This window comes from Cyprinus carpio, chromosome B25 (genome assembly GCF_018340385.1).
Source record: "Cyprinus carpio isolate SPL01 chromosome B25, ASM1834038v1, whole genome shotgun sequence".
NCBI lineage: Eukaryota > Metazoa > Chordata > Actinopteri > Cypriniformes > Cyprinidae > Cyprinus > Cyprinus carpio.
The window spans coordinates 23,439,434-23,541,288 of NC_056621.1; the positions used below are offsets into that span (position 1 = coordinate 23,439,434).

The window sequence follows — 101,855 nt, forward strand, 5'->3', positions numbered from 1 at the left end:
AATCACTGTAGTTGTAGCTGAGGCCAAACAGAGTACAGTAGGCTATAGAAATGGCAGGGTTTAATGATGTATTATGTGTCATTAAGAAATTTTAAATTTTGAGGGAGTTGAAATGTGATTTTTATGATTTTACTAGTAATTATGTTTGTTTACATTGCTACATTTCAGATGCTGTGCAGTGAGCTGTTCATTGATGTAATGTTCCTGGTTTGCAAGTTTGCTCCACAAAAGAAAGTGGTCCAGGAAATATATGAAAATGAGGATGTTCATGATTCAATGTCCAAAACTAAAGCCTTCAGGTAAAATAATGTTTTTGTTTTATTTATTTTTTAGCTTATTTTTTTATAATTATTAGTGTAAATTGAAACCAGACTCTTTATGCATTTCAAATGCAGGAAGATGTTGCAAACACTTCTGGAGACTTTGAGAAACTGGCTTTGAGAAGATATCTGGCAAGGCGACCTACAGTATGGCCTGGTTTAAAGGGAGCACGTTCAAACTACAGCAGTTTAATGATGCATCTACCTTTTTCCTGTGAAATCTTCCTGTGTGTTGTACATGCATTTAATTCACTGGATTTGTTTTTTATTGTTTAATAAGAGAAAGTAGTCATACTTATACTTGATTATTTTATTGTAATATTGGACCCGTAAACTGATTATTTTCAATCAACATTTTATTGTGTTCTTACAAAAACAATCTGTACAATAGACATTGAATGAAACAACATTTACAGCACAGTAAAAAAAAAAAAAAAAAAAAAAACAGCCTTAGTTTCCATAATTTAATAGCCTATGAGAACATTAAGTGGTTGCACATAGATTGACACGGGAACGTTTAAAATCACATTTATGTGTCACCAAGTCAACTCAGGACTTCTCTCATAATTCAGATGGCAATTGTTATTCATATAGACATATGTAAAAAATTATTTACATGGCACCTCAGTGATAACTCATGTATTTGATGATTTATTCACAGTGGAGAAGAAAGATGTGAGATCATTATGAACCTAGGAATGCACTGCTGACATGGCCAGTTGCATAGTTGTCTGCTCTAAATAAAATGCCATACTCTTGGAATAAAAGATTTAAATGTAATACTATACTATTTATTATTTATTTAAATCTCTGGTTTAAAAATAGGAAAATAGACCCAATATAGCTGAAATGGTTCTTAATTTTTATCTCTCAAAATGATGGGTGTCATTAAAAATGTGGAGATTAGCATTAATAAGTAAATGCAACCTCTTATTTACATGAGGTAAACAAAGCTGCTTGGTTCTCATTTTCAAGTACGTAATTGTAGGCCTACACATATTTAAAAATGGTATTGTTACTGCCATAATAATTACCCATTTCAAATGTTTACATGCTTTTCTGGTCTTTTTTGTTCTTAACAAGCATCCAATCACTGTGATGGAGCAGTTCTGAAATAGTATTCTTGTAAACATTCTAGCATGTCAGTATGTATATATATATATATATATATATATATATATATATATATATATATATATATATATATTTTTTATATATATATATATATATATATAAAATATTGTTTTTTAGTAATATGCATGCAAAGTACAACAGTTAGTATATGGTGTTAAACTGGTGAAAATGGATTTAAACGGTTAATTTTGAAATGATTTATTCTCAGAGATGTGGATTTGGACAGCAATTAAATTACCACATGACCTTGGTAATTCGGCCAGGGATTTTCATGGGGATGGTGGGAGAAAAAACAGTGACATTCTGGATTCAGATGGCAGTAAAACCAGACTTACCCCTGTAAATGTTGATAATCACTTACGTCCCCATGAGAACCATTTACCTTCCGAATTTGGCTATTATGTGCTTTTATCAGGTGGAACCAAACACACAACATTTTTCATACATCTCCATTTTTGCATCATTTTTTTACTCCGCAGCATCAGATGCCTCTTCAGTGTTAGCTCCTTTGAATTGTCCAGTTTCTGCCAGCTCCTCCAGGTAACTGGAGAATAAAATAAAAGATCAATCAATAATGCAGAAATTGTCTATTGATTTATAAATGTAATGATTTAAAAAAAAAAAAAAAAAACTGAATACTCTTAAAAATATGCATAAATTTACTAGCCTATAACTCGTTAATATAAACAGGAAAAACTATGTCAATACTATATAGAACAAATGAAAAAAATATATATTATCTATGCAGTGTAGACTACACTGTATATTAGACTACAATGGCGCTGACAGCCATATTTAACGAATGTACAACAGTTCATAAAAAATAACAGTAATTTAAATATTGAATACTTCTGCCCTGAGAGCAGCACATAGTTCATTAAAAATAACAGTAATATGAATATTGAGTACTTCTGCCCTGAGAGCAGTGCTAATGCTTACGCTAACTGACTGATGAAATGTCAAGGATATAAGAACGAGTTCTGTTGTCACTCATATCGGTTTCACAGACAGTGCGGAAGTATTGGAAAAACATGTTTTACTCCAGTTACCTCATAAACAGCTTTGGTGCAATCAACTGATGAAGCAGTCAAGTGAAAATGCATGCTATATGATATTTAGTCCATGATTATTTGTTCTGTGTATCTTTGTTCGCTAATTATCTTTTAAAATGTTAGAGATGTTCATTTTTTTTTCATGAAAATACACGGTAAATTCACTTACCTTGCAATAAATGCGTCCCACGAAGCGTCAGTAACGTATCTGTCTGAAGTATTCCATCTACACTTTCAAATTTCCTGACTCCGCATCTGCTTCAATTTCATTGGTTGAATCTGTAAACCAATCATTTTCCTTTCTGCCCTCAGAACATGTTTGAGTAAGTAAAACTCCCATCTGCTAAAGACAAAAAGGACTGGACTGCTGCTGAGTGGTCCAAAGTTATGTTCTCTGATGAAAGTAAATTTTGCATTTCCTTTGGATATCAGGGTCCCAGAGTCTGGAGGAAGAGAGGAGAGACACACAATCCACGTTGCTTGAGGTCCAGTGTAAAGTTTCCACAGTCAGTGATGGTTTGAGGTGCCATGTCATCTGCTGGTGTTGGTCCACTGTGTTTTCTGAGGTCCAAGGTCAACTCAGCCGTATACCAGGAAGTTTTAGAGCACTTCATGCTTCCTGCTGCTGACCAACTTTATGGAGATGCAGATTTAATTTTTCAACAGGACTTGGCACCTGCACACAGTGCCAAAGCTACCAGTACCTGGTTTAAGGACCATGGTATCCCTGTTCTTAATTGGCCAGCAAACTCGCCTGACCTTAACCCCATAGAAAATCTATGGGGTATTGTGAAGAGGAAGATGCGATATGCCAGACCGAAGAATTCAGAAGAGCTGAAGGCCACTATCAGAGCAACCTGGGCTCTCATAACACCTGAGCAGTGCCACAGACTGATCGACTCCATGCCACGCCGCATTGCTGCAGTAATTCAGGCAAAAGGAGCCCCAACTAAGTATTGAGTGCTGTACATGCTCATACTTTTCATTTTTATACTTTTCAGTTGGCCAAGATTTCTAAAAATCCTTTCTTTGTATTGGTCTTAAGTCATAATCTTATTTTCTGAGATACTGAATTTGGGATTTTCCTTAGTTGTCAGTTATAATCATCAAAATTAAAAGACATAAACATTTGAAATATATCAGTCTGTGTGTAATGAATGAATATAATACACAAGTTTCACTTTTTGAATGGAATTAGTGAAATAAATCAACTGGTTATTTGTTATTTGTGTCTTTGGTGGCTGGAACAATAGTTCTGCCCGGACGATAACGTGGAGCCATATAGTTACTATCAGTAATACGCAACATGCACGATACAAGGAAATGGTCAGTAACATTATCACTCTGAGGTACAATATCTATATCAGTAAGATCAATTCCATGAGATATAATTAAATCTAGAGTATGATTAAAATGATGAGTGGCCCCGGTGACGTTTTGCTTGACTCCAAAAGAATTTATTAGGTCAGTAAATGCAAGTCCTAATGCATCATTTGTATTATCAATGTGAATGTTAAAATCTTGGACAATTAGTTCTTTATCAACATTTACCAATAGGTCTGAGAGGAAATCTGCAAATTCTTTTAGGAATTATATGGCCCTGGCGGTCTATACACAGTAGCCAGAGCAAGAGATAGAAGACAACTGTTTTGCATATCTGACAGTGTAACATTAAGCATAAGTATTTAGAATGAGTTAAACCTGTATCCTGTTTTCTGAGTAACATTGAGAATATCACTATATATTGTTGAAACACCGCTGCCATGACCAGTCTGACGGGGCTCATGGTTATAACTAGGAGTACAGTCATTTAGATCAATATAATAATTTGGTGACTAGTCATATGGAGCGTAGCGTCCTGGAGTTCCGCTCTGACTCTGCTGGGGTGCAGGCCATCAGTGCAAAAAAGCCTAGGCCGCTCCCAAAAAAGATTTCAGTTATTAACAACGAGCAGTTTCTGTTCTTTACACCATGACAACAACCATTTGTTTAAAGCAAAAAGTCTATTGAACCTTTCGTATCCTCGTCGATACGTGGGAAGCAGTCCTGACACGATGATCGTTGTCGCAGGTGATGTGCTGCGTGGTGTCTTGATCAGGCTCCTGAAGTCCCTCTTCAGTGTTTCCGTCTGCCCCAGCTTGGTGTCGTTAACCCCCACATGCAGAACAACAGAGCCGATGCTCTCATCGCTCTTCAGGATCGCAGGTATCTGTGCAGAAACATCGAGAACACGAGGACCAGGGAAACAGTGATTGTGCACTTTACTATCTGCTAATGAAGCAAGGACGTGCCACACGATGGAGTCTTCGACGTTCAGAGCATTGTGTTACATTTCGTGGAGGGAAGTGAAGCGGCTCCGGGTGGAGATTAACAATGTAAGCGAGATTAGCAGCAACCACGCTGGCGATGCTAATGGGCTATAAGCTAATAGCGGACTCTGGCAATCAAAAAAAAATAAAAAATTGTGATAACAAGGTGCTCTGACCGTTTTTATTGTAGAATAGGATAGTTTGTGTTTTAAGATATTATAGAAATGGAAATGATGGTGTATAAAATTGATTTTAAGATAAAAAATAGACAATAAAGAATTAACTTGACGGAGCTCAAACTCAAAACACGCAGTAGCAACAAACAGGAATTGACAGTAAAGTTGCTGATGTCAGGGGCGCTGCACAAGATCCCGGGCCCTATGCATAGGCAGTCCTGATGGGCCCCCATGAAAATATCCAGGTAAAATAAAATATATTCCAGACTTTTCAGGGGTCCTCTCTTCCTTTGGGGCCCTGGTAAACAGTACTGGTTTTACCCCCAGTCCGATGCCCCTGGCTGATGTATATGGTAGCTTTATGAATTCGGAGTGCTTAATATAGCCTCTGAGCTTAAAGTCATCATAACTATCCACTTTTCTTCCATTAAAGCTGCAGCAATCACCTCTGTAGCAATTAGGGTTGCCACCTTCAGAGAGGCAAAATAAGGGACACCCATTCACGATCCCCCCCCCCCCCCACCTCAAAAAAAAAAAAAATCATGCTCAAGCATTCTTATTCTTCAAACTTCCAACGGAACATATTAATATTGTTATTTTAAATTTGATTATTTATACTTATTAATTATTATTAGTCTTTTTTTGACAGTTCTGCAGCTGCTACCTGGATGGGATAATTTTTTTATTATTATTCATTTGCTCAAATTAGGTCTTCATTTATTCGTTGCATTTTTATCTAAATACTAAATAGTAATTTGTAAAAAATGTATATGACATTTTGTATATATTTATGATTAATATAAATGATAAATTAATAAATAGGGTCTAACATTAATTAGAACCTATTAATTTATCTGTCTAATAATGTCTAAAAATATAATAATTATGTCTATCATGCTATGATAATGTATGGAATATTATATTAACAGACTATCCCAATTTTAATAAAACAATAGTCCTATACCTTGAAGCACAGATGTGTCTGTCACTTTAAATGTATGGTTCACCCAAAAATCAAAATTATATAAATCATAATTTACCCAGGCTGTTCTAAACCTGCTTAAAGTTCTTTCTTCTGCTGAACACAAAAGAAGATACTTTGAATAATGTGGGTAACCAAACAGCTTCTGGTCCTCAGTAACTTCAAGAAAAAATAAATAAAAATAAAATAAAATACTAACAGAGTCCTTGGGGACAAGAAAATCTTTGGTTACCCACATTCCTCAAAGTATCTTCTTTTATGTTCAACAGAAGAAAGAAATTAAGGTTTGGAACAACTTGTGGGTGTGACAAAATTTACATTTTTGGGAGAACTATCCCTTTAAGTCAGACAGTCCAACGTGAACAACTGAAATGCTTCTCTGCAAACTGCACGTTCATCATTAGATAGACACACTGATAACTTTCCTATTCATCCCTACGTCTGGAGAGTCTTGTGTTCAAAGGGCGGATGTGAGTGAGCTCGAGATGTTTTAAACCGCGCTGGTTTAGCGCATGAAAGGACTTTAACGGCGCGCGTTCTGGAGACTCCGTCTCCATGAAAACAAAGATGCCAAAATGGAATCACGTGCAAATGAGCTTCTCTAATACCTTGTATGAAATTGATTTGATTATAACTTCTATTTGTATTATAAACAGTGCAATATACTTTTTTGTTTATTCAACTATATGTTGGGATTTGTAAAATACGGGACAAATCGCGTCCCGTATTGATTTGATATGGGACGCATCATTTTACCTTTAAATACGGGACGATTCTGTATTTTAAGGGACGGGTGGCAACCCTAAGTAGCAATGCCAAAGAAAAATCCTGCCTGAAAATTAATGGAGAAGACTTTCTGTTCACACTATACATGAACATACCACAGTCAATGCAAAACAAATGCAATGCACAGAGGAGAAGAAGAAGACTTACTTTCTAAATTAGTTTATTTAGATGGATGTTGGATGTCGAACCTATCTATGTCAAAAGTTACTATCTACCAATGTGTGTAATCATGAAAACTCTAAAGTTTTTAATCGCAGGAGCTGGCAGACCTGCTCACCTTTTTTTTCTTCTTTTTTTTTCCTTCCTTTTTTGAGACCAGATATTCTTTTAACACTAATAACACATTTAACTGATCTGGATATAAATGCATTTAATTGTTGTTTATTTAATTATTACTTTGTATATTGTATTAATTTTATATTAGTTTGTAGCCTATGTTGTATTATTTAAAAGCTATTGTGTGTGCTTCGTTGCGCTGTTTCTCCTCATCCTTTCATCACTCCGCACATTCACTTTCTGCTCTCTTTTATGGAATGCCAAGTCTGCCAAAATAAAAAATATATAAATACATAAATAAATATACAAATAAATGTAAAAAAGAAAAAAAGAATAAATATATATATAAATAAATATACATAGAAAAGCAAAAAAAAAAAAACGAAAATAAATAATTATTTATACATTTATTTCCTTTTTTATGTATATATTTATTTTTTTTCCATATTTATTTATTTATTTCTTCTTTTATTTATTTATACATTTATTCATTTATACATTTATTTATTTCTACATTTATTTATTTTTTACATTTATTTATTTCTACATTTATGTTTTTCTACATTTATTTATTTCTTCATTTATTTCTTCCTACATTTCTTCCTGCGTAGGGTAATGAGGAGGGCGTGGTTTACCTCAGACATAGCAATCGAGCTCAGAGTAAGCGAAGGCGAAGGGTTGAGGCCACAGTGACACCCTGTGGCGAAATACAATAAGTATCACTGACGTTGATACGGTAGAACATCGTTTGGTCTGGATTTGTAAAATGTCCTGGGCTAACAAACATGAAACAGGGACTCTGAAACGGAAGCGCTTTATTTTTTCCATTTTTCGGTCAAAACTCACGGAAAGGAAGCAGGGCACATAGGCTACAGTGAAGTCAACGCAAGCATATTGACCAATGCTTTTGAGACGAGACCATTGCATTTGAATGTAGCCTAATTTCCAAAAACAATACTGACAGCAACAGCCTTATTAAATGTATGAACGTCACGTTAATCCACATCGATAAATTCAGTTAGAGGATAAGACTGTAGCCTATAGGGCAGTTAGCCTACCACTAAAATCCAACCAGATCTTCATCAGAGCCATCAATACAGAAGAGATCTTAATGCATTTACACAGCAATTAGCCTACAAGTGCATACAAATATTATGAAGTGTCTTAGGCCTACATTTTGAAGACATAAATATGACATGATGGAATCAATGAAGTGATAGCCTACGTTTAATATGAAACTAAAACAGACACCAGGTGGCAGAAGGTCACTGTCTTAATGAGTGAGTTCAATCCACTCCTTTGATACACCGAATCAAAAACAACTCGACGTGTTGAATCGATTTGTTTCTGATCATTTATATTTAGACCTATGCGTTATCTAAATAATTATATAATAGACTAATAATAATAATAATAATAATAATAATAATAATAAATAAATGACCAAATGCTCAAAAAGTTGGCAGAGAGGGGGTCATGTTCGGGGAAACAACATAATTGTTGATAGGCTATATTTTTCGGGGCCATGGGGTTTAATGCGCAAACCTGCGTGACCATATAGCAACTATTCAGAAATGAAAATAACGAATGCATTAATATTTTGTTTTGAATTTAAGAAAAGTCCATTGAATATTTACAGGTTTTATCTCGTTATTATTTTCAGAATATTAACGTCTTTGTAACCAACCACAGTGATCAAAAATCTCTATCTAATAGGCTACTTCAAAGATCAAATCAAATTATATATTGTAAAAGTTTGTACAAATTTATGTAGCCCAAAAACATAACAAAAAATAGTCTACATAACTTTTTAATTATTATTATTATTATCATTCTTTCTTTCTTTTTATTATTATTATTATTATTAGGCTATTGTTATCATCATCAGCAGCAGCTGGCAAACCATAATGGAATCTATTTAAAGGGAATGATTGTGGTGGGGAGTTTGGTCAAACTATTGCAGTGATAGCCTACTGCGAATATAATGGGGTTGAAATAAAAGACGTCGCCGTCCACAGAGACATTTCTATGTGCACTATTTCATCCGTGAAAACCTTAGTCCCCTGGCTATCATGTCAGAAATCTGCAATTCAAAATAAATTTTGCCTGCCACTGCAGCAAATTCAGCAGCTTTTAGATATTTGTTGTTGGTCCGACTTTGTCAAGACAAACCCGACGGAGCTCAGCCCCGAAATTCAACTGCTGTCGCTCTTCTCTTTCTTTACTTTCCGCTGTAGCTGTTGGGTCCGTGTATATTTTGGTCATTCGATTTTCTATTTAAAAATAAATAAATAAAGATAAATGAGAAACGGTTTGATTTTTCGTTTTTTTTTTTTTCGTTTTGTTTAAGAAACGGAAAAAGAAAAATGTAGCTGGATTTTACGTATTTTTGTTTGTGGGTAAAAAATGAGATTATGTTTTAATATTTGTTTGAATGTGTGGGCGGCGCTGAAACGCCCCTTTCATCCCTTCTGTACTGCACCGACAAGCAGCAACCGCAAGCTCAGCAGTTCATTTTCACCAGGAGAGAAGCGGCAGACAGCAGAGTTTATTAATCCTGCGGATTCTTTGCTAGTGGTGCTTGCAAGATAAAATAATAATAATAATAATAATAATAATAATAAATTAATTAAATAAATAATAAAATAAAAAAAATAATATTATATTTTTCCGGCTGCTACATATTATTGACAAAGCAGACTTGACAACTTTATTCATAAAACACCAATTGAATTTTACTTTAGCCGGTGATCTACAACGACATGGAATAATATATAGGCCTAGCTACTACTAATTTTTTGCCTACTTATTTTTATTCTAGGCCATTCATAAAAAAAATAAAATGGGAAAAATCCAACCCCACATTTATAATAAAATGTATATTAAAATAAGTTTTCCCCATAATTAGTCTACTTTAAATGTTTTTAATTATAGGCTATAGGCTACTTAGAATTATGAACTGAATTCACGAATTCTGTAGATGACCTTTTGAATATAGTGATGGTGTGACATAATTACAGATAATGAGTTCAGACGGGAAACACTGCACCTCTGGTTGGTTTCATTTGAATTACATAGGCCTAAATATAAAATTATTATTATTATTATTGTTATTCTATTTAAATGGCTTATTTTAAAAGTAGACATGTCCAGCTAGACATGGTTCGTCTGATGCATGAGCCTGGTTCCATTTCTGACGTTTCAGAAAGAAGTTAATGTAGACCGAGATGGCAGAAAGCAAATCCTGTTGAATTTTGTAAGGTTTTAATGTTATTTAGGGCAGGGCCGGCCCGAGGCATAAGCGAACTAAGCGGCTGCTTGGGGCCCCCTCGCCACCAGGGGGCCCCCCAATAATTTTTTTTTTTTTTTTTTTTTTTTTTTTACAATTAAATAACTTAAACAAGTGATATAAATGAATGAATGAATGAATAATGAACGAATAAATGAATAATTCAAGACAAAAAAAACTTATTTACCAACAACTGCTGCTGTGTCTGCTAGCGTTTTAGTCATGCGCAATTGCACATAGACACCTTCGCGTGCATTGACAATTCGCGCCGGCACGCAAGTGCGCGTCACTGTAATAAATGATAAACCATGTCACAAAAAGGATGTATCCCTCTGGTGCCGAAAAGAGAAAGAAGAAAAGGACATAAAGTTGGCTTGTCGTTGTACGTTCGAGAGTCTCAAATTTAGGGACCGTGTCTAAAGTTACATGCGATATTGTTATACACTTTTCTAACGTCAGTAGCATTTGAGGAGAATGACTTACAGTCATAAAAACCACTGTAATTGTTCATCTAGGTGTCAGCTATAATGCACAGTTGAATATAATGTTGAATATTTATTAAAACAAACTGTAAGACATATGTAAATTATGCTACTTTTTCACATGGGCTCAAAGGCAAATTTGAAGCTCATTAGCATTTGAGGAGAAAGACTTGCAGTCACCTTATACATTTTTAATATATATTAAAATAAATTATAAATCATTTAGGTAAAAACGAGGCCCGTTTATCACTTTCAGGCACTACGTAGAATGCAAATTTTTCAGTTTTTTTTTTCTTCTTCTCAGGTTCCCTTACAAAAATTACCCATGGGTTTATCAATAACACCACAAATCATTGTTCTTGTAGCCATGGCAACTGCAAATTAACCATGGTTTTGTTACTTCAGATAATAATTTACAAAGAAGTATTAATATACTGTAATATTTTTGTTGTTGTTGTTGTTGTTGTTGTTGTTGTTACAGACCTAAGCCATCAATAGCCTTTAAATTAACTTCATATAAATTATTGCATTATATATTAAAAAAATATGAGGCAATAATGATTGGTTAATAATAACACTGTTAAAATACATATTGTAGGCACATACAAAATAAACAATTTATGTACATGTTATTACAAATGCCTGCACAGGGAGCCAAATGCCATGTAATTGCTGCTGTTACATTTTTGCTATAGATTACACAGCCTATATAATTTCTTCAATTTGGCAAATTATTTATTTCATGTTTTGTGACAGTTTGTATTCAGAAGTTTAAGAGTGAAGTATGTTAAGTATTGATTTTTATTTATTTATTTTGTATTAATACATAAACCTCACTGTATTCATTTATAATGTAACATTAAAGTGTGACATTTGTGTCAATAATCTTGAAGCACAGGTGACTCCGCATGGTGGAAAGGGGGGGCCCCCAAATCAAATTCTGCTTAGGGCCCCCAAGAGGCTCGGGCCGGCACTGATTTAGGGTGTCTTACGACCCAAACTGACGGAGCTGAAGCTCTTTCCTGTTATCGTGATGGAAGCTGTGGATCGGGATCCGCCGATCGGAGAAGTGCAGCAGACTACACTCTACAAGATAAAGCTTCAGTTGCTGTTGTTGTTTGTATAGCAAATGAAAACATGTTCTGAGGTTTTGTAAGACTTTGTAAGTAGGCAAAAAATTAGTAGTAGCTAGGCCTATATTTCATGCCATTGTAGATCCTACAGTAAAATTCAAATGTCATTGAATAAATTAATTTCTGTTTGGTCAAAAAAAAAAAAAAAAAAAATATATATATATATATTTTTTTTTTTTTTTTTTTTTTTTTTTTTTTGATCAAACAGAAATTAATTTATTCAATTGACATTTGAATATATATGTATAAATATATATATATATATATATATATATATAATCTGCATATTTCCTTGCAAGCACCCCTAGCAAAGAATCCGCAGGATTAATAAACTCTGCTGTCTGCCGCTTCTCTCCTGGTGAAAAATGCCGCTTGTCGGGCGGTACAGAAGGGATGAAAGGGGCGTTTCAGCGCCACCCGCACATTCAAACAAATATTAAAAGCATAATCTCATTTTTTACCCACAAACAAAAATACGAAAATTTTCGTATTAACTAATTTTCGTTTTCCGTTTCTTAAATTTATCTTTATTAATTTTTTAAATAGAAAATCGAATGACCAAAATGTACACGGACCCAACAGCTACAGCGGAAAGTAAAGAAAGAGAAGAGCGACAGCAGTTGAATTTCGGGGCTGAGTCCCGTCGGGTTTGTTTTGACAAAGTCGGACCAACAACAATATCTAAAAGCTGCTGAATTTGCTGCAGTGGCTTGCAAAATATTTTTTTTTGAATTGCAGATTCTGACATGATAGCCAGGGACTAAGGTTTTCACGGATGAAATAGTGCACATAGAAATGTCTCTGTGGACGGCGCCGTCTTTTATTTCAACCCGTTATAGACGGTTTCATCGGGCGCGGGCGCACGCGCCTGGACCTAAGTTAACTTCCGGTCTGTGTTATATCGGTCTGGCTGCGGTGCCATCTACAAACGCAGTTAAAGCCAAGGTGATGAGTAGACTGAAGCTGGGCTCAGGTGGTTGTGCTGCGGGATGTGTTTCCCATACATTTATTTATTTTTGGAGACTCCACCACAATTTTAAAACTGATCGATTTTCAAAAAGGCTTCGTTAAATAAACATGAGTAACGTAACATTACGTAACGTACTGCACGTTTAATAATAATAATTCCTTACATTTATGTTTAAATATCAAAACGAGGCACAGTTGTTTTTATATCGCTGTATTTCTGAAGTAGGACTTGCATGTTATATGCCTGATAGCAGCTTATGAGCGTACCAGCTCTGCTTTGTTTAGCTGTTACTGGGGAAACCTCTATTTCTCGGGCTTTATGTCTATGCTTTAAAACATCTCCTGCTGGCAAAGAATGAATTTGCATATTCATTAAGTCCGCCTGATCCACGCAGCAAACATATTTTTTTGTTATCAAAAAATATCTACTCTAGAGGGACTTGACTGTTTTATTGATTCTATTTGGAGTCTACCGGAAGTTAAGTTAGGTCCACAAAAGCGCTCACGCGCATTAACGTTTGTTTATGTTGATGCCGTTGAAACCGTCTATATTCGCAGTAGGCTGAAAATAATAACGAGATAAAACCTGTAAATATTCAATCGACTTTTCTTAAATTCAAAACAAAATATTAATGCATTCGTTATTTCCATTTCTGAATAGTTGCTATATGGTCATGCAGGTTTGCGCATAAAACCCATGGCCCCGAAAAATATAGCCTATCAACAATTATGTTGTTTCCCCGAACATGACCCCTCTCTGCCAACTTTTTTGAGCATTTGGTCATTTTATTTATTATTATTATTATTATTATTAGTCTATTATAATTATTTAGATAACGCATAGGCCTAAATATAAATGATCAGAAACAAATCGCTTCAACACGTCGAGTTGTTTTTGATTCGGTGTATCAAACGAGTGGATTGAACTCACTCATTAAGACAGTGACTTTCTGCCACCTGGTGTCTGTTTTAGTTTCATATTAAACGTAGGCTATCACTTCATTGATTCCATCATGTCATATTTATGTCTTCAAAATGTAGGCGTAAGACACTTCATAATATTTGTATGCACTTGTAGGCTAATTGCTGTGTAAATGCATTAAGATCTCTTCTGTATTGATGGCTCTGATGAAGATCTGGTTGGATTTTAGTGGTAGGCTAACTGCCCTATAGGCTACAGTCTTATCCTCTAACTGAATTTATCGATGTGGATTAATGTGATGTTCATACATTTAATAAGGCTGTTGCTGTCAGTATTGTTTTTGGAAATTAGGCTACATTCAAATGCAATGGTCTCGTTTTTCAAAAGCATTGGTCAATATGCTTGCGTTGACTTCACTGTAGCCTATGTGCCCTGCTTCCTTTCCGTGAGTTAGGGACCGAAAAATGGAAAAAATAAAGCGCTTCCGTTTCAGAGTCCCTGTTTCATGTTTGTTAGCCCAGGACATTTTACAAATCCAGACCAAACGATGTTCTACGACCATGTCCGGAATAAAGACGAGCATATCCATGTCACACAGTAAGATTTTAACCATATACCTCGCAGTCACAGACCGTATCAACGTCAGTGATACTTATTGTATTTCGCCACAGGGTGTCACTGTGGCCTCAACCCTTCGCCTTCGCTTACTCTGAGCTCGATTGCTATGTCTGAGGTAAACCACGCCCTCCTCATTACCCTACGCAGGAAGAAATGTAGGAAGAAATAAATGAAGAAATAAATAAATGTAGAAAAACATAAATGTAGAAATAAATAAATGTAAAAATAAATAAATGTAGAAATAAATAAATGTAGAAATGAATAAATGTATAAATAAATAAAAGAAGAAATAAATAAATATGGAAAAAAATAAATATATACATAAAAAAGGAAATAAATGTATAAATAATTATTTATTTTCGTTTTTTGCTTTTCTATGTATATTTATTTATATATATATTATTATTTATTTTTTTCTTTTTTACATTTATTTGTATATTTATTTATGTATTTATATATTTTTTATTTTGGCAGACTTGGCATTCCATACTCTTTTCCTTTCTGCTCTACGCGCTCATCGCTATTTTAGACGTAAAGTCAGTTAACTGTGCAGGCTATATGTCAATTATAAACCAACTGGCGAACGTCAATTTATCTGATGAATGCGAGTAGAATTAGTCAAAGGTAGCCCACTCTAGAGTGTGGAGATAGGAGGAACGGTTGATGTGAGGCGGGGCAGGAGGAGTGTAAACATCGCCTGTGTTCTCACTGAGGTAGTCTTCCCTCAGTGTGACTGTAGATGTGCTCGGAGCACCGGATTATCCAAACAGAACGCTGCACGCGCGCGCTACCAACGCGTCACATCTCACCAAAGTGCATGACAGAACCAGAGCAGAGCGTTAAGAAAACACCGACAGTTACCCGTTCCTGAGTCCTCCAGGCTGACAGGTGAGATCTGTGTAGGTTAGTGTGCACGTGTGTGTGTGTGTGTTTTCACATCAGTGGATATATGCCAAAGATTCATACTTGCATTAAGCTTTTCTAACGTGATCAATGTAATGTGTTTGAAATTGCTCCTGGCATCTTTCTTTCTTTCTTTCTTTCTTTCTTTCTGCATGGCTGTATGACTATGAAGCACACAATGATAAACTTTTAAATCAGAATATCAAATGCACAGTTTACTCAAAAGATATCTGTTTTTCAACTCTTTTCTTGTAATACTAAAATGAAATAGTAATAATCAAAGAAACAAAGAAATTTCATTTCACTTTCATTTTCTGTGGAATCTGGGGTCAGGTGTGAGTGGGTATTTATTTATTTATTTATTTATTTCTAGGACTAGACCGCTTGACTATTGTTTGATTTTAAGAGATGTGTGAGAGAGCCGTCATGCAGATAATCCATTATGTTCATTCTGTTGGACTTCAAAAGGCTCCCGAGAGCCAAAAGTACAAGTCCCCCATTCATTGTGTTAAGGGACCTGTGTGTGTGTGTGTGTGTGTGTGTGTGTGTGTTTGTGTGTGTGTGTGTGTGTGTGTGTGCGTGCATAGATGCATAATGTGTGCACAAATGTATTTATGCAGTAATAACTTCACATATGAATGTATTTTTATTCAAATCTTTAAACTAAACAAACAGGTTTAAACTATCTGGAATTTATGTTTGAAGCTTAAAAAGGGAAGCTTATTTTGCAGGTTTTTCATACTTTGATTTGAAAAACTGGTGGATTATGAAGTATTCTGTGTCAGATGGAGACCCTTCTGTGATATCCTCCCCCACTCGTGTCATATCAGAGCCGGGAGTCAAAGGTTAGCCGTGAAGGCAGGTGTGATGGGGCTGAAATTACGGCTGGGGGTTGGTGTGCTCAGTCAAAATCAATGTGAAGTACATCCCCAGGGAAATAGAGCATAGCTGTAAATTCCTCAGCTATAAAACATAAATAAATAATAATGCAGGAATCTCTGTTTTGAATGGGGGAGTTATAGAGTTTTATTAGACTGAATATATAAGAGGAGAAATGAATGAAGGTGAAGACTGAGTAATTGGGGTAGGCTTGTGTTTTTGGATACTATGAGCATCGTAAACCTCACGTGTGCTTTCTATAAACATTTCCATTACTGAAGACTACTGAGGAGGAAGAAATGAGAATAATTCAAGTGAAAAGCAGGATGCTGAAAAACAGTGGATAGATGGTGTGTGAGAGAAATTGAAAACAGCTTAAGGGGTGTTAGAAGTGAAAAGATGAAGGAAAGAAAGGCAGAGAGACAAACAAATGTGTGTGTGAGCATGTGTGTGTTTTTAGGCTCGAGTAATCCTCCTGGGAACACGCCTGTTCTGCCAAAGTGCCATCCAACTCCTTTCTCTCTGCGCTCTTCATCACTCCTTTCTTCCTCCCCATCTCCATCTCTCCAAAGCCTAGGTAGACTTCAGATAAATTTGGTCATGACACTGGGTAAAGAAGGTGTTGTGCTCTTTTAGATGTCCGATCTCTCGTCTTCTGAAGTGCTAAAATCATTCCCGTGTGCCGCACTGACTCAGGATTTCCCGTGGCAAGACGAGCGCCTCAGAGCTGGACTCCTAGACACTAGACATCCGTCTGTGTGGCGTTCCGCAGCATTTAACTGAATCACCGCACGCTTTTATCAACAATGTAATGATTCATTCATATGCAGTCTTGTTTTTATTGTAAAAACATGTACAATTCTGAATTGAATGCTACCCTAATTCAGGTCATTGATATCCAGTGTTACAGTATTTCCTTTAGCAATTCACTGATAATGTAACAAGTAATAAAAACACAAAATCACCCATTTAAGCATACAGGTGCATGATCAAATATCCACACGCTCTGCATACATATGTATGGTCGCATGAGGATCAAATAGTGACTAGGAAGATCTGACATGTTCCATCCAGGCCCTTACTGTGGAATAAAGTGGGATAATAAACAGCTCTCTTCTTCTCTCTCGTATCGTTTGATAATTGTGATTATTGTGAGTGAAATCCAAGTGTGCGTGAGTCTGGCTTAGCTGTGAATGATCTGAATGAATGCAGAGGTGCCCAGTGCTGTGTTCTGGAGAGTTGGTTCTTCAACACACACTCCTAGAATTGAATGATGTGAGTCAGTGTCCACGCTACGGTTTGTGCATTGTGCAGCCGTTAGCGGAAAGAATAACATCAGGATCCATAAATCACACACTGGAAGAAAGAGGTCTGATTCTTCTCCCTCTCTCTTCTATCCAGTCCCATCCCAACCCCAGAAGCACGAACCCTCTCCTCGCCTCAAAGCCACCATTTCCACTCCAGACTCTAATAGGCCTTTAAGGTAGCTTTGTGAGCATCTTTGTGTGCGCTGTTGGAGATCGCGGGGCATTAATTTCACTCTTGAGCATGTAAATAAGTGAATGTGTGGGAGCGCAGAGCAGTTACTCACTTCATCCGAGAGAGCTTTATCACCCTCGCCTTCTCTTCATAGACACGCATGAGAATCTCAGCAGCACACACAATGCCAGCTCTCATAATGGCACCCTATGCCTATCTCTGTCGGCTTCCGGAGGGCCTCCATCTCTGTCTGTCTCTCCCCCTTCCCATGGCCACTGGGGGAACACAGGGGCGCGTTGTGTTTACCTCCGGCTGTGGCCAACCGAACACAAAACAATCCCGTTCATTGCCTGTTTGTCAGCCCCGAGGCTTTTGAAAGCCAACGAAAAAGAGAGATGAGAAAACAATTAAAAACCCTCCTGAACGCTGCACCAACGTTTTCCCAGCTCAGGGAGCCTGTGAACAGGGACGGAGCCTCTAAACTGCTCCATTATTTCTCAGTACTTGGCATGATGCTAGAGCTGCTTGTGTTTGAATGGACGACTCACACAGAGGTCTTTTGTGGAGAAACTTGGCTCAGTATGCCTGCTCTGCTTAATTAAGATTTTTCTATCTATCTATCTATCTATCTATCTATCTATCTATCTATCTATCTATCTATCCGATCAGGTCAACTGATGGCCATGTTCATCATTATAAAAGTAATGGTGTAAAGGCTGTTTTGACTTATGTTCACATGCTAAAAAAATATTAAGTCTGTTTTTTATGACTTACACATTATATATATATATATATATATATTAAATTGAATTAAACTATCCCTAAATTTATTTCATATTATGAATTTTATCTTTTATGCAGATAAACTAATATTATAAAAAAATTTAATTTACAATCATAATGGTTTAAAAAAAATTTAAAACATAAGCTTTTCCTAAGTGAGATAACACATTTTATTTATTTATTTTAACATTTGTGTATCAGTGATATAATATCACAAAATGGTTCACCCAGCTGAAAACAAAAAGTGGAAATTACATTTAGGGCCAGATTTACTAACAGTTTGCACCAGCACAAACCCTCTTTTGGCATTAAAAAAAACTACTGTCCGGATTTATTAAAGACACAGTGAAAAATTCAAGTAGGTATAACTGCAGACCAGAGATCTCCAAAATGGGGCGTGAACTCCAAAAGTGTGCAGAACCTCCAAAATGGGGCGGGGTCTACTCCCGCAAAGACTTTTACCATTGGCTATTGAAGTACATTTCAAAATAAAACTTTATAAGTGAAACATTGTTTCTAGTTGATCTAAAATAAATAATGCTATATAAATAAATATTCTCCATGTGAGCAGAGCCCAAAACTCTTGGTCAGTGGTGTTTAAACGGGATTCACCTACGAGCTTTCCCGCGAGACGTCTCAGCACAGTGCAAATATTTTACACTATGGCTTTGTTTTAAGCAACAGGGGCATCCCGGGGCTCGAAATTCACAGGTTAGGAGGGGGTAGTGATGCTGGGTGCAACTAAAAAGGTGCCATTGTTTGGTGAGGTCCGGTTGGGGAGTTACGGAACGATCTCATATCGCATAATCTTGTTAACTGTTTATCCCCTGAACTGCCTCTTTCTTAACCACGCTATTCAGCGCCAATCCTGCCGTGCAGTCAGTTTCACTGGTTTAGGTTAGGGTCAGGTGTGGGATAGGTTTAGGGGTTAGCATTTTTTGTAGTATAATGTAGGAAATCAACACTTTAATTGACACAACCAATAAAATCTTTAGAATCAGCTGTGGGGTGGAGTTTGCACTTAAGTGTGTGCATGAGTGTCATGTGCCTGTCTGTCAATTGGAGGAAGCCACGTCCCATTTTGGAGCTCCCGCCCCCATTTGGAGATCTCCAGACTGCAGTTATAGCGTTCTCGAACAATTAGCACTGAAAAGGCGTGGGAAGTTTGTTTTGCTGCATATTCTCTTGTAGAAGTTTCCTTTCAGATGCAAAAATTATGAGAGTGGAGTATTTAAATGAATTATACAACATAATTTACTAAGGTTTGCTCTAGTCAATATACTGGTCTTTGTGCCATTATTTAAAGGGATAGTTCACCCAAAAATGAAAATTCTGTCATTAATTACTCCCCCTCATGTTGTTCCAAACCCGTAAGACCTTCGTTCATCTTTGGAACACAAATTATGATATTTTTGATGAAACCCACAAGCTCTCTGACCCTCCCATAGACAGCAACACAACTGAAATGTTCCCAGACCCAGAAATGTATGAAACCCGAATTAGGAGACGGATAAAAGAGTACAAATTTGGACAAATGACCTATATGGGCGTATTGGTTGGAGGACATGTTGGAATTCTGCTACGTAGACCACAATTTAAAGTGGAATTATCGTCTAGTCAAGCAAAAGATAAACAAAGTTTAAAATCCTTTGGTACATTCCTTCCACACGCAATGTGCGTCAGTCAGCTAGCAGATGTAACGTGGGCGGTCCGTGACGTCTTGATTTGAAACACTACCGCTCTTATCGTTAATACAAATGAAAGATACACACTGACAACACAATAATTAGTGGACAGTATAAAATAATGATTAAGCCAATACACCTACTTTCCACTCACAAGCCATTGGAAATGAGAGAAGAAATAATTTCATTGTGCAAGCTCAGTACTGAAATTATTACCCTAAATGTTTAATAGCAAAATTTCATACAAATAAAAGTGCCTCGAAAAATCTTTAATTTCATGTAATATTTAAGAATAAAATAGAGAATAAATATCCTTATCTATCATTTTGTGTTACAGTATTACCTTTACTGAGGTTTCAGTGTTTACATGGTGGGCTTGTAAAAAAAATTATAAAGGCATACTGAAGCAAAATTCTACTCTTGTAAAATAGCTGCCATTGTGGTTTCTCTGCAAACTTTAGGGGAGGTTAGACTACGGATTGTGAAATTCTGTTATAATCCTATAATAAAGACATTGGACATATACAGATAACTCTGATTTTCTCATGTCTTTATTGTTTTATTGTTAATTTATTTATTTATTTATTATTATTATTTTTTTAGTTATTTTTACTTAATCAAAATAACCCAACTGCAGTTTGATTGAGATTAATTAGAATGCACAATGAAAAGTTATCTGTTTTGCAAACTGGAAAAAAAAATGACACCTGCTTCTAAACATGCATAAATGTTGCATCTTTTTGCATTCATGCAGTGTACTGAAGCTGAGAAAGGAGTCCAGAAGATCAAATAGCTTCAAACATAATTCATTCTCAATGTGAATGTGAAGTCTGCGCAACTTTACAGATCTTGTTTATGCACCAAGAGCTTGTAACACTCCAAGGAGAAAGGAAAACTTGAAATCACATCATATGACCCCTTTAAATCAGTGAAGTTACATTAATTGTGGCAAGGTGCGTAAAGGTTTATTTAGTAAGGGCTTGGGGTGCAGCCCTTCATAAACATCCTGTGCTGTTTTGAATCAAATTATGTACTGAATCGTCTTGCTGTATATATATATATATTTATTTTTGAGACCCAATCATGAATTGAATAATGAATTTAATGACCATGAAATGTTTTGGTGGTTTTAGTAATTTTTGATAAAGAGATTTACTTTTTTGGGGAAAACAACCTCATGAAGATTCTATTAAAAGTATTCTAAGAAATGCTTGTAAGCAACCACAACATTCTATTAGAATCTCAGAACAAATCTTTGAGTTTTAGGTTTGTTTGATATTAAGGCCAAATTTGTACAGGTTTTTAACTAAAGGTTACGTTTGTGCCTCTGGCCCCAAGAAAAATGGCCAGCTTCCAGCAGCTCAGTGTAACATACATTGGATGTGTTACAGTATGTTTATGGTACTATTCATATAGAATTACCTGCTGTTGAAATATGTTATTGAAATGCGTGCTTGGCAAGTAGTTTTGGGGATTTCAGTGTTCACCCTTTCAGTTTACAGGAAGTGTACTTGCATGACCGCGTGAGTTTCCAAAATGGCTGCCAAGTGAACTGACTGTGCTTGAATTAATTAGGATGTGGAGGGCAAAGGCTGTGAGAAATTAGCTAAAGTTTGGTGAAGGACCATCTATCTTTTGTCCCATTATTTCGTTCACAATCTCTTTGCTGAATGCTGGTGGTTGTGATGCTATGTTACGTGTGAGGGCGAGCAGAAGTGAAGGTTTGTCAATATTCACTGGTTGTGCCGTCTGTGTGCTTGTCTTCTCTGGGTCTCTGTGTGGAAGTGTGGGGGATGGTGCTTGGTTAATGAGCTCCTCTGAGGTTCAGGATGAGCTGATCAAATGCTGCTCTTCACTACAGTCAGATAACAGATGCGAGCGCTTCATGCTAGCTGAGCTCAGCGCTAGCTCACTGGGTACCTTTACATGCACTCCGATAATGACGGTATCGCTAAGAATCATGGACTGCATCCAGTTATGATGTTTGTTGTTTATGTGGCATGCAGTTGTTTACATGCAGTTCTCATTAAATACTATGATTGATTAAGTGCTAAAACCGTAATGGGGAAGAAGCAGGCCAGCTTGACCCAGCAGGTGTTGGGAAAGGCTGTGTACGGTGTGGGAAGATACTCTGCAGTGTGATACAACAATGATACATATCCTACAGTAATTCAGTCTACAAAGTTACCATGCACCATGAGTTCCATCCCCTAACCCTAGCATTCCTTTTTCTGATTCTGATTCTGAGAAGCATGTTTTTCTTAGTGGAAGCTTTGATATATAGCTGATTAAAAAATATTCAAAGCTCAAATCAGTAGTTCATGTATTTATTTATTTGGTGAGGACAGGCATGTAATGCATAATGTGCAGTCAGTTGGTTATTATCTCATAATAAACTCCTGGTGATGCAAGACCTTATGACCCTGCATTTTATGATAATGACTGACTGATTGTACATGATCCTTACTCATGTGTATGTGATGAAAAGATCCTATCATCTTCTAGACCCACACTTTAGCCAGAGTAGAAGAAATGTGATTAAATTGTAATTGTTCCTGAATCGCAGTGTGCCCAGCTGGTGGAATGACCTCCCAATATCAATTCGAACAGCTGAGTCTTTAGTCGTTTTCAAAAAAACATCTAAAGACACATCTTTTACACCAGCACCTGACCAACTAATACTAGAACTTACCTATTCTGTTCTATTCTATTCTTTAAAAAATATTAATAATATAAATTAATTATTATTTTTTATTCGACTTATATACTGTTGTATTGATCTTTGATTGGTTTTGATTGCTTCTATTGTTCTCATGTGTAAGTCACTTTGGATAAAAGTGTCTGCTAAATGATTAAATGTAAATATAAGCAAGAAATACAGAGGTTTGAAGTCTGAGGCATTTTTGGGTCCTGAAGATGTTTTTACAGGCCGGTGCTATTTCAGTTAGCCTAATTTACCTTATCAATGGCTAAAGTCTCATTCCACAAGTATTTAAATCTTGTATTCATATTAAAACACCTCATGCATCTGAATGCACTTTATGCATCATCTGGTGAGGAATGCATCTTGTCTGGTTATGCAGTACTGGTGTAATAAGATTGGACAAAATTACCCAGACAGGAGTGGTAATTGATACTATCAAAGCATTTTGATGGTGTGGTACTGTCGTACTGTAGTTGCATATTTGAGACATTTATTTGTTGTGTGCGCTAGACTTCCATTAAAAGATGTTTCTAAATTCACACAAATGCGGGAATTGTCTTTGCTAACACTCCAGAGTATAGCACAAGTCACCTCATAAACATTATATTGAAAATATCCTGGAATATTCCTGTAGAAAATCTTGGTGGAATCTGACAAAACACAAACAAGTATATAAGAGTTATTAAAATTAAGACATGAATAAAGCAAAGAGTCAAAGAAAATGAGCGAGAAAGAGAAAGACAAAGCATGTGAATAAGAGAGGGAATAGAACGGTCCCTGGCCCCTGCAGCGCCTCTCTGTGCGCTCACTATAGATGAATGGGAGCCTGGTGACCCTTCAACCAGAATGATTTGTGAACACATCATTACAGCTCACATGGGAAACCTGTGCACAACCCAGAATTCCCTAATCACTGGCTCATTACAGCCAGATTGAGCTTCCCTGCACAATGAGAGTGCGCCCATGCACACTGATCGAGCACACATAAGGGTCGCTCATGTGTTTATATTTTACCTCACAGCTCCCACAAAAAATAACAGTACAGAAATGACAATAAATCGGTTATTTATATATTGTATGTGGAGAACCGTCTACATTGGTAGGTGACTTGGGGCATTTCTCATGCTGTTCCACCGATTCTCACCGATGCTCTGCACATTTTGTGTGTCGTGCTGATTCAGATCATCAGCTCATTAGGAATAACTGGAAGGATTTTCTGAGTGATGTTCCACAGTCTGACCTGTGTTGCAGTCTGGAATTAAACTGCTGGTTTCTTCTGGCCAGAGGAGAACTGTCCCCGACTGGGCCAAGGTTTTTTCTCCATTCTGTCTCCAGTGGAGTTTTGGTTCCTCTGGCTTGCTTAGTTGGGGACCCTTCATTTCTGGCAGTATTGTCGGCGTGATTGCACAGATGGTATTTGAAGAGAACTGAACTGAGCTGGATGATTACATCACTGGATCAATGATGAACTAAACCAGACAAGCCGAAAAAAGTGCATTTCACACCTCTGTTCATCAATTTGCACTGGTTACCAATAGCTGCTTGCAAAAAGCCACTGATAACCACTACTAGGGATGTAACGATTAACCACGAACCGGTTGAAAATTGATTCAAATATGTGACGATTCAAATCGGTTGAGATGCTAAACAAATTAGCGGTAGGCGTTTATATGGATGCATGTCTGAGGGGTATTTTTTCTTTTCATCTTGTCTCTGTATAAAGCATATTAAAGTTCATAAGTGCAGCGCTGCTTTGTTTACAGCGGTAACCAAGGAAACGCTTTAAGCTCCACCTGCTGGCAGAGAGTGGATCTGCGTCTCGTTCAGCTCGTCTGCTGTGTCTGTTTCATAAAGATATTTTTTATGTATAGTCTCACAAAACTGGTCAAACCATTCTGTTTTTGCTTCAAATTTAATCTAATTTAGATTAAAAACTGCTCATGTTGCATGTATGCAGCATCTTTGTTTGGATCATGATTAAAATGCAGTGGTTGCCTCTCATTTTAAATGAAAAGAGCACAGACAAAGCCTTATTTTGTTTATATGAAAAGATTTCTTTTATTTGTGTTACTTATTTATCTGATTTGCGGCTTGTTTTAAAATTTCAATTTACTTTTGTTATTTACATTTACATTATATTTACATTTTATCAAAAGCGACTTGCAAATGAGGACAATGGAAGCAATCAAAACTGAATGATATGCAAGTGATATATTAGTATATTATTATAGTGTTATATTTTAATTTCACAAAGAAACATGCAGCATTTTGTCCAAGCAATAATGAAAGGACACATTTAATTTATAATTTTTCTTAAATCTAATTTTGTTTGAATCGTGAGTTGAGTGAATTGTTACATCCCTAACCACCACTGACTCTGCACCTCTTTACCTAAATTCACCACTTCAGACTAATGTGCCTCTAGAAGCTTGTGTTCTGCAAGTGAACAGCGCATTATATATACATAAAAAACACTAGCTCTATCTATTCTGTTTTTTTTCTGTCAAGTTTTTATTCTTTTTAATTTATAAAAAAAAATAATAATAATAATAAACACTTATATATACCATATACCAAACACCATATATTGTTGCTCTTTTGTTGGTTTCTGTTTGTCCCTATTTGTAAGTCGCTTTTGAAAAATGCATCTGCTAAATTATTAAAATGTAAATATCAATGTTAATGAACTGACTTTAACTGAAATATGCGTTTTTGACACACTGTTTTCCAGTTTAATACTGTAAAGCTGCTTTGACACAATCTGTATTGTATAAAGTGCTAAATAAATAAAGGTGACTTGACTTGAGACAAGAGTGTCAGATAAGAAAGGCAAGAGAAAAAGTTGCAGAGCAGTATTTTACTATTTTTTTTTTACAGTTTAATTTGCATGCAGTAGTAATTCAAATTGAAATACTTACAATTACTTATGTATTCTGAAGTGTTATCAGTTCTGCTGTATTAGAATATCTCTACAACCTTACCAACGACGAGTATGGCAAAAAGTAAGGGATAATGTGAAGGGACTGAAAGGATTTATTCTGCAATAACAGCATTTATTGTTATTGCATTATCGTATTTATTACACGGCCGCTTGCTACATATGTAAACTAAGTTGAAATATGAACACAGACCAATCAGAATCGAGAGAGAGCCATTTAATAATCAGGAATATTCTTGTGATTGATACGTGCTCAGTCATGCTTACTTTCCCCCCTGTGTTTCCTACTTTATTAGGCAATATGCTTTGAATTGGTATGTTTTAAGACAAAATTGGTATTGAATTGCATTGTTAGTGTGATTCATTATTTAAAATGTAAATGCTTTATTGTCCTTGCTATTCGTTTTGACCTGATGGGAATGTACACTACGTGTATGTCCTTGTGTGTGTCCTCCAGCAAGGATTTGACCTCTGTCTAGACATTCACTGTTGCCCCGAGTCTTGACCCCGGACAGTGTGTGTGTGTGTGTGTGTGTGTGTGTGTGTGTGTGTGTGTGTGTGTGTGTGTGTGTGTGTGTGTGCGCGCTATGAGCTTATGTCACCGCAGGACACTATGATAATGATGTTTCCTGTAAATATAGCAATCTGAGCATGAAATACTAGATCAGCTTACTGCATAGACATCTGCATAAGAGATAGTTTAATACACTCATGTATATTGTACAAATCATTAGATTACTGATGTAAACATCTTTTGCGGTGAGGGATGTTTGTGTGAATTTAATCTATTTTTCATTCCAGTTTTATCCATTTATTATGTTAAGCTTTTGAGGAGAGCTCTGTCTCTGTGTGTGTGTGTGTGTGTGTGTGTGTGTGTGTGTGTGTGTGTGTGTGTGGTTTAAGAAGGGCCAAAAGGTTGTAATAGCTGTCAGAGAGAGAGACACAGGAAGAAAGAGAGTCAGTGAGAGAATCTTCTCCTCTGGAAGGTAGCATAAAATTGGGATAATCGCCATCAATTGTGCCTCACAGCGGGCCGCCATTCCTGAAAGAGTGATTCATCCCCAAAGAGAGCGGACTGAGTGAGAGGAGAATGGCGCTTCGCCCCCTGCGGGTCCATCCGCTGCTCTCCCACGGTGGGCATATGCATGACATCAGCGGGCTGAATGGGGCTGGCATCCTCTCCATGCCAGATTAAAGCCAAGTCTTTGCCCGGGGGAGTGAGAGGGGGCACTGCCACTTTTCTGGGGTAGGACAAAAGCCCTCAGATGGGTAGCCGGGAAACTTCACATGGTCCTGGCCAAGTAAGAGAGAGAGAGAGAGAGAGAATACCTTTCACTGGCCTCCTTTGGCATGGCAATGAGTTACATCACACACACACACACACACACACTCTACATTCCCCCTGTGTCGATGCCTGGAGAGGAATTTAAACTCCGCAGAGTCTGTCATCTTTCCAGGATAAGTGAAATCCTGACAGTGGAAGACCGTGACATTGTCATGAAATCATGATCAGCTGATGTCTGGCTTGAGAATGTGTTTTAATAGCTCCTTCCTCAGGACTGGAGGGACTCTTGACATAATGCACATATTAAATTAAGCAGAACAAAAGAATACAGGGCACTTTGATCTAACCAGAATGCCAGATAATATTTGATCAAAATTTCTGATTGTACTCACAGCATGGCTGAGGGATTTCCCGTTATGTGTGAAGTGCTTTGAGTAGAAGTATCCAAAAAAAAAGTTCATTGTAAGGCCTATTAGTTTGGTTTAGTTCATCTTTTATGTCTCCCTTAGGAGAAATTTGTCTTGAGCAATCAAGAGAGCAGCTCAACATACAACAATTCACTATAGTTGCACTTTATCCATACAATAAATAAATAAATAAAAAGAAAATAGCATTTCTTCTTGATCTTCATCTTCAAGCTGTCAGACAGGGTTAGTATCCTGTGTCAGAAGAATCTTCCTCTTCCGAGGCTGGGATGATGGCACATTTATGGTATAGATGATCAACCGGTTGAATATATGATGCAGCTATATTTGTGCTAACTTTCAGTGGGCTAGACGATGTATCCAATATACAGTCTCTACTTTTGTTAATGAATGTTACTCTCATGTGTATTTTTGGTGGCTTCTGTGAGTTTTATGCGTGTGAGGGCGGCCCTGAAGGTGCATTCGCTAGAGTTTAGCTCAAGTTCACAGCGACGAGACATGGCAGATCTGAGCCTGGTGCTGTTTTTACCTTTTGTCCAGCGGGTGGACGGCATGCTAGCCACGGCACACTGTTAAAATGATATGGAGATTTGCCTGTTGTCTTAAACTCAGTAATTTTGGAGTATTTCTTTTTTTGACTTTATTTTTTATCATATAGTTACATGTAAGCATGCACATGAACACTGAGCATGCGGCAGTAATTACTGTTTCTAATTCAGGAGGTCCATGACAGAAAATCAGTGTATAACTCCAACCTGGCATAAAAAATAGGAATTATATAAATTAATACTTTTATTTAAAAAGGATGTTTTAAATTGATCAAAAGTGATGATAAAGAAATTTAAAATGTTACAAAAGATTTCTATTTCAGATAAATGCTGTTCTTCTTTTATAATGTTACAAAAGATTTGAAAACTTTCTATTCATCAAAGAGACCTGAAATATTATGTGTTTTTGGTGTTAATAGTATTTTTTTAAATTTCTGTTCTGAATTTTGAAGGATTATTTTTTTGGAGTAATGATGCTTAAAAATTCAGTTTTGAAATCACAGGAATAAAATACATTTTAAAATATATTCAAATAGAAAGCAGTTATTTTAAATAGTAAAAATATTTCACAGTATTACTGCTTTTGCTGTATTTTGGATCAAATAAATGCAGGCTTGGTGAGCAGAAGAGAATTCTTAAAAAAAAAAAACATTAAAAATCTTTTTTACTGGTAATGCACACTTTATTTTTTTTCTCAATTTTTCTAAACTAAACTATACAGGGAACCCTGACAATTGTTTTGTATACAAGTTCATATTAGACCATTTTTATAATAACGTTATATCTATACATTTTTATTAATTATAATAAAAAAGGCAATTATGAGTAAATATGTAAATGTAATTTTTGCATTACATTTTTCTCACTAGTTTATGGACACTAGTGAGTGTATTTTCTGCTGTTCATATTTTCTAGCTGCTGTCTTTCCGCGGTTGAAACACTCGTTGAGTGATTACATGATACACATAGCTTTCAACATGGATCGGATGTTCATTCAGTGTTTATTTCATGCTAATAAGAATGCACTCCTGCTTCGCTTGAACTTGAGGCAAAGCGGAAGCGCATGATCCATCACGCTAATAAAAAACTCCAAAACTGTATTTATCATGAGAAATTCTTAATAAAATTTGAATGAAGATTTTGAATGCTGAGACTTTGTTTCCTACTGTGTTGTGTCTGTCAGCTCATTGTCTGTGTCCTCGCTGCTCTGCGATGTTTTTATTTTTTGTAAGATTTGATTTAACATTTTGTGGAAATAGACGTGATGAAGCACGATGCGGAACACTAGACCAGACGCATCACATCCTTGATTTCGCGGCTAAAATAGAGGCTTCTTTCAGTATGATTAAACAAAGAAAATGAAATAGTAGCATAGTTATTATAGGGGTGGCACCTGGGGTGGCCGTGCCTGGACACCCCTCTGGCTCCGCCACTGATTCTAAGAATAAATTCAAATGAAAATAAATGGATCTACACTAGGGATATGCCGAGTTCAAATTTTCCTGTTGCGATTAACTGCTAATGCTTTTATCATGGTATACGGTATTATCACAGTATTGAAATTCAGTTTAAAAAAAGTGGTCATAATACAGTATAACAGGTTCAATAACTTTTTTCTTATAACAAAAATAACTGAACATTTAAATACAATAAAGCAATACAGAAAAAATATATAAAGTTAAAAGTTTTACACTGATTAAAGTGCAAAAGAAACTAAAAAGACTAATAAGTTCCACTTCACAATAAGACCTCATTAGTTAACCTTAGTTAATGCATTAACATTCACAAAGAGCAATAGCTACATTTGCTAGAGAAGTTATTAATTTTTGTTAAAAAGTACAAGTCTTAGTTCATGTTAGCTCATTAAATAACCCAGTTGCAATGATTTTAACAACGTGTTATTAAATTAACAACATGTTATTAAATATTGGAATACCTAAGATTAATGAATGTTCAGGAGTTTATGTTAACTAATGTAAAGCCCTAATGTAAAGTGTGAATGAACAATAAAGAATCAAAACACTTTCAAACAATGTCTGTAGCAATATCTGTGGCATGTTGTAGTCCAGATTCAAATGAAAAAAAAAAAAAAAAAAGAAACTAAATAGCCTATTAAGTTTAAATATTTAATATTTGGCTCTGTGATGAACACCATAGCAAATACAACAATCTGAATGGCTGTTTAAAATTATTTAAATATGTTTTAGAAAGTAGCAGCTGCTTTTATTTATGGGGTTTCCAGGGTAAGGGCTGCATTTTCTGCAGTTTAGCGCCATCTGCTGTCTGGGAGTGAATGTGCTTTCATTCAGGCGTCTCTCACGTGTTCCTCCATGTGCTTCTCTTACGTGCTTGTTTACATCAGAGCGCACGCTTCAAGCAGCATACAGCGGTGTTGTGCATTTTGACCAGTTCATGTGAATAGTATTCTTAAAATGCATTCCAAATTCGAAATAATTTGTAATATATAACTATTCACAGTATTTAGAAGTACCCACGATAACAATATCGTGCATATTCATTACCGTGAAATACCGCATTACCGAATATCGGCACAAGTCTAATCTACACTTTTCAGCAGCCCAAAAATTTCACAGTGGATGATAAAGACTGAAACAGGGTGATCATCTCTCTGTTTATTATTGTTTGAGCTGTTGTCAGTCCCACACACTCACACACACAGTACTCATCCTAAAACTCTGCCAGCTTGCCTTCTGTTCTCGTCCTTTCACATAACACACCATCCTGCTATTTCTGAAGACAGCAAAACTGTCGAAAAAACACATAACCTCAAGTGCAATACCTTAGCATATTCAGATCTGATTGGCATGATTGCCATTAAACATAGAGATTTTTTTTTTTTATTTTGTTTGATTGGTGTTTTTTATATGCGAAACACTATTTTTATTTCACGTGTGTTGTGTTTTGTTTTTAGGTGTGTGGCGATTTTGTTGTTATTGGGGGCGGTAAAAAAAAATAAAAATTACATTTGGATTGTGCACTTTCAAGTCTATGTTCAAAAATGTGAGTGACAGTTGGGGGGTTAAATAAAATGATCATTCTATATTCCTCTGCCTGTTTTGTACATTGTTGAAAAGTGGTTTGAAGGCCAGAGCAGAAGAGAAATGCAGGGAATAAATAGAGGGATTTTGTGTATGTGTGGAAGTGCACTGGTTTAAAGTTTTTGAGTTGTTAAAGGTGGGGTAAGCGATTTCTGGTAGCCAATGTTGACATTTGAAATCACCAAAACAAACACGCCCCGCCCCAAAAGGGTCTCGTCCCTGTTTTGATAGCTCCGCCCCACACATATGTACGCAATCCAGGCAACGATTAGTTCTGTGAAACAAAGCAAAACCAATGTTACACCGTGTCTACAACAGACGTGAGTGGCGTGGCGCGACAAAATACTATGAAACTCATTATAATCAGTGATGCTGTCTACACCATAGAGATATATATATATATATATGATCTATACTGGATGTGGTGCGGTACGACACGAGAAATCCCTGACAGAAAACTGCTGCTGCGTTCTATTCATAACGTATTGACACAGATTTCAAATGATTTTCAACGGTCGCTTTGTCGCGTCCAGTGTAGACAGACTTTAGCTGTTGTGGTGAGGACACGGTGTTACTCACCTATCGAGAAGAAACAAAGCAACCTTGGCATCCGATCGCAGGTCTTCCACTCCTTAAGTTCTCTCCAGTGCTGGAAAACTGATCCGATATTTACACGGGTCCTTCTTGCCTTAAGCCGTCTTTTGTTCTGCAGATGTTTTCCTCTTTTGTTTTTTATCCGTCATCTCTATCCTTCTGTCACTCGGCTCGGCTAGTGTCTGTCCTGTGCACTGAACGCTCTCTCCTCCGCATCATGAGTAGACACGCCCCTTACTGCTCATTGGCTACAAGTTTGTTTTGCTAGTCGCGCTGAATCAGTTTTCTAAAGCATTTTTGAAAAATCGTTTGCCCCACCTTCAGAGGGATCGTTCACCAAAAAAGGAACTGATTGTATTCGCCTGAAAGAAGAAAGTCATACACAGCTAGGATGGCTTTCATTTTTGGGTTAACTATCCCTTTAAGTGTTGTCAGCAGGGACACCTGCTTCTAGAAACGTTTGGGTGGAGGTTAGCAGCTCATTCCTCCAGAGAGGAACAGAGAGAGGGTTTTGACTGGGATCAGGAGGCCTTTGACGTGGATCTGACTGGACATGTTGTGGTTAGCAGGCGGGGCCCTGTCTTCACTAGCTTGAGTTGCAGATGTACGGAAGCAGGCAGGGACACAAGCTGAGATCGTGGGATCAATCAGGTTGAAACGGCACGTGAATAAATAAAATCCATACATCTGTCATACAGCACTATTGTGTCTGCATGATGCATAGCTATTGAAATAATAAGATGATACGTATAAATGATTTAAATATTTAATGTTGCTTTTTTTCATGTACTCTTGGGGGCCCCCTGGTGGCCACACACAGGGGCCCTACGCAGCCGCTTAGGTCCCTGATGTCTTGGCTCGGCTCTGTGTCTAACACATGAACGTTGCTAGTGTTATCTGCTCAAGCAATCTGTGTGCTCTTTCTCCTCATCTTCACTAAGCAAAAGAGTGTATCAGAGTGAGGACGGTCCTCATGTGCCTAATGGACAGCCGTCCTGCTGCTCCTCGGAGGCCTGGCGGGTAGAATTAGTCTCGAAGAATAAGCCACACAGGTCTAATAGAAGTATCATTATTTGCCGTGCTTGTATTTGTCATGAATTTAATACATTCTTTACATTCTGTTAAATAAGCATTTCCGTTTTGATGATATATGGTATAAGATCTTTGTGATCTCCATCTGTGTTCCTTGACGCTGGTGAGGAGATCTTCCCATAGGGAAACCAGGATTGTCTCATTAAGACAAACACATGTGCCCATGCTGCCAACTCCTTTAAATACACATCCAATTAAAAATGTGTAATTACATAAGATCACACATGATCAGCCAACATGAACACCGTCGTGTCGTGTCTGTAAGAAGAAGCGGTTCTAATGCATTTGCAAGCTCTACATGTCCATTTGTCATGTGCAAGTATGAGTTTGTTTATCTATTTCAAGACATGTTTGCTTAAATGTCAATATGTGGATTAAACAGATATGTAGAGCTCATTTGAAACTCTGCTGATATCTGACAAAATCTCTGGATGATCATGGACAAAACTTGCTTGATTTTTGATTTAAGGACCTACTTTTTTACTGCTAACAACCTAAAAAAAGCCCTACAATTTGAAATAAGACAAAGTGGAGCTGCCATATTTAGGCCTGATTGTTGATTATATGTATCTTGTTATTAAAAAGTATCATTTGATGTTGTACATTGCTTGACTTGCTTTTTCTGCTAACACTAAATCAACAAACATAAGAAGCTTTGTCGTATTCTCCATTTGAGCTATTGTTTCAGTTTTTTTATGTCTTCAGTGCACACAGTTTTTCTCAGCCTGTTGTTCTACGACAGGAAGTGGAATAAATCCTCTTTTGTGTGCAATCTATGGCTTTTAGAAAGTCTCTTTGTATGTGATTTATCATCTGTGATGATTTGTGAGGACTGAAGCCGTCAGTGTGGATGTCCTGGCAGGCATTGACTCTCCTGTCTGTCCTCTTGGCCGTCATCAGAGAATGTGTCCGACCGGGTGATTTAAACTGTAAATCATGGTTACATCATTCTGTTCAAGTGAACCCTGGTGATATTCAAAGGGGTAACTCATACTAGTGTTGGGCGATATAGTCATTTTTCAAATCGTCAGCCCGTGAGATCAACGATACACGATATTATCAAGAGAGAGACTCTTTGTTCTTGTTACAGAATAACTATTAAGTGTTTTAAACTGCGCAGGTGCGTGAGAGAGAGCCTATAGAATCACCAATAATCAAAAAAATATACTTTCAAACATACTGATAAACTAACGTTAAATATAAAAATACTATATTTAAAACAGCTAGTTCACATATAGTCGGACACAACTGTCATATCGCGCGTCCTTTGACAAAATTGACGCATTTGCGCACAAAAGTTATCAGTCTAAATGTTCTGCAAAATCAGTCAACGGTGAAAATCAATAGTAGATTTCATTTAAAGACCAACAGTTTAACACTAATATTGGACATAATCGAACACTTTAAATATAAAGTATTTTTATGATTTATTTTAATATATTTGTTGTATAGTTGTATTTTTATGATGGGTAAGTTATTAAACGTTTTTGGAGTAGGTTGTATTGAAGTGATGGATGATACGCCACAGAAACAAGAATGAGATGCATTCTAACATAACAGTGGCATTAAACTCAGTTAGTGAGGGCTTGTTTAAAATATTACACATATACAGGCCGTTCAGATTACTTGTTAAAGTGCAGTGAAATACCTTATATCTGCAGACGATATAGGCTACGTCTGTTAGTGCTTGGAGACTCCTTCACCGGCTCTAATCTTCATTTGTGTGCGTGTGCATGAAATGCAGTGCTAAAGTGAAATAGCGAGGCAATTTGATAGCCAAATTATAATAGTTCGCCAAATAAAAATAATAATTATTATTGTTATAATTTAATACATTAATACGAGAATGAGCCTAATATCATCTTGACTATCGACAAAGACATCTGCTATCATCGATACACAATACTAACGTCTATTGGCACAACCCTAACTCATACTGTGATATCTGCTCAGGAAACCCCTTTTCCAGGATGGGAAGTCCATTCTCTTCTGCAAAGGGCAGCAGAGGACGTTCCCCTCATCAGAGAGAGTGCAGTTTTTACATTTTCTTGTGCCCCAAAACGACAGTATGACAGTATGCATCCTATTGTGGATCTAAGATATTTGAACTTAAACTGTTGATAAAATGTCTTTTCAGAAAGCTACATAAGGGGGAACAGTTTGTGATGATAGATATGAATGATGCAGATCTTTAGAATCAAGCCATTTCTCAGGTTGACTCTGGGAGCAAAGCCTGCCAGTTTTCATCCTTCTGTTCTGGCTGACTCTAGACTCTCACATCTATATGAGATGCATGGAGCCACATTTGAACCTGAGGATGCCTCGAATGATTGGTCTCTGCTAGCACGTGCTGAGAGCTACACAACATTGAAACACTGTCACAGCGATCACATGTTCATGCCATGAACCGACTTATTTACTCTTCTGGCTGTTTCTCTCTGCAGTTCTGGAATCATGCCGAAGCACGTGGAGGTAAGGATGCACGAAAGCCACCTGGAGCCCATCGAGGCGAGGCCAAGCTCCAAATGGGGAACAATATGTCAGAAGATGTGCAAGAACCTGCTGCTCACGCTGACTGTGATGGGTGAGTGCTCTTCAACACTCCAGCGTGAGGAAAGGGAACAGCAGACAGAGAAAGATAGCATGGTCTGATGGTATCTGGACAGTAAAGGCTCAGGAGAGGGCGGTGACAGTACATTTTAGGATTTATATTCTGTACTATTTTAACTTCAAATTAAGCATGATAAATTGTGGGAAATGAATATTTCTGAAGCACTGTTGGATACAGAGCGAAAACAGGAAGTTATTTTTATACTGCATTGTTGAAGTAATTGAATAGGTGAATATATTCCTCTGGAGTCTTTGGAAGGTGTGGATAGCAGATAGTATTTCCGTGCAGAGATCCTGTGTGGGCGAGCGTGATGCATGTGTGATTATGTGTGTTTCAGGATCTAAAAAACAAGCTTCTTTTTAGGATTATCAAGGCAGAAAGCGCAGTGCCTCAGCGGGGGTGTATTAGTGCTGTACAGTAGGTGGTGGCAGAAGAGTGACTTCACTCGAGTTGACACAATATCTGAAAAGGTCCTGTATGACTATCTGGACCTGCATTCCCAGACTCAATAAGACACTCTTTCGTTTTCCTACCCATAACCCAGACAGCCTTAACTGGGTGGTATGATTTATTTGTTTGGAACTGCATAATGCCACATATTAATATACTGTATACCTTTAAAGTATGCTCAGGAGTATTTTCCAACAGAAGGAACACTCTTTTCCCCATCATAGGTGTGATTTTGGGAGCTGTTTCTGGTATGCTGCTGCGTGTGGCGTCTCCGATCGATGACAACATTGTGATGGTAATTGCCTTCCCTGGAGATATTCTAATGAGGATGCTAAAAATGCTCATCCTTCCCTTAATCATCTCCAGCTTGATCACAGGTAACACACACTTCATATCTTAATAAGCTGTCAACAATAAGATTGGAAATGTTAAATACACTGGTGAAACTACAAACAACTAATTCTGCTGATAATTTATGCCTGGCTGTGTTATATTATACTAACAAACAGAGGGGGCTAATGCCTTTCATTTAATCAAGCCAGAATCTACTGCTGTAGAGTGACGTGAGAAGAGCCGTGTTCCATCTTTTTAAGATTATCGTCTCACAGATTCTGTTTGCTATTGCTTCTGCTTTAGTTCTTTACTGTATTTAAAACTTAGAGAAGTGATCAGTGATTAGAATTTGTGTCAAGAAAGGCCATTGGTTGTGCCCTATATTGGACTGTTCGTGTGATCATGTCACCTATGAAGCGTAGTCTCAAAAATAAAACACAGAATTAGACTGTCTCAAGTTCAAGCAGCCAAGGTCTGCAGAAAAAAATAGAGCTAGAGATAGAGATAGAGGGGAGGTTAAAGGTCAAAAGTAGGATGGGGGGGGGGGGATTTATATTGATATGGTTAGAATGTTATATATCTTATTCAATTACAGATGTCTGCTGTATTACACAGTAAAACATCCTGTTTAAGTTAGCTGAGTGATGTTAGTAGTGCCAGTAGTTGTCTAGACTTCGATAATAACTGCACGAACAATTAAAATAAGTATCTGCTCATAAACTGAAGGACACACTTTATTTAAGAGACCAATTCTTATTAACTAACAATGAACTATGACTTCTGCATCACTAATACCAAATTTGCTGACTATCAGGCCTTATAGTTAGTAATGTTGTTAAGCTTAGGTGTAATGTTTTTTAGGTTATTTATATGTGTTTTATAAGTACTAATAAACAGCTGATATGCTAGTAATATGCATGCTAATAAGAAACTAGTTAATAGTGAGAATTGGTCCCTAAAGTGTATTTTCAGTGACATATTCAGGATATAGTTGACATCTGTATAATAAATGAAGTGATGTGGCCATACTCAGATTTTGTACTCTGCATTTAACCCATCCAAGTGCACACACACTCCCGGAGCAATGGGCGGCTGCTGCGGCACCGGGGAGCAGTGGGGGGTTCGGTGCCTTCCTCAAAGCTCTCACCTCAGTCATGAGTTATTGAGGGTGGAAGAAAGCGCTTGTTATTCACTCCCCCCACTGACAATTCCTGCGGGACTTGAGACTCGAACCCGCAACCTTCAGGTTACAAGTCTGGCTCTCTAACCATTAGGCCACAACTGCTCCGATAAATAAATAAATAAATGCACAAATGCAGATTTACTAAGTTTTGTTTATAAAAACACGTGCAAACTTAAAGGCACCCACAAGAACTGATTTGCAAATGGTCTACTGTTTCTAGTCTATTGAGGGTTATGTCTTTCATGCACAAAATAGCTCACCCTGTGTTTTTTCTGAGGGTTTGCCCTAATTAATTAATATTAATTATACAGTTATCTAAAATTATAATGATAATTATAATGGGCTTTCCTCCATTCATGCTCAAAATATAGGGCAGTGCAAAAAAAATGTTTTACTAATCCTGATAGCCATTTAGGAAATTAAAATTGGGGAGAACAAATGAATACAAGTAGAAGGTGGGAATTAAATAGATATCCAGCAGACAATACTCATATCTCTGTGATGCTGACTGTGTGATTTAAAACAATCATATTTGATGTTCACATAAAAGACATATAGAAGATTTGGTTTTTTTTTGTTTTTTTTTGTATCACATCTTTATATACTGCCCATATATATTTGGACACACAATTTTTACACACAATTTTTATTATTTTAGTTGCTGACCAAAACATATTCAAGTTACAGTTATATAATGCATATGGGCTTAAAGTGTACACTCTTTACACTAAAAAGTTAATTAAAAGGAATTACAGCTCCTTAATATGTACCTTTTTCAAGGGACCATAAGTAATTGGACAGTTGGCTCAGAAGCCATTTCATGGACAGATGTGGGCTATTCTTTTGTAATTTCTACATCAGTTAAGGAGGTAAAAGGTCTGGAATTGATTCTAAGTGTGTCTTTTGCATTTGGAAGTTGTTGCTATGAACCCACATCATGTGGTTAAAGGATCTCAGACAATAGGCTTCAAATCAAAACAGATCCATCAGAGAGCTAGCAGGTACATTCGGATTCACTAAATCAATAGTTTGGTACATTCTGAAAAAAAAAAAAAGAACGCACTGGTGAGCTCAGAAACATAAAAAGGCCTGGACATCCACGGGATGATCAATGAACCCTCTCTATGGTAAAGAAAAACCCTTTCACAACATCCAGCCGAGAGAAGAACACTCTCCAGGAGGCCAGACGTGTCTCTGTCAAAGTCTACAATCAAGAGAAGACTTCACCAGAGCAAACAGAGGCTTCACCACAAGCTGCAAACAAGACAGATTAGACTTCGCCAAAAAAAAAAAGCCAGACCACTTCTAGAAAAATATTCTTTGGATGGCTGAAGTTAAGAACAAGCTGTACCAGAATGAGACGGGAAGAGAAAAGTCTGGAGAAGGCTTGGAACAGCTCAGGATCCAAAGCACACACATCATCTGTGAAACATGGAGCAGTGTGATGATGAGCATGTCTCCAGTGGCACTGGGTTACTGGTGTTTAGCTGATGATATCTTTATTTCAGACTCAAAAAGGTCCATATAGAAAAAGAAAAGAACAGCATACAACATGAATAACAACAACAACAAACAACAAGAAAATAATTTACATCTAATGTCCATATAAGCACTTTCTCCGGTGCCTCCAAAGTGCAGAGGTGTACCTAACAGTGCTTTTCTCTAAGATCACAATAATTTCATTTTTAGAGGCCTCAAGTGGCTTTATAAATTTATACACAAAATCTCTAATAACAGCATATAACATGGGCACCTGATTCTGAACAAAAAGCTGACTGGCACTTGTCCACCGAGGGACTTTTAATAAGAATCGCAATGCATCATTGTATGCAACCTGCAACTTGTTAAACTTAGCTTTACTGGAACTGCACCACAAGGGGGCAGTATACAGTGGAGTGCAATAGGCTTTAAACAAAGCTATTTTGACATCATCAGTACACATGCTACATTTACGAACAAGCTTGTTAGCTTGTGCATACAATTTACAGTACTGTCTCTGAATGTCATCGTCACAAAGGTCACTTCTAAGATATTTGACCTTATTCACCACAGATAACTCCTGTCCAGCCAAATAAAAAGAGGGAAACACGGCCTTATGGTCCTCCTTTGTCCTCACCAATATAACAACACTATTTTTGGTGTTAAACTTTAAATCATATTGCTCACCATAGTCAGAGCAGACTCTAAGCAACTGTTGCAGCCCAGCAGAGTAAGGTGACATTACAATTAGGTCATCTGCAGACAGTAGATGGTTCAAAAGTCTTTCTCCCACCATGCAGCCAGTCTTACAGTTTTAAGGCTTTGAGTAAGATCGTCCATATAAAGGTTAAAGAGCATGGGTGAGAATATTCCACCCTGTCAAACCCCATGTTACTAAAATGCCTTTCATGTTGTCGTGCCCCATCTAACTTGCATTGTTTGGTGTGTGTACCAAAAATGCAGAACCTGGACTAGGTATGGGGGAACCCCTCTCTGCTGTAATTTTACAAATAGCTTTCCATGATTAATGCGGTCAAAGGCTTTGGAGGCATCTAAGAAGCACCGACACATAGCGGAGTTCTGCTTTCTGTGCTTACTCACATCCTCTTTCAGTGTATAGATACACATATCAGTCCCATGCTTACTTTTAAAACCAAACTGCTCATCATTGGTAATAACATATTGCTGAAATCAGTCCAGTAATATTATCTCTAATACCTTAGACATCACACTGGCTAAGGAAATAAGCCTATAGTTTTCTATGCTAGATATTTTCCCTGTTTTGTCTTTAATTACAGGTACCAGCAAAACAGAAAGCATAGAACTGGGCAATGTGCCATAAATCAACATTCCAGTAAAACAGAAGGCCAATAAAACAACAAGTCTGTGACTAGCAAATTTCAAATGCTCTGCTGTGATTTGATCTAGGCCACAAGATTTATTCAGAACTAATTTTCCTATAGCAAAAGTTACTTCCTCAGCCTTGATAACCTCATTATTAAAAGACACATTCCCAATAATGAAATTGTCACTTATAACACAACTGAATAGGTCACTGTAATGCTTTCTCCAAAGATCTGCAATATTTTCAGATCTAGTAACCCTTTCAACACTAGAGGGCAGAGGAATTTTACTAGCATTCATAACTTCTTTCCAGAAATCTAGATCTTGTTTCGGGAGGAAGGTTTCCTGTACACATAAAATGTCTTTGTTCTCAAACAGTTTGTCAACGATGAGCAGTTTGTCCTAATGGGATAGAGTGAGTGTTAAATCGCGTTTGCCTTAACATCTTCAGTAGCGCCCTTTGACTTCATAGAAGCGCCGCACAAATGCACCTTCTGGCCACAAGTCCGGGTCGTACATTTCCCTCACGTCGTCACACTCCGCCATAACTTTAAATGAACTATATCGACTCTGCACAGTGTCTATCTTCATGCACATGAACTTACGGCCAAGTTTACTGTGCAAATAGCTTGTTAGTGTATCCGCATCTAGCTCCGGCATAAACTTTGTGGCAAAAACACTCACCAATTTAGTCCTCACAGTATAAATGCTACTACCCGGACCAGTACCAATGATGCCAGCTCTCTGGCCCCACTGTGCAGGTCTGACCCCCCGGGGCTTGGATCTCTCGTGCACCGTAGCTGCTATTTGTAACCAACGACTGCCTCTCTTCAGAATGAGAATCAGAAAGAGTTTTATTGCCAAATATGCTTGCGCATACAAGGAATTTGTTTTAGTGACATAAGCTTCCAGTACACAGAGACAAAAACAACACATAGACAAAAAATACATAAATAAATAATAATAATAAAAATATTGCAAAATAAATCGTAAAATAAATCAATTGTATGAACAGTTGTGCTATAGATGATAATGGAATAGAATAGAGTGAGATGCAGGGATGTACTGGGATGGAGGGGTAACAAATAAATATAAGGATATTGCACATTTTTATTGCATAAGTGGGGAACATTTAACTGTTCATGAGGTAGATTGCCTCGGGGAAGAAACTGTTCTTGTGCCTGGCTGTCCTGGTATTTGCGGCTTTGAAGCGCCCAGCCAGATAGCAAAAGTTTCAAAAAAAGGGGGTAACTTGGATGAGAGGGATCCAGAGTGATTTTCTGAGCCCTTTTCCTCACTCTGGATGTATACAGTTCTTGAAGGGTGGGCCACAGGTATGAAGTCATTAAGTCCTGTTATCTTGGGTTTCTTTGGAACGGGGATGATGGTGGAGTGTTTGAAGCAGGAAGGGTCTTCACACAACTCCAGAGATCTGTTGAAGATCTGTGAAAAGATGGGGGCCAGCTGGTCAGCACAGGTTTTCAGACAGGCTGGTGTAACGCCACCTGGAACTGGTGCTTTTCTTCTTTTGTTCTTCCTGATGACCTGGCACACATCATCCTCACTGATTTGAAGAGCGGGGGGAGGTGGGGAGAAGGGGATTGTAGGAAGTGTTAACAGTTGTGTAGGGAGATGGTCAGAATGGGTGTGGGGGTTTTAAATCTACAATAAAACTTATTCAGGTCTTAGCAAGTTGTTGGTTTGCCTCAGTGCAGGGGGGTGGTGTCTTGTAGTTTGTGATGGCTCTCAGCCCTTTCCACACTGAAGTTGAGTCATTGGAAGTGAATTGCTCTTTCAACTTTTTAGCGTAGGTCCTTTTAGCCACTCTAATCTCTTTATTCAGTGTGTTCCTGGCCTGATTATACAAGACTTTGTCCCCATTTCTGTAGGCATCCTTTTTGGCCTGACGAAGATGTCTGAGTTTTGCTGTAAACCATGGCTAATCATTGTTGAATGTTAAATAAGTCCTGATAGGAATGCATATGTACTCACAGAAACTAATATAGGATGTTACAGTCTCTGTGAGTTCGTCCAGATCTGTGGTAGCAGCTTCAAAAACACTCCAATCAGTGAGGTCGAAACAGGCTTTTAAAGCCCACTTTGTTTTGTTGGTCCATCTCTTTACAGTCTTTACTACAGGTTTAGCAGATTTAAGTTTCTGCCTGTAGGTTGGTATAAGATGAACCAGGCAATGATCAGACAGCCCCAGAGCTCCTGCGGCAAATAGAACGGCTTGCAGTTAACAAAGAGCACTTCTAGATCTGAACAGCACATCTTCTTTAACACAGTTACATCTGTACACCACCGTTCATTGATGTAAAAGCATGTCCGACCGCTGCGCGATTTCCCCGTTGATTCTGGGTCGCAATCTGCTCTGAACAGCCGAAAGCCGGGCAGATGGAGCGCGCTGTCTGGAATGGCATCATTGTGAAAGGTTTTCTTGAAGCTGAGAGATTTAAGTGTTGGAAATCTTTATTTGTCTGGGAGAGCAGAAGGATTTTGTCCATTTTGTTGAGTAGAGAGCGGACATTTGCCAGATGGATGCTAGGCAACGGCGTTCGAAATCCGCACTGCCTGAGTCTGACGAGAACGCCAGCTCGCTTCCCCCGTCTGTGCGTCCTGAAGCGTTTGATCAGCGCCGCTGCTCCGCCGATAACAATGTTCAGTAAAACATCCGAATAATTGTAATCCGGTAAAAGATTCCGTGGTGTGTTCTGCCAAATGTTCAGCAGTTCATCCCTGGTGAAACTGATCGTGTTTGATAAACAAAAAACAGGAAAAACGAACAAAAACAGAACAAACACTGGAGAGCCAAGTACTGAAGCAGCCGTGTGCGGCGCCATCGAGAGCATGCAGATTCTGGTGACCTTTAGAGCTAAAAAGCCACGTCTTAGCCACGGTACTCCAAGTAGTTGTTGTAGCCTCTGCAATAGCACTCTCCTCCACCAACCCAGGAGTTTTTGAAGGTAGAACAGTGGAATATTCTGCAGTGGCCATAATCTCAACCCGATTGAGCTGCATTTCACTCGCTGAAGACAAAACTAAAGGCAGAAAGAGCCACAAACACACAACAACTGAAGTCAGCTGCATTACAGGCCTGGCAAAGCATCACAAAGGAGGAACCAAATCTCTGCTGATGTCCATGAGCTCCAGACGCAAGGCAGTCATTGCCTGCAAAGGATTCTCAACAAAATATCAAAAATGAACATTTTATTCATGATTACATTTATTTGTCCAGTTACATTTGAGCCCCTAAAAATGGGGGGACTGTGTGTAAAAATGGTTGTAATTCCTAAGCATTTTATGTTATATTTTTGGTTTATTGTTTTATTTTTAATTCTGTTCTGGTCACTTACAGAGCCGAAATTATGAAAATTTTGTCAGTGTCCACAATATACATGTATATGGACCTAACTGTATCTTACTGAGCTAGAGTGGTAAAAAAAACAATTGTATATTAAAATACATAATGGCACTGCAATTTATTATTATTTTTTTTTGAGTTGTGAATATGACAGAATGATTGTGTAAAATAATATGCCATGTCTCCCTAACTAAGGTCTCGCTGGCCTGGATGCAAAGTCAAGTGGTCGTCTGGGTACCAGAGCCATGATTTATTATATGACCACTACTATCATTGCTGCTGTGCTGGGGGTCATCCTGGTGCTCCTCATCCACCCCGGAAACCCAAAACTCAAGGAGAATCTAGGAGAAGGAGCCCAGAATGATGAGGTTTCCAGTCTTGATGCATTTTTTGACCTTATCAGAAACCTCTTCCCTGAGAACTTGGTTCAGGCTTGCTTCCAGCAGGTAAGAGTTCCACAGGGAATGTTCAGACTCACTTTATATCAGGAGATTTTAACTACAAATTTTATACAGTATGCATACAGTATTGTGTAATATATACAAATTTCTGTTGTTCTTAATTTGAACACATTTTTTCTGTTTAACATGTTAGGAATAATTATGATAGCTGTGCTTTTGGTTCGCCTTATAGTGTATGGTCATTAAAAGAAATATTTCACCCAAAAGGTGGATTTGCTAAAAATGTGCTCACCCTCAGGCCATTAAAGATGTAGATGAGTTTGTTTCTTCATCAGAACAGATTTAGAGAAATTTAATTTTACTGAATCAGGAGCAGAAACATTATTATTATTATTTTAATACACTCACATTATTAGTTGTGGTAATATGTTTCATGTAAAATCAATCAATCAATTTAGGCCTGGCTTAAAATTATACTGTTATGTTGAATGGCTATAGTATGTAATTGCTCATTTTATGCCAAATGAAATATTCAAAATATTATCTTCATGTTGTTTTCACATTCTCTTGGTGATTCAGTGTGAAATTATATTTATGATACAATTTAGGTTATGGTGTCATTAATAGCGGAAATAATTATAGAATTCTGTGCAATATATGTGCAATCAACAATCCCAGTACTTTAGTTGTATTTACATTTAAAGTACCTGCATGTTATTATAGATGTATTAAATGTTTAATTTAATAATGTGCATTTCACCTAAAGACATCTGATATAAAGTGGGAGTGGAAGAATAAATTGGTGTACTTGATTGAGGTGATGTTGAAATGCACAGATCCAGACCGTCGTGAAGAAGGTAGAAGTTCAGCCTGATTTTGATGACACCAACAGCACTGACTATCTGTCCAATGCCACTAAACCACCACCTATTTTCAAAGACAAGAAATCTCTCCAGTACAAGAGCGGAATGAACGTGCTGGGTAGGGCGGCCATACTTGCAGATATCTAAAGATAGTTCCTTCACTTTTCATTGAAATATTGATTGATATCTTTGTCATTCATTATGTTCCAGGTATAATTGGATTCTTCATTGCCTTTGGTATTTGCATGGGCAAGATGGGAGAGAAAGCTAAGCTCATGATTGACTTCTTCAACATACTCAATGAGATTGTGATGAAGCTGGTTATCATGATCATGTGGTCAGTTGTGCTTTTTATGTCCTCTAGCTGATTACAAAGTCCAGTAATGATAAGTTATATATCGATGGACTCACATTATGGACTGACTCTATAGGTACTCTCCTTTTGGCATCGCCTGCTTGATCTGTGGAAAGATCATCTCTATCAAAGATCTGGAGGTGGTGGGCCGGCAGCTGGGAATGTACATGGTGACGGTTATTATTGGTCTGATCATCCATGGTGCCATATTCCTGCCATGCATCTACTTTGCAATTGTACGGAAAAACCCCTTCTCGTTCTTCATGGGCATCTTCCAGGCCTGGATCACGGCTCTGGGCACAGCCTCTAGGTATGAAATTACACTACATGATCTTTGCATGAAAGATAAATTCATTCTATGTAGACATACATTTGACAATGTTATAAAAATGTAATATTAAATGGCCTGAATTATTTTTTATTTGTCTAACACTTCTCACAATACACATTTAAAACAACTTTATAGAAGTGGTTGATGTTAATGTTTGGAATACTAACTGTCCACATTTAGCAGTTTAGTGCTAGGCAATAGGATAGTTTACATATAGTGTCAATATAAGCAATGAAGTAATTGCTAAATAGTTTATATTTAGGTATCTTTAGGTAGCATAAAACTCATTTGCACAACTGCAGTCCAAATCAAATATAGCGATACATCGTTAACATCACATCTCATTGGTTCTTGTGTCATGACATCATGACACATAAGAAACAGTCTGGTTTGGTGTTACTGACCTGTCACCATATTTGATTTACACTGAATAAGGAGTGTTCATCACATGAAGAGATTGCTTCAGAAGTTTTGGATTTATTTATGTCACTTTCATTTCGTTTATGGAACCTAACACTTTTGAATCCCTTTGACTTTCATAGTATAGACAAAAACAGCTGAAACACTCGGTCACTCTCAATGTCATGTAGGATGACCGATGAATTGGGATCTTGCTTAGAGAGACCAATCTACTTTGAGTGTAAACTAAACGAGCCAATGCAGATTGCATCCAGTTGTTGCTGATCATAACGTGAGTATAAGTAGGCAGTAGATGCAGCGCATTTTCAGCTTTTCACTTCGGAGCTGAGTGATCACATCGTTCTGCTCCTGACTACTCTACTGAGAGCAGAAGACTGAATGAGTTCAGCACACTCTTTGAGAGCTCTTGTGTTGGCGGTACGGCATGTCAGCAGTGATGGTTTCCTGTGTCAAGTGGATTGCACACATCAGGCTGCACTACTCCCTGTTTGTGTTGCAGGCAGCCATCTCCCCTGTGTGCTTCAGCACACTAAAATAGCTTTTTCCCTAAAAGTGCATTCACGGTGCATCTTTATAAAGACGATGTGGGTCTTGCTATAGACAATGTATCACCCGGGCGTTTCTGGATGCGGTCGTTACCAAGCTCCATTTCCTCAAAGGGCCAGAGCTTCATTGCCTCTGCCTCGATCTAGTTCTCGTCATGGCGGCAGTCAGGCGGGGGCTACTTCAGGCAGTAGCATGAGCAATCTGAGGGTAAAAGTGATGGCAAACCCTCCAGGGAACCAACCCTCGGGGGACCATCGCTCCTCTTGCACACCGCAACCAGTTGAGCTGCCAATGGAACGTGCTGGGCCCTCCACAAGGAGCATACCAGCAGTATCTTTTGGCGCTTCTCCAAATGACCAGATGTCGATTGCTGCATCAGAGGGTGAGCCGGAGCTTTCTGGAGAGGAAGGTTCGGCTGCGCTGCTGTCCTCCAGAACTGTAGCAATGCCTGAATCAGATCTGGAAATAACAGCTATGCTTTCCCAGGCCGCCGTGAGGGTAGGGCTCGAGTGGAGACCACCACAGTGTCCCGACCCATCAAGGTTGGATGATTGGTTCTTCGGGATGGTCTGTGCTAGTTCTCAGCACCCTGCCCTGGTGCTATTCTTCCCTGAGGTGCATGACAGGTTTACCAGGTTGTGGATGGCACCTTTTTCCCCCGGTGGAGCGGTTGGCTGCAATGCAGTTGTGTCCTAATACTGCCTCGTCCCGGCAAGGTGAACCATGCCTCCCCTCCCAGGTCTGTAGGTACTTGTCTGGCCTGTCCGACAATGCTTATATGGCCTGTGGAGAAGAAGCCTCCGCCTTACACGCTACAGCTTTACTGCAGGTTCTTCAGGCTAAAGCACTGAGGGACCTGCACAAGGGTGGTCACAATCTGAAATTTCTAAAAGAGCTCCAAACCGCAACTGATCTCGCACTCAGAGCAACTCGCTGACAGATATTTGTAGAGCTGCGGGCTGGGCGACCCCCAACATGTTAGCTAGATTATATAGCCTTCGTGTGGAGCCGGTATCTTCCTGTGAGAGCTCCACTGAGAGCCCCCGGCTTCAGGTCGGCTTGCTAAAACCGCTCCAGATAGTCCATATCGTAGACCCTGCCAAGCTCCTCCATCCCCTTGGCAGCCAGATGTGGTGGAGCGTCCGGCACCAGGCCCTCACTTTATGAATCCGTGAGAACCGGTAGAGGGCTGGGTTCAATATGTAGAGACCTAAGTGGATCCCATATGTGTAAAGTCCACGGTATGGCCTCAGAGTCCATTACTTTCTGCTATTTTCCAAGAGGGTTATAATCACCTCTAATCTTCCATATGCACCTAAACGATTGTTCATATGTGTAAGTGCTTCCGAAACCTTTGGGAAGGATGGGCTTCTGCAACTTTCTGGTTCCAAGTGGAACAGGCATGTTTTCCCAGTGTTATCTAGTCTTACTAAGTGGGTAGTGCCATAGCAGGAGTAACTGGTCTTCTTGTGGTAAGCCCTGGCCTGCACCAAAAAGAAAGGGTGCAAGAGGCTTCCACAGGACACTGGAAGGGGCCGTATCTGTGGCCCTTTGTTAGGGATCCCAATTCATTGGTCATCTGACGTGACGTAGAGAGTGACCGACTGAAAGGAATTTCTTGGTTATGTGTATAACCCTCGTTCCATGAAGGAGGGAACAGAGACGTCATGTCCCGTCGCCACAGCTTCTGTACCACCGCTGATCAGCCAGGTCACTGCCTCGGCTCCTCAGCGAAAACCTGAATATGTGCTGCATCTGCTCCCTACTTATACTCACTGCTTGGTATCCTCAGCTGGATGCAATAATCGCATGCCAATGTGCATTGGCTCGTTTAGTTTACACTTAAAGTAGATTGGTCTCTCTAAGCGAGATCCCAATTCGTCTGTCTTCTGACGTGACGTCTCCGTTCCCTCCTTCAAGGAACGATGGTTACATACATAACCGAGACATAATGTATTTTTTTTTCTTCAGAAAAACAATTATACTGGTAAAACCTGAATATGTGCTGCATCTGCTCCCTACTTATATTCGTATGTGTTTGTGTGCATGCTTGAATACATGGTTTATGAGCACACAAATGTTAAAGGGGTCATGAACTGCCTTTGTTTTTTTCAGTAGCGAATCGTGACTCTAGAACCTAAGCCCTCTCCCCCTACCCTTGTCGGGGGAAAGAACAAACTACCAGCCTAGCTTACAGTATTCTCTTCTAAAAGTCATCTTTGACAATTCCACCTCTGAAAAAAGAGGCTATTCCACCTCTGAAACAAGGCAGTCGCACACCGGAGGACAAGTACAGTGCTCCAATATGCCACACCATGTCTTTAAAATTCACAAATGTTGTTTTCTATGAGTGCACGCACACCGGCGGCACCACCGGGGACTGTCCGCAGATCCCAGCTGCGACTCTGGGTGCTGTTCATAATCCTGCCACGCTACAGAGCGCCTCAACACCACCCACATAATTTTCCATTAAAATACATTATATTTGTCCCAAATCATTGTTAATGTACATAATGACTTCATCCTAGGCTTGACAATTGTGTATCATGCATTTTTTTTCAGTAAAGCATTTGTCTTTCTGTGACTCTAATACATTTCGTGATTTATTTAGTGAGCTACAGATCACAATTTCTCATCCCATTTGCGTTTTTTTTTTTTGGATCCCAGAACTTTAAACTCATTGACACCACTTGCTCATTCTTGAAGTTAAGTTTTGACTGTTTTGGGATTAGATTAAATGTTTTGGACTGCCGTCTTGAACTGAGGGTGTGCAATATGTGTTGCACTGCGCTTCTTGTCCGGTGTACGACAGCAACAAAACAGTACAGTCGTGGCCAAAAGTTTTGAGAATTACATAAATATTGGAAATTGGAAAAGTTGCTGCTTAAGTTTTTATAATAGCAATTTGCATATACTCCAGAATGTTATGAAGAGTGATCAGATGAATTGCATAGTCCTTCTTTGCCATGAAAATTAACTTAATCCCAAAAAAAAAAAACCTTTCCACTGCATTTCATTGCTGTCATGAAAGGACCTGCTGAGATCATTTCAGTAATCATCTTGTTAACTCAGGTGAGAATGTTGACGCGCACAAGGCTGGAGATCATTATGTCAGGCTGATTGGGTTAGAATGGCAGACTTGACATGTTAAAAGGAGGGTGATGCTTGAAATCATTGTTCTTCCATTGTTAACCATGGTGACCTGCAAAGAAACGCGTGCAGCCATCATTGAGTTGCATAAAAATGGCTTCACAGGCAAGGATATTGTGGCTACTAAGATTGCACCTAAATCAACAATTTATAGGTTCTTCAAGAACTTCAAGGAAAGAGGTTCAATTCTTGTAAAGAAGGCTTCAGGGCGTCCAAGAAAGTCCAGCAAGCGCCAGGATCGTCTCCTAAAGAGGATTCAGCTGCGGGATCGGAGTGCCACCAGTGCAGAGCTTGCTCAGGAATGGCAGCAGGCAGGTGTGAGCGCATCTGCACGCACAGTGAGGCCAAGACTTTTGGAAGATGGCCTGGTGTCAAGAAGGGCAGCAAAGAAGCAACTTCTCTCCAAAAAAAAACATCAGGGACAGATTGATCTTCTGCAGAAAGTATAGTGAATGGACTGCTGAGGACTGGGGCAAAGTCATATTCTCCGATGAGGCCCCTTTCCGATTGTTTGGGGCATCTGGAAAAAGGCTTGTCCGGAGAAGAAAAGGTGAGCGCTACCATCAGTCCTGTGTCATGCCAACAGTAAAGAATCCTGACACCATTCATGTGTGGGGTTGCTTCTCATCCAAGGGAGTGGGCTCACTCACAATTCTGCCCAAAAACACAGCCATGAATAAAGAATGGTACCAAAACACCCTCCAACAGCAACTTCTTCCAACAACCCAACAACAGTTTGATGAAGAACAATGCTTTTTTCAGCACGATGGAGCACCGTGCCATAAGGCAAAAGTGATAACTAAGTGGCTCGGGACCAGAATTTTGAAATTTTGGGTCCATGGCCTGGAAACTCCCCAGATCTTAATCCCATTGAGAACTTGTGGTCAATCCTCAAGAGGCGGGTGGACAAACAAAAACCCACTAATTCTGACAAACGGGTTGCTATCAGTCAGGATTTGGCCCAGAAGTTGATTGAGAGCATGCCCAGTCGAATTGCAGAGGTCCTGAAAAAGAAGGGCCAACACTGCAAATACTGACTCTTTGCATAAATGTCATGTAATTGTCGATAAAAGCCTTTGAAACGTATGAAGTGCTTGTAATGATATTTCAGTACATCACAGAAACGACTGAAACAAAGATCTAAAAGCAGTTTAGCAGCAAACTTTTTGAAAACTAATATTTATGTAATTCTCAAAACTTTTGGCCACGACTGTACAGTGAGAGTGACTGATATTACCAAAATAAAAGTTAAATTGAAGTCAAATGCAAATCCTCATTACAAATGCATCTTCACACAAAATATACAGACACTCAATTCCTCCTACCACACAAAACCAACAAATATAATGTGTTTAAGACAATACATCATGACAGCACAGACAAACAAGCAGTCTTTATAATAAATATCATTGGCACAGCAGCCCAGTAAATGTCCTTACTTTTGTTATTTGCGGCTTCCATCGTGACATAAATAATAGCTAGTTAGTTTTATCAGCATATATCTTTTTTTTCTGATAGATATCCCACAGCGGGCGGAACTGATAACAAGGCTCCTCCATTAGAGAAAAGATATGATTGGCAAATTTTTCTGTCATTCGAAATTATTCTCCCATTGATTTACTATTGCTTGGCCCTCCATAATTTCACAGCTGGACCACCAATCACAGAGACGCTAGGTGGAAACATTCAGATATGAAGAAAAAAGGTTGGCGTTCATTAGCCCATTCACTGAATAGGAAGATTTGGATAAGTTGTTTTGTTTTGGGGTTTTTTCTCCAAGAAATTATATTTGTTTTATTTAGATGATGTTTGTCTAATTATGAATTGCTTGAATAAAATTTTTAATAATTATTTTTTTAATTTAAAATACTATTTAAAAATTGTAAATATTGATTTTACTATAAGTTAGGCCTTCTCTGAGGGCCTAGAGAGCCCTGATGGTTCCCCGCTGTTTTATTTTATTTTATTTTTATTATTATTATTATTATTATTATTATTATTATTTAGTACTGTTCTCTGAGGTCCACTTATAATGTTATCAAGATTTTGATAAGTAAATACATAAATAAATTAATAAATAAATACATAGTACATATCAAACGATCTGTTTAACAGATGAGGCAATAGTGAGCACGTAATGAAAACTGTTACTCACACTTGTGTTGCAACATTACTGTTGGATCAAGTATAGTCACACAGGATCATCACACAGCATTTTAGATTCAGGGTGTATTCACACAGAAAAGTCCACTAGTTTACTTGCTTTGGTCCGGACCAGATTGAAATTTTTTTTTTTTTTTTTGGTGCGATTCTCTTTCACACTGCCCTTTTTGCAAGTGAACCAGAAATTGTAAACAAAACCACACATGTGCTAAGGTCATCCATTGATTGGACAGAAATTCTCAAGCAGGGAAAAGCAGGAAGTTTGAAAACCGACTAATCATGGAGATTTTTCATAATGCAATTGTTATTATTTTACTGATTCTCTGTTATCAGCTACAAACAATAGCTATAAATATGAAGACACTTATGAACATCAAATGAGACAAAGTCATCTATACGATGTTGTAACAAGGATTTTGTGAAGACGAAGAAGTGCTGCAAGACGGTTCCGGTGGAGAAAGCATGATCTTATGTGTGCCTACCATGGCATCATGACAGTGGCACTGCGCAGAAGAAGGATTAGGTATGAAGAAAGTGTAACTTAAAAAAACAGCGCACATAGGAAAGCGATTGCAGCCTTTCGCAAGTGTCAGCTCACTGCGCGATCATCCATAAGCAACCACCCACACCCTCCCGCTCAACGCGATTTTTATGTGTCTTCTCCAGTGGCTGTGATATACAGGAATCTGCCCAAATGTCAATCAGCAGCGTGTCTCTTTGGAGCTCCAGGTTGAACCACGACTCATTTTCTCAATGGCTAGCAAATGTAGCGAACACAACACTTTCCTGTAGGGCAGCTCCAACTACGGGAGGCTGTTAACTCAGAATGCACAGTGCTTTCTGCAATTGGGTCGGATCGAGGTCGGATCATATTCACACCTTAAACGGACCGTACCAGAGTACATTTGGAACCTCTTCAGCTGGTTCAGTTGTTTGGTGTGCACCAGAGTGCGATGGCTGTTTTCACACCTGCCAAAAAGATCCGCACCAAGGGGGGAAACGAAGCAGAGTTTGTTTCAATCCAACCAAACAAGACAGGTGTGAATACACCCTCAATCTTTCTGAAGATCCTGCATCAAATTGTTTGAAGTGAACAAAGGACCAAGTTCTTACTGAGGCGGTCTGGATCTTCATTTAAAATAAAGTTCATCCACTCTTTCCTAACACTGGGATCAGAAGGAAGGCAATGCATAGACTGTTTTTCCACAACTTCAGAGCATCTTTATCGTTTGGTTTCTGTGTAGACCTGCATTCGCCTCGGAAACACTAAATGCGTGAATTGGTGGGCAGGGCTGTACAGGCAGTGATATAAAAGCAGGTATTGATCTTCTTTTGCAGATGCAGCACACTATTACATCATAGAGCAGAACATCCCACAAGCTGTCGTTTAGGCAGACTGCATTCAATATAAGCTGTTTTAGATTAAAGAGAAAGTTCTGAGTTCTGAAACTTACAGGATGTTTTTATATTACACTGAGCTCTTATATGTCAAAAGATCAAGGGAATTTTGACTTCTCAGTTCATGACCCTCTTTAAAGTTTATAAATTACTATTATGAATCAGTATATTTACAAAAAAATTACAAAACTATTGGCTCTCAGGCTAGCTCCAAAAAGTCACAAATTGCCAATTATTGCAACATAACCGCAAGCATAATTTATTATCTGAGTAAGAATTGTTTTCCTCTTCTTCTTCTTCTAGCGCTGGCACTCTGCCAGTAACGTTCCGGTGTCTTGAGGAAAACCTTGGTATTGACAAGAGAGTTACACGTTTTGTGCTTCCTGTTGGAGCAACAATTAACATGGATGGAACAGCCCTCTATGAGGCTGTGGCTGCCATTTTTATTGCCCAGATGAACGGAATTGCTTTAGATCCTGGTCAAATCATCACTGTCAGGTAAGACAGAAGAGGCTACTTTTCAAAAATACTCTATATAATATGAACTAACATCCACCTAATTAATTAATGTACTGTGCACTAAATGTTACAGATATGTGGTTGAGCATAAATCATAAGCATACTTTCCTGGGTTTTTGTAATTGTAACCAACTATATTGTTTCCCATCCGCAGCAGTGGCATAGCACCAATTATTGCTTCTTTGTATATACACACCTTCTAATATATACACCTTCTAGGTGTATAACCTATTTGCATGTTTATTTCAGTTGGAATTGTATCATCAGAAGTTTATGTGGGATGCCTAAAGTTTCCTTTCATAGGGTCTGAAGCTCACTGATGCCTCAAAAGGACATGCTCGTGCCATCACAACTCATTTCAGAGTTTTATCTGCCCATGCTTTATTTGCTTTGAATGTTTTGAACTGACGTTTTAACTTAACACCTCAGATAATGATGAAACAATGTTTTATTTTCCAAAAGAAAGCAATTTAATTGAATCAGTCTTACACAGTGAGGTTGATTCTAAATCACTGTTGTTGTATCAATATTGAAATGTAATAATATTGAATTTAACAATATTAATATTGAATTTACCATATTATTTATTTATTTTGTTATTTATTTATTTAGTGAGGTCAATATTAATATTGAATTTTAGATATTTTTAAAATAAAAATGGGACAAAAAAAGACAAAAGCACTACAACCTTTAAAAGAATTAGTTTCAGGAGTCTGTTGTCGGACTACAAGTGATCCAGCGGTTTAAGTTTAAAAAAGCTAGCTTACATCAGACTGCTGCCTCTTTTCTTTTATGTTCTTTGAAATCTGAAAAAGAAAGCATGCAGTCATGTGAAAGCAAGTAAATTCAGTGGCCACGCATACAGTCACATTCAGAAATGTTAATATGTTGAACACAATATGATTTACTTTTAAACTATAATTTTAGTATCTTTAGAATCTATTCATTTAATCTATTTAACACTTCACTATTAATATGTTTTCATCAATGAACCTTTGTGAAGAGAAGCGCAATGACATGGGTGTCCAGGTTTTTCAGCTGAGTTCGTCTCCAGCCCTAATTAAACACCTGAAGCAGCTAATTAAGGTTTTTAAGATCACTGAAAACTTCCAGGCAGGTGTGTTGGACATGTGAACTCTAAACTCTGCATGAAGGTGGAAATCTCGGAGTTATGGCCATTACTCACTGGAAACAAGTATGGGATGTGAACATTAGTCCATAAATAAAATAACAAGCTGCAGATTCAACTTATGTAGACTTAATCTTCTTAAAAAAATAGCCTTGTCTGTCACTTTATCACAAACACAAAAGGCGATTATTTTTTGCGATTATGTTTAAGTGGGAACTGAATAAAATAAATGGAGGCCAGTTGCATTAAATTGAGGAAAATGAATTATTACCTGGTGTAGCAAATCAGCTCAAATGGGGAACATGACTAATCAATCATAACTAGTTATGATTGATTATAAATGTTTAGACCCGCTGTAAGTATTTACTTGACATCTCAGTGTCAACTGTCTGTTGATTCTAAGAACGTTACTTTCCTGTTTAAGGAAAACAACTTTCTTACTGTACAATACTACTCAGAGCATGTAGCAAAAATCTGCATGATTAGGGACTCCAATGAACAACCTCAAGTGTGATACACATACGACTTTATTAACTACATAAACACTTACACTAGTCTAACACACACACACACACACATACAGCTGGCATAGGAAAAGGGGTTAAAGCTTAAGCAGTAAAGAGAAGAGAGATAAAAACATGAAGCTATGGTACAATTTGATATTCAGCAGATCTACGGCCTGAAGGAAACTTCAGTTTCTTAGTTCAAACACACATTTGTAAAAGGTGCAAATGACACTTAATGTATCAATTAATAAGACTAAGTTTGATACTTGCATGTCTCGCCTGTTTGAAAGAGAGTCCTGATGCTCTTGGGGCTCCAGTAGTTTGGCTGAAGGTAGGTGATGAGAAAGAACCATTTTCGAGTCAGAGGATCTTGATGAATGGAAAGTCAAGGACATGAGGCACAGGATAGCATCAAATCCCAGGTCAGGTGATCATACCGTCAACTGCAACTCGATGTATAATTAGTGTCACCGTTTTTAGGAGGGTGCTTCTCATTTCTTTAATTGTCCATCCTCGTCTGCTGTTACTTCTACTAAAGGAAAGAACGAAAGGTGTCCTGCAAGCATTGAGCAAGACGTGTGCTGTGTATAAAAGTGTGACGTTCTTGATTATGTTCATGTCACTTGTCAAATAATAAAGTAGATTTTACCAGAAGTTGTGTGAAATACACCACATTATTAATCAAACAAGACTTTTTACATCAAAATTTTTATATCAATCTCAACCAAGATGATATTATTGATGAGAACTCACCATTGCATCAGTGTCACCTTGCTATCTGGGATATTATTTAAAAATGAAAGTGCTTCACTGAGGCTCTTTCTTTCTTAAGGAAAGAAGGGCAATCGGCTGTCCTCTATCACTCTAGTTTTGTGATTATGGAGGCACTGCGTTAGCTAGAGTTTTGGGGATCTGATGCTGAGCTCAAGGCTATGAAGAGTCACTCTCTCACTCTTCCCAGACCGTCGCTCCATGACTGATTCTGCTTTGTAAGTTCCTGTTTTAAGGCAGTACTCATTCTTTGTTGGAGAAAAGAGCCAAAGTGAGTGGAAATACCTCCTTCCCAGAAACAATCCCTTAATTTACATTCTGCATTATGATGACGATCCTGCACTTGCATCTACTGGACTTCACACTCAAGGTGTGCAATTGAGAAATGTTAACTAAGGAGTTGTAGGTCAGTGTCATGCACTGTTGGGTCTTATGGCAGCAGTTATACAGGTGAATCTTACCCAGACAGCAACATAGTGTTGGCCCAGATATGATCCATGTGAAGCTGGTTTAATGGGCGTCCGTCCCTATTGGCATACACACTGCAGACTTAGAGATATATGCATATGCTGTTTGACTGTTCGACTTATATTGTTCGAGCATCGCCCAGTTTTTGGCTTAAAGAGGTAGAAAAAGTCACCGCAAAATGAAGATGACAGACGGGACAGGTTTGCAAAGGGTGCCTGGCCTGTGGAGTCTGGAGGGGCGATCATATCACATGGCACATAAATTGCCTGGAGATGATGATAGTCTGTTAAAGCCGGGCTCACACTACAGGATTGAAAGACTAGCCGAATCAATGTGTTGCTCACACTACTCAACAAGATTTGATCTGTCGTCATCTTGTCATACCTGCGCTCATACTACACAACACAACTCTAATGAGGTGCACACAGTACAAAACATACAGTGACCATCTGCCAAAATACAAATTTACAGCGATTATAGGCCATATCTTCAAGCATGGACAGTCAGCTGACCCTTCATTTACTCTGTGCAGTTATTTTATCCGAAAGAGAGAAGAAACCATGACATAAGAGAATATGGCAGAAACAATGGCTTGGAAGACGTGGACTGTCAGTACTGCAGAAAGAGTTGGAGGCAATTAAACAGTACAATGAAACATGGTATTATATACAAAAAAAAATACATATGCATTTGTTACATTTATTTCTAGTTAGCTGATTTGATGAATTTTTGGCTTTTGGTTTCTGTTCATAAAGATGAATGATAAGGGTGTTTATACCATCTGCACTGCGATTGGCTGGATTAGTTCCACCTAGCCATTGTGTCGCACACATTACGAGATTACATGGCGATAATATCAAACAGGTTTGGAAATATCGTAGTGTGACAGGTTTGGACCTGTCATGTTGCTGACCTGCTCATACTTAACGAGCTTCAGTGACTGCAACAAAAATCCTGTAGTGTGAGCCCGGCTTAACCCATTCTTCTAGGGCTACCATGCAATTGTTAATGCGGTTGAATTTATTGTAGTTAAGAATGTAGTTGTGCTATTTTTAAGCCTTGCCCCCTAGTAACTGTTGCTCACTCAGACAAACAAATAGCTTACTGTCTTACAGTGACAGCTGTCAGTGAAAACCTTCTTCCGAGGGGTTTCTGATAAATTTGGGACACAGATGGGCCTTCAAGTGGGACTTAAATATGCCATGCAGGGATATATAAAACATATTAAAATAAATATGTAAAAATACAAATCACAATGCAAATGGGAGAATTATGTTATGGTCATCACCATCACAATGACAACATCCTGGATCAACATTTATATACCGCAGAGTCAGATTAAATTAATTTACATTTAACCAGATTAATATGGAGAGGCACTCTCATATAGACCTTGGTTTATGTGCTTTTGACTTTCACTGTTCTTGAGAACAGTTCGCTATTTAGGTTTGTACGTTAGCATGGACTCACTAACTTTAATGCTAACATTAGCTAGTTTTAGCCAGAGATACCTTGCTGAAGCACAAGATGACATTAACGTTATGCCTGAGTAGATGAAAAGTGTAACTTAATGAGAGTATGACAACCAGAAAATGAACTTTTTCGTCTTCATTGCGACTGGGGTTAATTGCTTAGGGACATTTTGCTTTGTTTTGGTTGGATTTAGGAAATGTAATAAAATAAATTACACTGCCTGTCCTCTCAGGATAACTGGAATTAGTGTAAGTACCCTAGGCACATCGTTTTTCCATTTTTGTAGAATAAACACCATTAAACTGATGCGAGCTTCGGATCTTCTATGGCACTGAAACCTAAAGAGGTCTGAGTTCCGCTCCCCATGCAAATGATACTTCACTGCCATTGGCTCATCTGCGTTCAAGGGGAGGGGCTTACCGATATGTCAATTGGCAAAAAGGGGGAATACACTTGTAAACTGAGGCGAACATGACTGCAGACTCCTCGTTGTATTTACAAAAGCGACAGGTTTTTTTTCTGGCACTTACTTTTGCAAGGGCTTCCTTCCTCCCATGTCTCTGTGATGAAAGACAAGTCTGAGACACAGATTGAGGCATGAAGAATGGAGTTTGCACCCTCAGACTGTGAATCTGATTTGGTAAAATGTTTGACAGGGCAGAAGTGGATGTGTTTGCTTCCTGTTGCCCCCTTTGGTTTGTCTCCATCATCAGCTTTGTGGATAGATGCTCTTGCACAACAGTCTGTATGTTTTCCTGCTGATTGTTTCCTGTGTTGATTAGAGTGTGCAGTGCATCTTCTGTTGGCGGTTTCATTTGTGGCTGATCCGTATATTGGTCTTGGGACTTATGTCTCTCCAGCAGGAGCCTCTTCGGGAGATTCGGATCAGAGCAGATCTGCTTTCTCGGGTTCTGTGTTGCTCCTGTCTGGAGATGGGAAACTCTGGTGCTAAGTGCTTTGATTAAATGTGGTCTTTCGTCTGAGATTTCGGAGAACATTTTAAATGCAAGAGACTACTTTCTTCTTGGTGCAAACAGCACAACATGGATTCTGTGGGAAATCCCACTTCTCTTGAAGGTTAAGGGACAATCTGGTACCTTCTCCTGGAGAAGTGGAGGTTGGACTTGTCAATGGTCTGCCTATCTCTAAATTAAACATGTCTCTTGGGCTAGTTTCAGTGATCCAGTGTGTTATAAGTTACAAGAGTTGCCCTGTCTTGGGATAACCCAGGCTCTGGGCTGTGGAAAGGAGCTTAAAGCAGCATCTGTCAGTTAAGTGTTGTGATTCTGTACGGCTTTAGATGTATTCACTCCTGGGTGGAGTTCTTTAAATGTGAGTTACTACCACAGCGTCTCATCCCCTAATTTAGGTAACCATGGTTATATTCGTGACCAGAGCATTTTACTTAGATACTAGATATGGTGCTGACAGGGCCATAATGATCTGTGCTTTTTGCTGTTTGCTTATATTTAACAAAAAAAAAAAAAAAAAAAACTTCCGTAGATGATCATAATCAAGTAATCATTTCCATAATGACATAATTTATATTCTGAATGCTGTTCTTCCAAAATGGATATACCAAATATCTTGTATTTCAAAAAGGCAAGACTCTTATACTGTACTGGAGAAATGAGGCCTAGGTGTTCAGTCACTTTTTATAGGCAAGCAGTAGGCTGTTCTTTTCACTTTAAGTTGTTCTGGATAAGATTTTCTACTAAATGCTTTATGTGTAAAGATGAATGAAACTAAAGTGCTTGCATTCCCATCATTTAGTCTTACAGCAACACTTGCCAGTGTTGGGGCAGCGAGTATCCCCAGTGCTGGACTGGTCACCATGTTACTCATTCTGACAGCCGTGGGACTTCCTACTCAAGATATCAGTCTGCTGGTGGCTGTTGACTGGCTTCTGTGAGTATTCTGATTCTAGACCTATTTGATCCGGATTGGGACTTGTATATGTTAAATGAAAGCATTCCCTGAATACTGTCATATTTAAGATGATCCTACTCTTGTTCAGGACATGTATGGGACTGCTGAACACAGCCTTTCATCTTTTTTTCTCCTCAGGGATCGTTTCCGTACCTCAGTTAATGTGGTTGGAGACTCATATGGGGCTGGCATCGTCTACCATCTGTCCAAGGCAGAGCTGGATGCTCTGGACGCCCAACATGGGAAGTCTGATGACATGGAGATGATGACCAAGACCCAGTCCTACTATGATGACCTCAAAAACCATCATGAAAACAACTCCAACCAGTGCGTCTATGCTGCTCAAAATTCAGTTTTATTAGATGATTTCAAGGTACAAGTCACGCTTATGGACGTAGAGACATCTACATAACACAACCCTGCATGCTCTACATGTCTCTTTTCTGATATCTTTTGCATGTTTGCATATATGTATATGCACAAACTTGTATGTGTGTATGTACATATATGGTAGCTACAGTATAATAGCATATGTACTCATATTTCTTGGCTTCTTTTCTTGGAGCATATTTTGAGCATATTGCAACATAATGTTGTATGGGGTTTTTGTAACATCAGTGCATCGAAATCTATATCAAATCAAATAATTCATTATCATTTTCACTATGAACTCTGCAGTTAGTAGCTTTGTTCCTACATCAGTTATTTAAATGTTATGTAGAGTTTAACTAAATTCAGTTGAGATAATCAACGACAGGCTATACCCAATGTTCCCTCTAATTGTTCTTCTGGCCATTTCAGTCACCTGAGCAAAAACACCTTTAAACCCTGTACAGCGCACACACAAAAAAGTCTGTAACTTTTAACTTTAATGTGCTATATTTGATTTGACCCTTGATGTAACTATATGATGTACATTTTAGGTTACCTGAGAAAACATGTTTTACATTATAATTCACTGCCTTTCAAAAGTTTAGGATCAGTAAAGCTTTTTTAAAGATCTTTCTTATGCTCACCAAGGCTGTAGCTTATCCATTTGATAAAAAATACAATATTATTTCAAACAATTATATTGTGAATTATTATTGCAATTTAAAATAAACATTTTCTATTTTAATATACTTTAAAAATATAATTAATTCCTGTGAAGCAAAGATGAATTTTCAGCATCATTACTGCAGTCTTCAGCATCATATGATCCTTCGGAGCTGTATTTTCAGCATCATTACTCAGAAACTAGCAGCTACAGTTGTGCTGCTTATTATTTTTTGGGACCTTTGAAATTTCTGACAAATAAAGAAGTTATAAAGAAGTGTTTATTCAAAATAGAGATTTTGTGTTACAATATACACTAAGTTTAGGATTAGAATTTTTTTTCTTTCTTTTATAAAGAAACAAACATCAAAGAATGTTAAAGAAACTTTATTCAGCAAGGATGAGTTAAATGGACAAAATTGATAGTAAAGACTTATATTGTTAGAAAAGATTTCTGTTTTGAATAAATGCTGTTCATTTTAAACTTTTTATTTTTTGAATAAATGATTTTCATGTTATAATCTTGAAAAAGTATATAAAATCTTAAGCAGCACAACTGTTTCAACACTGATAATAAATCATCATATTAGAATGATTTCGGAAGGACCATGTGTCACTGAAGACAGGAGTAATGATGCTGAAAATACAGCTTTGCTTCACGGGAACAAATTATATTTTAAAGTATAGGTATTGAAATAGGAAACCAATATTAAATTACAATAATATTTCACAATATCACTATTATTTTTTCTGTATTTTTTAAATAAATACATCCTAGATGAACAAGAGACTCCATTAAAAACAAGGTAAATTATTTATTTGGTTTATAATATAGTAAATAATAAAAAAAAAAAAAACATGAACATGTGAATTATTTTATTTCTTTTTTAGCTTTATAATGGTGTCTTTTGAGTAGTTTGCATGTTTGTGAGTTGTGTTAATTTTGTTGGATTTTTGTTAATTTTGTTTGCGTTTTGTCTGCTATTTCCAACACTTAATCAAGCCACTCTTCTTTATTACATGATGAGACGTCATTGCATTTGCCCTGCCTCTCGTGTTGAGCGCACCGCAACCATTGAAGTATTTGTTTTCTACAGCGACTCATTTGGCGCACATCATTCTCTTTCTATGAAACCTGTGAACCAAATTCACCAGTTCTAACTCTATAGCGACATCAACTCTATAGCGGTTTGCCCGAGCATTGCGAGTCTTTCGCTTTTACTAGAATTCAATCTAACGGCTTTCCCAACTCATTTTCTTGTGTGTGCGCGCAGCTTAGAGGGAACATTCATTCTATAGTAGTGTGGAGCGGTGGAGCATGATACGAATGCAAACTGTTAGCAAACCGTGCTGCGCTAAACCTGCAGTGACGTGATAATGTGTTTAGTGCAGTACACTATTATAATACAAGGCATTTTCATCAGCTAGCTAGCAAATTAAAACTCTTATATCAGTATAGTACTCATACCCAGACAGCAACATAGTGTTGGCCCAGATCCGGCCCACGTGAAATCCATGCGGACCACATGTGGGCCGGATCTGGGTTGAAACTGCTTGCTGTCTATTGTGTCCTTCATAGATAGAATAGGAACCTTTCCCTTTCTGCATGATGTGAGCATCCCATACAACACAAACACTCCAGGGTTTATTCGCAGTATCATGCCATCACAAACTCTTGCATGACCAAGATAACATGCATCCTAATCTTTAAAAAAAAACATAACAGTGGCAACTAACAAGTATCTTGTTGCATGGTTCAGCCTGATGGTGGAAAACTGGCTTTATTCAGTTCTGATGCATTTATGATACAGAGGCTTTATTGAGTGACTGAGTTTAAGGGCTTATTAAATTAAGCCTAAAGTTCACACAGATTTGGTGATAATCAATTTTAAGAACATCAGCAATTAAGCATTCTCTGAGACTAAACAAACTTTTAGGGGGAATTAAGAATGAAAGATTAGACCAGTCCTCTTGAGTAGTCACATCTTCATCTTCATGTTTGTTTGTTGTTTGTTTGTTTGTTTGTTTTAGAAAGTCTGCTCCTATTTCCTGCTGTCTGTTGTGGAAGCAAACATTAACTTAACAAATGCAATCCATTGTAGAAGCCTTGCAATGTAACCACTCATAAATGCTTGTACTATTGTTGTACCTTGTTATTTATATTTATTTTTTAATGACAGGTGAATGGTCCAATGGCTTTAGTGTCAAGGTGTACAGTATGTATTTTGGAGCACAGAATTCTCAGTGACAGAAACAGAAGTATTCATCACTATGCAGTGTTTTCTAAGCAGAAGTGTCAGAGGAGACCCGGCTGGCATCTTTAGCTGAAGTAGACACTGATCACAAGCATTCATTATGACATCAGCACTGGCAGTTAGATTGTGAATATAATTAGTGTAAATTTTAAACAACAACACACCAAACTCTCCTTTGGATCACAAAAGCAAACAACACAGTGTTAAAGTGGGAGTTTACCCAAAAACACAAGAGTCCTACCACAATCAAGGCACAGAAATGTAGTAAGGCCATTGTTCAAAAGGTCCATCAGTGGTTCAACCGTAATGTTACAAAGCTACGAGAATACTTTTTGTGTGCAAAGAAAAAAAAAAAAGACTTTATTCAACGATTCTTCTTCTCCACATCACCGTAGCACCATTTTGGAGAGTATCACGATGCATGTGCATGCTTTGCTCTGAACGTAAACAACACATAAGCGTGCATGTTCAGCATCAGCAGCACCACGCGCAGGCATTGTTTACGTGCAGAAAAAGCCTGAGCATGCATCATGATACTCTCCAAAATGGTGCTATGGTGACACAAAGGAGAAGAATTGTGGAATAAAGTTGTTATTTTTGGGCGGGTTTTGCGCACAAAAAAGTATTCTCGTAAATTAGTAAAATTACAGTAGAACCACTGATGGATCATTTGAACAATTCCCTTAATACATTTCTGTGCCTTGATCGTGGTAGGACCCTTGCTGTTTATGGAGGGTCAGAAAGCTCTGGGTTTCATCAAAAATATGTTAATTTGTGTTCCGAAGATAAAAAGAGGTCCTACGGGTTTGAAATGATATGACGGTGAGTAATTAATGTCAGAATTTTCATTTTTGGGTGAACTAACCCTTTAATATACAAAACACATGGTGTGCTGTACAGTACTACTGAAAAATCATGATCTTGACCATTATCTTCAGTAGGACGTCTCACTTTGTGTGACAGTGATTGATCTTTTCTGAATTGTTAAAATATTGACATCTTTAGCCTTGTAACCAGAGCCTGTAGTTTTTAAAAGCTCAGCTGAAGGTGTCCTGTCAATGAATTGTGCTCATCAGTGGCTGTTGAGATGGTTTCTCTCTTGAAACCGAGTCAAAGCTTTGACCCAGAAAGATTACTATCAGTCGATACATCATGACAACGATGGCACCAACACAAAGGAGCCATATAATATTGTTCCGCTATCGGGATCACTTTCAGAACTGAAAGGTAAAAACTGCCATCTGTCTGATTATTACATTTACATTCAAAATATCTTTTTGGTTGCATTTGTTTGCTGAAAGGACCGTACATTTGCTAAAAGGCTCAGAATTCTTTGCTCCAAAACTCCAGAGAGATCTTACATTTACTGTTTAACGTTCACATGGACATGCACTCAAATCTGTCGATAACTCTTTCAGGTAACCATGGCAGCCACAAACGGCTCAACCGCGGAGTACACGCTCGTTGAGGAAGAACCTTGGAAAAACGATTAATGCAAGCACACAGACCCCGGCACCCCAGAAGAGAGAGAAAACAACCTGTATTCATGCACATAGAACAAATGGGTTTTGTAGTTTATTTGTATGGTTTCTATTCTTTTCTAACTGTTTAACAATATTATATTGTCTCATGTAACACAAGAATGTGAGGCCAAAAGCTCACACATGCAGCTGACGTAATGTTATTAAGGCATTTACATAAATTATTTCTTATGTGAATTAATATATATATATACATAAACTTCCAAACGTACGTATTTTGAAAAGGGGTGAAAAATGTGAATTGTTCAGAGGGCGAACAGACAGATAACAAAGCTCCTTCAGAGCCATCACTCACTGCTGTTTATATGATGGAAACCTGCTGGTCTGCCTCCAGTTCCTTTGGCCTCACGCTCAACTATCATGCACAACACCGTAGCACCTCTCGGCTAGCTTCTCAAAAGGCTAACACAGTGTTGCTAGGATACAAAAGTAGGGACAGAGGCGAGCGCACACAGATGGAAGGAAAAGCACGAGTCGCGTTTATCTGGAGAGCCTCCTCCCCTGGAGCTGACAGCAGTGGGGGGTTTCTGTCAAGGAAACGGATGCTAGGGTGTTTCTCGTATGTATGTTGGTGAATCAGTGGCACAATAGCACAAAAACCATTCAGGCCATTATATTTACCATTTCAGGTCTTACAAGAGCCCTTTACGTCATCCAGATGTACTGAAATATGCAATGCATGCCTTACGTTTAGTTCACGATTAAGCACAAATTGTCTTTTTATGTTGTACAACCAAAACATACAGTGAACGTACGGCTGATGGCTTCAGTGTTAAAAATCATCAACCTCTGAGATGACAGAAGTGCATCTTTCAAAAGCATTTTTATATGATTTGGTGTGGTGTGTGCTAAACCTGGACTGCCATTATTAATGACTCCATTTTGATTATTAATATGTCCAGTATGCTGAGACCGCACAACCCATCTAAAGTAGATCAATGCCTTTGCCCACATACACTATATATATTAAATTTGTATTCTACGGTTGCTCTAAAGTTTTTCCTTCCACTGGTGAGATATAGAGGTATACTCAGGCATATAATATAAAATATTTACTTTTTTTTTTAGGGGAAATTTTTTGTGGGGGAAAAAAAAAATTTTTATTGTTATGGGGCAGATATAGTGTCCTGTTGGAGAGAACTGTTTACCTGTTTCTATAATCCAAGTAGATTTAAAAACCTAATCGCTTCATTTCTTTGACTGATGACGTCTTTTTTTTCGACATCTATTTTAAATGAGCTGCAGTCTTTACCTCAGAGAGACATCGCCAAGGCTATTGTAACTACTTTTAATCAGTTTTTGAGCTTTGGAAAATCACATCTAAACTAACTACGAAGCCAAGTAATATTTCAATGGCTGAGTTAAATCGTCATAAAGAGGAGGATTTTGTAACTGAGCTGAGCCAAACCGCTACCTCTGGATGTACTATCCTCTTATTCATCTCTGACAGCATCTATCCCTCACATTACAAACCACTGTTTCTTAGCCCCGTAATGCTGCAAAACACTCATAGGCCCAACTTTCCATCACTTCCTGTGAGACTGACCAATCAACACGCACGTTCCACATACCTCACTATGCCAATCAGAAATTCAGACAAAAAAATACTTTCTTTCAAACGAGTGATAAATCCAGATGAACACACTTCTTCCCAGTGTATGATCTTTGATCACAAGATTCTAAATATATATATTGTTTTTTTTTAAATTGTGTATTTGTTTGAGGATTATTTTAAACACTACCCTGTGTCTGACAAAGCTAAACCAAGATACCAATAGAACTCTTCCCGTAGTATGTCTAATTAATTTAAGGCATCTTGCTATGATGCTTTGCATACTAAACTTTTTGATGTTCCTGTGTACTAACCCTTGCCAAGAGAATAAATTCCATATGAGCACAAGTTCATGTTGCCACATTGTATAGTGTGTGGAATCATAATTAGATGTTGTGAGTGTGGCCCATCAAAGGCAGACGTTTGAAATTGTTTGGTCATTGAGCCATGAGCCACTCTTGTGTTTTATCTCACTGTTAGATGCATGGACATTTAGTGTTATGCACCAGTTTATTAAAAAGCATGAATTCTAACTGTGTGTATATTGAAGTCAGGGGCGTCACTAGTGAGGGAAGAGCGGGTCTGAGCACAGAGCCCTGAGCTATTGTGGGGACCCTCAGGGTCCTCTCACCCCCTCCTCCCAATCCACCCCCACTGAGGGGACCACAGTCCACGAGTCCTGGCCAGGGATATTGACCCAATGAAATGTGCTGTACAGCAGGCCCAGAAAACCTAGCGAAGCCACTGATTGTAGGTTAGTTGAGATAGTGTTTAATTGATGTGACAGTTTTAATGAAGTGTTTTTGTAATCCTAAACTATACCCTCTCTGTGCTGCATAAGGTAAAACTCTATAGTGAAATAGAAAGGTAGTACTTTGCTTGAGTTTAATCCAGAGTAGCTCTCTCAGCAATTTCATATCAATTATTCTAACTGATCTATGCCTGGAATGTTTTCCCTACATAAATTTATGTGTCCCTACATTTATATGTAATTTAACATCAGACTCAAAAAAAAAAAAAAAATGATATTTGTATATTATATATAGCATTTCAAAATACTGAAGTTATATTTTTGAAGATGTTATACAATAAACATGTTGTCTTAATGTGATCATGAGAACATGTAAGAACATGTCTTATATATGCTTGTGTTATATGTACATCAAAAATATGTAACATCCTAAAGTTATGATAAGATATGCTGAATTTGAATATACTTGATGATATAAGCACACTCTATTAAGTCTGTGTTGAGCCACATCCACAGTGTCTGTAAAACATTTCTCAGTTGCATGCTGTCTGTCTTGCACTTGACTTTCCGATGTTTCTTTTCAGTGTTTCTGATGTATTTTATACACGCACACTGACACACAAAAATTTACATGCAATTGTGATTATTTTTTCCTAGAATAACCCAGATTTATTATCCTGACTTAACTGAGTACTTCTGGAACCATCATTAGTAGATGGTTTGCATTTCTTACATTGGTCTTATACGTAAACCCATCTGTTCTTTTCTCTCACCCTTTTTGTGGTGTGATTTTATTTTATTTTTATTTTCTATGTAAAGGGATAAGAAACTATAGTCAAAAGAAAGAGGTAAAATAAATGATTTCCTGTGTCTTAGCTGTGAAATAAAAATGAATTCATGCATATCGATATGTGTTGTACCATTGGTGTACATACAGTTATTGTAACTAATAAATGTTGATTCATAACTAGTTAAAGTCTTTTTTATTGACGTGACAGGGCAAATGAGGATCTAGTGGGGAAGGGGGTTTGGAACTAAAATAGTAGAAGCACTTAAAGTGAGTCTATGCCAGTGAATAATGTGACTAAGCACATGTTTGCGCCATAGGAAATAAAGAGCAGTGGACCGAGAACAGAACTCTGAGGGACGCATCGAGAAACCAAAGCTATAGAAAGAGAGTTTTCAGGCTGTTCCTGAAGCTGGGGGTGTTAGATGGCACCTGCTATGGAAATTCACCTTACGTTCAACTTCAAGTCCGGTTTATTTCTTAATCACATTTAATCACGGCCACAGGCCAACCAAAGTGCTGTACAATAATTACAAAACACAGATTACAATAATTACAAGTATTATATTAATATACAAGTAACAACCAATTAGAGACAATAGAAATTGGTTAAAAACTACATGTTAAAAGCCGAGACAAACAAAAGAGTTTTGTGACTAGATTTAAACTCAGATAAGTGGAAGCCATTTTAATTTGAGTTGGGAGATTATTCCACAGTGTGGCCACTTCAAAGGCTGTATTACCCCTTGTCTTGAAATTTACCTTAAGGGTACAAAACAGTCAAGCAGTTGTAGGACTTGCTGTATTAAACGTGAAAGCACTCTAAAAAAAAAAAAAAAAAATCAGTAAAAACAGGGCACAATATACTGTGTAATCGGAAGGAATTTTTCCGTATTTTATATTACAGGTGTTTTACCAGTATTTTGAATTTTACACATCATTGCATTGTGTTTTGATAGTTAACAGAAATGTCTGCAAAATTAATGTATAGTGTCATGTGTAATGAGCTGCCAGTACTTTTTCTGTTATTTTACAGATTTATATTTTACAGTGAGGCGCCAGTCAGTGCATGTCGCTAACTGCTTGTCTCTGTGTGAATCAATGACGTGGTTTCGTCTGTTACACGATCTCAAAGGCGAGTTAACGCTCACCATCTCAATATATAAGGATAGTCCACATGAACTTCATCTCCGGAGCTGCTCTGAGAGTTACTTAAGTTGCATTTGAGAAAACCTACCATCAAATACACACTGAAAGATCTTCACTACAAACCACCAGTATAAAATGTTGATAAAAAAATGCAGTGTTTTGAGGTAATCATTTATTACGCTTTCATTTGATTATAAAGTAGGTTACTAAATTAAAAGGTAGGTTACTCGGTCAAGTTTCATTGTGAACAGTCTATGTTTACATTCATTCTGGAGGCTTAACAAATGTGGCAAGCATTTTCTTCCTCATTAATGGTAAATAAATACTGTGAAAAATATTGACGTTTTATGATATGAATATCTATAATGCTATTATGATATAAGGATTTTTTATAATGATTTGGGCCAAGTTGCCCAGTCCTGTTTTTTCAGCACATTAAGGCATTGATTTCTTGTTTCAACATTTCATTTCAAATCGAGAAACAAACTTTAAAAACATACATGGACTGTGCATTTATTGTTGTCTTGTCTGTTATTGCCTCCTACCACAGGCCTGGTACAGTGTTCTTCTTGCTCTCTAAGGTGTCTAGCAGCCAGATTGTGCTGGTAATTTGTTTATGATAGTCCACCAAGATTGAATTTTTCAAGATGCACTACACTAGCCTCCGGCCACTTGCAGTCTGGTCTTGTTTTGCTCTCGCAGTACTTTGATGGCACATGTGATCGTAAGGTGGCTGCAGCGCCGATCAAAGTTGACAAATGTTCTAACCAGAATGCATTGCTTTTGTCAGGCGGCAGCCAGTCAGCAGAAAGGGGGGTTTCATTCCCTACCACATGTAGAAATCGAATATTCAAGTTGTTTATTCATTTTTCCACCCCTGAACTAACAACAAAAAATCTTAATAAATTTTTATTATTATTATTATTTATTATTATTATTTTTTATGAAAAGTGAAAAATTTAAAAAGGAACTGTTTTCTCATTTTATCTTCTTTCAATGTTAAATCAAATAATGAACAAACATTCCCCAAATCACTTTTCGCAAGAATTTGTGAAGACTGTTGCAGACAGAAGATGTTCAACAGCCATCTTGGTAAGCTTCTCAACAAAGTTTGGATATTTTCTCAATCCTCAAATTAGGTAAGTACATATTTGTATTTATTGGTTTAATATGTGTAAAATTGGGTGTATTATCCAAGAAGTGTACAAGTATGGTTTAAATATTGTATTTTATAGGTATATATGTATGCCAGTGTTAGTTTTGCGGCACTCTGAAGTAGGAGTCGACCAATATGTGTTCTTCAGGGCTGATGCGATTACAAACATTAGTTTCAAGTAGACTGATAACCAGTATATAACAATTTAATACAGTGAACATTAACCAAAATATATGTTTGGTGTAAAAATGAAATTAATGTCAAAAATAAGAATAACAAGAGCTCTGACAAAAACTTTCTTTACATGCGTTTAAACATATCTCTAATTCAGAGAACGGTTAATAATAATAATAATAATAATAATAATAATTATAATAACATAAAAAGTGCAGGGAGCACCCAGCAGCATTCTGTAAAGTTTTTGTAAAACTTAAAGAAGTAAACAACAATAAGCAAAAAATGAACAAATAATAGAAAAGAAATGTATAAGCTAATAAAATGGGTAAAAGTTAGTGGTCCCAATCCAGCAGCACCAGTTTGTGGTGCAGGAAGCAGAGCTGCTCGGCGTGCTCTCTTCTCTTGTCATAAATTGCAGACACTTCACTGAAGACACCTTCACTAGGGACTGATCAGTAGGGTTAAGGGGCGGTCACACTAGACTTTGAACGTGCGAAATTTTTTCGGACACCGCTGCGAATATGGGCGGGAGCAGTCTCCCCTCAGTTATCACAACATGGATTAATGTGCTTGTACTGTGCCTTTTGCGACGACGTCGAAAGCGTTTTATTATGTTTTACTCTCTGTCTGTCTCTCTCTATGTATAAATACATACACACTAAGCAATAAAAAAATTATAAAATGTGTCCTCATTCAAATGTACCATCTGTTCCTGTTTCCATTGACACTGCGAACCATGCAGCTTTTTTTTTTAATAATCTTTTAAAGATGTATTATATTAAATAGGATGCTGCACTACGGCTAAAATTAGCGCTTCCTTAATTTTTGAATTTCTGTACAGAGAGGTCACGCAGTGACGTATCGATATTCTACTGGTCCCACGTTTTCACTGATGCGAATTCGCAGGTCAGAGTTCACCAAACTTGAACTTTGGAACGCAGCGAAATGCGAAATTTTTCGCATGAGCTTGCGTTTCCGGTCTGATGCATTCACATGCGTATGAATGGAAGTCAATAGAACTAAAAGTGCAGTGTGACCGCCCCTTTAGGTATCGTTTGAATTGTATCATTTCTGATTCCGATTCTGCTTATCGATTCTGATTCTTATGGATTCTTAGTTTTAATTCCAAAATAATAATAATAATAATAATAATAATAATTTAAAAAAGATATAGATGTCAGACATTTATTCTGTGTCTTCTTATAAAGCATTCTGTTGCAGCTGAATAACATGAGCAGAAATCAGCAGACTACAGAACACTTAGTCCTACAAGAGGAACTTTGCCTATGCTTTTAACAAAATGACCTCAGCAAAAACAGCTACTAGACTAATATAAATTTCAAATATTAAAGTGTTAAAGACAAGTACACAATCAGTAATAATGTAGGAACAAACTAATTAATTAGCAATAGCATAAATACAACTGAACCAAATTTCAGGTACAAAAACTGTAATTAAAAGTTTAAAAACACTTCATAGTTTTCTTTTCATAAATAAAATATAGAATAATTAATTAAAGTTATTAACAATATTCAGTCAAGATCAGTGAATGATTTTCTTTTGTTCTTTGATAACATTAATGACAGGCAGCGTGTTTGTTCTCTTTAACTCAGAACGCACGCAAATCTAAAAATACTGTACACGTGCATTTTCTTTCTCTTCTGTTTACATTCACTTAAGACAAAAATGGCTGTTTATGATGATATACTGATGTAGTTTTTTGCACACTGGCCAGTTCCAGTCTGGAACAACCTTTTCTGCAGTGGAAATGCACGGAACGGTTAGAGAACGGACACAAACCGGGAATCCACACCGAGACCGCTGGTCTCTGTTCTCTGTGAGCACGCTGCGCTTCAGACGCCTGTGCTGCACACAAACAGGGTGGAAGTACTTTCCGTTCCTGCGCTCAAATTTATTTTAAATCACATTAAAATGTGAACACATTAATTGTTAAGCAGAATCAAAATGTACACGTCTTATCGAATACCCAATTCTTGGAAATTTGGAACCGGTTTTCGATACCTAACCCTACTGATGAGTGGGCAGCAAAGACATTTTCTTACTTCTTTGGCAAGTAGCTTGAAGCACCCTTCATTCTGTCTCCACCACTGGAGTGGATCAGTCTGTCAGTCACTGGCTCCTGGAGGTATTGATGTAACTCATCCTCAATGCTGTCCTCGGCCAACAGTTCACCAGTGTGGGGGCCAAGAAGAGAACTGAAGATCTCGTCTCTCTGGCTATCTCTTATCTCCTTTCACTTTTAAGGACCTGGTTTTGTGCAGAGGGCTCCTCTCCATCAGTCTGCTGCTCTTGATTGGCTTCCTCTGTTACAGCCTGCTCTTACAGAGCACCTTTTACCTCTTATGTAAGGCATTCTTTGGCCTTGTTTAGTGTAGCGCAGTGGTTTTCAACCTGTGGGCCGCGGCCCCCTAGTGGGTCGTGATGGTATTGCAGGTGGGCCGCCAATTACTATTAAAATAAATAATAATATTGTTAATATATGTAAAAATATCTAAGTCATAACATGATAACACCTTTTCATATATATAATTAAATAAGCCCGAGTTATTTTCTGTTCATTCTAGGGCTGTGCGATAGAAATCATAATAAAATCACGATCGAGCGTGCGCGATTTCTAAATCGCATTATAGCACGATTTTCCGGGGCCCTGACCTTCCGCAGTATGCCATCCGATCTAATCAGAATGCAACGCGCCTAGCGCGAGAACAGAACAGACTGGGAATATGCCTACGTAACTCCAGGTTCACACACTGTCTGTGATGCGCCTTTTACGAGCCCATGTTAACGGATCAGAGCGTTCACACTGCACGCGGTAAAAGGCTAGAAATAAAAACATGCGAAAATAATTAATATCTAGCACATGAGCATAGAGAGAATGCACAGGACGCAGTTTAAGTGAGAGGAGACACGTTTTAAGTGCGCTCACTCTCTCCGAGCGAGAGCAGCATGTATCTGAGCAAGCGCGTCTGGTTTTGTGACAGAGCAGAGGAAATCTGCGTGCGAGCGGATAGATTCGCGCTCGTGCATTAATTAGGGCTCAAGCCTGGAGGGCGAGAGCCCTATTGTTTTCCTTAGGATTATTTTTTATTATTATTATTATTATTTTTTTCCAACGTCTCGGGGGCTTTTGGGGCCCTTAACGTGCTCAAAAACTCTTGAAAATTGGCACAGACCTTGGAATTTGCGGCCATTAGGTCCGGGCAGAGACTGATACACGGGCGTGGCACAGGGGCTCTACAGCGCCCCCTGGAATTTGGAGGGCCGTATATCATACATACTTGCACGTAGACGTATGAAACTCGGTACACATATAGATCTCATCAATCCAAACAACTTTCGCACTGCATGTCATAGGCTCCGCAAAAAAAGGAAGTTGGCTATTTAGGGTTTAGTTTGCTTATTTTTAGTCAAAGTTTTGGGGGCTTTTGGGGAACTTAACATACTCAAAAACTCTTGAAAATTTGCACACACATTTGGATCTGTGGCCTTTAGGAGGCTGCAGAGGTTGGGACCCGGGCTTGGCACAGGGGCTCTACGGCGCCCCCTGGAACACAGTCATAAATGTTGATGTATAGCTCACACATACTTGCACGTATTCATATGAAACTCAGTACACATATAGATCTCATTGTGCCGAACAATTTTCGTATTGCATGTCATATACTCCGCCCAACAGGAAGTCAGCTATTTAGAGCTATGTAAAAAGCGCATGCTCTGGAATTTGATATACTTGTCATAGGTTTTTTACCCGATTGCCACCAAACTTGGTCAACATGATCTCAAGACATTGGGGATGCAAAATTGCCAGGGGATTTTTGATATCTTGAACGGTTTGCTCATGGCGAGGCGTTGAAATTATGGCGAGAAATGAGAAACAGGAAGTGTCTAATAACATCCACATACATTTCCTGATTTTAATTAAACTTCATCAGTTTGTTCGTTATATGATGCCGATCGCATATATGTGACTATTAGGAGTCAAAGTTATAGCGCCACCAACTGGCAGCAGGAAGTGTGTCATTTTCAAAATGCTTTGAATTCAGCATCTTATTTTTACTCAATTTGCTTCAAACTTAATCAGAATAATGACAAAACACGGCCCATGTAAAACTGTTGAGGGGATATTGATATCTAATATAGTGTTGCCATGGCAACATATCAAACTGGAATATTTTTCTGTATAATATATTCTGATTTTGAGGCAGATAACATGCTTAGAATTTCATGAAACTCAGGACACATATCAGTATTAATGATAGCTAGACACTGGCAAAAGGTCATTAAAGGGCGTGGAGGAGGCACTCTATAGCGCCACCTTTTGTCAAAAGTGGGGGGGTTAGTTTTAGCTACAGACACCAAACTCTGTACATATATTGTTCTTATTAAGACGGACAACTTTCTAATTTACAGTCATTAGCTACGACCAACAGGAAGTCGGCTATTTTGATTTGAATATGGATTTTTGGCTCTGTGTGAGGAATGTATGTGTGCTGAGACTTCCACTGTCTGAGAGAAAATGCGCCTCTACAGGAGCAATTCCCGGGACTGAGAGGGAGGAGTCTCGCTTAGTTTCACTTTTAAATCGGTTAAAAATACAAATAAATAAATCATTTTAATTCACACTGACAAGCTAAACCAACACATCTTATTATTACCGGGTCAGGGCTCATTAATAATTGATGTATGGCCAGAGAACAGTGAGAAAGACGAGAGATAAATCACCGCTGCATCAGCGTGTGCAGTCCCACAGCGAGCTCACAACAAACGAATTAATACTTGTTTAAGACCTTTTAAAAATAAAATATTACGGCGATTGCACACAATCCACCCATTAGAACACACCAAGAGCTAAATTCAGATGTTTGTGAGTGTTAAAATGAAATATTTGCTGCAGCCTGTCTGACAGCGCGAGACTTCTGAACACTTAGGGAAAAAAAGTCTACATACAGAAACTACAGCCTTTTACACTAAAACACTGCGGCGAATCAACCCAAAACAATTAGAAGAACATATTATAGAGATGAAAATGAGTGTTTATGAGTGCTTGTGAGATTTTCTTTGTCTAAGGGCTGAACATCACATCGATTGCTCCGCGCTCCAGAACACGGTGATGGTTTTTCGGCGAGAACGGACAAATAAATACACATTTCATTCACACTGACAAGCTAAACCAACATATGTTATTATTACGGGTCAGATCTCATTAATAATTGATGTCTGGTCAGAGATCAGTGAGAAAGACCAGAGAGAAATCACCGCTGCATCAGCGCGCGCAGTCTCACCAGGGGCTCACAATAAAAGCATTTTTATAGTTTTAAGAGCTTTTTAAAATAAAATATTACCGCGAATGCACACAATCCACCAATTAGAACACAACAAGAGCTAAATTCAGGTGTTTTTAAGCTGTGTAATTGTGAAAATGAAAGACTATTTGACAGCGCGAGACTGTCTAAGGGCAGAATAACATCTATCTCTCGAGCTCCAGAGGACGCTGATTCTGGCTTTTCGTCGCAAGAACGAACAAATCAAGTACAAGATTATTTCAAAATACATAATAGCTTGGCGAATATAAACGAAAACAGCCACGTAAACATAAACTGTTGAGAAATAAATCTGAAGTGGATCATGATACTGGATTTGAATATTAAAGTTACTGCATTTACCAGCTGCTTTCTGTCTTCAATTTTAATCTATAAAATAGAAAATCATTCGTCTTGGCTGCTTTTTTTTGTATGTGTGTATGTATTCATGTATTTATTATTATTATTATTATTATTATTATTATTATTATTATTATTATTATTATTATTTTGATCTAACAAGAATTAATCTATATTTAACAAAATCGAAAAAAAAAATAATAAATAAGTTTTTTCGGAAACAGCCATATTTACGAAAAGGTGCTTAACCTAAGGAAGAATAAAACTATGAATTAAATTAGTGTGTAATTTTTAGTAATGACCATTTTTGTTGTCATAAAAACCTTCTTCTTTAAAATACAAAATAACAATTGTCAATAGTAAATATTATGAAAACAATAACTGTTGTATTTTTCATCATTATATAGTTTATGTATTATAATTGTAAAAACAAAAACAAATTTAGCAACTCACATAGTAATCATTCAACACTGCCCTAAAAATGTAAGTTGAAAATTAAACTCATGATTAAGCATGAAATAAGATACAGAATCAGTAAATTAGATAATCATTCAAAAAATATTGGCCCCTTTCATAATGTTGTTCAAAAAAGAAGGCCACAATGCTAATGTTTTCCACACGATGGCGCCACAGGATAGCAAATACTTCAAGATCTGTTCAAAGACTTGAAATTGTTTCATTTATGTGCATTAATAAAAAATGCATAAACATTCATTCTTTTTTTCATAAACTTTAATAAAGCCCAATATAGTAATTATGCAAAAGCTATCATCTCCTAAATACCATTACTTTTTGTTAGTTTAATTATATTGACAACATATTTCTCAAGTTATCACACATTACTGAAAAAGTGTAGAAGGGACACTATATTAGTTATCTATTTTCATGTTGTGCATATAATAATACTCACATAAAGACTCATGATTTACTTGAAAAGAGACACGTTCATTGTGTAACTGCATCATCTACACAAACCAATGTGCTTGGACCCCTAATAATCACCTTGACTTAAACCACATTGTTTCAGTTGCCTTCTGTGTCTTTGCCCACAACGCTTCAGTGACAGGAATGTGAAATAGCAAACAGGGGAAAAAAAATAAAAGGCATGACTTTATTTGCAATCCAGCTAGCCAACTCTATTACAGATGTTCCACAGCCAAGACTTTTATTAGAATAGAAAATAGCAAGGGTTCGAATAAATAGTTTATTAATCATTTAATTTCACTTTCTTAATGAATATTGTTCTGTGTATGGGATTTCAAAGTCTTGATACTTCGGATTAACCCGTTAATTTCCGTATCCCTTAAAACCTGACTGCCAGAGGGTTACTGTAAATGCATGTGCCCGCTGGGCACAGTTTACCTGATGCCACCGGGGTGGCGTTTGCGCTGATGGCTTGAGCCCGCCATCGCTGCTTGCAGCTATATTTTAATGTGCTTTCGCGTTACAATAATGCGCTCTCGCTGCTGCTTCTGCACCGAATACACATACTGTATAAGCACTGCTGACGGAGTGCGTGTGAACCTGTATAATGTATAACAAATCTATTTCAACACCTGAGACACCGCTACAATTAATGAGCTCTGTAAACAATGTATGGCAAAAAAGTCCCTGGACTGAGGATTTATTTATTTATATTTTTTGCCATAAGTCTAGAAATTTTGTTACACCTTTACTATAGTGATTATTTTGACTTGTGCCTGTTCTAGAGACATTACAACTTTTTGATAAAGCTCTAATTGGTTTTCTTATGGAAATATGTTTCAAATTCATCCTGAATGCATTTATGACTGTAAAGCATATCTGTGTGTGTCAAAATCGCAAAATTGATCAAAGAAATCGCGATAGTTTTTTTTTTTTAGGTCCATATCGCACAGCCCTAGTTCATTCAATAAATACCGTTAACAATCTAGCTTCTGAGTACTAAGTTATTAACCCAACAATAGCGGGGTCAGTTAATTTTTTTTTGCAGTGGGCCGCGCAAACACATGTGTTTGGTTGTGTGGGCCGCGAGTTGAAAAAGGTTGGGAACCACTGGGTGTAGAGGCATGGGAGAATGCATGACTCTTATAATGTGGATCCAAAAGACATGCCAGAAACACAGTTTTTGAGGCTTCAAGTTTGAAGAATCGTTTGATTAGGCTCTCCCCATTACCTCACTGAGTGTTCTGATGCCCTGTGTTGATTGTTGTGTCTTGATCTTCAAGTAACATCTTGAGCACTGTCACACAGGGAGTGATGCTGGACACAGATGAATTACTGCAGCTCACCTCTAGTGTCACTTCCTCAGTGGAGACGAGTGTTTCAACCAAATTGAACACAATGTCCCACTGGTGAGAAGCTGCACATGTAAAACTGCCATGTTTCCCAGAGGAGATGTTAAGAGCACAGTATGTGGAGTGTTAAATTCCACCTTGTTGGGACTGCCTGGATTAAGTTGTGTTCTGGTAGGCCAAGGTCCCTCTGGAAGTTTTTCAGAAACTGCTTGGCCATGATGGAATGTTGGAAGTGAGTGACACATTTCTTTAGCATGGCAATCACATCTATAACAGCTTTTTGTTTGCTCTTTGGCTGGCCAAACCATCACTCAACACCAGCTGCAACGAATGTGCTGTGCAGCTGACGTCTGCAATATCAGAGAGCCCTTTGTCCTTTGTTTTTTTTTTTGTTGGTGTCTTTGTTTGCAATAATACATGCACAACAGAGTTCACACATGGACTTCATTTTAACTTGTCGCATGAACTCAACTCACCCAGGTACAGAGGACACATGTGCAGTACATTTGCGGGTGTAACCACTACACAAACTGTGTGGGGGTGTCTTGGACTAAACCATTCACTGCATATACTACACCTTTCACCATGTACAGTATGTGCCATTGTCTGGCAGGACAAGAACTCCAGGGTCTTTGGTAATTTCCCATTCCTCCAGCAGGTTCAGGAATGTATCTTTGATGTATTCCCTAACTTTACATTACTCTTGTAATAAAAACAAGCTGCCTTCTGTTCCATTCATTGTCAATAAAATGGCATGTTAGGCCCATCATTGACTTTGCTGATCCTGACCAACAATCTGTTGTAATGTAGAGTGAGTAGCCAGCATTCTCCAGCTGGATAAGGATTTTTATCTTGCTTACAACCCTTTCACGAGTTCACACTTACATATAATTAGCTGAAGTATTATAATGCATGTTTAGTGTGGTGTCAGGGGAAGGGCTCCGAGCTCGGGAATGGCCCGAACCTAGAGTACCCCCCCCCCTATATAAAGTTGTAAAATGAACTCTTAAGTGGAGGAGATGGGGTGGAGGGGGGATGCTGATAAACCATCAATGGATAGGGGTAAGTCAGCTGTATTTATACCTTAGTGTTGATTGTCTTAAGAGTGCTCCACCTGTGCTAATTAGGCTAAGTATCTGACGTGCTTCTCCCGAACCTTGTTAATAAAACATTATTTCACAAGTTCACACTTACATATAATTAGCTGAAGTATTATAATGCATATTTGGCCTGCTGTCCGGGGAAGGGCTCCAAGCTCGGGAATGGCCCGTACCTAGAGTACCCCCCAAAAAAGCAATAGCAAAAGGACAGCCGCCAGACTAAAGACCACCCCACAATAGCATTGAGATCTGGCGGGGGCTGATATTTGGAAAGTCAGCTGGTTGGCAGGCCGGAAGAGCCTATGTACTCCGGTGGAAGCGACTTACGTGTTTGGAAGGTAGGCCCAACCGGCTGCTGGTATCGGACTAAGTGATTTGGGTGCCCGGTCGGGAGGGCTCTAGTCGTTGCTCAACCGGAGCACCTCACTGCATTGGAACGGATGAGCCCTACCGGCCGATGAAGGAGGAGCAGCGTGATTGAATAGCCCGACCAGGAGGGCCCGAGTTGCCTAGACTGGAATAGGTCACGGTGTTGACGTACGGGCCCTACTGGCTGATGAGCCCCTGCTAATCAGTGGGCAACCAGGGCAGATAACTGACTGAGAGGGCCCATGAAGCCTCCGACTGGAGATCAAGACTCAGGACGACGGATGTGTAGGTCCTCTCAGTTGAGCAGATAAACAGGCTTTGGGCCACCGACAAAGAGGACTCTTGCGACATCCGACGGGAGATCAATACTCACGGCATCAGATGGATAAGACCTGTTTGTGGGCAGCAAGTAAAGAAACCCAACCGGGAGCACTCTCGCCGACATCTGACAGGAGCTCAATACTCACTGCATCAGACGGGTAAGCCTCGCCGGCCAGGGAGCGGGAAAAGGAAAACCCGACTGCGCGGGCTCTCGCAGCATCCGATGGGAGATCAGGACTCAGGACATTGAACGGATAAGGCTCACCAAGTGGGGGGAAAGATTTGGATAGTGTTTGGCGGGAGGTTGAGACTCTTAATATCGTATGACTGAGCATCGCCACCCGTCAAACAGGAATGAAAAGTTAGGTGGCCGTGAGACTCTCGCCGACGTCTGATGGGAGCTCAATACTCAAGGCATCGAATGGGTAAGCATCTCCGACCATAGCATGGAGAAAGTAAAGTTTATGTGGCTGGGAGACTCTCGCCGACGTCCTATGGTAGCTCAATACTCAAGGCATTGAACGGGTAAGCCTCTCCGGATGTAAGACGGAAAGGTAAAGTTGTGTTGCCAGGAGGCTCTCGCTGGCGTCCGATGGGAGCTCAATACTCAAGGCATCGAATGAGTAAGCCTCGCTGACCGTAGGAGGAAAAGGTAAGGGTGTGTGGCCGGGAGGCTCTCGCCAACGTCCGATGGGAGCTCAATACTCACAGCATTGGATGGGTAAGCCTTTGTTGACCATAGGATGAAAAAAGTAAGTTGTCTAGCCGGGAGCCTCACGACAACATCCAACGGGAGCTCAATACTCGCAGCGTCGAACGGGTAAGCCTCGCCGACCGTAGAAAGGAAAAAGTAATGTTGTCTAAACGGGAGGCTCTCGCCGACGTCTGATGGGAGGTAAATACTCACAACATCAAACGGGTAAGCCTCTCCGAACGTAAGACAGAAAGGTAAAGTTGACTGGCCAGTATGTGGTATTTACAGTGTTTTTTTTTTTTTTTCTTTCCCCAGAGTGATTATTTTTGTGTTTAACGATGAGGGTTTGGTGGGCTTCTTTAATGTGAAACTGATTGGTTCTGATGTAACTTTGATACGCTTCTGAAGACCATTTTCCTAGAGTTTGGATCTGCTGTTTGGAGAGGCCTTTTTGGGCTGCTGATGTTGCTTCCCCAATGCGAAAAGAGTGGCTAGAGAAATTTTCTGCTGGGATACCTGATAATTGCAGGACGGATTTGAGATGTTTTGGAACCAGAAGCGAGTGATGGGTTTTGGAGTCGTCTAAAAATAGTGGTTCATGGGGGAATTGAGTCTGAGAATTGTCTAAGGCGGAGGTACTTGAAGATGGACTGGTATGGTTGGATTGGAGAAGAGAGATTGAAAATGTAGATAAAATGACCTTTCTTGGCTTGGTCCGTCTTGCTTTGTTTGATTAAGAACAAAATTGTTTCACTATCGAGCATGGTTAGGTCTGAGATGTTGGGGTTGATTTTTGGATCGAATTTAGAAGAGATGGTGAGTTCCGAGCATCTAAGAAAACCGAAAAAAGCTAGTTTAAACATGGCGTCGAGAGTACAGGCTGTACTGAGAGGCTGGTAACCTGTGCAAAGAATGTGGATACATTCTGTGAGAATGTCTAGTGTTATGGGTTCCCTGGAGGCGGGACGGGTGGGCTGGGATCACTGGATTCCCCTAATCAAAAGGGAGGTTTGAGAATTGTTCATTTCGGGTGAGGGAGCGCCGAACATCAGTTTGGTGGAAAAACTGGACACCGCTCAGGTAACCTTTGTTCGACACGACCTGGAGACCTTTTACACTGTTGAGAAAGGATATGAATGAGGTGATTGAAAGTAGGGAAAAATCGGGGATGAGGTGATTTGTATGATAGGTGGAATGCTTTAAAACATCTCCACACCATCAACATATGACTGGAGGGTTCTAGGAGAAACTGCTTGGAGGATAGTGTCGAGTGATGCATCGAGGAGGGGTTTAAAAAGGTGGGTTACGGGAATATTAATTCTGAATAATGAGGTACTGGAGTAGGGAACTGGTCCGCCTCTGAAGCCAGCGTCCTGAATTTCTGAAACAGAAAGCGAGACAGAGAGTCAGCAATTTGGTTTTCTGAACCTGGAATATGTTTAGCAATTATTATGAACTGGTGGCATGCTGCTATCCATGTTAAGCGTCTAAGGAGAATGAGAGCGGCCTTTGTTAATACACTGAACAGCCTCTTCATTGTCGCAGTGTACTAAGATACTTTTAGAAGCCCATTCGTTTCCCCACAGAAGGCAGAAGTGATGACTTTAGTGAGCCAGGCTCCTCGACCTGCGATTTTAACCCTCTGGAGTATAAGGGTATTTTTGGGGCCTGGAGAAGTTTTGTCATGCCCTGACATTTGTGCTTTTTTCAGTTTCTTATAAATATCTAAATGGCTAAACTCTAATCTCACTGTAATCAGCACAAACTGGGCTATAATAATATGTGAGCAGCATGTATGTACATGATTGTGTTTTTGAGAGAAAAAAAAATGTTATGCGTGGTTAGTGAAACTAAAAATGTTAAATCACATGAATAAGGCAATAAAACACATACAGAAAATTGGTTCCTGGGACTTTTGAGAACTGGAGCTTGTAGCCTAGAATTTTTTTTTCTAAATGATGTGAAAATCATCTTGTTTACTCACTTACAGAAAACAATATATTGATTTAAATTTTCTAAGACACTTTTTTGTTGGTAAAAGTCATATGCGAGTAGGCGTCAACTATCATGAATTCACACCTGAGAAGACAAAGGCCTGCATAATGAGCTGCATTAATGAGCCATTCAGTCAGCTGTGTCACTGAGAGGGATGAGTTACAAGAAAGAACGTGAGGACAAAATGAATGTATATAATTTTATGTTTGTAGTTTATTTAGAATATATTTAATTATCCCACAACATAATATAATATTCACTTGTGAGTGCAGTTAAACAGTTTATTAGGAACAATCAAAGCTGACTTTCAAACTGAATTTTTTGCATCATTACTCCAGTCACACAATCCTCAGAAATCCTTTTAAACAATCTTATTTTCTACAAAAAAATAGAAAAAACATTTATTGTTATTATTATCATTATTATTATTATTATTAATGTTGAAAAGAGCTGAGAATATTTTTTTTTCAGGTTTTTTAGGGGGGATAAATTGAAATAAGAACAGCATTGTTTATACATTTGTTACAGTTACATTTATTGGTACATTTATATTATTTACATCAAGCTTTTGAATGGTATAGTAGTGTATATTGTTATTGAAACTTCATAATATTTCACTTGTGTAAGTGTAATTTATACATTTAGTCAGGAATTATAGTTTGGAAAAAGTCTTTGGAAAAAGTCTAACTAGTAAAATGTTTACACGTTATGTGAAAACTAGTAGAAGTATATAAATAAATAAAAAAGAGACTTACTCATGTTTATGATCTCTGCTGCTGAATCTAGTGCTTCATTCTTTTTTCTGAGGAAATCCAAATCTCAAATCCTCAACCACATCACATATTTTTGGGGTGAATTATGTCTTCTTCCTCTCATCGCGAAGCAAACAGTAATATAAAAAACTTGAAGAACAATCTCGCTGCGTTGTCTTCTGTTGTATGGGCGTATTCAAGCCGCGCGCGTCAGTGAAACATTTGAATCTCAAAAGCGCGCTCGGCGCGGGGGCGTGGTCACATTAGAAGATAATGAAGGGAGACGTGAAAAAACGGACATCGCGTTGTTTCATATGGATTTACTTTATCACAGAATATTTGTTTTCGGCAGCACTTGTTTAGTTTAAAAGTAGACATGTCAGGCTTTCTATAGATATCTCTCTCATGTCTCTATGTTGAGTATTCACTGAGTTACAGTTCATTTTAATGACGCATTTGTATCTGAAGATCAGCGCAGACAAAGGCTGCAGACAGCACTCCTTGTTTGTTATCTTTATTTTATAAATGCACAAAGTTGTGTGGTTATTATGTCTGTATACAAAAAAAGTAGACCCTTTACAGATTCGATTGATGTATTGCTCTTATCTGTACGATCAAAAACTGAAAGTGTAATTTAAGTTCTTTTCGGGGTTATCAGGAGAAAATACCCCAAAACGCGTATACGCGTTAATCAACTCCAGAGGGTTAATCAATTTGACTGCCTGATCTGTGTCGTGGTACTTGAGAGAAAATTCATCAAGAGGGATCAAGCTATTAATGCTTGGGACCGTGGAATTATGTGGTGATGACAGATCGATTATTAGGCGTTTCTTACCTGAAAATTTTCTAGTAGCCACTCCGATGGAGCTGACACGATACACTTACTTTGTTGGGGGGTTTATCGAAAGGGCCGATCATGAAGCCTGACTTTACTTCTTTTTTGATTAAATTATCTACGATGTCGGGCTCCGCGTGGGCGGACTGAAGATTATTGCATATGAAATTTTTGGGAGAGCGCACATTCGACCCCGGGATTAAAACCATTTCTGAGTCCAGAGAGAAGATAATTAGTGAATTCTTGTCTGGGTGGTGAGCAGGTTCGATAAATATTCACAGGAGTCGATAGGTAATTTTTAGATTTTTTATTCACACTTTTAATACACTTTTGAGCTCCACCGCAATAGCTGCAGATGTGGGAGGAAACGGCAGCGCTGTCTGATGCATTCCTGCTTTGAATGAAAAGCATGTTTGCCTGCCATCTGCTGTTAATGGGGCATTTTGCTCGGGACTCGAGATTGCCGTGTTGCGGTCCTTGGACATAGCTTGGTGGATTTCGTTGAGGTTGTCAATACATGGGGGTATAGAGGGGTTAACTTGTAGGCAAGATATGGTGGAGTGGGCAACTGACCTACAGATTGGCACAGGAAATATTCCTACAGCCTAAAACTACTCATCTGTGGAGATCTGCGGTCAATTGCACCCCAATATGGGCACTGGTTCCATTGGCTAACTTTTACTGCGCATTTAGCTGGAAGGAGCAGGCGGCGGGGCTGTGTTTTGTGGCCAGTTCGGCCAAGCGTTTGTTTGAGCCGTGGTCCCAAAGCTGGAAGGGGCGGGCGGCGAAGCGGTATTCGACAGGCAGTTCGACCAAGCGCTTGCTTGTGCAGCGGGGTCTGGATATAAAGTTGCGTGCTGCGGGGCTGTGATCGGCGGTGGAGGTGGCCAAGTGCTTTCTGAGCTACGGCCCCCTGTGTTGTTGAAAGGGAGCCGTGGTGAGAGGCTGGGCTGCGGCTGAAATCGCATGCACCCTTGTGTCGGCTGGATCCGGGGCGCGGCCCAGGTTTGCTGATATGGCCTGTTGCCATGGATGGATAGATGCTGGGAGCTAGGCCTTGCGCGGAGGAGGACGGTGGAGTACAGCGAGGCGTATCTGTAAGTTTTTCTTTCTTTTTGCTTTGCTTTGCGATTGGGGTGGACTCAGGAGAGTTGTTAGTAATTTGCAAATTGGTATACAAGTCGATATAATTCTGCCTTACTCAACTTGCGTGAAGGTTGGATGTCTGATTTGGCCAGCACTTGACTCAGACTCGACACCCGTCCACTTTTTCTTTTGGCGGAATCGTAGGCCTGGCCGAGCGGTAGGAGGATGCCGGGGAGTCGACTGGGGTTCTCGCCGGAGGTGGCGAGGGTAGGCCTAGGCGTCTTGGGAGGCGGAGAGGGCTGCTCACGCCACACCAACGCCCACGAGCTTGGAGCCTGGGCCTAGATTGGGGTTGCCATTGCCGAGGAGGAGGGCCTTAGAGCCGGGTGGTTGTGGCGTTGGGGCCCGGAGGAGAGTTAGATGGGGCTTCGGACAAAGAGCTTTGGCTTTGAGACATGGTGCTATTCAAGCGAACCAAGATGCTGATAAACCGTCAATGGATAGGGATAAGTCAGCTGTATTTATACCCTATAGTGGTGATTATCTTAAGTGTGCTCCACCTGTTCTAATTAGGCTAAGTATCTGACGTGCTCCTCCCGAATCTTGTTAATAAAACATCATTTAGTAGAATTCTGGCATCTTCTCAGTGCTGTAATATGTCTCACTTTTTAGTCCATATCATGGTTCTGCCACATCCATGAGTCGATTAGAGCCAACTTCAGAGACCATTGTGAATGGTTGGTTGTCAGTAATTTTCATTTCTGTGATCACTTTGTCAATATGGTTTTGATCTGTCCATCCAGATTTGTCTTTTCTGTTTTTTTCTGAAACATGTCATGTATTGTTGGCTGACACGTGGATGTTGCCTTCTGCTCAGATTCAGGTTTGCTTGTTTACTAATTTACCGTATTGACCCGGATATAAGATTATTATTTTTTTTTTAAAAATAAAACAAGTGTGCCATGAAATACTTAATGTAATGTATGTTGTAAAGATAGCGAGTGTGAAAACAAAAAGAAAAAGGAAAAGCTTTGTAACACTTGAGGCTGGGGCGACATTAGAATCCATTTGCAGAAGTTAATTAGGGAAAGATCTTAAAGACAGAATCGTTAAACCAGGCAGAGAGTCAGTACCGTAATAGCAGTCCGATCTTTCAACATACACAATGGGGATCCACAAGGCAGAGACGAGTAGGCAGGCGAATGGGTCAAACACAAACATCAGTCTTATCAGGCTGTAAATCTGTACATTTTTTTATTTTTATTTTATTTTACCAGGAAATAATCCCACTGAGATTCAGAATCTCTTTTTCAAAGGTGTCCTGGCCAAGACAGCAGAATAATAGTTCCATATTAAAAAATACATATACAAACATTTAACAAAAAAAAAACATTTTGGTAATTTAACATCTCAACATGATCACCAGCAGCACTTAGTAACAGCACGTGCATTAAGTACTCAAATATTCCTTTATCCTCATTTTAAATTGTGTCATTGTCTGTAAATAATCAAATTTTAGCTGATCTGCAATTTATTACAGGAAAAAAGGTGCAAAAAAAACTTTAAAAGGCACTTTCCACCGAGAGAGAGTTCGCGTTCGCTGGGATATCATACATGAGTTGCCCATATGATCTAAGATTACATTTCCTGGTAGTGACTTTAAGAGTCAGAAAGAGATATAAGTAAGGAGGGCAGTTTACAACAGTATGGCCTTAAAAAGAAAAATATACCAGTGCTCCAGCTGCGATTGTGTGCAGAGATGGCCAACCAACACTCTCATACAAGCTGCAATGATGAGTACGAAAATTGGAATTATGTTACAAATCTTTACTCAAGTCAAGTCATCTTTATTTATATAGCGCTTTAAACAAAAAAGATTGCGTCAAAGCAACTGAACAACATTAATTAGGAAAACAGTGTGTCCAATAATGCAAAATGACAGTTAAAGGCAGTTCATCATTGAATTCAGTGATGTCATCATGCAGCTCAGTTCAGTTTAAATAGTATCTGTGCAATAATTGCAATCAAAGTCAACGATATCGCTGTAAATGGAAGTGTCCCCAAGTAAGCAAGGCAGAGGCGACAGTGGCAAGGAACCAAAACTCCATCAGTGACAGAATGGAGAAAAAAACCTTGGGAGAAGAAACCAGGCTCAGTCGGGGGTCAGGTCTCCTCTGGCCAGACGAAACCAGCAGTTCAATTCCAGGCCTTGCAGCAAAGTCAGGTTGGCAGAAAGAAATCATCTGTTTCCTGTGGTCTTGTCCCGGTGGTCGTCTGAGACAAGGTCTTTACAGGGGATCTGTCTCTGAGGCTGTACTTGTCCTGGTCTCCGCTGTATTTCAGGGCTGTAGAGGTCCTTTCTAGGTGCTGATCCACCATCTGGGCTGGATACATACTGGATTCGACGGGTGAACTGCAGTGACCCTCGGACTTGGATACAGGGACTGGATCTGGTGGCTACGGTGACCTCGGAATAAGAGAAAAAAAGACTAACCGCACTATTCGGACAGGGCTAGTTTTCTGAACTACGTTTGAGTTTCGATTCTTACCACCTGACATCTGCAATTTTCATGTACCAATTCGGACGGGACTAACTCTTCGTGTTTTATTACAGAGGTGGGAGGGTCGTGTTTTGGTGCATCTGGGCGTCACAGAGATCACGCGCTCTGTACGCGTGCATTGCATATAACGTTAGTCATTCGGATCTGATTACCATTAGTATTATTACACTAATACAATACTAAATAAAAACTAAATGGCTAGTTATAGCAAAAACCATTTTAATGTGTGGTTTTCTTTAGTTTAATTTGTTTTTTGTAGTAGGCTTAACCCATGTTTAATTTTCATTAAGGTACATCTGTAATTAAACCATTATTGTAACTGAGTGCATAACTGACGTGAGTACCGTTAATCTTACCTGACGCTGATATTACCAATAGCCAATATTAACAGTTTACGTGATCTGGCCTCTTGATTTTATTATTTTTATTTTTTTATAATTATTATTTCTTTTGCCGGGAAGCAAATATATCAAACATGCGCGCTGTAAGAGCATTACGGTAATTCACGTTGGCCAAAACACACAAGGAAGGAATGCGTTGTGGAAATAAAATATTCCCCAGCAATCACAGACATTCGCATTCGGATGGGATTAGTTTTCTCAGAGGATCACTGAGTTTGCTCAAAAACAGTAGGTAATGTCGCTCTGGAATTATTACAGAGGTTGTGTGAGAAAAACACAGACATGGCAGATTCGGACGGGATTAAAATCACCAAGTACGTATGTTTTTCTCAGATGATCTCTGAGTTTGTAGTTTTCTCAGATGATCTCTGAATAGGGCTTATTATGAGCGTAGAATGCCTTCTTCGGATTGAGGTAGGCAAAGTACATCAGGTGTTATGGGAAGTGTTCCCGGTTCCGGTTTACCTAATTAATGCAGCCTAAAAAAATCCTTTAACGCATTTGGATATTAGAAGTGTATTAGTATGTTATGTGTGTAAGCCCGGTTAAAGAGATGGGTCTTAATCTAGATTTTAAACTGCAAGAGTGGTCTGCCTCCCGAACAATGTTGGTAGATTATTCCAGAGTTTGGGCACCTAAATAGGAGAGGCTCTGCCACCTGCAGTTGACTTTGATATTCTAGGTATTATCAAATTGCCAGAGTTTTGAGAACGGAGGGGGACGTGGAGGACTGTAATGTAACAAGAGCTCGTTCAAATACTGAGGTGCTAAGCCATTCAGGGCTTTATAAGTAATAAGCAAGATTTAAAATCTATACGATGTTTGATAGGGAGCCAGGGCCGTAGTGTGACAGGACCGGGCTAATATGAATCTACTTCCTGGTTCTAGTTAGAACTCTAGCTGCTTGCATTTTGGGACTAAACTGGAGTTTGTTTACTATGTGTGCAGAACAACCACCCAATAGAGCATTACAATAGTCAACCATTGAGGTCATTGTTGAGGGCAGTGATAGTCCCAATACTCAAACCTGGTTAAGAATGCTTTAGACCAGTCAAGTTATAGACTATAGCGTTAACACCACAATTAGGGAAAGTCATGGAAAGGATGGTAACAGATAGGTTAGGTTACTATATGAAAAAGTAAGGGTCTCTTTTCAGCCTATCAGTTGGATTTCGTAAGGGTACGGGAACAATGGATTCTGTTTTGTGCTTAGAAGCAGAAGTAGGGGGGGGAAAGCACACAAACTAATAAGGAAAGTGTAATTGCTGTGTTTTTTGACGTCGAAAAAAGCATATGATATGCTGTGGAAGGATGGACTTCTTTATAAAACTGGTCAAATTAGGAATAAAAGGTAAATTATTTGGTTGGGTTATTAATTTATTAGATTTCCTGGACAGAAGAACAATAGAAGTTAAGGTTGGTACAGAGTATTCAAGTAGGCATATAGTGGAAAATGGTAACCCACAAGGTAGTGTTTTGCAGCCCCATACTGTTTAATATTATGATAACTGACATTTTTTGATCAGGTAAGTGGAAATATAGGTAAGGCACTTTATGCAGACGATGGAGCACTCTGGGTTAGGGGTCGGAAATGTAGAATATCTTAGAAAGAAAATGCAAAATGCAATAGAGAAAGTTGAACAATGGACTTCTAAATGGGGATTTAAACTCTCAATTCCAAAAAACTCAAGTTATATGCTTCTGTAAGCGCCACAAAGTAGTACCACTGAAATTGTATGGACAGGATTTGGAACAGGTTCCGGTGGTGAGGTTTCTAGGAGTTCTCTTGATGAGAGGATGACTTGGGTGTCAGCATATTGATAAGGTCAGAAATAAATGTAAGAAGATCAACAACGTGTGAGATGTCTATCAGGGCGAGACTGGGGAGCGAGTAGTAGAGCTTCGCTAATAAACATCTATCAGGCTCTCATGAGAACTGCCTCTGACTATGGGTCCTTAGCGTATATGTCGCATCGGAATCTAACCTTAAAAAGCCTGATGTGGAGCAGGGCACAGGCACTTCGGATTTGTACCAGGGCATTTAAAACATCACCAGTAACCGCTTTACAGGTGGAAGCAGGAGAGATGCCGCTATGTATTAGGAGGGTCAAGATCATGTTGGCATATTGGACTAATTTACAAGGACATATTATGGAGCACCCCACACAAAACTGTCTTGCAAGAATGCACAGAGCATAATAAAAGCATTTTTTACAGTTTCGGATGGGTGGGGATGCTAAGGCTCAAAATGCAGGTCTCAAATCAGTTGCAAATAGGACCCACTGTGGAAATATCAACAATACCACCCCTGGAAATTTATAAAACCATCTGTAAATGTAAGTTTACAACAAATACTAAAAGAAACTCAAAAATAATACCGCAGTGGATAATAGTTCAAAACTATGTAGAGGGCCAGTATCAAGAGGAATTATTCATTTTTACGGATGGATCAAAGCAAGCCGAAACAGGCCGTACTGGTGCAGCATTTTTTATTTCTCGGTATGAAGTAGTAGTCAAAAAGAGGACTACAGAATATCTGTCAGTTTACAGTGTGGAGTTGATATAGCAATTTTACTGGCATTAGAGTGGGTGGAAAAAATCATCAGAGTCAAGCGTGTTATTATAGCCTCAGACAGTTATCAGCATTATTGAGCATTCAATGCTGGGAGGAGCGTCATGTACAGACAAGACCTCATTTATCAAAATACTCCACTTGTCTTCTCACACTTCATAATAAGTGGAGGGTTGTCTCCTTCCTTTGGGTTCCTGCCCATGTAGGGGTGGAATGAAATAAAGTTGTGGATATGCTAGCAAAAAATTCTATAAAGGCATGAAACAGTAGATGTACACGTACCAATAAGTGATAGCAGAGGTCAAAACCATCATACAAGCACATCTCACTAAAATATGGCAAAGAATATTGGAAGGCACAGTGATACAGGCCGTCACTATACAGCATACAAAATCAAGTAGCCCCAAGCATGAGGATAGGGCAGAAGGCCCTAGGGAGGAGATGTTAGATCTGCACGTCTTAGAATGGGTCACACTGGTTTTAAATCCACCCCAAAAACATTGGGCACCAAATAGAATAGGAAAACATCCCACTGGACTTATGGCGAACTGATCGTAATATGCAAGAGACAGTGAAGCATATACTGTTAGACTGCAAAAAATATATGAGAAGATCGGGCAGAATTAAGGTAACAGCGGATGAACAAGGGCATGAGCACTTGAGCATTTATTAGGGAAATCATCTGGGAGTATACACAATTTATTAATCTTGTTTTTGAAAAACACTGGATTAAGTGAAAGAATTGTAATAGGAAGGAAGTTTCTTTTGTAAAGGTTATATATAAGTGTTTTATTTCGATTTATTTACTTATTTTAATTTTTCTTCACCTCTCCTTTGATGTCATTCTAATACCACCCACCCTCCATTCCTAGTAGGTGGCGGTAATGCACCTTTGAGATTAGTCCAACCCGCCATTAAACCCGAAAGAAGAAGAAGAAGAAGAAGTAGGAGTATTGTTTGGTTGGAGAGAAGCATGGCCTCCTTCTGCTAACCTTATGTATAGAGTCCGGGTTGAGAAACTGTGGTTTTAAGCTCATCCAAGTAAGTGTTGTTATCATTGTTTTGCTGGGGTACGTCATTTCATTTTAATACTTTTGTTGTTAATGTTAGCCTGTATGTTGTTATTTAGAAGGACTTCTCGTAGATACCTCATCAATCGCGAGTTTCTATCTTATTCTACGGGATTCTTCCATCCTATGCTGTCCTGTTTTTCTTCTGGGGTTTTAATTAGTCATGCCAATATCATCATTGGATAACTGGAATAAACTAAGAATTGGGACTGTTTTGAGTGCTGCAAGGACACCATTATTGCAAACGTTACCCTAAAACTGAAGCCCTGGATCGACTGGGGGGAAGCTAGAATTATGAACTGCACTACTGGACTTTTTGCTCTTCTTGTATTGACAAACCCCTGTCGTCACTTACTTGCGCCAAGATCTTTCAAGGACACGCTATTTCAGGACATTGACCAGATACGCTTTGGTTTCTTATATCCTTTTTCACTATGGACACTTAGAAACATGCCTTCATAGCTTCAGCTGATTCACTGTGTTTGATGTTTTGTGGGACATATTTGCTCATAAACACTTATGCAGTTACTTTTTGTGTTGGTACTTGGTTTGAAGTGTTTTTCTGAGTCTGTTACTTCCATAATAGTCAATGAAGTCCTCCCTTATATTTATATTATTTGTGATGGCGCCCCCCCTTTTTCCGAGAGGTCCTCGGTTGGAAGGTTAGACAACAAAGGACAATAATAAGTGTTCATTTAGGTGGATGTAAAACTTTTCTTTACATTCACACTTTAGTGGTATTGTTAAAGGGATTCCATTATGCGCTGTTTTACAAAGTCTTGATTTTGTTTCGGCGGTGTACTAGAACAGGCCTCTCATTAATAGGTTGTTTTTTAAAAAACATTATTTTTCACATATTTTGCATCATTCAATACCCCTCTCTCACTGAAGCTTACATGAACAGCTTCGAATTAGTGTCCTGTATCAAATGAAAGGGCCGCCTTCTGAAGTACGAAATGTGCTGTGATTTATCCGCGTTTTCACTGTCGGGGCGGGGCTAATAGCCCCGGACCTGTAGCATCAGGCCAAAATAGCGCGGCGTTTCCACCGCTTGTGTCATAAGCTTCCGCTGTGCTTCCACTAAAACCCGCCCTTTACACGCCTCTCAGGAACAACCGGCACGCAACCCATCTTTTCACCAACAAAGAGATGTTTAGCAGAAAACTACTCAACAATAAGTCACTGGAACCAAACGCGATCACAAAACGAACATGTAATAAAGCGTCGGTTGTTTAGCAAAATGCTTTGTTAAAGATTTAAATCCAAAAGCATCCATGTTTTATTATAATAGTGATACATTGAGCATGACTGAATTAATTTAGCAGGATTGAAAATTAGTCACACAGAAATAAAGGCGTTATGCAAAGAGCATGCTATTCAGTCGAGTCTGTTTGCTGTTTAGAGGCTATTTGTAGTCACAGTAGCCCATATATAACATTTAGAAAGAATGCATTAATTTCTGTTATTTTTTATAAACTCTTCCCGAAACAAAAAAACAATTGTTATATGCTCGATAACCGGCTTTGCGGAGCTAACACGCTCGCGTCGAAACTTTATGAACGATAAAATATGTTACTAAATAATACACGATTGGGATAGAGAATAAGAAAGCTGGATGTCTGAGGTCTTCAAAGTGGTCACTTTGCACCAATGTGACTATGGTACGTTAATGGCGATCGTGCCGTCTTTTGCTCGCTTGTAAATGATTTCTGTCGCGTACAGTGGAATTATCATTCCACATCGGACGCGGTTTATTTCAAACACTCGCTGCTGACTAAAGTAAGTTTTGAGCTCAACTTATTTTAAAAAGTTTCTCATGACTTGTGGTGGTTATAGCTGTAGCTTTAATGAATATTGGAATCTGCGGGTGAGTCGCTGGTGGGTGGGACCGATCTCGTGGGCAGCATACTCTGGAGAACAGCTCTGTCCTTTGGTTCCTTGGAACCGACTCCTCCAACGTACCACTGTACATATAAAATAAATACGATCTTTTGTACGTCATTTTGACCTTCATAGCATTTATTATTAACGCAGTACTCCTCACATAGGCCTAAAATTATTTTGACTTTATTATATATAAAAGTATACAGAAAATGCAACTTAAAGTCTCAAAGAAATAAAAAATTAGGCTACAACCAACTATATTTAATGATTTTTTTTTTTTTTTTTTAAAGATGAAAACATTTTAACAGTTGCAACTTGCCCATTCAGTTGATCAGCAGTTTCTAGCCATGCAGCCTTTCTCTCAGGTTTTATGACAGCTGTTTTATGGTTATTAGTAGAACATTAAAACAGTACCATCTAAAATCACTCTTTAAAGCATTAAAGGATTTAAAACACTAAATTAATAGTTGAAACCACTGAATTTAAAATGAAAATAAATAATAGAAATCAGACTACATTTTAACTGATAAGAGGAACACACATGAACTCCTTTGAGATAGTACCCATAGGAAAAATAAATCAAAAATGATTTACCATCTCAAATATTTCTCATAGACAGAAATTAGGTTACTTTAAGATTGAATGGAGATTTGTGTCATAAATTCAGAGTTAAAGGCTATATTGAGAGAGGCATTATGCAGAAATTAGTATAATATTACTTTTTTATTGGACAATGTTTATGTACTTAGACACATAATGGGTTGGATAGTAATGTAGCAATTCCTCAAAGAGTTAAAGTTAATGAGATAATTAAGTGACTAATTAAATGATGAGTCATGCATTAGTGATAACATATAACATTATAAAACATTATAAAGTTTATAAAAATATAACAGTTAACATTATAAAAGATTCAAGTGTGGCGGCTTGCGTCCACATGGAGTCTGGCTTCTCTTGTCCAGGACGGTGCTTTTCGTGTAATGTACTGGAATATGTTTTTTGCAGGCTGTCACTTACAATATCTGTCTTTGACCTCAGCATACAGTCGGAGACTGTCTGCTGCCTACATCACCAACTGTATTTTAGATGTAAACTCCAGTCACGCGGAACACCATCACTGTCGGACTGCTCCAGAAGCCGTGGATGATCACCGACCCCTAACTACTGCATCTCGCCCACGGAGCGGCTGCGCCACAAGCAGCTGAGAGGAAGCAGAGGGGGTAAGCCGGAGGTATCTGGGCTAGGCCTAACGGCTATCAAGCCATCCCCTATCCCCACATCATTAGAGGCTAACGAGACAGTACTTTGGACAATAAACTGGACTACATCGTTTACAGCGTTCAGCAGAAAGGACTGTATAGAGCCTGTTGGCAGGGGGATACAGGACCATTCTGGACTACGACAGCCCCCAGACGGACCTGTGACAGCGACCATCTGGCTCTGCTGAATCGAGCTGAACACCTTCTTGGCTTCGCGGGCTGAGAAAAAAAACAGCTCCACTGCACAGATGGCTCTACCTGCCTCCCAGTGACCAGGTGATGATGCTGACCCCTGGACAGGCGTAGGGAGTGCCCGTTCAGCAGGAATCAACTGCGCATAAGCTCGGTTTATTCCCGACAGCAACAACAGCCTGGAGCGATGTACTGAGACTGTGCAGCAGAACATCACTGATGTCTTCACAGACAGACATTTTCAACATTTTCTCATCATCAGGCTGTTGTTTCCACATGCTGATCAAAGAGTGTGTTTCACCATCATTCCAGTCCCGAAGAAGCCATCTCCATCCTGCTTCAATGACATTTTAGTCCTGATTGTTTACTCCCATCCTCATGAGAGTGGAGCTTCAAAGCCACTCCTCCTCCACCACATCGATCTGCCCTCCGACCACTCCCTGGACCCATTCCAGTTTGCATATCGGGTCCAACCGGTGCGACCCGATGATGCCATCTCAGCTACCCTCCACTCCAGCCTCTCACACATCTAGAAAAAGAAGACTCATCTACGTCAGAATGCTGTTCATAGACTTCAGTTCAGGCATTCAACACAATCATCCCTCAACGGCTCATTCACAAACTGGTGAGCTGGGGCTCAACACTTACTTAAGCTGTGCAACTGGCTGTTGGACTTTCTGACTGGAAGACCTCAGGCGGTACGTGTCAGCACAGCAGCACATCCAGCACCCCATCACACTGAACACTGGGGCCCCCCAAGGGATGTGTGCTGAGCCCCCTCCCTCTTCACTCTGCTGACACCACGACTGCGCACCGTCACACAACTCAACCTCTTCATTAAGTTTGCGGATGACCACGACTGTGGTGGAGTCTCATTAGCAACAGAGATGAGACAAACTACAGGAGGCCGAGGTGAGCCGCCTGGCGGAGGTGGTGCAGTGACAGCAATCTCTCTCTGAGCGTGGAGAAGGCGAAGGAGATTGTTGTTGACTTCAGGAGAAGCGCGCACTCCGCATGTTCCTCTGACCATCAACGGTCGCGACTGTGGAGAGAGTGAGCAGCACCAAGTTCCTGGGTGTGCACATCTGAGAGAACCTCTCCTGGACCCCGACAACACTGCAGCACTGGCCAAGAAATCACAGCAGCGTCTCTCTCTACTTCCTCAGCGGGCACTGAGGAGAGCTCAGAGCCCCACCCCATCATGTACACCTTCTACAGAGGCACCATCCAGGCATTCTGACCAGCTGCATCACTGTGTGGTATGAAGCCTGCTTGCGTCCTGCCCGAGAAGACTCTGCAGCATATAGTGAGAGCAGCTGAGAAGATCATTTGGTGTCTCTCTCCCCTCCCTCCAGGACATTTATGGAACCCATCTCGCCCTTTCGAAAAGCCCTCTGCATTGCAGGTGATCCCACTCCACCCGTCACACACAGCTTCTTCCAGTCTGCTCCCATCAGGGGAGGAGGGGGCTCTGCAGAGAAATCTCAGGCCAGGACCAGCAGACTGAAGGGGACAGCTTCATCCATCAGGCTGTCAGGAGGCTGAACTTCGCTCGAGAGCTTGCCCCCCGTCCCTCTTCTGCCTCCCAGGCACCACTGAACTATGAACCCCCCCAGATCCACATCTCAGGTCCTTCCACCACCCCCTCCCTCTAACATCTCACGATGACATGCACCAGTCACTTTGTGCAGCATTGGTCTGCTCACTACCTCATTCACTATGGAGACGGCATCATTCTACCACCTCATCCAGTCAGTTTAATAAAATAATAACTGCTCTTAGCCCTTTGTCACTTTGTCACTTTTAATCAGACTGAATAAGCTATTTTTATGCACTAAAAATCTTTTTATCTGCACTGTTTGTTCACTGGCTTTGCACTCTATCTGCCATGTGCCTTGCGCTGCTTTTATTTAACCTTATTTTTATTTTATTTTTTCTATTATGTCTTTTTTTTACATTCCCTTATTGTATAGTTTTATCTTATATTTTTATATTTGATCTAGATTTTTTAGGCTCTACTGTTAGTGTTATCTGTATGCACGGGGTCTGAGGAAGTAGCGCTTAGTTTTCGATTCTCTGTATGTATGTACTGTACATGTGGAAGAATTGACAATAAAGCAGACTTGACTTGAACACCTGTTGTTAACAAGCAAGAACTATGGATGAAATCAACTGGAGAGAATAAAAAAAAAATATATTAAAATTGCCACCATATCTGTGGTCAGTGTTTGTTTAGTTGGGCTCTTGGGCCTTTTGAGTAATTAAGTAATTTCGTCTAAGCACTTGCAATGTGTATATTGTTTAATAGCAAAAATGTGTGTGTTGCTAGCTCAGTTCTTGAAGTAGCAGAAGAGCTTATACTTTCTGCTTTTAACTCATTTTAATGCATGTCATGAAACAGTCTCTCTTTTTGGGTTAACGACTGACGTTTAGCTGTTACTGAACTATAAATAAATAAACAAATGCCATCTTAATGTGTCAATAATGAAAAGAAGTTGTATCAGATCGGGCTTTTAGACGCAGACACTATCATCTGATCCTCAGCAGTGGTGACAATAATTATTCAAGCTTCAGTGAATGATGGGAGTTTTACTATGGTGTATCCCAACATGCATTGCAGCATGAAGCATTTTAATGATAGTCACCTTTGTTGAGATTCATATGCTGGTTCTTGATGTCTGTGTGTGTCTAAATGCTGCAAGAGTTTACTTTTTTTTTTTTTAATGCATAACCGATTTAAAGTTAATTTACTATAACTGTTAGATCAACACTTTGCTGGCATGCTGTAGTTTTACAAGATTGATTATGCAAAACCTAAACACATAAAAGATAAAAAGCTACTTTACAAAATGTAACCAGGCCAGATTACAATGACTATCGCATCAAATGAATACAGCTCACTGTACAGCACTGAGCTCACTGCTTCACAACAGCACATGCAGTGTTACAGAGAGAGGAGATCTAACACGCAAAGCAAACACTGATCTCTCTATGATGGTGGCATCATAACAGTTAGTCGCAATTAATCGCATCCAACACAGTTTTGCGATTCTGTGAACAGTAACACTATGTAAGAGCCACTAGGCAAATGAAGAGAGAGACTGCAGCCCACATAAGCAGAAAACCTTCATTCTCTGTAAGAAAAGTTAGTTAAAGCAATGTGAACAACGCTTGCTCAAGGGCACCTCAGTCATATATTACGGCCCGAGACTCAAACCCACAACCTTAGGGTTAGGAGTCAAACTCTCTAACCACTAGGCCACGACTTCCCCTTATTGTTAAATATATATATATATATTTTTTAATGTAAATGCATGTAAAGATTTAAAAAAATATATACTATATGTTTTAATCTCTTTATATATACATAATATACACAGTACAAATACATATATAATGTACATAAAAACTTTTATTTTGGATCACGATTAATCATGATTAATCATTGCCCAGCACTAAGATAAATTAAACATTTCAAACTAGTAACCCTTGTTATTCTGAAATTTTAATGCTATTAAATGATAGTTTTAGTATTTACAATATTAGTAAATAACTGTAGACATCTGAGAACTCAAAGCTGATATCTCAATGAGACATATAAGAGAATCACCACTTAGTATCCACACTGAGTAGAGCAACCTCTGTCAGAGCCATGGCAATGGACAGAGCGCGCGTCGATGAGAAGCACAACTGCACTTCAGACAGCATGGGTTTGAAACCTAGCTAAAAGGGTACTTTTCCTGCTCCTGTTCAGTTGTCACCCGTCTACTCCTACTGTCCTGACCATTAAAGGGGTGAAAAACCCCATTGCACCAAAAAAAGCACGAACCTCTGAGCAGTAAAACATTTTTGTAAGTCTTGCCAGAGATTACTGCGAGATAATAAAGAGATCTCCCATGTTTCTCACACATTTCTCTCCCATTGTCATTTTGGATTCCTTTCTCTCAAAACTTTCTCATGTCTCAGATGTGTCTACTTTTATTTTGCCTAGTAAGTCTTGAGGAGAAATGTCTGAGACACTGTTGAGACTACAATGAAAGAAATACATGAGGAATCACAAATAAGTCTCCTAATGAGCTTAGAAAGGCATCCACTGAGCAATAAAATATTCCTATAATGGAGTCTTGATAGAGTGCAGCAAGACAATAAAGAGATAATTCCACCATTCTCTGATTTGAGTTTGTTCTCAAATATTGCTCATATCTCATTGTGTCTACTTCTATTTCTGATACTACGCAGAGATATATGAGGGAATCTCATCTAAGTCTCCTGAGCTTAGGAAAAGCAATCACTGAGCAATCAATTTTTTTCCTATGGGTAGGGGCTGTATTAGCTTGCTTACATTTGATTTACAGTTACTGCTATGTTAAAAATTAGCATATGTGGGATTAAAATTCTACATCGTCACATTTAATGTCCAACAACAAATATTTTAGCAGAATGCATATTTTTATTCAGAATTATTGCGCCATTATTCTATTGAAAAGGCTCAGTCTGTGTAAGCGCGCATGCATGCAGCGCTGAATTCACTAGCATGTGAAAGCTTACGCTCACTCCTGACAGCAAAATGGATATATTTGCATGACTTTCTAGCACATTTACAGATAGAAAAAATATACCTGTGAAGTGTCAGTTATGCACTGAAGGAAAATGTCTCCAAATGCATTAAAATAGCACAAATATTAAGCTGTTTGCCATAGTGGATCCCGATTTGATCCATGATGCGACGATTAGGAGGAGCTGCTTAAAGAGGGGTCACATATGATGCGATTTCAAGTTTTTCTTTTCTCTTTGGAGTGTTACAAGCTGTTTGTGAATAGATAAAGAATCCCTGAAGTTGCAAAGACTGAAGTCTCAAAATCCAAAGAGATATTATTCTTTATCAGAAGTTAAGACTCTGCCAGGCCCCCCTAAAAGCGGCTCGATTCAAACCGGCCCCACACCTCTACGTGCTATGTGGAAATATTTTGCGTAATGCATGGCCCAAATGTTCCGCATAAGAGAAATAAAGGCGTGGTTTCAGTAACCGCCAGTTAGTGTTGAAGCAGCCAACACTTTTAATGATGTATTTATTTATTTTTTTTTTTTTAAAGTAAGCAGTACTGCACAACAGTTCATGTGCTGGTCATGGCCTAATTAAGAACACTAAGTAGATAAATATCTAGTGTGCTTTTAAAACGTGGAAACTCTGTATATTCATGCGAGTGTGCACATGTCAAAAGATTAAATCAGATTAAGAAGCTTGCTTGACATATAAGCAGCGCATATCAACCCGATCACTTTATTTGGCGGTCATGTAAACACTACTCTGGATTAGTCAATCAGAATGAATTCATTCCGATGGAAACAAAAAGTGTCCATGTAAGCAGCACCTACTGTGTGTCACATGATGACTCTGTTCCCTTTTTGGGCTGAACTGATGGTAGACTAAGGTTGTAACTTTACATTTTATTTTTGAAGAGCTGAAGCTAGCGATTATGGAAAGAGGCGTTACATTTCTGATGAGTGCTACGATTGTTGACCAATCACAATCCACTGGGTCAGTTGGCCAATCATTACATTTAATCATTTGAGCGCTTTTATCCAAAGCGACTTACAAATGAACAGTAGAAACAATCAGATCAAAAGAGAACAACAGCGGTATACAAGTGCTATCTCATTCCTCCTGCCTGTAGGTGTCGCTGTTGGACAGTGTTATTCCATAGCTTCCTGCCTGCCTTGCTGCTGTTTTTGTGATGTGTAACTCAGGTGTGTAGCTTTGTTTTTCTGTGGGAATCTTTTATCTTACTATCACTCTCTGTTGTTTAGCATTGATAAAATATAACTTAATTCCCACCATATTTCCTGATATTATCTATCAATCTAATCCTGATTAATTTGATCGATTCACTTTTTAATTTTAAAATCCCATGAGGTGCAGTGCACCTGCATCAGCGTTAACTTTCGTTAGCTTGTCATTAAGCGTTTCCATTAGGTACTAACGCTGTTTTTCTTTCCTCCTCTCTCTCGCTCTCTCTCTCTCGTGGTTTTCACAAGTTTCATACAAACAACTGGGTAAGAATCTTTCACCAAGCACAGTGAGTAATGGGCTTCTCCTGCTATGGTTATTTGCACTGTTTAATTGTTGGTGATTTTAATATCCATGTTGATAATGAAAAAGATGCATTGGGATCAGCATTTATAGACATTCAGAACTCTATTGGGGTTAGACAACATGTCTCAGGACCTACTCATTGTCAAAATCATACTCTAGATTTAATACTGTCACATGGAATTGATGTTGATGGTGTTGAAATTATGCAGCCAAGCGATGATCTCTCTGATCATTATTTAGTTTTGTGCAAACTTCATATAGCTAAAACTGTAAATTCTACTTCTTGTTGCAAGTATGTTGCA

At 38.7% G+C, this 101,855-nt stretch overlaps 1 protein-coding gene across 2 annotated transcripts; it reads left to right on the forward strand.

The window, feature by feature from the left end:
* Positions 1-15,077: 15,077 nt before the first annotated feature.
* On the forward strand, positions 15,078-65,869 carry LOC109080625 (excitatory amino acid transporter 2-like). Of its 2 annotated transcripts, none has more exons than XM_042753648.1 (11): positions 15,078-15,336; positions 35,267-35,406; positions 36,108-36,260; positions 43,782-44,032; positions 44,824-44,968; positions 45,061-45,187; positions 45,282-45,515; positions 53,517-53,711; positions 59,853-59,987; positions 60,147-60,381; positions 64,717-65,869. In XM_042753648.1, the coding sequence occupies exons 2-11, from the start codon at positions 35,277-35,279 to the stop codon at positions 64,789-64,791; spliced, it is 1,680 nt and encodes a 559-aa protein (XP_042609582.1). In that variant the 5' UTR covers positions 15,078-15,336; positions 35,267-35,276; the 3' UTR covers positions 64,792-65,869. The 2 variants fall into 2 exon arrangements, with proteins under 2 accessions (XP_042609582.1, XP_042609583.1); XM_042753649.1 differs by having other exon boundaries at positions 15,093-15,336; positions 60,147-60,335.
* Positions 65,870-101,855: the final 35,986 nt, after the last annotated feature.

Coding starts and splice junctions, on each gene's coding strand:
- LOC109080625 (XM_042753648.1), top strand. CDS start 35,277: ATGCCGAAGCACGTGGAGGTAAGGATGCACGAAAGCCACCTGGAGCCC. Junction 53,712..59,852: donor GGTCAAATCATCACTGTCAG/GTAAGACAGAAG, acceptor CCCATCATTTAG/TCTTACAGCAACACTTGCCA. Junction 60,382..64,716: donor TTTTATTAGATGATTTCAAG/GTACAAGTCACG, acceptor TAACTCTTTCAG/GTAACCATGGCAGCCACAAA.